General features: G+C 33.3%; 3 protein-coding genes and 1 long non-coding RNA gene across 6 annotated transcripts; 2 read left to right on the top strand and 2 right to left on the bottom strand.

Annotated features, from left to right (window-relative positions):
• Positions 1 to 21,682: 21,682 nt before the first annotated feature.
• On the bottom strand, positions 21,683 to 64,354 carry LOC126734766 (uncharacterized). Of its 2 annotated transcripts, none has more exons than XM_050438488.1 (8): positions 63,581 to 64,354; positions 39,932 to 40,925; positions 39,725 to 39,872; positions 39,428 to 39,673; positions 39,203 to 39,370; positions 31,626 to 31,777; positions 29,250 to 29,531; positions 21,683 to 21,813 (listed from the first exon to the last, which is right to left on the bottom strand). In XM_050438488.1, exons 1-8 carry the CDS (start codon positions 64,005 to 64,007, stop codon positions 21,753 to 21,755), a joined length of 2,478 nt encoding a protein of 825 aa, XP_050294445.1. In that variant the 5' UTR covers positions 64,008 to 64,354; the 3' UTR covers positions 21,683 to 21,752. The 2 variants fall into 2 exon arrangements, with proteins under 2 accessions (XP_050294445.1, XP_050294446.1); XM_050438489.1 differs by lacking the exon at positions 63,581 to 64,354 and adding an exon at positions 49,501 to 49,591.
• LOC126734774 (uncharacterized) lies at positions 57,656 to 58,810 on the top strand. Its single transcript, XR_007660171.1, has 2 exons — positions 57,656 to 57,736; positions 57,987 to 58,810. It is a non-coding gene; the product is annotated as an uncharacterized LOC126734774 (long non-coding RNA).
• Positions 64,355 to 74,318: 9,964 nt separating the features above from the next.
• Positions 74,319 to 81,502, bottom strand: LOC126734771 (40S ribosomal protein S26). Its single transcript, XM_050438495.1, has 3 exons — positions 81,403 to 81,502; positions 80,970 to 81,147; positions 74,319 to 74,549 (listed from the first exon to the last, which is right to left on the bottom strand). Exons 1-3 carry the CDS (start codon positions 81,403 to 81,405, stop codon positions 74,380 to 74,382), a joined length of 351 nt encoding a protein of 116 aa, XP_050294452.1. The 5' UTR covers positions 81,406 to 81,502; the 3' UTR covers positions 74,319 to 74,379.
• Positions 81,503 to 88,243: 6,741 nt separating this feature from the next.
• On the top strand, positions 88,244 to 101,281 carry LOC126734770 (PEST proteolytic signal-containing nuclear protein-like). 2 transcript variants are annotated; one of them, XM_050438494.1, is made up of 3 exons: positions 88,244 to 88,612; positions 88,841 to 89,103; positions 100,848 to 101,281. In XM_050438494.1, exons 1-3 carry the CDS (start codon positions 88,589 to 88,591, stop codon positions 100,969 to 100,971), a joined length of 411 nt encoding a protein of 136 aa, XP_050294451.1. In that variant the 5' UTR covers positions 88,244 to 88,588; the 3' UTR covers positions 100,972 to 101,281. The 2 variants fall into 2 exon arrangements, with proteins under 2 accessions (XP_050294451.1, XP_050294449.1); XM_050438492.1 differs by having other exon boundaries at positions 88,246 to 88,612; positions 88,851 to 89,103.
• The last annotated feature ends 17,572 nt before the right edge of the window (positions 101,282 to 118,853 follow it).

Genomic DNA, 118,853 nt, shown 5'->3' with positions numbered 1-118,853 from the left:
TCGTTATTGATGGTACTAGTACTAGAGCCTTGACTTTGCTGACTTTCACTGTTTTTCCTTTCTGTTTTGTTTTGAATTTGAACATTAACATCAAATTGACGTTTGAATTGGTCCAGTTTCACAGATGGATGCTTTTTGGTAACATGGGTTTTCAAATTTGTTATGGACGTTTTAAACGATAGAACAGATCTGCACATATTGCATTTTGCTTTATAGTTTTCTTCGTCAGTAAAAAAGTTCCAAACTCCGGATTTTTTGCTCATATTTGCTTTTGTTAGAAGCCCTAATAAATAAAAATAAATAACATAACAATTAGCAAAGCAATATTCATTTTAATTTAAGTGCATACCTTTTTTTAAATTGTAAATAACTTTGAATAACAAATATACACAAAACAGAAGCAAACTAATTAAAAACTTTTAAACAACACATACTTAAAAATTTAGAAATATTCTAATAAAAGGGTCTTTGCAACTGAGGTGTTTTCAATCTCATAATCTTAAAACTATTGTCGAACTATGCGACCCGGTCCCCGTAGGCCCGTAATCGTTTACGCATTAATAACTGGTGATTCCCCGCAGTCTGGACTGTAAACTAAACTGTAAAGTATTACCACAGATATAACTAGCTACCGCTACTATGAACTATGACCGCATTTTATTAAACTGATTCCACTGACGCCGACACCCATCGGTTTTTTCACCCATTCTTTATCTTTATGGTGCGGGGTCGGCGATAGCGTTATCGGAAAGTAGTCGGCTTTTAATATTTTAAAAATTAAGGAATAAAAATAAAAGCTTTTAGCGATGTTTTTTTGTCCACTCGGTCTGTTTATAATTTATAATAATTGTTCCTTTTGCAAATTCGCTCATGGCTTTTTACAGTATTTTACAGTTTAAAGCTTACACAGTTTACACTGTTTACAGCTAGGACTAGCTATGTACGACATGTACGTATCGAATAAAACTAAAATAGCATCTGCTGTTATCATTATTTTTGATTCGCATTAGCAAAAGCATTTGCTATGCGAAAACAGCAGGTTTGTCCCAACACTAATTCTTGGTTTATTTATAAATTTTGCCAAGTAAGCAGATTAAATCGATTAAAATGCGTAGTATTTTATTCGCAAATTCCAACATATAGGGAAGCTAATTTAATTTCATTTGAAATTTAATATGCACTCTTATTTTTTCGGCCACAACTGTATATTAAGAGAGTGAAGAACTCACTAATTCGCAATTGCCCAAATAGATCAAGACCGTAAGTTCTGGTCTGGGAGAAAAGCAGTTGACCAAGGTTTCTGTAGGTCAAAAATTCCACTATTGACTAGAGAAGATGGTTCCAATAAAATGACCGCAATGGAAAACGCAGACTTGTTGGGTCGAATGTTCGCATCAAAGTCTAACTCAAGGCCACTGTACTTGATGGAATACCGCCGATAGTATTAAAAAAGTGTGTGGTCGTGCTTAGTCCACTGTTGGCAAACTGTTCTTTTTTTATCATACAGAAAAGGTATCTTCCCTGGAATCAAGAAAACGAAAACTTTCCCCAAAAGTTCTCGTTTTCTTGATTCCAAGCTTCTTACAGATGTTCTGGAACCAGCTGAATTTAAAATTTCATCTTTGGTCTGAATGTAACTTTAAAGGTATAACAAACAAAGAACATAAGTTCCTTAATGCATCTAAAGAGGTCACTTACTTCATAATTGTGCATAAAGTTTTGTATTTACATTCTTGCATATAAATTATTAAGGTTGTTTCTAGTATATGTAGTATAGGTGTTTTTTACTTTAGTATTAATTTTTTAAGTAGGTTTAGATTATGAAAGTTGTTTATGTAAATATTATTGCTTTGTAAAATTTACAGTTAATGGGGTTTTCCCGTATTATGAATAAATAAAAAAATCAGTAGACCGTTCTTTTATTTAGATTTCGGCGATAGTAGGGCCTTCCTTGTTTCGTAGAGGGTATGTCTCAACCCACTTGCTAAAGTAGTTTATCCATGCTGGATGCAATATGTCTTGAAATAATCATGTAACGGAAAAAAGTTAAAGCGGCTTCTTAAAAATTTAGGGCTCTTTTTAAAACGAAAAGAGTGTATACACCGCAAGAGCTTTCAGCGCTTTACAAAGCTCAGATTCATCCATCTCCTTGGTATAGCCCTCACATATGAAGCTGTGCACCCAAACACATCTTAAAGCTGCTTGATTCCATCCAGAAGAGAGTCATTCGCCTTATAGAAGATCCAGAGATAACTGGAAGCTTGGACAGTTTTGCGCATAGAAGGAAGATGGCGGATCTGGCTATGTTTTATCGATACCGTTACCTAGAGCTATACACGCAAGATCTACTCAACAGACAGAAAGGACTTGCAGGATTTTTTAACAGCAAATAAATATGGGGATCCAATTCTGGAATCTGTTATTCATCTATGCGTTACAGAATTTGAACCTTAGACAGCTAGAACCGTTCTGTAGCAGCATAACATTCAGGTATTACCAATGCCTGCGCAATACTCTGACTTAAATCCTATCAAGTACGTTTGCCATAAATTGAAAAGGCGGGTTACTAATCAAGGAATAGTGTTCCAGACAAGGACAGAGTTGCTAAACAGTTTCCAAGAGTATGAGCATGCATTGACAATTTAATCAAGAGCATTCCAAACATTTCGAACTGTTTTTCTGATGATATGAAATCATTTGAAGAGTGGTCGAGCTAAATGATCTAAGTGCCAAAATATACATTTTCTTTTTTTTTCTCTCAAGTGCCAATTTCACCCTAAGGCTTGCAAACGAAGTCCAAAGATGGGGCCACCTCTATGTCCGGCATCATATTCTTTGCTAATTGATCTAAGTGCCGCTATGCAGGTCGATATTCTTGGTTGGTTTGTCGTTAGATTCGATTGTTATTGTCTGTGTATTTATATGTTAAAGTAATTACAATGAACTCTTTTGCGTTTGGCGATAATACAAATACAAAATCAAGAAGAAAAAAACAGAGTGAAGCTAGATTGAGTAGAAAATCTTATGTTACACAAAAATCAAAGCTGCAAAAACCTGGAAAAGCCGTTCCCAAAAATGAGGTTAGTACGAGATTTTTAACGATATTTCGCTTGAAATTTTAGACCGCTCGCGGCGCGGCCCGATAGTCAAATCTTTGTAGCTGATAGTTACATTACCCTGAGATTTTTTTAATTTCAGATCACCTGTAAATATAAATATAGCTGTAGGGATATGATTGATATGAAAGTTAAGGTTTTCGATTTATGCCATGGCCTTGAACTCAACGAGCAAGGCAGCTATCTTATGGGATTATTGTGCACTAAGTTTTACCAGTCCATTGTCGGCGTCGCCGCCATGGTACCTACGATGATTCAGAAGAAAGCAGACGACAATGTACCATAGCTTTTGCCGTTCCAGATGGACAAGGTAACGTAAAAAGGTTATGTAAAAAAACGTTTTTGGAAATATTTGCTATCAGTCCGCAAAAGATTACCACGCTTGTTAGGCGTAAAAAAGGGGGGCATACAACCTTCAAGGATAAACGAGGAGGTTGTAAAAAATTCAAGTACACTCTTCATGATAGACAGATGGTAAAAGACCACATCAACAGTTTTCCGAGGGACGAGAGCCACTACAGCCGTTCAAAAAGTGAAAAAGAATATCTCAGTCCGGACCTTAATGTCTATAAGCTATTCAACGCTTTCAAAATAAAACATCCTGGTTGCACTATAACATACAAATTCTATAGAAGAGTTTTTATAAAGGATTTTCCAAATCTTTCTTTTAGAAGACCTAGAGTTGATATGTGCAAGACTTGTGATTTACTTTTTTTAAGAAGCAAGGACATTGACTTTAATGTATCAAGAAAAGCTAAAAACGAGTTGGAGCTCGCATCATAGAAAAACAAGTAAAGCTCTAAAGGTCATTCAAGAAGTAAGTGTGAGTACTACTCTTCCAGGTAGCGATGCCTGTACCATTACCATGGATCTACAGAAAGTTTTTTCCCTACCAAAATTAAGCCGCAATTAACAGCCGCCAGTTGTTATGCTACAATTTTGAAAAACATGTGCAAGATACGTCAGATGGGATAATGTGCATCTGGCATGAAGGACTGTCGGGCCGAGGTGGCAACCAAATGGTATCATGTCTTCTACAAGCCATGAACACAGGTCAGCTTTCAACTTATAAGCGAAAACTATGTATATGGAGTGACAACTGCGCAGGGCAATTAAAAAACCGAATGTTCATTTTCTTATACATTTTATTAGTAGCCAATGGACATTTTCCATCGACCATAAATTTTTAGTTTCCGGCCATAGTTTTTCGTCTCCAGATAGAGATTTTGCCCTTATCGAGAAACAAGCAAAACGTTCTAAGCTTCAGACAGTAAACGATGTCAAAACGGCAATTGAGACTGCTAGACCTTCCAGGCCATACAGACTCTTAGATATGGGTGAATGTACTTTTTTTTTTATTGTGATAATCATCAAAACTTATAAAGACAACTAAACTAGGCATTACACAAGCGTCGTGATTAGAGGTGACGAAAGAAGAGCCCGGCATAGTATTGTACAAGAAAAATTTCAGTGACTTAATAGGATGGGAGAAGTGCCGTGTATTAAAAAAGGGTGTGACTGTGCAAAATTTAAAGTCGGTTGAGCTCTTAGCCTTGCCTGGTGTTGAGCAAATAAAGGAAAGTAAGAAAAAAGACCTTCGCACTTACCATTTTTTTCCACTATTTTACCACTATTTTAGATTTTTAATCCTTTATTATTTTTGTGGACTTAGATCATTTACGTTATTTCTCCACTTACTTTGCTTTACGAAGTTTCTTTGATGTCTTACCACAGAACATTTGTTTTAGTTTATCTCTGTGTTTGTTAATAAAGCCAATTGTCCATAAAAAAATTACATTTGTTTTATTTTCCTTATTTGTCAAGTTTTCTTTGATTTCTAGCAATTTTTAATTTTGGCACTTAGATCACTTAGCTCGACCATTCTTCATTTGTTGATGACCAAACTTATGACTTTATGGTATTACGAGAAACTTTAATTAGCTGGCTGTCTTCTTACATGTCAAATAATCCTTATGGGTATCAAATATACCTGTGAGCCTAGAAATATCAAGAATATGATTTGCAAAGGGATTTGCGGAACTCATCTGTCTATCATTTGTATTGCAAATAACTCCGCCTGTATTGCAATAAGTCCTTCGATCCTCCTTTATTACATTGCAAATGTTCAATTTATTTTTTATGTAATTTATTTTTTATCTTCTTTTAATTGTATTTTTTATTATCTGTCTTCAAAATCTATATGCATTGACTCTCATCTGTAAATTTTCTCTTGCTTCTCTCTATCTTTATCTAATTTTCTGCACTAGTACTCGTACTACGTGTAGTCTCTTAAATCCTTTTAGAGCCATTTAAACGTTATCTATTGCTTCTAGTCACAATAAACCTAAACACAAACATAAAAAGCCTCGATTAATTATAAGGTTATTCATCCAAAAAAATGACAATTAAACTTTTCACAATAGCGTCCAATTAAATATTTAAGACACAACAAAAGAACAAACGGCACCCGTGAAGGCCGCTGTCTACCTGTATTCTTGCCTTGTCATCGTTCAATGTTAAGCAACTCGACGTAATAAAATGTATGAACTTAAAATAAAAGTACAGAAGACATTTCTGATAGCTCAAATATCAGAGTTTTACTTAAATAAGTGTTTATGGTAAAAACAACAAGAAATGCTCTAAAAATCTTTCAAATACATACATTTGAATGCTATTTATAAGAGGCAATGCGAAGAGGTATTTAACCCCAGTAAATCAATGACTTGGCAAATTCTAGGCATATTCCTATACATACTTAATTAAATGATCGTTACTCTTTTGATGAGATGAAAACACTTATAGCAACCGGTGTTGCAGCACAAAAAGCTACTTTACTAAAAGAGAAAAATTGCCTTTTTTTTGATAAGTTATTACTAGCGATTAAATTCTGCTTTGTATGTATAGAATAAAAAACTTTAGATATTAAGAACGTGACATCAATAATTATTCTAAAGTCGAGTGGTATAGGTTCTACTTCTAGATCCGAGATTCTAGAAGGTACCTAAAGGATAATGGTGAAGGTGACATTAGAAATTCTATATATTACCTGTCTAATTGTTCAAAATAGTCTGCAATGTTTCATAAGCACAACAGATATTCGATGACGGAGACGATTTACAACGTTGGAATTTTATTAAAACAAATTTTGATATGTGTATAGTAATTTTATTTATCTTCAGTTTTAGCCCTGTAGTTTAAAGTCCTTACTTTTAAAACTTAACAATTAAAGTCTTTTTTTTTGTTAATACTGATAAAAACCTGGTTTTAAGCTAAAGAGGCAAGTTTTTATAATAAGAGGTTCATATTATTGTAAAGTGGGCCTACAAAGAATTGAAATAATTATATTGATTTAAAGTGCATGTTTTCTACTAAATATACTTTTTCAAAATAAAAATGTTAATACTTCATTTCAAAGGTGGTTTACCCTGATATTATTTTGGAGAAAAATGAAATTTTGTCAGAACATAACATGCGCTCTAACAAGTTTCAAAAACATCATATTAATTAACATCATAATGTGTCGTCTTTCATAAGAGAAACTGCTACACTCATATATAAGTCCGTTAGTCCACCATCCTGCATCAGTCGTAATTAGAGACACAAAATATACCTCCTTAAAAATTTCAGTTAAATGGCGCACGTGTGAATTATGAAAAAGCTTTTGCGGTCAATCACAATGACACGCGCTGCATGTCATGACGAGTAACACGTGACATATTCTAGCTAAACCAGGCTAAAGAAGTAAACAAAGCCGCCATTATGTGCCCATTGCCTATTATTCTGTTTCCGTCATATTGTCTTGTGTTGATGCGTTAATCTTTTCGTTTTTTGTTGTTTTGTGTTAGTTTTGAAAGGGGTAGTTTTTAAAAATCAGACTGCCTTAGTGCTTACATTATTGCGTGTACAGTGTTTGTGTTAATTGCTGTTCATTATTTATAATGCTGGTGAAAAAAGACCTTCAAAAAAGAAGTGTTGTGTACCTGGTTGTTTGGACAAAGAAAGCAGTCGCTTTCGTTTCCCCAATAAAAACAATAAGTATTGGGTTGATATGTGGCTAAAGACAATAAATAATCCAAAACTTATGACCATGCCTTTTGATATTTTATATCAAAATTGTGTTGTGTGTGAGAGACATTTTCTGCCTGAACAAAGACAATATGGTACAAGACGAGGGCTTACGCCAAATGCTGTCCCAGTTTTATACCTCACTGATAATACAGGTAAAAAGAGTGATTATTGTATACTGTTAATTAACTAACTAAATTACCTAATTATTAAAGAAGAGTGTCATAAGCAAGAAGAGCTGCAAGAGCAACAACAGAGGCAACAACTTTTGCAATTGCCTGAACAAGTTTCTGTTCCTATTGAAATGGATTGCTTACCAGGTCCATCAAAAATAGATAGTAGCTTATTTGGTGAACATTCTCATGGTAAGCTAAACAAAGCTTAAACATTCTGACTGTGACATCACTCACAGAGTAAAATTTTGGTAATTTTTTTTTTTTTTTTATTAATAGATATCTCACATGTACAAGTTTCTGACCATATTGTCAGTTCAAGTGGACGAAATAATGATCAGATCGAGGATCAGATTCTAACCACATCTCCAAAAATTAAAAAACGTAAGCCATATACTTTGTTAAAATAACACAAAAAATTTAAAAAAACCTGCAGCTATATATGTATACATAGGAACATAATATGTATACATAGGAACATATCCAAAAAGGTAAAAGAACATTTATTCATTAGCTCTTATAAAAACCTTGTGTGTGGGGTTTGTTCAAGTTTGGTATTTGCTGTCTTGCTTTTAAATTAACAATACTATAATATTTAGCTGCTTAACCTTTTGGATAATATTTATGTATCACTAGCTTTGTGCCTGTGGCTTCATTTCATTAATTTCAATTTTTTTATCCCAACCTTAACAACCCTTTTTACCCCTTTAATGGATGAAATTTAAAAAAAAAAACCTTAAATTCATGTTTTATTATTTCATATTGAGAGGCTAAATACATAATTTCATTCATTTCAAATTAAAAATGACCGAATTTTATAAATAACTTCCATCCCCTGTTTCACCCCTTTAGGGGTTGTATTTCGAAAAATTCCTTCTTAAATGACGCCTCCAGTATAAAATTAATATCCTCTCAAAATTTCAAAGTTCTATCTTTAGTAGTTTAGGCTTGGTGTTGATGAGTCAATTGGGACATTGCCTTTTATATATACATACACATAGATAAACTATTAAACTATTTAGGGACTCTCGAAGCTGAAAGAGCGCGACAAAAGATATTGTTAGAGTTTTTAAAAATGACTTGCGACGAGTCCTCCAGAAGCAGTGATACATCGCCATCATCCACACCACCACCTTCTAAAAAAAGCAGGGTGCAAAGGTAATTCTGCAGTTTAGCGGCTTTTGTCAAAACTAAAGAAAAATGGTCGGGTTTTTTGCAAAGTGGGTAGATTTCGATATATATTTTTCACTAAGAATGGCGGAAAGCCAAATTTTATCACGAAGAGGGTGTTATCACGCACTAAATCACTCACTATAGGACGCGATTAATCATTAGAATAACCTTATATACCATTAGTTTTGTCAACAAATAGGTGACAATTGAGTTGAGGTTAGGTGTGGTGTTGCCAGTTTTGTTGCGTTTTGTCACTCTGCAGCTGAAGCCTTGTCTCCAGTCTGGCTTTCTCTAAAGTGGAGAATTCACTCTGTATTTTTTTAGTCATTCATTATTATAACATATAAAAAATGATGAATGAATCTAGTGTATAATCATAACATTATACACTAGTTTCATTACGTATCACTTAAAATGTCAATTACATGTAATAAACACAAATTTGTTTGAATTGAAAATTTATTTTTAGGAGTACATCATTTTTAAAATTTATTTTTTTTAAAGGCCTATCAAAATTCACATATTCGCGGCGAATTATATCGTATCATTCCGCCACAATTAAAAAAAAAAAACTGTAAAAATACGCAAAATTTTATGAGCGGTGCTTGAGCAATTTAAGAACCAACCCAACCCAACCCAACCCAACCCAATTGGGTTGGGTTGGGTTGGCAACTTGCAAAAGGAGAATAGACACAACAATATCATCTCTTGAAGACACTGAATACACTGACTTTGAAGACATAAAAGAGCTAATACAAAAGCCCTGGAGTCAAAGTACATATAAAAGGACTGAGATAGAGGAAGGGGAAAAAATTAGTGGCCGTCCTGACCACACGATGCTTTTTGCCACGGATGAGGTCTCTGCTGAAGGAAATGTGACTAAGAGTAAGAGAGGCCATTTAGAAGAAGGCTTGCTAGAGCGCTTCCCAGATATCATGGAAGAAGAAAGCACTGAATACGACTTTGGGCACCTCATCGCTGTTGAAGAAGCGTACCGAGTCCGGTCCAGAAAAAATGTTAATGATGCTGGAAAGATTAGAAGCTTAACAATACTGTTAAGAAGAGCTGGTGATTCAGAACTGAATAAAAACGTTTTCCGAATGCTAAAAGAAATAGGAGTGCTCTCTAAAGACATGGGCATGGAGCAAATCACCATTATTGCTCCAACATACCTAGATGTAAACCTATTCAGAAAAATTATAAAATGTGCCTTAAATACAAACGCTGTTACAGTAAAAGTCCTATGTGAACGAGGAAGGTCTAATTCATACGCCACAGCGACAAAACGGAAAGGAGGAGCAATTATTGTAGAAAGCGATCAAGAAAGAACATATGACGAGATGTTAAGGACGCTGAAGGAAGCTGTGGACAAAGATACCGCAGACCAAATCAAGCAAGTAAAGAAAACTGCTAACGGTAACCTCTTACTGCAAATTAAGGAAGAGTGTAGACCAGAAATGATAAAAAACAAAATTAAATCGGCTTTCTCAGACAAATACAATAATATAGAAAGCAAAATAAGAACATCGGGAGGAAAAAATCTTAAAACAGTTTTCATTAGAGATATCGACGGCACAACAACAAAAGAAGAAGTTGAATACACCCTCATAAAACAAGGATTCCTGCAGAAAGACGAGACTTCAGAGATAGGCATGTACGCAAATCGATATGGCGGCCACACAGCCGTACTTTCTCTTTCAAGCTCTTCAGCGGAAAGATTGCTTCAGCAATACAAGGTTAGGATCGGACTCAATGACTGTCGTATCCAGGAAAGGGTGTTATAAATGCTGGCAATTTGGACACTCGTCTCGTAACTGCACAAACGATGAAATTAACATGCAAAACAAGTGTTTTAAGTGTGGACAAGAAGGGCACCGTAAACCAGAATGTCAAAGCCAGATCACGTTCTGTCCCAGTTGCCAGGTAGAAGGACATCAGTCGGGCACATCCAAGTGCCAACGCTTCAGAGAAGCTATTCAAAAAGAAAGGTGGTACAGACGCTCATCCTCGACTACCACATAATACAAATGACCAATAAAACTACAGACAACCTTTCTATACTGCAAATAAATGTTCAAAGGAAAGCAGAAGCCCAAATGGTGGCAGCTAAAAATAGGTGCAACCTCTTGTGCATTCAAGAACCCAATCTGAAAATTACGAGGCTACCCAACAAGACATTATTCTCTTCCGAGGAACCTCAGATAAACGCTGCCATCTACTGTAATAAAGGTAACTCAAACAGCTACGATATTTACGGCTAACATAAGCACATTAATTTTGTTTTTGTTGAAGGAAAAAATTATGGCATATACTCCTTTGACATATCACCCAACTGTTCCATACTGGAATTCGAAGATAGTATAAATGAACTTTTTGTACATGTTAAACACACAACAGAGACTCGGAAAATACCAGTCATTACAACTGGCGACTTTAATGCAAAGAACGTCATATGGGGCGGCAGATCTACCGACCGACGGGGTGAAATAGTACATGCGGCTGTGACTTCCCTCGGCCTGGTGACTTTAAATGATGGACTTTTTCCAACACTCGCTCGACAAAATGGCACTTCTTTCATTGACCTCACTTTGGCCTCTGAAGCATTGACAAGACATGACATAAAATGGACAGTACTAAAAGACGATGAGAGTCTTAGTGACCATAAGTTTATCTTAATTCAAGTGTCAACTAAGCCGCTGAAGACATGTAAGTATGTAGAGCGACTGGATTTAAAGCTATTTAAAGAAAATCTTACAAAAGCAACAGTCACAAACATCAACCCAAAAGATATAAACAAAACCATTAACAACATAATTACTGCACACAAATCATCCTGTAGCAAAATAAGAGCAGATAACAACTACAAACTGCCTTATTGGTGGAATGACGATATCCAAAATGAGCTTAAAACTATGAAAAACCAACGCAGAATTCTCTTAAGGGAGACTAAAAACGAGGAACGACGCCTAGCTCTCCATGAAGCCTACAGAGAGGCCAGAAGAAAAGTATGTAAAATGATTACAACATCTAAAAGGAAAAATTGGCGAGAACTGTGTAGCAAACTGGATAAAGACATTTACGGCGATGCATGGAAAATAGTTTAGGGGCAACTTAAGTTCTCTGGGCCTACTATAAGCGCAAGACCGACTGAGAAGATAGAGACTTTTGAGAGTCTTTTCGCTACAAAACCCCATGCTGCGATGCCTGAAATTAGAAACTGCCACCGGCCCCTGGAAGTATCCGAGGAAGAGCTTACTACTGCTGTAAGCAAAATAAAATCCAAAAAATCTCCAGGTCCGGATGGTATTTTGCCAGAACATGCGAAACTAGCTATACTACAGCAAAAAGAATTTTTTCGAAAACTGTTTACAGAGTGCATCCAACAAGCATACTTCCCGCTTGCATGGAAAAATTCTAAATTAATTCTGGTGGAAAAACCCATAAAACCCGATAATAACACAAAAAGTTACAGACCTATCTGCCTCATAGATGTTTTAGGTAAAGTATTGGAAAGAATTATCACTCAAAAACTTACAGTTGAACTAGAAAAAACCAGAGATCTACATAAAAACCAATACGGCTTCCGTAAAGGTAGGTCTACAGTGGATGCGGCAAAACGAATAATAGATGCAGTAAAAGAGCACAGAGAGGATATTATTGCTATTATTTGCGTAGACGTTAAAAATGCGTTTAATACCGCAAGCTGGCCAATAATCATCCTCAAGCTCAAGAACCGCGGAATAAACCCGAATTTGGTGAGAATTATACGGTCTTATTTACAGGATAGGACAATTCAGCTGGATCGGAAAACAAAGCGGAAAACCACGGCCGGGGTACCTCAAGGCTCGGTCCTAGGTCCCGTGCTGTGGGATATTCTGTATGATGATATCATCGATCTTGATGCTGACCTGGACGGAGTTGAGCTCGTATGCTACGCGGATGACTTAGTTATCATTATTAGTGCAAAAACCGCAAAAGAAGTCTCGCTACTGGGAGATACAGCACTGCACGCAGTCCATACATGGCTGATGACAAATGAGCTCCAACTAGCCCCAGAAAAAACGGCAGCCGTCGTTTTCAGAAGAAGCCATATCATTCGTCGCGAAATCTCCTTCAGACTGGGCGATTGTGAAATACGTCCCGCGAAGAGCATAAAATACCTCGGTATAGTGCTCGACTACAACCTCTCCTTTTCTGAGCATGTAAAAAATGTGATAGCAAAGTCAAACAAGGTACTGGGCGTCTTGCAGGCAATTCTCCCAAACACAGGTGGACCGCAAAGCTCTAAAAGAAAAATATATGCAATGGCTCTACAAAAGACTGTTAAGCTTCCAAAGAAAAATTGCGATTCGCTGTATCAATGCATATCATACGACATCAGGTGAAGCTGCGCTTGTTATAGCCGGACTAATTCCCCTAACAAAAATGATCGACGAACGCAAAAGAATACATGACCGGGTTACAAGAAGAAGCGAAGCCGTAACAAATAAACAAATCCTAGACGAGGAAAGGAGCAGAACAATTGAACTATGGCAGCAAGACTGGCAAGATGGGCACACTGACGGCGCGACCGTGAACTGGACGAAAACAATTATACCGGATATTAGATCATGGCTCTCGAGAAAATTTGGAAATGTCACTTATGAACTATCCCAATGTTTAACAGGACACGGATGTTTCGAATCCTACTTATACAGATTTAAAAAAAGAACTAATCCAAGATGCGTATACGAGGACGCGCCAGAGGACACAGTCAACCACACAATCTTCGAGTGCGTCAGATTTGTAGATATCAGAATGGGGTGCAACCGTGATTTGGGAGAAAACATAAATGTAAATAATATGGTAACTCTAATGTTAAAAAGTAAAACAAACTGGGACATCGTAACAAAAACGCTTACAAATATAATAAAATTGAAAACAGAAGAAGAAAGGATACAGCAAGCGTAGAGGCAGGTCCCCACATTTTTTGAAGAATATTCCTTAGGAACCGTGCCAAAAAATGTGAGAAGAACCAAGAGAGGAAAGGGTTTTAGTCGGTCGCCGCGGCGTAGTCCGACACTACCCCCCATGGTCGCTATGACATCACTGATCATGGGTGTGCATAGATAAGCATTTCCTAAACCTCTCTCTTTTTTTTTTTTTTTTTTTTTTTTTTTTTAAAAAAAAGGGTTGGTTTGGTTTGGTTTGGTTTGGTTTGGTTTGGTTTGGGTTGGGTTGGGTTGGGTTTTTACTTTGCTAGTTAATGAGAGAGAAATAATCTACCGCAGAAATAGAAGTCAGCAACACTTGTCAAAACGCGAAAAAGCCAAAATATCAAAAGAGGAAAGACGGCATCCGACCGGATAGTAAATGTAGACCGGATAGGCCGGATACCAAATAGTTAGCGGATATCCGTTTCATCTCTAGTCGTAATACTCGTCAAGTAAACAACTTATCTCCTCCAATCCCTACCTCCTCATTTACGAGAAACTCTCTTATATTTATTAGCCGTAAAATATTTAATCATGTTCTTTTTTCGATTAGGACTATTACAGACCTTAAAAAGTTTAGGAGGGAACTAAAGAAATTACTACAGCATTGAAGAGTTTTAACGACTCATATTAATATTTAAAATTAATTATGTATCTGTTGATCAGATTTTTTTTATTCTTGTTTTATGTTAGTTCTTGCCTTTTCTTTTCTTCTTTTTTTTTAGTTTTTTTTTGATGATATGAAATCTGCTCCTGTGTCCAATCAAAATGGATTCTGTATCCTGTTTTAAGTTTAACCAAATAACTACTAGTATTTAGCATTTAACACAAGTTTGTAAACTTAGTAAATAAAGTATATTTTGACTTTGACTACTCAATAGAAGTACCGCGGGCCGACTACGTTTTCTAGTTCCAGCAGCATCTTTGATTTTTTTGTGTAAACTGAAAGTGTCGTGTTTCGCATCTAGACTCTCAATTTCGTTGCATTTTCCTAAAAACCAGATATTTCTTTTCCAGATTTATTAAGGTCTAAATATTTGTGTTTAATATTCTTTAGATGCCAACGTAATTCCATAAGATCCAAGATCTTATTTGTCATCCAAAGTTTTATTGTGTATTCATTGAGTTCTGTTATCTGATTCTGAATTCTGTTCTGTATTGTCGTTAACGTTAGTTCTGAAATAATTTTACTGTAAACTTACTGTTATTATTTTTTCAATGTTATCTATTTTCTTTTTGTAATTTCTGTCTATAATTTGTGCTAGTCGAAATTACTAGTATCAAGTTCGTCAATTATCTCGAGAACAATTCCTTGAACGATGTTTACTGAATATTTCTTTTTTACGTGAACATGACTTATTCTGACTTAAAGACAGAAAAGAATTGTTAAATGCAAAAATTGTTATTTCTTTAAAAATGAATTAGGAAAATAAAAATTTAACGTAGACTTTAAGAAAGCCATGATATTTAAAAACACCCTATATTTTGTTACAAATTAGAATTAAAAAATTAAAAAAAATTAAATATAAGAGTAAACCACTTTCGAGACATGTTTCCACAAAATTCATTAATTCCAAAAAAAACATGAAGTAAAAAATACTTAATTACAACTTGTTGCGAAACCTCTAAGCTACGATAGTAATTTATTGATTAGAAAAATAATTTTCTCCCATTTAAATTCTAAAAGTTTCAATTCCTGTGTAGGCTGAAAAATAAATTATTTAGTAATGAGCTAAAGACTTACATTTAATAAATTCCAATATAACAATAAGTATATTTTTACAATTTATTTATTAACAATGAATATATTTAATACATTTCTTTGTTCGTTTAAAGAAGAATAAATTTGTTGTAATTTATTGTTTTATTCGATCTAATATTTAGTCTTTTCTAAACATGGAAAACTTTTTAAACTTATTGCTGAAAAGTATTTTTTATATTTAACGCACATTAGATTTAAATAATTTGGTCAAGAAATCGATTTCATTAGTTATTTAAATTATTATGTTCATATATTAGTATTTTGAGCTTTTTTAGTCAATTTAAACCAATTTTTATCTAGAAGATTGAGAACAATTAATTTACATACATGCAGGTTGTTCATTTCAAAAAGTTCCTACCTCGATTATCTCAAAATCTAAGAACTTACAAAAAATGCTCAAATAGTTGTAAGAAAACAAAGCAATCAATTGTTTGGGCAGAAATTTCACTCCCTTGTTTAGCGAAACAAAGAAGTAAAATAATTCCTCCTGTCTTCAGACTCTATAGTTTTCGGACCGAAGTTTGGGAGGGACTATTCTTCATATAGGTATCCTGATGGATCCATTCTTAGAATAGTGATTACCATATAGTCTTGGAAAAGTAAACGGGGTGCATTGCTCTAAAAGATTTAATCTTGCTGGGCAATACGTACAGTTTGCCCAAATATTTGTCAATGTCCGCAATATCTAAGATGTAGAGATAGGGTCTTAAGTGCCAGTGCCGAATTAAGATCCATTACTACCCGGATTCTGCGTTTCTTTGTCCGGTGGGATAGGAAGAGAGCCCAGCTGTGTGCCTTAAGTACGGCGCCCACTGAATCGGCATCGACCGACTCGGCACGGTCGGTACAATCGGCCGGATTTGCTTCACATGTATTTAAGGGGGATCGGAATTGGTCCTACTCGGAATTTGTCCTACGTTTACGAATCCGGCCGAACAGTTAAAAACAGTGTTGTCAGAACTCTAAAATATTCTTAGCAATGTGACCGAAATTCAGTAATCAGTTCAGGGAGGGGGATACTGTGTGAAATTGAATGTGATACCAACCATACAACAACTACAACGAATAAGGCCGTTCAACCTAGAACTTATTGTTGTGTGTGTTGCAAAGATGAAAGGATTTGGTAATCAAAGATTTTTTGATCAAGAATTTATTAATGAAGCCAGAAGGTATGAAACTTTTAATAAAATTTAAATTTAAAATTAACTCAGCTTTATACTTATACAAATTATTATGAAATAGACAATATAATTATGAGGAAAATCGAAGTTTTATGACCAATATGCTCTTTTTTTTTTTTTAAATATACGAAACCTGATCCAACCTAACTCGCCCTAACTTTGTCTAATCAAATGATATCGACCGGACATCAATTTAAGCATTATTAAAATTAATTGGCTACACAACGTCCTGGTGACTTGGGTTGGCCCAAGGTTGGGTTAGGTTTTGAATATTTTAAGAAAATAGAGAATATTGGTCATAAAACTTCGATTTACCTTATATATTGCCTATTTTACTTGGATCATTACGTTATTGCCCGGCCATTATCGTTAATGTGTGAATTTTCATCATTGACCGTAACATATACACTATACAGAATACCCCATATTTCCATATAACTTAATAGTACAGTTGCCGCCCGCGTGCGCCATCTAGCTATTAACAGTTGCGACACAGACAATCCATCGCATCGGTCGCTATTTAGCTGCCGAAATTCGTAAATACGGCATTGTCAAATATAAATACTCCTATCCTTGCTTCTATATCGAAATACAAACCCAGGATTTTCGAGAAAAAGCCGAACCGTTCCGATCGACCGTAGGACAAAATCTGAGTAGGACTAATTCCGCCTTCTCGTATTTAAATGGGGCCGGGCGCATTGAATCGGTTCGGTACGTTCGGCCGGTTCGGTTTTCTCCGGCGACGATCTCATATTGTAGGTAGGGCAACTTTTGCCGATCGCACCGAAAGCCTGCGACTATTTTAGCATTTTTTCGCATAGAGTGAGGAACTGTTTCAAAGAATTTTAAAAGCCGCTGATTTGATAAATAAGAATTTAAAGAAAACACAAGGCTCAAATTAAATAACATAGGAAGTTATCACGATGGATGCCATATTAAGAGACTGCAACCTCTAGTTTTATATTCATCAAAATTGGCGCATGCCTTGTACTACATTTTAAAATTTGTTGGTACATGTTATAAAATTCTTTTTAATTTTAACAGGAAGACGAACATAAAAAAACTAGTCTACACTTAATACATATTTGCAATTGTGATTTTCTTTTGAAAGTCGAAAAAAAAATGTAAACTTACTTGAGTGTAAGTGTCAGTCGTTCTTTTAGCCAAATCGATTTCCGAAAATTTGTATCTTGAAAACATCTTGTCGAACTTGCATTGTCTTATTTATTTAATGTAACACGACGTTTCGGTTGGTAAGTATCTCCAACCGTTATCAAGTGTAAACAGTTTACACTGTTTAGACCAACCGAAACGTCGTGTTACATTAAATAAATAAGACAATGCAAGTTCGACAAGATGTTTTCACTGTACCATTGTCTACCACCTTCAAAAACAAAATTTCTCTTATCTAATAAAATTTGTTTAGGAACATAGCCGGGACACAACAATTTGATGTGGGGCCTCTAGCAACAAAAAGAGTGATTATTTCAGTAATGTTTTTATGGAAACAGTAAATTAATCCTCTATTTCTTTTAGCATATTTAATTTTATCTATCCCAAGTTGCTTCTAGAACAAATATAGCAGCTTCAGCTAAGAGGTAGCAGGAGTAACATCAAAATTTCATATTAATTTATAGAGCAAATTCAATTCGGTAATATATTCGGAACGAAAGTCTTGGGAGCAGAAATCAAGAATCGAGCCGATGTATCACATTTTTCCTCTCAGCGCCAAGCTAAAGTGAGAAGCTTCATCGAGGATCCGATGAAGCATTGTCATTTTTTTCTTTAACTTAACGCTTTGCCTGAAGTTGTGTTGAATGTTGATGCATGAGTATTTTTGCAACCAAGCAAAAAAATTGCCGGGTTGGTAGATTCCCCTCTTTAACTTCTTTTCAGAAATTTACACAATGTAAAACATAAATCAGCCAATTTTGTATTATTATTGTTATCGCACTTTCTTCTCTTATTTCTTCTCTTTATTAAGATATCTTGTAACATTGATACAGTGTCTAATTTCGGCTTTCAATGCTTCTATGGTTGCAGGCTTATTGGCATAATGGCCTGTGACTTCAGATAACCCCACAGCCAGTAGTTTAAAGGCCTTAAATCAGAAGAGCGTGGAGGCCCATTTCTGGTCACCAAATCGGGAAATGACATGACCAGGAGCAAACTCGTGCAAGAGTCAATGACCAGGAGCAAGATCGTCAATGTTTCACGGGCGGTATGACATGTGGCACCATCCTGCTGAAACCATATGTCTTCAAGATCATACCTGTCTGGGAAAATGGACATTGAAAAAGTTAACAGTCAAACCTGTAACTGCAACTGTAGCGCGGAAGCTATTAAAGAACAACAGACCCAGACTCTGGAAAATGCTCCAAAAATAATTAGATCACTAGAGAAAGTCTCAGACTTCTCTGAGTGCAGAGAGATAATCAATATGAAGTGGAGTGATAAAGCATACAGTACCACGGAGGTAATAGTGGGAGAACCATTACAGGCAAAATCTGTGATAACAAAAGTGGTAATAGTCGAACCCACTGATCCAAATATGACTCTAGGGATACAAAATCGATACAGATACAGATTTCCAGAAATTGCTAACACCAACGAGAAATATACGGTAATCGAACAAGTTACAAAACTTAAAACTGACCAAGGACAAGACAGAACTAGACAAAAAATAATTAAACTATCCCAAATTTCGAGCGAAGAAGATCTATAGAACACGCTAAAAACTGTTAGAGAAGAAACATCAAACGACGGGCAGATTGCACTCCACCATGTTAACAGTATGACCCTGAACAAGTTTAGAAAACTCGTACAGTATATATTTTTTGAATCGGGAACGGAAGTGTTTATGTACACGACTAGGAGAAAACAAGAAATGGAAAATATCCAAGAAATAATAACCAAACGTGAGCAAACATCATACGTCCTAATCATCAGAAAACCAAATAATAGCTACCTGGAAGCGGTGAAAACCATAAAGGACGGAAAGGTCCTTATAACTATGGATAAGAATCAAGAAGCGACGAAATCTGTAAAAGCAGCAGTAGAGTCAACAAAAATGAAAGTAACCACAAGAGTCACCCAAGGGGATAAAAAAGAGCATACCATATTCGGGGGATAGATACAACAGCTTCCAAATGAGGCACAAGAAACTGTATTATCATAGCATGATAACGTTCACCATTCATCTTTACTGCATTTTCTTTTTCGTTTTCGAAGAAAAACGGTCCAATTATTCCTCCAGACCATAATGCACACCATACAAGGACACCTAGTGGATGCATTGCTTTCTGATGAATCATCCGTGGATTTTCTAAGGCCCAAATGCGACAGTTTTGCCTTTTAACTCAGCTATCCAGGTGAAAATGGACCTTATTACTGAAAATTATTTTGTTTGCAAAATCAGCAGGTTGCTCAAGGATACAGTTGGTGAATTCTCTTCGCTGTTCATGGTCTGCTGGCAGAAGTTGTTGAGTCAGTTGGATCTTGTAGGCATGCAACTGTAAATCTTTTGTGAGAATTTGCTGAAGAGTGCCAGTGTCCAATTCTTGTGTCTGATAACGAATTGACGTCAACGGCCTTTCTGTCACATTGTTGCCAACTGCCTTGATGTTTGGTTCTGAACGACTTTTAGCTCTCATCGTGTGTTTTACATCAATAACTGAACCAATACTTTCCAATTTTTGATTTTTCTTTTTACAGTAAATGCATTAGGCACATTATTTCGATCGAACGTTGGACGCACTTTACGAATAGTGGAAATTTAACTTTCGCCATTATGATAATAATTTTTGACAATCAGTACGCGTTATTCTACCGTGTAAAGCTTCATTCTGAGTAGGGCAAATTCGGCGGATTTTTGACGGGCAATTTTTATCTCGCACATTCGCATATTTTACCTATACACGTAAAATCAAAATTCGTCTACGCGAAAAAGCGGATATTCGGAAAAAAAGTTAAAATGATTTTAACTATTTTGCAAATTTCTTCGGTCAGCTGTCATTAATTGTCATTTTTTTCTCTGTTATGTTATAATTTGTTTATTTTAACCTTTAAATAAATTGTTTTTTATTCCAAGATTTTAACTATTTGTTTTGTGGAGTTTGAGCTCTGTGCAAAAACTAACATAAGTAACAAAGTTCAGGAACAATAATCAATAATGGAATACGAAAGACCTGGATGGTGATATCCAAGTAACATAAGGTACATTATGTAAGGTCATAAATAATAATTTCTGGTTTTTTGTAGGTTTATTGTGACATTTGTAAGAAAATGGTCAAAATTAGCTCCCTGTGCCAACATTTTTAGGTACAGTCGACTGAGTATCAGACTCCAAGAGGTGGCAGGTCTACGTTTTTGATGAAACATAATATGAATTTAAAATATTACATAATATCTTCGTAAATAATTATTGTAGTAAAGATGAGCATTTATCAATAAATTATCTTTTTATAAGTGCAAACGGCTAACAGTAACACGTCACAAAACATCAACAAATAATAATTCAAGACTATGATATTTCCCTTGATAAACATCAACATCGCAGAAAAGTTAAAATTTCCCGCCGCGAATATTGTTAAATCTGGATTTGACACATTTTGTCAAAAATCCGTGAAATTCGCCCTACTCAGAATGTTAAGGAAGTTTAGAAGTTTAATGCTGCATGTTTACTAACTTCTATCTGTTACGTCATAATCATGTCACATGACTGTCAAACATGGCGCGCATTTCAGACTTGCGTTCACTCTTGGTTTAAAGACTTTACATATTTTATCGACTTCTTTCCCTTCATTTTTGGTTACTTAATGATGGTCTTCCTCGCTACGTTCTTTCAGTCAAGCAATGGTTAAACTTTAGTGAAAAAGCAAATAGATGCATAGAATAAACAGACAGAATCTATAGAGTGGTCAATTACTTAATTTGAACTCATCAGACTATTTCAATTACTTTTTTAAAGCAAAAAAAAATCGAATACCTCAATTTTCTCAAAAACAAATAGGACGATTTCAAGAAATAAGTTTTCAATCATTTTTTTCGAGGTAAGAGCTTTTCAAATGAACACACGGTAAACTCATTCATTTTATAAGTAATATTCATATTTTCATTGGTATGCTTACGTTCTCCCTTTAGATTTCCTAAATCATAATTTCGGCCGCTTTTCATTTAATATTTGGCATTTTTATTGTAGATTTTTAGGCCTTAAGCTTGTAAAATTAAACTTAAATAACCGAAGAGAGTATTCCTTTTTATACATGGGATTTAACAAGTTTTACATTTGGCTTCAAGGTCCTAAGGTATTATGGTCTCCAGCCCATTATCACTTTTTTGAACGGTACAAAGATTCCATGGTATGGTTCACTAAAAAAAAGAAAGATAGTTAGTATAAAAAAACTTATGGTTTTTAATGCATAACCCTCCGTTAGTAAGGTGGGGAATTGGTATATCACACCCCAACCTACTTAATATCTCTATAATTTTGTCCGTTGCAAAATATGTAGCGCCATCTCGTAAGTACCTTTAAACATAATGTTAAGTGATAGAAACCATGTGTTTTGGAGGGCGTCAGTCGCGTGTCACCTTTGATCGACGCAAGTGAAGTGATTTGGGGTATATCATACCCCAGCTTACCTTTCTCGTAATTTTTTTCTTTAATTCTTTCATTCTTTTAGAGGTAAGTACGATATATTATATATAAATTATTATTATTATTATTATTATTATTATTATATAATAATATAATCATAATTACGTATAATATTAATATGTTATAAACCTATAATAATAATAATTATTACTCTATTGATATTTTTTATTTACCTTGAATTTCATTTGTAGATATTATGTCTGCTCGATGGTCATATGAAAAAGAGCAAGAAAAGTTGTTGAGGCTTTGGGAAATTTCGGATAATTCATCAGAGGTACCCGAAACCCGAACTTGATGAGGAGCCCATTGAATCCGGCTCTGAGGGCGAGTTTGACGACCACGTTAGCCAGCGTTCTGAGGAGTCTGATTCTGAGCAAGAAATATTAGAAGATGACATTGTCAAGGAGTTTTCGCCTGAAGTAAAGTCAAGGTATTTATGGGGAGTTGACAAAAAAACTAAATAGGTAGATAATCCAGGAAATAAGGCTGTGTGTACACGTCAGGAAAATATTATTATCCATCTTCCAGGAGCAAAAGGTGTTGCTAAAGAGGCCAAAACCCCCTTTGATTGTTGGAATATTTTTATAGACGAACTTATTATTGACTCTATAATTGAATGTACTAATCGGTTAATTCAAACGAAATATGAAAACTATAATGACAAATCGATCGTACAACAAACAACAGCTTTAGAAGTGAAAGCCCTTATTGGACTACTATATATGTGTGGTCGTTTTAGGGCTAGTAGGTTAAATTTAGATGAGCTTTGGGCAAGCGATGGATCCGGTATAGACATGTTTAGAGCAACGATGCCCCTAAAGCGTTTTAGGTTCCTACTAAGCTGCCTGAGGTTCGACAATAAAGATTCTCGGGAGGAAAGACTTAAAATTGATTAACTAGCTCCAATTCGGGCAATATTTGATCGGTTTGTGGAAAACTCTCTCAAGCAGCTTATGTACCTTGAGTTTTTTCGCGGTAGGTGCGGATTTCGGCAGGACATACCAAACAAGGCAGCTAAATATGGCCTCAAGGTATTTGCACTTGTAGACTCAAAAACATTTTAAATACTAAACTTAGAAGCATATGTAGGCCAGCAGCCCGAAGGTCCAAACGTCCTTAGCAACAAACCGGCTGACATAGTTCTGTGATTGGTAGAACCAATTAGGGGAACAAGGCGAAACATAACGTTTGATAATTGGTTTACAAGTTATGACTTGATAATAAAGTTACTAAAGAATATAAACTTACTTCAGTAGGGACGCTGAGAAAAAATAAAAAAAAAATTCCTGGCGAATTACTCACAACAAAGCGAGAAGAAACAAGTTCCAAATTTGCATTTCAATCAGACGTAAAATTGGTCTCTTATATTCCAAAAAAAAAACAGAAATGTTCTCCTTTTATCAACTCTCCATCATGACAACACAATTGATCCCGATTCTAGTGTATCAAGGAATAGCCGCAGGTGGTCACTAACTCTATTCTTTTCCTTACTAAACTCAGCTGCTATAAACGCTTTTGTAATTTTTAATTGCAATACGAATGAAAATCTAAAACGGCGCTTTTTTCTAAAAGATTTATTTTTGAGTTTAGTAAAACCGTTCCAAATGAGTCGACTGCAAAATCCGCGAATAAGTCTAGCAGTGCGACGTAAGATTTCCGATAATAGGGGGAAATTGTCCCAACAACAGTTGGACAAGACACAAAAAGGCAAAGATTTTCCAGAAGGTGTTATATATGTCCAAGAAATAAAGATCGCAAATCTTTTTACACTTGTAGGGCCTGTAATAAATTTGTTTGCCTCAGTCATGCAGCGCAAACATGCGACAACTGTAGCTCTATAGATAGTACATAAAACATAAAGCAATGTATTAGTTTATATTTTTCTTTAGTTATTTGTAGTTTATACTTAATCAAAAATTAATTTTTAAGTAAATATTTTCAAAATAATAATATATTTTTAATACCTGGTTGCGTCTTGTTCGAAATTTTTGTAAAAATGTAGGTCTTTTGAAAATAAACGTTTAATTTTTTTTCTTTGGTTATTTGTCATGTGTTTTATTTTTATTTACTTTTAGACCAATACAAAAACATTATTTATTGATAATATTTCAAAAATGTTTTGTTTATATTCGAAACATGTTTGTTTTTTTATTGGGGTATGCTATACCCCAGCTTACCAATCTTGTGACAATTACCAACCTTACCAACTGAGAGTTAAGTTAAATACGTCTTTTAACTGAAGGATTTCAGAGCCTAATAAATTATATTATAATTTAGTTAGTTTTAACCGTAATGATATCACGGTTAGAAATGACCTGCTAGCACTCTAACAACAAAATTAAATATTTCTACAATACAAGGTGTCTACTATGAAAACCGCCAAACTTTAAGAGGTGATTAAACAAGTCATTTGCAACAAAAAAGTATAATATTTTTTCAAAAAGTTGTTAGGTATTTAACATTTTTTTATTTTATTAAATTTCTTTGTTTTTTTTTCATATAAACAAGAATATCTCCGTTATTCTTACCACCACATAAAATTTAGATATACCATCTGAAAGAGAATTAAATTTGCTATAAGATGGGTATATAAAGTTTTTGAGTAATTTTTTATACCGGGTGTTATCAGAAGTTAAATGTAACATTTGGGAAATGTGCAAAATTAGTGGTATCTTCTTCGTTGTCGTTTTTCTAAAATTTGCTAAATAGGGACATGTTTTTTTTCAGCAAAAACTACTGCATTTAATATGCTTTCCAATTATGTACTTACTTTTGTGATAGCTATTTGTTTTCACATCAACATCATGAGCAAAAGAAAGAAAACAAGAAAAATTGAAAATTTTCAAATTTTATATTTCTTGATTGACCAAAATTAAAATATACAAACCTAAAATTATAACAATTGTCCAAAATGTCTTCCCTTTAGTTCAATACATTCGATGCATCTTCTTCTGACACTATCAACAACCCGTTCAAGTTCAACGCGTTTTTGTCGTATTTCATTGCAACACACTACTCGATTAATTAGTTACGTCTCGAGTATTAATGTTAATACTATAAACATTAGATTTTAATTTGCCCCAGAAATAAAAGTCAAGGGGCGTAAGGTTAAGGCTTCTGGGCGGCCATCTTACCGGACCGTATCTTCCGATCCATTTCTCCCCAAAGTATTGATTCAAGGAATTTTACACAATTCTGCCATTATGGGCTGGGCATCCGTCCATTTGAAAACAAAGTTCCTGTCTAGCGGCTAAAGGGATTTCTTCCAGAAAGTCAACGAGGTCATTATTTAATAAATTTGAAAACTCATTGGAATTGAACCGATCAGGAAGTATTACAGGCCCGAAAAGGCGACCTCTCGTTAATCCTATCGATACGTTGACCCTTATCTCATGCTGAAAATGTGAAACAACAGTCGCATGAGGGTTTTCTGTATGCCATATATGGTTATTTCTTAAATTCATTATTCCGGCTCTTGTAAATGTTGCTTCATCTGTCCAAAATATTTGATCTGTTCCCCACTCTTGCAATTTATTCAAGTACTACCTATAGAATTGAAGCCTCACCTCACCATTCACTGGCAATAAATCCTGGACTTTTTTCAAATGAAACGGATGCAAATTATTTTTTTTAAGAACTCTATGTACAGTGGAATGGTGAATCCTTAATGCAGCACCCATGCGGTGAGTACTTCTAGATCTATCTTCTGTAACAGCTCTCATAATCGCAGGTTCTTGCCTCCAGTTTCCCCACAGCGTCTGAACACTTCTTCAAATGTATGGGGTTGCCGTCTATTAGGAAAACATAATAGGAAAGTGCATAAGATGTCCCGATATTCAATGTTTGTGAAACTAGGTATTAGTTTTTTAAGCACGTTTAATCCAAATTACTTATTTAACCACTTTAAGTCGAAGTGAAAACTTAATGACAGTTCTTGTTAAATTGTAAATATCTATGCTTTTGTTTTAAAATCAAGTAATACACGGTTTGTGACTTTCCTTCTTTTGCGGATTCATTGCCATTTACAAAAAAAGGAAAACTTGCCCTTTTTCTTAAAAAACGAATATCGCGATATGTTATTTGTTTACGACTTCTCTAATGGAAATTTGGGAGCTCAAAAGATCAAGAAATATAAAATTTGAAAATTTTCAATTTTTGTGGTTTTCTTTCTTTTGCCCATGATATTGCATTGAAAACAAATAGCTATTACAACAGTAAGTATATCATTGGAAAGCATATTAAATGCAGTCGTTTTTGCTGAAAAAAAAACATTTAAATGAATTTCTTATTTTTCTATATTTGTAACTGTACTTAAACCTCAGTAGATCCATTGTAGACCTCTGTTGTACCAACCCCAACCAATTTCAACCCAACCCATCGAGGGCAATGACGTCGCCAAGAGGAGATCTCCTAATTTCCACGGAATGGTTGGATTGGATAGGTACACCAAGAATCCTGCCATGTATTAATGAGAGAGCACGATAATCGCAAAATATGTATGTGCTCCATTATTTCGTCTTCGTAATTGCATACTCTACATAGGAAATCATTTTGACCAAGATGAACTCCTTGACAAATGTGCCAGACAAAGCATTACCTTCAAAGCTAAAGTTGCATTTCACATTCTTTATATGAGATGTATGCTCTCTCTACTCCCTTGAGTGTCAGACCAAGGTATGAACTTTCGAAGCAAAACTGTTAAGGTATCTGATAGTTAATGGCTAATAGGGATGTTAGTTAGTAGTAGTAACATTTCAGTGTTTTTGGGATTAATGAATGGAGAGCATTCTGCACACCATTTCTCTATTAGTTGAAGAGTCGCTTGCATGCGTTCGCAAAACAAGTGCTCGATTTCGTCAGTTAGCAGAATAATTAAGTCATATTGTGTAAATTGAGCATTTGTTTTAATTTGGTAGCTCCACAAATCTTGGTTTTTGGTGGTTTCGAACATTTTCGTCAGCACTTTACTCTCAAATCTTCAAATCAGTTCCTCATTTCGCACCGTTAGAGTCCAGATTTTGCAGTCTCACATTACCACGTGTTTTACCATGTGTCTGGTACGCTTTGACTTTCATTTTGCTAGTCACATATTTGGACTCTAGCATATCTTCAGGGCATACAAGCATCTGCTGGCAGATTTTAGGTATTCTCTGATTTCTTTGCTCAAGTCGTTGTTAGATGTGATTGTGGACCCTAAGTATTTAAATTCTTTTTACATTTTCACAGTTGTATGTGTCCATGGTCACATTTTCTTCTATGCTAGCTCTGACTGATATTGATACATGCATATATTTTGTTTTTGCCTTGGCAAAATTAGCCCCATATATGCCGCTTTTTTTAAAGATTTTGTGAACTAGGTTTTTTACTTCTATGACGCGAATGGTCACCGCATCTATATCGTCGGTATATGCTAGCAGCAAGTTTGTCCCACTGGCCCCGAATAGCTGAGATTCGATTTTGGCTTCTCTTACTACCTTTTCCAATGCGTTATTAAAAAGCGTGGGTGATAGTGCGTCTCCCTGTTTTAGATCTGTACTCATTTGAAACACATCTGCGAGCTCATCAACAATCATTACTCTGCACCTAGATCCTTCCGCACAAGCTCTGGTTACTTTGATCAGTTTAGATCGGATGCCAAACTCAGACATTGTATGCCATATTTTGATCCTTTTTACACTGTCGTATGCCTGCTGGAAATCTATAAATATCTGGTGGAGGTCCTGGTTAAACGCGCAACTCTTCTCCTCTAGCAATTGCCTTAAATTAAACAGCTGTTTAAGTATTGATCTGTTTGCTCTGAAACAGCACTAGTAGGTTTCAGAGTCTCCCAATATATTTTTGTTTTTACAGTATTCTATCGCTTTTTTGTGGATCGATAACTCTCCTTTTAGTCATCAGGAACATCTTCTTTTTCCCATAAACTTTTAGTGAGATTTTGCAGTTGTTTTATAAAAGTATCGCCACATATTTAGGAAGTTCAGCTGTTATTAGGTTCCCTTTAGGGGCTTTATTAATTTTTAGTTTTTTTATTGCTTTTACAATTTCTCTATTAGAAGTGATCTCATTGGGTTGTTCCGAAGCTAGCAGATCTAGTGCTTCCTCCATCAAGCAATTGATATTAGATTTTTTAAAACATAATTTAATTTTTTATTTTACCAGATATTATTCTTCTACTAAAAATAGTAAGAACTCTTATTTTCATTCTAATAAAAATACTAAAGACTACTTTGCAATGAAGAACAACGTGAACTAACGTACCACCATACTAAACTACATCCATAAGTCTGGTATCGTTTTTTTTTCACGTCGACACATATATGCAAGGTAAGTCTCTCTTTAGAAGTGAATACGAACCAGTATAATGATTATCAATGGTAAAACAGGGAAAGTCTCTAAATACGGATAACAAACATGCTTAGTTTAATGTAAACAATATCCTCTGGTCTGATACCAATTTTATCTGCAGGTAACACCACCAAAATTCTACCAACCGGGAAGGATAATGCAGCACAGGAAATGGACCTTAAAACCTATGAAAATAAAAAGTATTTACAGAATAGAATATGATCCAGTCCTGGAAATTGAAGAGTCATTTGTTCAGACCCCTGCTCACTTTGTTAACTTCGACTAATTTGCATCAGCCCTAAAGATAGATTGGCCAGCTTCCACAAGAACAAACGTAACGACACGGAAAGACACTTCCAACTCGTACTGCAACACCGCAATAGAGAGTGATGACTTAAAAGATATGTTTTACTCTCAGAACGAGGAACTTTGGTTCATCTCTGCCTCCAGTTAAAATATTTATATGAATTTGTTTGAGGAACTTACAATTAACACTGCTCGGCCTATACCCAAGTTATGGCTTCGTTATGTAGACACCTGAACAATATTAGATCCACAATCAACAGAAGAAACGGAGACTGAATCCAACTTGCATTTTCTCGAGATTTTCTTAAGAATTTAAATAGGAACATAAAAACATCTGTCTACAGGAAGTCTACTCATGCTGGACACAGTATCTTCAATGTTCGTAGACTTCAGTATTTACTAAGTTTTCCAATTTTATCTATGAAAGAACTTGAACTATATTTATGTATTTTTTCAATTTAATAGTAATAATATACTTTTCATTACTGTTTTGACTCACCATTGAAAATATCTCCTGTTACCATAAGTCCCATCACTAATGCCCTCCGGGCATGTCAACTGCACGCCAACGAAATGTTCTTGACCATGCGTTACTATAGGACCGACGTATCTGACTCTGCCTCCCTTAACTTTTCCTTCGGGAGTGATCACTTTAACCCAGTTTTCTGGCTTAAGATCCCGTGGTAATCTGGGTAAGAATGGTTGCCAACCTTGGGGTGGGACGTTGTCGCGCGCCGGTTCTGGAGCAGAAGCTCGGCGCGGAACAAAGCGACGAGTCTCACTAGAAAAGAATTTAATCAATTTTTCTCATTTCTTTCGGCTGTCATACTTTTCAAACTTGACAGCGATGACAGATGACTTTACTCTAGTAAGATCAAACACAATCAGTAAATGTATCATTACATTAGCCGCTGTCTTCGGACCGGATCAGCTGTTCACAACGCCTTATGTTTAAATTATCATGTTCCTTGGCAGTTTGATGTTTGACAGTTGGCGGAACATTTAATTTTTATGATTACTTTGTTCGGATCAAGGAGACGGGTGCATTCGACACAATCGTCATTCGACATAATGGACATTCGACACAATACCCGCGAAATATTTTAAACGTTCGAGTATGATCGGTTGGGTCTTTTACACGTCAGCCAATTTTTATTCGAATAGCTGTAGTGTTGTCATCTAACATAAAATAAGGTTAGGTATAGGTATATTATTTTGTTTACATTCGAGTCGTGCTTACAATAATTAGTTTATATTTATCGATAGTTTGCCAAAAGTTATTAATTTGTGAGTTGTGAGTTTTTCAGTATATTTGAAGCTTTAAGATATAACTACAAAGGACCTGGGATGAGACTTCCTGATACTGATTAAGAAACACTATAACTAACTTTGTGTAATTTACTACTTGGCCTCCTATCCTGTGATTCTTCTTCTTAGAACATTAAATACCTGCATTATACTTATTGCGAAGTGAAGAGGAATTTGACGCCAAAAAAACATACCATTACTTGGGAAAGTGCAAGTTTTCTTGTGTAAAATTGTGGCAAACAAAGTTCCATTTGACTTGCCAAGGTGTGGTGATAGTGTTTATATTTACTAGGTACTTTTGATTAATAAACTTGAAAAAGTGCAATTTAGGATAATATGCTGGAGAAACTGGATGATTTTGATGAAGTCCTATGCCTCCGAGGATATTTGGATTATAAACTTATAGTGTGTCAGCTTAAATATAACATACTGAATAACCAAAAGGACTGTAATACACTATACAGTTTTTAATTTACTTATACACACACTTATTGCTATCAAGTAATTTGTGACTAACATTATTTCTGAATTGGTGTTGTAAAAAAGTGTATTTAATAAAAATTAAATTTAAAATAATATTTATATGTAGGAAAAGAAACAGGTTCTTAGAGAATATCATATATTACAGCCTTATTTAGATTGAGCCAAGTTTTCATTTATATTGTTGAGTTTTGTCAGGGCTGGAATGTATACAAATTACGGTAACAGTTTACTATCCTATCGAACGCCGTTTTTTTGTACGAATTTAAAAAATTAAACAGTTACAAAAGTTAATGTATGTCGTATTTATTATAAATTCGTTGTCGGAGACTCAATCATTTGAAAAAAGAAAATAAAAAATATTATAATTTTACCCCTGTTCGTTTTTTTTTGCGCAATCAGTTTTTCTTATGAAAAATGATTATTCACCCAACAGGTCCTTTTTGCACCCAGCGCCTTTTATATAAAAAAAAACACTACCAACCCAACTCAGCTCCAACCAACCCAACCCAGCCCAATACAACTCAACCCAACCATTAAATAGGAAACATATACTAAAAAGAGTAATAAGACAACTATTGAAATTAGTTTTGTTTTTTAATTATTTTTTTTAACGATTTATCGAATGGTATCACTATTCGATCACCTAAAAAAATAGTCTATTATCTGTAAAATAATAGCGCTGCCACCGTCTATAGATTACAACTTGTAATCTATAGACGGTGGCGCTGCCAACCTCGATAATTCAGTGTCGCGAAAGGTTTTTTCGGTACGTATTCTGGTAAGTGATTTCCGATTTGTTGTCTCTCTCATCTCAACATAATCGAGTATTTCCGAGCGGTGTGTTATGTGTCGAGGTCACCCTGTTCGGGCGCTCGCGAAGTCGCTTCGGGGGAAGCTTCGGGAGTGTGTCGAATGTCCATTGTGTTATTTGCCTGTTTTCCGGATCAAGATATCCTAACCCTAGTTCTTTCGGACAACAATATTGAAACATGTTCTTCTGAACAAACGAATCGTGATGTTAAAATCATGATTCGATTTAGTTTCGAATGAAAACGGCTATTAATGTATCTGTATAACTCATTACCCGTAACTTGAAGTCTCCTTATTAGTAATGCAGTCTATGGATCTTCTCAAGTAATTTTCGGCTTCTTCTACCAAAGAGTCTGTGCTATCACCGCTATCCATTGTAGTCCACTCCGTTCTGAGTTCAGGTAGGGAACCGTTTGCGAAACGTACCTTAAAAATACATTATAACTTGCAATAGTCTGTTCGGCAACAAGAATTGTGTAAAAATTTTTCATTTAAAAATTTTATTACCAGAAGTAGACGACTAAATACGGGTAGGGAAAAAGAACAGAAAGCTAAATTTGTGCAGCCAAATCGTTCCGAAAGTAAGCGAAAATGTTTGAGACCAAAGTTGTTTAGGACAGAAAGATGTGTCTATGGAGATTATTTCGACCTTAAGGTCGCTTTTCATGGTCAATTAAAGGTCAGAGTAATTTTTTAAATAAGAATCCCTATTTTTTGTAGCAGATTTGAAAAGAGCAGAAAATTTTACGTTTATGTTTTAAACTTTGTTACCGTAACCTTAAGGTCTAATCAAAGTCACACTACAAAAATCTGTTTATTAATGTTTCTATTGGAATAAAACACGTTAAAAATACTAACAGGTGGATCAAGCAGAAATGTTTAAAAAACCTTAACCATCTCGACCTAGAGATCAATTTTTAAGGCTATTTTCAGATTAAAGAGATTTTATTCTTTCGGAAACAACAACGTGGAAGTAGTAAATTCTGTTTCCTTTGGGGTGCTTCATTAGCGTAAGTGTCCTTGCCTCTCACTAATTTAACTACGAAACAAATATCCCAAGTCTTCTCCCATAATCCAAGAGACCACACAAAATTTAAACAAAAAAAACAATGTTAAAACTGTAGTTTTGCAGTGTATGTGTCTAGGTCCTAAGGCCTGATAATGCCCTGCTTATACAGGGCGAAACACGTGTACCCAATAAAATTTGCTTATGAGATGGTAACATTGTTTTTTTTTTTGTATACGAAACAAATGTTGCCTCTATTTGTCCGAAGACCCAACATTAAACGCCAAGGAAATTGCGTACGGTGCTTGTTCGTCTTGGATCTCAGCGCATAGTTCACGAATCCGATCTTGCATATGTTGTCGTACGTCATTCTTGAAAAACAACATTCAAATAACTCTACAAATAAAAATCAGGAGGTGTCATATCGGGTGAGTTTGCGGGCTAGTTAACCGGACCTCCTCGTCTAATACACCTAGCGTAATTTTCGTACAAAAATTGTCAAGAAAACAGTTAGTTAGATAAGTTTAAAAAATCATTTTAAACGTAAAATTTTACGCTCTTTTCGAATCCACTACAAAAAATAGAGGTTTCCATTAAAAAAATACTTCTAGCTTGAATTGACCTTGAAAAATAACCTTAAGGTCAAAATGACCTCCACAGATACATGTCCGCCTCTGTCCTGAACAACATTGGTCTCAAAAATTTCTCTGTATGTTGCTTACTTTCGGGGCAATGTGGGTGCATATACAGGGTGTAAATAAATAGATGCGAAAAAATCCAGGGGTTGTTTCTTGGGTAAATTTTAAGAAAAAAACTGTATATGAACGTATATCCTAAAAGGCCTAACTTTTGAGATACCGGGTGGTAAAGATTGAAGAAAAATATATTGTTTTTTTATAATACCTGTAAAAACCTTGTAGATATTTTAATAAAATTTGGTATATATTTTCTATGCATTAAAAGACATTTTCTGAGGCTCCCTATTTTATTTTGTTTGTACCAGTCACGTTCGTGTAAGGTTTAAACTAAATATTTTTGATAAAAAGTATGGTACGACACTTTTTTTGTTTTTGTCATTCTTATTTATTTCTAAGCAAATTTGATCTTCTGACTTTCTTTTATCCGAGGTTGCGTATTCGATTAAATCCATCTATCTAAATGTATTACGTGTTTATTATTATTGTTTAGATTAAACCAAATGAAAGGAAAATAAATTAAATATTTATAAAAATGTTGAAAATGACCACGATCTACCATTATGCAAGTCTATACGTCGCCGCATTTATCGACGAATCTGATAAAAAAATCCGGGAGAATTTTGAATTACGGCACATGAGTTAAGATCCAGTACCGGACACTGATACAGATAAAAAAAAATTAGTGAGCCTCAGTAAATGCTTTTTAATGCATAGAAAATGCATTACTAAAATATCAACAGGCGTTTCACAGGTATTGTAAAAAAACATATATTTTTCTCCAATCTTTTTCACCCAGTATCTCAAAAGTTAGTACTTTTAGGACATACGTTCATATAAAGTTTTTTCTTAAAATTTACCCAAGAATCAGCTCCTGAATTTTTTCGCATCTATTTATTTACATCCTGTATAGCCTCAAGTATCCACCCAAGGCAAGTGAGGAAAAATTGCTTTTGTTTTACACAGAGGTTGAAAAATATATTTTTAATAAAATGAATGACCGTAGGAGCATATTACAATGAAAGGTCGGCATATAGACTTTTTTGTACAACTTACGGCGTTGTACAACTTACGGCGTCAGCTAGTATTCCAATATGAAAACACGTTTTTATGGCTGTATAAGGTTTTTTTTGCTTGTGAGGATAACAAGGTGTAACCGACTCCGACTGAGTGCTATCAACTGTTGGAAGAGTCCTATGGTGAGAATTTTCTTTTCTGTGCCTATATGTTTGTGAAGGTTTTGTGAAGGCCGAGAGAGCACCAAAGATGACCAACGTCCAGGTCGCTCTGTTTCTGGTTCAGCTCCGTAAATAGTGACCTTTTCTCTTTCATACAGAAGAGATCTGTTCCCTGGAGACTGGAAACTTGTGCGGATTCAACCGATACCGAAAAAATTAAAAAATAGGGTGCCCATCAATTACCGCCTGATTAGTTAAGTCCAGGCAATTGCCAAGGTAATGGAGAAACTTGTCTGTCAACAATTTTTGAAATATCTGGAGTCTACTAACATCATTAGCGACCGTCAGTATAGTTTTCGAAAACTCAGGTATACTGGCAATCTGTTGGTCTATGTCACGCATGTTTGAACCAGACTATCGATAAATATGGTGAATACCGTACAACACTTCTGAATATTTCAAAGGCATTCGATAGGATCTGGCATGTGAACCTCTTAAAGCAACTCTTGTTGCTAGACTTGGAAGCTTCCTCGAGAACCGTTGATGGGCACACCTCGCAGAGGTATCCCTCAGGAATGCACCTTGTTCCCTAGACTCTTCCTGTTATATATCAAGGACCTTCTTGACTTAGAATCCAATTTGCAGCTTTGCCTATGCCAGTATAATGGCGTCTTCCTTTAAATCACCCAACCAGATGACTTCAGCCCATACCCAGTGGCCATCGTCAGTGGTGTTGCTAGGTAACAACTATTAATGCCGACCTTAACATCAATTTGGAGTGGGGTGAGTGCAATCTAATCGAGTTTAACGCAGCTAAGACTCAGGCTACTGTATCTATAAAGAAGGCTACCTTTGCCACCCCAAACCTTATTGTGTCTGTGCCTTTTTGCCGCTGTCGTTGTCAGTTTGCTTGTTAGGTGTAGAGGTTGGAAGCAATATGTTTTGGCATGATCATATAGCAGAAATATATAAAGTAGCTTCTCGAAAATTTGGAGCTCTCTTTAAAAGGAAAATATACCCTTTACAAGGCTCGTCCATCTATAGAGTATTGTCTCACATATAAGAGCTCTGCAACCAAACAACATACGTCTTGTAGAAGACGTCAGTTAAGTTAGCCCCCCCCCCACTAAAAATTTTTAGGTAAGGTAGTATCTATAATTTTGCTCCGATTTTGCTCCATTTTGCTCCACAAATTTTAAATTTTGCTCTATCACGGTTTAGAAACTAAATGCATTTTAAGATGGAGGGGGCTAAGTTAACGATAGCTCTCCCACCACTTATTTTGATTAATTTGGTAGTGGGTTTGAATTCTCTTAATTTTGCTCCATTTTGCTCCGCTAATAAAAAATTTTGCTCCATAACGGTTCAGAAGATATAAAATTTTCAAAAAATATACTTAGCCCCCCCCCCCACCACTTTTCTTTCAATTTGTTAGTGGATTTTGCTTCTACTGATTTTGCTCCATTTCGCTCCGCTAATAAAAAATTTTATCGGAAAATCGATCTGATATATTGCTTTTCAAAAACGAAAAAAGTGTCGATTAGATCTAATCGAAATTTTTGAAAAGCGATATATCAGATCGATTTTCCGTTAAAATTTTTTATTAGCGGAGCAAAATGGAGCAAAATCAGTAGAACCAAAATCCGCTAACAAATTAGAAAAAAAGTGGTTGGGGGGGGCTAAGTATATTTTTTAAATATTTTATATCTTCTGAACGGTTATGGAGCAAAATTTTTTATTAGCGGAGCAAAATTAAGAGAATTCAAATCTACTATCAAATTAATCAAAATAAGTGGTGGGGGGGCTATCGTTAACTTAGCCCCCCCATCTTAAAATGCATTTAGTTTCTAAACCGTGATGGAGCAAAATTTAAAATTTGTGGAGCAAAATCGGAGCAAAATTATAGATACTACCTTACCTAAAAATTTTTAGTGGGGGGGGCTAACTTAACTGATGTTTGTAGAAGATCTACAGATAACAAGAAGCCTGAAAGTTTTGCACATAATAGAAGGTGGGGGACCTGACTCTGTTTTATCAATACCATCACGATAAATCCGAACTGACCCATATCATACCACATAGAGTTATACTTCAATAGGCAGATGCGACTCATAAATGTCGAGTGCATCTAAAGACACCTAGAACATCGCTATATCGGGACTCCTTTTTATTGAGAAGTGCAAGTCTGTGGAATCAACTCCCCAAGCACGTTTTTCCAAAACATTGCAACTCGCAGAACTATAAGAAAAATGTCCACAGATACCTTCATAGCACTAGCGCTCGTGATACTCGAATACTATAAAGTTTGCCCTTTCAGGTCAGTAAGTTTTTGAAAAAAATCAAAATCAAATTGTATTCGGAAAATTGCCGATACTAAAAACACCAATAAAGACTTGCCGGAGCAAGAAACAGCTGGATTTGTGGAAAATGTCGGAGATCTTGCGCCAGGATAATCACCTATCAATAACTCGTTGTCTGTGAAACGTATTTTATCTTAGCCGCCGTACTCGCCTGATTTAGCACCCTGTGGTGATTTCTTTCTATTTCTGAAGATTTAGGCTGATGTAAAAGGAACTCGGTTTGCGTGTATCGAAGACGTGAAGCGAAAATCGGCGCATTGATTTGACCAGAGGAAGAAAATAAAATAAAATTCTTCAAGCAATACAGTCATCTCGTAAAGCTCTCAATTAAAAAGGACAGATCCTCTAAAATCTTTTCCCGATCCAACAATAGTTAAACATGATCGAAGATCTCGCACTCGTAGAACACTATCTTAATATTGGACATAAAATACTCTTCGATATCATCAAACTTTTAGCCTAATCATTCTTCTACCAGTGGAAAATATGAGAATCATCCATCGCAATAGTTCAAAATCCGAATAACATAAACGTAGACACTGAACTCTACCTATCACCTATATGAGAACAGTTCATACGCCTCGAAGACTCGCCGCTCACCAAACGATCCTATATAAAAACACCCCTCGCTTCGATCTTCTTTCCCCGGTCTTTTGTGTGTAAAAGATTTCCAACCTAATTTATTATACTCGTAATTTAATGTTAAAGTTGGGTTTTGCGTTACCTTTATGTATATCAACCTTAAATAGTTGTATTAAGCAATTAGGCTTATTCCAATGAGTGCGTATACACTAGATATTTTTGCTGACGAGGTATTTAGGACAAGTGTACGGAACAATATGTAATAATAGGAATATAAAGTGTAAGTAAGTGACACTTCAACTTTTCCTTATCCACCTATGCTAAGTACCTTGGCGTCATCTTCGATCGCAAACTCTTATGGGCTCGTTAAGCTGAAAAAGCCTTAGGGCAGTGTTCTAACTTCTACGCCTACTTCCATCCACGCAGTAAGCTCTCCATCAAAACAAAACTGCATTTAGTGAAGAAATAGTCCATACTTGCAGTGGAGTCGTAGGTTAATGTAAAATAAAGACTCACAAAGAGACAACAAGGGATCAAAGACTTGGTAATCCTAATTTACAATAAGTGGAGTCATCTGAGAAGGAAAATGTTTAGAGCAAAGACACTCCAACGGGAAAATCTTAAAGATCTGGACTGGGACAACGTGCAAGCCTTTTTAAAAGGTCCACCATGTTAACACTAACAACCACAGTTTTAATCCAGCTACTGACTTAAAGCTTTTACATTTCTGCCGGAAAAGCAATAAACTTGATGTATTGGAAATACTCGAAATAAATAAAGCTACACAAAACAACCACCATTACTGTGTTAATGATCAAGTACATCATTCTTGTACTCTCTTTTTCAACTCACTGTGTCTTAACTCTTCATAGTCTCTTAATACATCGGTCTTATCCTTTACAATTTCTTTTATATAGTACATATCCGTTGCTTTCTTTCTTCACAATGTACGAATCATTATGTTAACCGCGCCATCTAATATACCATGGTACTTTTAGAACTTCTCCCATAGATGTCACCTACGTTTGAGTTTAGAATATATATTTTTTAGCATACTGTTCGGTGCTTGTCGACAACAGAATGTAAATAAACAAAATAAAAAAAAAAAACAATAATAATACATAGAGGATTTTTTTGATATGGAATCAAACCCTGGAGCGTATATCTAATACCAATTTTAAACCTTTGTAAGTGTACCTTATATTAATTTTTTAAGTTATTTCTGTGTCTGTTTGTCTTTTGTTCGACACTATTTCCTTTCAGTACCTCCTGATTATGGACACCACTGTGTCCGAAACATGCAGAAAATTTTAAATAACTAAATGTTTCATAAATAAGTGGATGGAGACTGCAGGATTTTTATTTTACCTTAAAACTGCATTTGTTGGATACATGTTTTTCACCAATACGCATATACGAGTCTCTAATCCTGACATACATCCTAACAACTTCAAACAGCAGTTTAAAACAAATCACTCAGACAATGGGACGAGGGACCTGAAAGCTACTTCTCTAGAATAATTCCTCTAAATAAGAAGGGACATGTTTCTCGCAATAGCCAGGAAGATCCTACTCAACAGGGACTACCACACCACCCGCGTTTCCCCCAATGCCTCGCATCTGATGTTTCAGGTAACATCTCCCGCTCTAATTAGGATCCATGGATAAACAACCTTAGAACCTCACAATCCTGCACATCACTGATATTTCAACCTTACCGCTCAACAAATACCTGTCTTATATTTTAGTTTCTATATACATAGTTAAAGTCCAGTGCAACGATATATTACAATGGTCACCCATCAAAACACCAGCATTCCACCTGCCAAACAATGTCATCCACCTTCTATTTACATTATTTGACAAGTAAAATGCTGGTGTTTTGACGGGTGACCATTCCATTCCATGACCATTCCAGTATATCGTTGCACTGAACTTTACTTACAAGTTACGTGACTAATCTTCCAAATAAATGCTAGTTAGGAGTAGCATGTTAATACGGGATAATTTTATAAATCTAAATAACTTACTCGTGAAGGCGTACATTTCAACATAGCCCTCCTAGAGGGCGACACTGGAGCGGAGCATCTTCTAGAAGGTATCGGGGGTGAAAGAGGATAAATACTGCTATACCTTGATGGAGTTCTACTGCTTTCACTTGGAGTTGCTGTGGTAGCAGTCCAAGTAAATTTTTGAGACTAAAAATTAAATTACTGTGTTACTCAAGCAACATTTAATTAAGACGATATCCTTACTAAACATCCTGGTGAGTATAAATCAGTAGCCTTTAAGAATTGTCCATATTGTGTTACTGTGGGTGGCCTCAATGCATTAGGGCATAAATGATCTGCAGACCTAGAAAGCTCTGGCACCATACTTGTGAAGCCTATATCTGATAAGAGAACTCGTCGAGCTTCTAAGGTTTTATCTGATAACTTGAGTCTGGGGCCAGGTAACGGGTGTTTTGTAGGAAGAATCGTAAAATTATCACCTATTTTAGCCTAAAAAGATACAAATTAACAACCGAACTAAGAACAATTCGAAAAGCAAACCTGATTTCCTAAGCTACTTTCTGATCTCCAAGATGAACCTGGTAGAGCCGATATTTCTGTTTGAGCTCCTGATTCTCTTCTAGGAGCATTAGAATGCGTAAGTATGGGCCTGCATTTTCTTTGACTAAAGCCTTTTGATATGGCATCTCTACAAGTTTAGAGTATTTTACCAACCACTTGCATTATTCATATGTACTAAATACTAACCTATGTGATAAAGGTCTGTACTGAAGAGGATTCGGGCAAGTGTTCCGTCTGGTTCCAGCATACTCTACTTCGTGAATGCCACATTTGCTTATATCAGTTTCAACAATTCGCACTCTCTCTTCAAATCGATCAAAGCTCTCGTCCTTTTCCAAGCTTTTATTTTCAAAACTGGAATCCTGATACGAGTAGTAACTTTTTAAGCTTTTTTCGTGGTTTATAGAATTATCCGAACGCGAATTAAAAATTGAATTATCCCTTTTCATTTCAAAAGAAGATTGTCTATTTATCGCTGCATCTGGAGTGATATCATCATGGAATACGTCATCATCCAGCTCCCTATCAGATATACCATCTAAATCACTTAAAGGCAGGTTTAGAAGATTAGAGTTAGACTCCCTTAGGTCTATAGGCACCAACTCTTCCCTAAACTCTTGATCTTTAGTGTCATCAGTAGTGAATATAAGCTCGATATCATCCACTTCTTGATCCAAATCGTTATGAGGGCTCAGAACCTGTTCCTCAAATCTATTCTGACCCTCCTCCTCAGAATTTTCCTGGGACACACTCATTGCTTTATCATTAGCTTCTTCAAAAATAAATTCCCTATTTACTGATAAATCAGATAAGCTGAAGGTCTTTGAGTATTTTAAATTCTTATTTAAGGGACTTTTTACTACGGTAAGGCTTTCTAGAGACTTAGATGTGGACTTGCAATGTTGTGTAGCTTTGACTGTAATTCTAGTCTCTAACTGGTAGTGGCTCTTCTTTGGAATACTGGGTGTTGGGTTTTCAGTTGGCTTTGGCGTAGTCTTTTTGGCAGCTAATGAAGGTTCAGTTTCGAGTTTTGCTTCTTCAAAGTTCTCAGACTTTTGTTTTTTGGTGGTTGAAGATTCTCCAGTGGTGTCAATAAGGTTTGATATTGGTTCTGCCTCTTTTGTTTCTTTGTCTATTGTTTTTATGTTATCTTCTAGTGCAAGTGCGCAAGTGGCATCATCTGCAAAAAAATATATAGTTCTTTATCAAAAATACACTTTTTTGTAATTTTAGTTATCTAGAAATTTGTTTAACTAAATTTAAAGGTACAGGGTGGGGCATAGGAACCAAGTGTTTTTAGGTGTAGGAAAAGGGAGGAGCGTATACCATGTTACAATCCGTTTCTTGACTCAGTCGCAAGTCGCAACCATGGAGCCGTGGACGTTAGAACAACGCGTATTCGCTTATGAGTGATGAAGCCCATTTCCACCTTAATAGCGCCGCCAACAGATCAAATTGTCGCTACTGGGCTGGTGAAAATCCGCGTGAAATACATGAAAAACCACTCCACAGTCCTAAGGTAACAGTTTAGTGCGCGGTTACAAAATTTGGCATCATTGGACCATATTTTTTTGAACAAAATGGGGTTACCGTTACTGTAACATCCGATCCTTACATTCGTATGGTTAACAACTTTTTCATTCCTGACTTACAAAGAAGAGGTTTGGATATCCAAGATTTGTGGTTTTAGAAAGATGGGGCCACAGCACTCACCGCCAGAGCATCTATGGCTGTTCTTGGTCACCTGTTTCCTAACCATCTCATTTCCCGGTTTGGCGACATTTCATGGCCTCCCCGGTACCCTGACTTATCCATGTGCAATTTCGACAAGCCACGACGTTAGATGAATTAAAGGAAGCGATTCGTCGCGAAGTCAGCCTAATCAATAGAGATCTATTAGAAAGAGTGGAGGCAAATTTTCTAGAACGACTTCAACAGTGCGTCAATGAAAACGGTCATCACATTCCAGATATTATTTTCCGTTCATGAATATCTTAAAATGCTTTTTTATTACAGACAGTGTGCTACCAATAATTTTTTTTAGAGTTAAAACTTACTGTTCTATTATTATTTTAAAAACAGTTGGTTACTATGCCCCACCCTGTAAAATTAAGTTGCATTTTGCTCGCGTTTGATTAAAATTTTAACTAAATTCACAGTGTAACAAGTAGTGTTCGCTTAGAAAAATTTCAGGACAGTCGGTGAGTTTAGTCCATATAAGGTTTGAGGGACTGACAGAGTCATGTCCATGATCATGCAGATAGACCTCAAAACTACACTCCTTAAATTAAAGAGATTTCTTGAGGCCATCATTGCAATGGAGTGGGTTCTAGTATGGAGGCGCAGTTGGTATTTTTATCCCAAAACCGGGCAAGAAAGACTAATGCCAACCAAAGTCCTGTAGGTTGCCCTACAGCCTGACTTATTTAGACAGCCTGGCTTATACAACAGAGGAGATTCTAACAGAATCGCCACTATATAGAAATCAGCATGCATACAAGATTTGTATCTATTCTGATAGTCTTCAAGGCGATCGAAAAATCCAAGATCAGCTCAGCGCTAGTCCAGGAATACAGAGACTCATTAGGAATTCTGGCAGTACACAAGGAAGTGAGACGAAGGTGGTCCCCAGGACACCAGACTACTCACAAAGAGCCGACAGAGTTTCAAAGACTTAGTGGTAATCCTAATTTACAATAAGTGGAGTCATCTGAGGAGGAACATTTTTGGAGCAAAGGCATTCCAACGGGAAGATCTTAAAGATCTGGACTGGGACAACGTGCAAGCCTTTATTAAGAGGACAAACTTACTTAGTAAAGACTGCGCATTGGGAGTGAAGGCATACGGGCGATGATTCCAGGGTTTATCAAAAGAGACTTTTACATCTACTTGGCGAGCCCTAGCTCCTCCATCCTTGCTACAACTAAGAGATTAATGGAGATGGAAGATTCGAACAATCTTAATCGGGATATTAGAACCAACGATCCATTTATCACTAATAAGGAGGTAAGTATATTATAGCGACTTTAATAACTCAACGCGGGTTATATCCTCAGGTTTATTATTTTCTTTAGCTATAGCAGTAGGAGAAATCATAAAAACTCTGCTCGCACCTTTATTATAATGACAGCAAATCTTGATCCTACCCTTGACTAATGTTTATACTTGTCATCTGGCATACACTTTCTAATCCTAACTCTGCTTCTCTATCTTAAATGAACAAAAAAATAATTAACCAGCAATAGCAATGCTTAATCCTGGACTTAACTGGAATCTTCACTTGCTTTTTCATTAGCACACCTTTTGCAAGTTGTTTTTGATGACGAATTTTTTCTCTTAGATCCAGTAGTGTTATCAGTGATCTTCCAGGTTGATCGGTAGAGGTAGAAGTGCTGACACAAGTGTTTCGCTTTTCTCGGTGCTTGATCCAGATGATATAAGTTTATAAGGCAGGTTGTGAGTACAGTTGGTTCTCGAGTGTCTTCAGCTTTAGCAGCCGTGGTTTGTGATTTTCGCAATTTCAGATTCTCTTTTACTAAGTTTATCTACATTATCATTTTTTGCTACGTCGCCGTGTCTCGGTACCCATAAAAGTTTTATATTATTACGGTTTCTCAGCTACTTTAGCTAAAGTAGGCAGTTCCTTACCAGCTTCGATGTAACCGAATTCGCTAGTGCCTTCAGGGCTGCCTGGTTGTCAGATATTAGGATCTACTTATTATTATAGCCTCTTCTTATATTTTTTGCTGCACATTCTATAGCGTTTTTGTAATATTGGTCTTTGATTCATCTGTATACCAGATTAGATCCCTACAGTCGATATTCTCCCACCCGTCTCTGCTTAGATACGCCACTCGAAGGTTAAATCTGGGACCATGTTATCCGTTATTTCTAATGTTTCAAAAATTACCTGGATCCTTTTATGCCTGTGAAACCTAGTTGAGAGTTTTTATATCCCATCTGCTGCAGTCAAAGTGTGACTTTAAATTATTCAGGTTTGTATTTTTGCTAGTTTCTGCCTTGCTATAACTTGTAGTATTTGGCTACCACCAGGTAAAGAATATCGGTGTGCATCCAGTTTACATCTTGGCCCCACATCAGCCAAGCATTCGTTTCGTTATCGCATATCATTGATTCTAACTAAACATAGAGTCCACAGATAGTCGATAGATTTAAGAGATCCCTTCTTCTTTGCCAATTTTCTTACAGCATTTAAACTTTTGTAATCGAAAATTAATTTTGTAAAGAAAAGTAATTGTAATCAGTCTCTTATTGCTGCATTAAATTTGACTTGGGCTATTATAAACTAGTCGCATATCGGCATATCTCTGAGTGCTGTATAATTTATTTGGTTCTAAGAGCAGCCCGTTCATCACCATTTGCTTATTGCTTGCTATATCTGTTGGCTTACATCAAAGGTAAACTCATAACTGTTATCATCTCATATAGGTCCTTGATAAAAATTTCTTGGCAAGCTCACTGGAGCTGTAGATGAAGGTGAGTAAAGAAATACGTGATTTTGAGGATTTAAATGTGAGTGATTATGTTGCGACACCTCTTAAAGTAATCGGAAATATTTTTGTTATTCTGGCGTAAGCTGGTAGTTTATGGTTTATACGCTACTTAGCTATAATCAAATCATTTTCTTGTTTGTTTTTTAAGAGGACTAAAGGCTAAGTTCACCAGAGAAAGTATACAAGTTGCTCCGGAAAAAAGAAACCTGGACAGTTTTTATAAATACTGACCTAACCAGTTAGCAACGCCAAAATCTTAACAAATTCAAAACTGAGATAAAGAACAGGCTGAGACGAGGTGAGAAGGATCTCGTAACTAAGTATAATAATGGAGCTCTCAGAATAGTGTCAAAAAACTGAAAGTAGCTCCTTCAGGCCTGTTATTCTACTTCCAAAATGTGAGAAGACTCCGTACCAAGCTGGATACCCTTTTTGTTAATGCCTTACTACTGCATAATTGTATTCAATGAGACTTGGCTTACACCTAATGTTTTTAATAGTAAACTGCGCGACTACAACATTTACAAGAGGTTTCTTAGAACCAGTATACACTCTAGCGGGGTACTCATTGCAGTACATATGAGCCTCAAAAGTAAGTAACTAACCTCAGATCTTTATTTGAGTGTTATGCAACGTTCAATGATACTCTGAACAAACTCTGCGAAGAACTACCTCATTGTGAAATTTTCTTACTGGACTGCCTTACTGCACTTAGACAAAGATTAAAATTTATTCAATGGCCTCACCAATGCCCGCGGCTCCCTCAAATGAGGTTGAAACTTTAGCGATTCTGAAGGATATGTGTTCCTTTTATAACCTGGATCAAGTCAGTAACATTGTTAATGATGCTGACTCTCAGCTAGATCTAGTGTCCAATACTAATAAAGAACTTGAGATATGCTAAGCTGAAGAAGAGATTATGTTGCCCTTGGATAAGTACCATCTATTCCTAACATTAACCTTAGCTCATTTTTTTATACAAATTGTCTGTAACGTAACATAACTCGTCAGTAACGGTTATTATAGAGACTTTCAATTGATTATAATGCCGTTTCCTTTTTTATGTGATGAAAATATTGTTTCATTGTATTCATCGAAGAAGTTTTCCTATTTCGTTTTCCAATCGACTTAAATTTTTAATTATAGAAAAGAAAATAATACATAAGCGATATGTCAACTTAAATTTATATGCCTACACATTAATTTCCTTTTGCCGTTTAAGAGCGGGTGCAAGTCACTGAAGAAGCAATGTTATCAAGGGTATATTGAAATCACTGAGTAATTTATTTGCCAATTACTTCTCTGAATTATATAGTCAGAAAGTCCAGTTTCCCATGAACGAGTTTTCAACAATTTACATTTAACGCAATAATCAATTTCAATTTCTTATATCTATATTAAGTTGTCACTATTGAATATAAGCAAAGAGCCGGGCCCAGATGGTCTTTCACCCAGTGTCTTGATGCAGTTCAGCTCTCTTCTATTAGCGCGGCCTCGGTTCTTCTATTTAATTCATCTATTCTTCCAATCAAAAGTTTTTCCTTCGTGTAGGGAAACTTGTTATGTAACACCAATTCATAATATTCGTGACAATTCTCAAATAGCTAATTATAGACCTATCAACATACTAAGTACAATTCCTAAGATGTATAAAAGTTTTATCTGTGATGTTATGATTCTCTCTCTTCAGGCACAACTGAACAGTTTAGATTTATTGCTGGTCATTCTACTAAGTTAAATCTTCCAACGCTTGCTAATTTTCTGGCCAGTCTAACGGGAGGTTTTCAGTTCCGTGTCTTATATACAGACTTCTCTAAGGCGTTCGACAAGGTCAATCACCAAATGTTACTATATAAAATAAAGAGAATTAGTCCTGATGGATTCTTGCTGTAGTGAATTGAATCGTACTTGATTGGTAGATCTAGGTTGTTCGAATCCAAGCTTATTAATCTAGAGAGATTCCTGTTACACTTAGAACCTTTGTTATTCAATATTTATTATTATTCAATGTCTTAACAATGTTCTTTGCTTCTTTTTGCTGATGACTTGAAGATGTACCCGAAAGTAAAATCGCTTGATAGTGTTCGGCTGCAAGATGATTTGAACAGGCTAACTGCTTGGTGCAATAATTCTGTACACTTCTTTGTCTAAAAAATGTCACGCAATATCCTTCAATAGGAGTTAGTATATTATTGATCATTCTTACTATATAAAAAGCGATATCCTTGAATTTGTTTCACACATAAGAGACCTGGCTATCAAACTTATAATAGCCGTTTAAGTTTTATACTCCATATACTGAAATCACTTTAAGGACACTGAAAATATTGGGCGATATTAAGAGATGTAGAGATTTTTTTAAAGCACTGACTGCATTCGGTTGCTTTATTGTCCCCTTGTGCGTCCTTACTTGAAATATGGAGCGAGTTCAACACAAATTGCTTGGATATACAGGTATAAATCTTCCTGGTCCCATATATGGACTTAGAATACCCTGAGAGGCATGTCAGTTTTTTATGATATTCTTCATTCCTGTAACTCTTGCCAGTGGCGAAGCGTACGAGTAGTCAAGGTAGACACTGTCTACCCAAAATTATCCAGTTATTTCTCATTAATTTATTACGTAATTATTTCATGTAATTGTTGAATTCAAATTTAAAAAAAAAATAACACAGAATGTAGTCGCTCTTCTTACTATTATTATATAGTATCTAAACGGCTATAATATCTATAATATCTAAGGCGCGCCCCGCCCCGCCTGACGCACCAATTAAAATAAAAATGCAGGGCTGACACCCAATTAATGTATACGAGCCCCAGGAAGACACATTGATATTTGTCTTCCGAAATTTGGAGCATCTAATCGAACCATATACGCATCAAGCAGGTGACAGAGGTCCAGCCGCATCAGTATTCAGCCTATTACGTATGCAAAATTTACTCGCGGGAAAGACATTTGAGCTTTTGTCTATCGAAGTCGACCAGCTATTTTATTATGCTCTTGAGGGTTATTGTTTATGGACACGCTTGATCTGGTCGGCCGCAATACATCTTCAGTTTTGTTATATATTAGTTTTATAATATTTTGTTATTAATTAGTATTTTTATTTTTGGGTGTATAGAAAAAAAAGATTTTTTTAGTGGATATTTTAGTGGGTATTTATGAACGACTGTTTGATATTGGCAATTGTATTTTAGTTGTGTTTTTATTTGTCTTGAATTAATTTTAAAATAATGGATATTATGGATTTATAAGTTATGGTTATACCTATGTTGTGTTTTTCTTGTAAGTAGTATTTATTTTTATCTATCTATCTTTTTATGCTAGTAGTAATTATTTTTTTCTTTTTTATATCACTACATATTTTTCTCTCTGAGTTAATATTTCATGCGCTTTCATTCTCTATTTCATTAAAGTAAATAACATTGAATACACATTTTTTTCTAATTAACAATTTTTATTGTTTGTCTACCCGAAAGAAAAGTTCACGCTTCGCCACTGACTCTTGCCCGCAAGTATTGCCGAATATTGTCATTAAGACAGATCCGTCAAGCTATTCCTTTTCATAGAACCAACTAGAGTTTTAACTCGTTCCTGGCAAGTAAACTAAGACTTCTTTGATGCACCTGCCAGATTCAGGAAAAATTTTAAAGCATTTGTATCTTGAATTACTTTCTTTTCCTTGGTCTTGTGTTCTAAATAACACCTAACTTTTTATGTGCTTGCTACGTTGTTGAAGTTTGGTCTGTGCGATGTTATCAAGTTAAAATGGTGACTTTAAATCTATACATATTCTATCCATATCTATTCTGTATTCTGTGATCGATACTGATGCCAAAAATGCAATCAGTAAAATGTTTGTCTGTATAACCGTTATAGAAACAAAAACTACTTGACAGATTTTAACGAAACTTGGTACAATTATTTTTTATACTCCTGAGCTGCTTATAGTATACTTTTTATCACACTATAATCAATAGGAGCAGAGCAGTAAAGAAAAATAGTTAAGAAAAGGGGAGAAGTTAGTCCATTTTTTAAGTTTCCGTCGCGTGTGCAACCTTAATGGTTAAAGCTACACAGAAAACATGTATGACGGAAATGTTCTCCTTAAAATTTTATAAAAAATATCCCTCGACAGCATATGTCTATCTTCTGTGGTTGACTCACAATAACACGTGAAACTCCCGACGGCTCAGCAATTCGAAGCTTTCTGTTTGAGATTGAGGATTATCAAATATTGAGCTTTTGCCCGCTGAATAATTAAATAAATAAACATTAATTAAAGCAGAGAAAAGATCGGACGGTTCAAATTACTCTAAACCAGATTCGAAAGGTAAGGTACCACAGCATCCCATATTTAGCACGAAATCTCATAGTAAGTAAAAGAATTATTATTAGGGATCGCATTCATATATGAAAAAGACTTTGATTGCTTTGAAACGGTGAGAAACTGCTTTAGCCTCCAGGAACAAATAGGTAATGATTATAATTAATTAAAAAAAAATAACTTAAACTGCCTCGAACAAATTACATATGACTTTAGTTACTTTGAATAAATGGTTTGTATCTCCCTGAAAGTAATCAGAAAATCACAACATTTTTTGAATAGATAAGAAATAATATTAACTGTGTTGGAAAAATGAGCTGAAAAATATATAAAAAAAAACAATAAATAATTGAAAAACAAATGTTCCTATTTTTCAAAATATACGCGGATCTCAGCTGTTTTGTGAAAATGTCTACTACCATACTACAAACAAAATTTGCTAGTAAAAGTTCATCTTATAAAACGTTTGTATAGAAAATACTTGCAATACAAAACGCCCGATTTCATTTTATTTGCACTATAATTACTTGCCTTAATGACCAAATAAATTGCTTCGTGTTCAATTAAATTCCCAGGAATTTGAACCCAGCCGAATACCCATTCCGCAATTCTAATTGTACATGGGCATTGACGAAAATTCGATCAGTGGCTAAATTAGGACATCTATTGATCTTAATCGTATTAATTATGTAATTGTGTTTTTATGGGTAATTTAGTACTTTTACAGATATTTGTCGAAGGTTTGGGATTTAACTCAAAAAAAAGTTTAATGAGTTTAAAAGAGAAAACTTCTTTTAGCAAATTAGTGAACTAAGGTTTGATAGACGTCATAACTTTTGAAGGTAACAAAAAATTACCTTTCTAAAATTTTGATACAGCAAAAAAATTGATAATAATATAGTCGAAATTATACCCATTTGTAATGACGTCATTTTTGTTTATCTTTGTTTAGCATATTCCAAACAGCGGCGACAACAAACTTTTGAAAAAAATTGGTGTCTCATGATTATTCATCTTTTATATACCGTCAAATGGGGTTAAGTGAATCAAAATAAATGGTTTTTTTCGTTTTTCTGCCAAAGTATTAAATTAAAAAATATGTAAAAAATATTATAGATTCTGGTAAACGTCTTAAAAGATTTTGTTAAAACTTGTAAGCATTTAAGCATGGGAAGTCCTCAATTTTTTTTGATAAAGTCTGATTCACTTTACCCTCCGGTTTGGGGTAAAGTGAATCATGTATTAGAAGTGCTGTAAAATTCACTTTAAACATAATATGGGTAAAATGAATCAACAAAAAATAAAAAAAGAAGATTTAAACGGAAAAAAACACTTAAAAAAAAAACAAATTCTTTATTCTAAAGGTAACAAAAGTAAGATTAAGTAACAAAGTCTTATTCTATAACACATTCTATCACAGAATATTAAGGCTTTATAAAAACAACAAACTTAGGAACTTTTCTTTAAACAAAAATGGCACTCTTGGTAAAAAAAACTTAAGTCTACATACAAAACATAGGAAAATTAACAAAAAAGAAATTACTCCAACTTTTTAAATTCGTCGTTGTCTAAGTTAAAAACAAATTTACCCCTCTTGAAAGACTTTTGACGCAGTTTTCTAATAATTTGGTCTTGGCTTATTAGGCAAAGGTCCTGTATTTCTGGATAAACAAAATACCCCTTTTCCGAGTTTCCCTTTTTTCTCATGGCATTTATAGTAAATTCTTTTTTCTTTGAACAATTCTCGATTTTGCCAACAAACAATCGATCTCGTTTCTCGGTTGGAAACTTTGCAATAATAAACTCCCCAATCCTTGGCTCCATGGATAAGTCTGTGTCGATCATGTAAGTATCATCATTCGATGTCGACGGATTTGGATCAAACTCGTCAAAGTTTTCAACAATATTTTCGAAATCACTTAGGGAAAATTCTTTATCTAACTCTCGATCTAACTCATCATCCGATATTTCCAGGGCTCTTCTTTCGTTTTTTTTCATGTTTTTTTTAGATGATTTTTTTGTGGGTGTTTTATCTATTATCGTTGATAATAAACTTTGACTTGACACACTTTTGCCAGCCTCAATAATAATTTTTTTTCCTCTCTTTGTTGATTGATTCGGGGTAGTTTTTAAATTTTTTAGGTGACTGATTATTGTGTTACTCCAGGCCTGATCATTATTCTCACCATTTTCATCGATGTGTAAATTTCGTGGAATTTTATTTAAAACTTTGTTGGGATCGAGCGGAAAAATTCCACATGCCTTAAAACCAGCAATGGAATTTTCTTTCGACTTTATGCCAACCTTTTCCACACTCTGTCTCAGCAGCCTTGGAAACTCCGTTTTAGGAATGACTCCACGGTGTTTTAGTTTCCATTGTTCCAAGGTGGATCTCCATGCAGCTTTTAAAGGCCTAAAATACGCGACATCGAGCGGTTGAAGCAAATGAGTTGAATTGGGAGGGAGTAAGACAAAATCAATTTCATTATTCTCACATTGCTGTACGACATTAGTGGTAATGTGGCAATTTAAGTTATCGCCTATTAAAACTTTACGCTCAGCAAGCTTTCGAAAATAAGGCATGACAATTGTCTTAAACCAGTCCTCAAATATATCAGAGTCAAACCATCCACTCATGCTTCTGTTATATCTTGCTCCTTCAATTCCTCCCTCTGTCCAACCATCATAGGAATGTTTTGCCTTGTATACCGTATATGGAGGCAGTAATGTTCCATCAGCGGCTATTGCAAACATCACAGTTGTGCTGGTCTTTGAGGAGTCTATTAACCTATGGGCATGCTTTGCACCTCTTTTTGTAATTACTTTAGCCGACCCGGGATCATCCACAAAATTGGTCTCGTCGTAATGGTAATATTTTGAGCAGGGACGTCTTTCAACGTGACCTGCAAGTTTTCAAAATATTTTTGAATAACCTCACGGGTTAATGCACCTCTAACGCGTTTTGTATTTTCAGCCAACTTAACGGTAAGGTCTTTATTTCTGCTCATAAAACTTTTGAACCAGTCCATCCCTGGCATATTTTCTTTAAATCTGGAATCCCTTACTCCTAGTCTATTTAGATATTGTTGCACAATTGCTCTAACATCTGTACTTTTTAATGGGAATCCCCAGTCGGCGCAAATTTTGATTGTCTCCTTTAGTCTTAGCTCTTGCTCACCACTTAGTACAGGCTGTCGACCATATTTTAAAGAATGTTTGCCATGATATCTTCTTTGAATGGTACTGAAAGGTACACCAAATCTTTCAGATGCTTGTCTCATGGACATATCACCTCGTCTAACCGCTGCCACTGCTCGACGAACATATTCTTGATCGTAGTTACATTTTCCCTGCGGCCCCTTTTTTTTTTTTATAAATTCTCGGCAGGCTAAAAAGACCAAAACTAATAAAAAAATATTTCTTATATAAAAAATTATTTAAAAAAAAAGTTCTAAAAAATTTAATCATAAATTTACAGCGACACTTAAATGATTCATTTTACCCATTAAAGTTACCATCTTAGAAAAAAAAAATGCTAAAATTCAACAAAAAAAAAATTTACCAAAAATTAAGCACAAATTTGTTTATTAATGTCTAATAAACACATTAATTACATTCAAGTAAATAAATATTAATATTGATCACTTCCGCAACCAATCGTTTCCAAAGTTTTGTAAAATACAAAAAAATCGTTTAACCGGAACATGTCGTTATGGTACTCACGTGTATTTTTTTGAGCAGCGAAACACACCCTACCACATACAAAGACATACTAACGAGGTCATCTCGATGCAATAATGTCACTATATGGGGCAGGTCTGCGACGGGATCGACTTTTTTGCGGAAATACCCGATTAATTCATTTTACCCACTATGATTCACTTAACCCCGTTTGACGGTACTAGGTTATATGAAATATCCGTCACTGTCAATCAAAAATATTGGTTTGTCAACTTTTTCTTGAAAGTTATTTCGAAAAGTGTTAGATAATGCCTAAAAAAAGATATAATAGGTATAATGAACAATCGCAGCTGATGATTTTAAATATATTGGCTTTTTTTCAACTGGAAAAGGAACAAGTCCGAAACGGAATTGCACTTCAAATTGAGAATGTGATACAGCGAACCGCAGATGCAACAAAATTGAGCACAACAACGATCGCAATGCAAATTTCAAATTCAAATTCAAATTTATTAATCATTTTGGTTATATTATAACAATTTTTTTATTTTTTTTTTAACTTAATTATATTCAATAATAATAGTTAACAGTCATTGTTTTTAACATACACCTAGATGTTGTAACATCTGTTTGTGTATGCTGAGAAATCACAAAATTTTAGTAATAATATTAAATATAACTAACCATAATCTACAACTAAACAAAAATTCTCCAATAAAATTTCCCTTCCCAAAACTATTTAAAAAAATTAAATTTATCTATATTTGAATAAATAAATTTTCTACAGACCTTACTAAGGTTTTTAATATTATTTATATTTTTTAAGCTGTTTGGTAAGATGTTATAAAATTTCGGGGACAAGTATCCTAAAAATCGTTGCCCTATAGTTTTTTTTATGTTTGGTATTTTTAGGTGTCTGTTTATATTATTTCGGGTTGTGTAGGAATGACTAACATAATTCTTGATTTTTTCTGATTTATGTGTATAAATGCATGTTGACAATATGTAAATTGAGCGTATATTAAAAATTTCTTCAGAATATAATTGTTGTGTAGGAAATCTTTTTTGTTTTTTGTATATAACTTTTAAAATAAAGTTTTGTACTACATTAAGTTGTTTTAAACAATTCTTGTATAGACCTCCCCAGACAATCACCCCATACCTTAACAAGGACTCAACCAAGGATTTATAAATTAAAATTAGTAGTTTTTCATTTAAGATATTTCTCAAAATATGAAATCGATAAATAAGTTTACGGATGTTTTGTGTTAATTTTAGAATGTGTTGTCCCATTTTAAATGTTTATCCACAATGATACCCAGATATTTAGTAAATGAAACTTCCTTGATATCAATTAATTCAAGTTTAATTTGTTGAAATCTGGGGCGATTAGCAGCTGTTATAGAAAATGCAATATAGTTTGTTTTTTGACTATTGAGACTTAATTTAAAAGAATCCAGCCAGTTCTTGACTGTTGCTAGACCAAGTTCTGCAGTTTTTTTTGTGTCTCCCCAAGAAATTCCGTGAAACACCGCAACCGTGTCATCTGCATATGATATCAGTGACCCGTCATGAATTTTAAGATTGGTAAGAGCGTTAATATAAGTTATAAAGAGTATAGGTCCAATAACTGTTCCTTGTGGAATTCCAATTTTTATATAAGATGGTTCACTAATCTCATTATTTATTTTTAAAGACTGTTTTCTGTCCCCCAAGTAACTTTCAAAGACCCTTGACACTGGACCTCTAATACCATAAGATCTTAAAGTATCTAGCAAAAGCTCATGCGGTACAGTGTCAAAGGCCCTTGCTAGGTCCAGAAACACTGCCAAACACTTTCTATCACCATCAAAAGCCTGATTCACTCGCTTTGTTAATTCGCAGACAGCATCGGATGCGCTGAGCCCCCCAATGAAACCAAACTGATTTTGTGTTAATATGTTATTTTTTTGTAAATAGTCAATAAGTCTATCTTTCAAACATTTCTCGAAGAGCTTGGAAAAATTATTGATCACACTTATAGGACGATAGTTACCTATTTCACATTTATCACCTGATTTATATATTGGAGTGATTATTGATACTTTAAATTGAGTAGGTACTGTTCCTGTTTTAAATATTAGGTTGATAATGTGAACCAATGGTTCAATAAGGTAAATATGAAATTTTTTTATAAATTTTGAGCTAATAGTATCTATCCCAGGCGCGGAATTGTTTTTTAACGAAAAAATATGTTTAATTATTTCATTCCTATTAGTTGGTTTTAGAAACATTGAAGATACACTGTTATGATTAATTTTGAATTGTTTTTTTGGTATTTTATTTGGTTTTGCATATTAACTCCTACGTTTATAAAATACTGATTACAAAAGTTTGCCATGTCTTTGTTATTTGAAAATTCTTTGTTATTATTTTTTATTTTTATTATGTCATTTCCTTTAGTAGTAATTTGATTTGTAACCTCATTTATAACCTTATACATTTTGCTCATATTATTCTTAGATTCCTCAATTTTTGTTTTGTAATAGTCATTTTTACATTTATTTATTATTTTACCCAATGAGTTTCTGTATGTTTTATATTGTTGTTCTTTTTCCAAACTATAATTTTTATTTAATTTTCTTTTCATTTTGTCCCTATTTTTTATTGAACATATAATAGCAGCAGTTATCCAAGGTTTTATTTTTTTAATTATTTTTTGTTTTAATATTTTTGTCTCTTCACAGCTTTGTATAATATGTTCGACAACATTATAAAAAATTTTGGTTGCAATTTCGACATCATTAATATTTAAGATAGTGTTTTTCCAATTTTGTTTTATAAGTAAATCTTTTGCCTTCTCATTGTTTAATATTTTTATATTATTGGAAACATTACCTGCCCGAACCTCGTCTCTAGCAAAATTAAGCAACACAGGATAGTGATCGGTGACGTCAGTTTCCAAAATAAAAGAAAGATGTTTATTTTTGTTTTCCAAAAATTTTTTTTAAAGGAAAATGTGGTCAATACAGGTCCTTGATGTTAATGTGACCCGTGTAGGACCAGTTATAAGGGAGTAGAATCCGTAAGACATCAAGAGAGCTAGGTAGTTATTTGTATCAGCTGAATTTTCAGATAGAGTATTTATGTTTATATCTCCCAGAAGTATTTCTGTTTGCTGATTACATTCACGTAATAAATAATTTTCCAGGTCATCGAGAAAAGACGATACTACCGTCGAGGGAGGTCTATATATACACGTTATGCCATATTGTATATCAGTTATAGCTAAAGTTATCCTAATCAAAGTAATTCCCGACCTAATTAGTTTTATATTTTCTACTTTGTTTATGTTTAAATTATTTTTTATATAAACAACCACCCCATCATTCTGGTTACAGTCTCCCCCATTATAATACATTTTAAAGCCCTCTATATTAAATTCATTACCAACCAATTGCCATGTTTCACCCAAAACAATAATGTCGCAGGATATTAAATTATATGTTTGTAGAAAAACTATCATTTGATCAAAGTTTTTTTTAAAACTTCTTATGTTAAAATGAATGATATTTAAAAGTTTGGAACCTATGTTAATTTTTTTGCTTACATAATCACAGTCCGTACTTTGTTGATCCGCATTATCTAAAACGTCCAGTTCTTGTAGCACTTCTACCTCTTGCCCATTATTTGCCATAACTTCCATCATAGTCAATTTTGTTTTTCAAAAGCGTGATTTGATGTTCAAAAGACGGACAAGTTTTGTCGTTTGCGGCATGATTTATATTGTGCTCCAAATTAAACTTTGCGTTTGCATGAATACAATTGATGCATTTTTTTTGGTTTTTTGGGCACTCCTTAACTGCGTGTTTCTCCGAACAATACTCACAAAAGACCTCATTCGGACATTCCGTATTTTTGTGAAAAAATCCTTGGCATTTAAAACATCTGGGTACACTTATATCTTCAAATACTGGGTAACGCTGCCATCCTATATATAGTTTCTTTACTGCAATTAACTTATGAAATAATTTGGCTGAACAATTTCTGTAGATAGTATAAGAATCTCTTTTTTTATTGAGTTTAAAGAAAGTTATTTCTAGGTGGTCCATTGCTTGAATAAAATGATTTTGTTCCCGGATTCTGGCCTCTACAAATTCATTATTTAAATCGTCTTTATCATTTATTTTATAGTCAATTATCTTGAAGCGGGGATTTCTTAGTTTTGTCACCTCTATGTTGTAGCCATTCAATTTTTCTTCTGCTTCCTTTTTAAGTATATCTATATCATTTTTTCCCTGGCATTTAACTAGAATATAGCCGTTTTTTGTACTTTTTATACTATTTACACTAATCTTTAATTCGGCAGGATTTATCTTCTTTCTCAAGTCTTCCTTTATTTTTTCAATGTTCTGGTGTTTTTTTGGCCTAATAATAAGGCTAGGAATATTTGTTTGTTTTTGATGATTCAATGGCTTTTTAAGGATATCACTGTATTGTAAGGAATTTAATACATGAGCTTCACTTTTACTGGATTCAAGACTTTCTATTTTTTGTTGTAGTAGGGCAATTATTTCTTCTTTGCTTTCTATTATTTTATTTTTATCCTCTATTGTTCCTTGAAGAAGTTTGTGAGGTTTAAATCTTTGACATTCAGTGCAATCAAATCTTAAAATTCTCTCACCTTTTAGTTCTAGGACCTTCACTTCCGATGCTGACAAATTCCCACAATTCTTACATATTCCTTTTCTGCATGTGTCACATTGGAAAAGTGGTTTAATTTTAGTTTTACACACATCACACTCCATTTTTAATCAGCTTTTTATTTTTCGTAAAGTTCATTAGTAAAAATTGCTAGGCGCGGCAACACCAACAAGCCAAACTAATTTTTAAATTGATATTCCCTTATTTTTGTTTGCAGTTGAGCCCACTGTAAATAGGGACATTAAGGGACCTAATTTTTCATGCTATTCTCAGTTGTGATTGTCTGGAACGGCAATATAAATAAAGAAGAATGTAATAATAATATAAAGAAGAATGGGATAAAATCAGATCAGGATTACGCAGCCCGTATATCTTCCAAGCAAAAGACAGCAAAAACCAAAATTACAACATATTTGAAACGTAGAATTCGGGACACAATTTATTCTATGTACACCAGAAAAGAATATGTAATATTGGCAACAATAAGAGAAAAGTTCAGGGAAGAAATTGAATATTTTGAGTTTTCCATTGACTCCTTAAGAAGATGAATTAATAGTATAGGCTTCAAGTGGAAAAAATCAGATAACAGAAAATATTTGATGGACTTGCCAAATATTCATAAAAGAATCATTTTTTTAAGTGAATATATCAAAAATAGAAATGTAGGTCCGGAAGGTTTTACTCCAGTAAATTCATTGACGAGACGTCGATTTTTAGCAAGGGATCTTTTCATAGTAGCTGGCAAGACGACACCAAGCACACGGATTCAAGGAAAAACAGTGAAGGTAAAAATGATCTGGTTATCTTTTTAGATTTTTTTTTTAATAAAAACTATTGCCCTTGTAAGGGCCCTCTAACCATAATTTCATCTGTTTCATAGTTTCATATAATTTCTCTCTAAGACAATATGAGGGAATTTAACTCCATACACTACTCGTATGTGCATGGAACATTACTTATTAATTATATTAAATATTTATGTTCTGGAAGAATGATTTCTAAAAGAAGAGAATTGAATTATCTTTTATTTTTAAGGTCATCGTTATATCGTGGTCCACGCCGGAACCAAAGATGGCTTCATCAAGTGTGCAAATTTAATATTCAAGAGTGGATTAAAGACGGGAGATTATCATGACAATATGAACAGGAAAAACTGGTTTAAAACTCAGCTGGTTCCAAATCTTCCCCCAAAGTCATTTATAATCATGGACAATGCAAGTTACCATTCTGGTTTGTTAGAAGAAATCCCGAGAAAATCTTGGACAAAGCAGAGATTGACCGAATGGTTGAAAAAAGAGAATTTTGGCTTTCCAGAAAAAGCCATGAAAGATAGAATATGGAGTATTGCACGCATATACTGCCCTAGTGAAAAAAAAGTACTTCCTTGATGAATATGTTAAACTTTTAGGACACCAAATTTTGCGACTGCCACCATATCATTGCCAGTTTAATGCAATTGAAATGGTATTGTCGGAATGTAAACGAAAATATGATCAATATATTTCCAATTTTAAGGGGTCACCTTCAGAAGTTCTGACTACATGGGAAAGGGTAATAAACGAAAGTTCTATAGATCATTGGCAAAAATATGTTTTTCATACAGAAAAGGTAATTGAAAAGGCTTGGAAGGCAATACAAGTGTGTGATGCCTATGACATTCTGCCACTTGTGATTACGACTGACGATGCTGCTCAATTTTATTGCATCTGCGGCTCGCTCTATCACATTCTCAATTTGAAGTGCAATGCAATTTCGGGCTTGTTGTTCATGTCCCATTATCTATGATTAATTATAATAATATTTGTTAATTGTTAAGTTTGTTAATAATACAATAAATAAATTTAAGTTTTAAAAACTAATACGTTTGTTTCATCGTCTGCAAAATGGCCTACAGGGTATAGTCCAATTAAATGTACCTTATATAAACAGTAATGTTTATTATCGATAAGACGTTTTATTTGTATGAACCTCTTAAACTCATCATTTATTCAACCCTATTTTAGCTAAAGAAATTTTAGTAAAAGAAGTGCTCATTGAGCTTACAATATTGCCTAAAAGCTACTACCAAAAAGTCCTTACAATAACTACTTACTTTAAATTCGTACACTGTAAAATCAATCAATCAATCGGATATATTACGTATAAGCTTTTACAAAGTATGTGTAATAAAATCCAATAATTATAATCTATCTCAGTACATTTTAAGGTGTATAATCTATCTCAGTACATTTTAAGGTGCACCTAGGTAACCAATTACCTGTATGTGCAAAAAAATCAAAAACAATTTTATAAAAATAAATATTTAAACAAAATATGTCCCATCCACTAACTATTGCAAAGTTTCCATTTAACACCCAATAAATAATTAAACATTAGAAAACAAAAATCTTTCATGATCACGTATGAATGCCTAAAGCTATGAAATATGAAAATTAATTAACAGTAAGTAGTTTTTTAAATACATGTAAATGATCATAAATGTAATCCCCAGATATTTTACAAAATTTTTTGACAACTTTTGTATGTCTAATATATGGTGGTAATAAGTTGTACAGTTTGGGTGCGTGTTAAAAAATTGATTTTAATTTCATAGTAGTGGCAACAGTTGGAATTGATAAGTGTCTATTTACATTTAATCTAGTCTGATACTGATGATTAACAAAGTTCTTAAATTTATTCGACTTGTGAATATATATACAGAGCGACCAACAGTATAATGTGCGTACATCAAAAATATTTCTGGAATAAAGTAATGCAGTAGAAAATCTTTTGTTTTTTTTTAAAATAACTTTTAAAATGTAGTTTTGGGTAACATTTAAAGAAGTCAATGTGTTTTGGTATATCCCACCCCAAAGAATTAGACCATACCTTAGTAGTGATTCCACAATTGCTTTATGAATCGAAATCAAAAGTTGTTTATTTAATATTTCCCTGAGCACATAAAACTTGTATATTAGTTTTCGAATATTTTTTTGATAGTCTAAGGATGTGGTGGTCCTACTTTAAGTGTTTGTCAATATAGATTCCAAGATATTTTGTAGAGTGAACTTCATGAAGTTTATCCATAAGACTATCTATGTAAATACTATTAAATGATGGACGGTTTGCAGCTGTGAGGGAAAATGCTATATAAATAGTTTTAGTGATATTTAATGATAATTTAAATGAGTCTAGCCAGTGTTTTATTTTCTTTATACCGTTTATAGCATGTTCCTTCACCAAATCCCATGTTTCCCCATAGAAAGTTACTGCTGTGTCGTCAGCATAAGAGATAGTACTACCGTTTTGTATTGACATATTGGTTAAGGAATTTACATATGCTACAAATAAAATTGGACCCAGAACAGTCCCCTGAGGGATGCCCATTTTAATTTGAAGGGGTTCACTTATAGTATTTTCAACTTTGACGGATTGTTCTCGATCCATCAAATAATCAGCAAAAACGTCTAACACGGTTCCCCTTATCCCATAGGATTCTAGGACTTGGAGCAATTTGTTATGAGGGACCGTGTCAAATGCCTTGGCTAGGTCTAGGAAGACCGTAAGACACTTTCTGCCACCATCCAAATGGTCTGTTATTTGCTCACAAAGCACACAAACTGCATCGGTTGTGCTGAGGCCACTCTGGAAACCAAATTGGTTCTTAGAAATTATATTGTTTTGATTAAAAAATTCCACCAGGAGGTCCTTAAGGCATTTCTCAAAGACTTTAGAAAAAATGTTCATTATACTTATGGGTCTATAATTATTTATATTTGATTTATCACCTGCCTTGTGAATAGGTTTTACTATGGCTTGTTTAAATTTTTTTGGGACCTTTGCAGTTTGAAAAATTAAATTTATAATGTGTGCGAGAGGGGAAGAAATATAGATATGAATATGTTTTATAATATCGGTTGTAATACCATCAATTCCGGGTGCAGAGGAATTTTTTAAAGAAGCAATTTGTTTGATAATTTCATTCTTATTAGTAGGTCTTAGAAACATTGAAGCCTGTGTGGATGGTTTTATTTGCAGGGAATCTGGAGGATTTTTAATTTTATTATACATATTGTAACCGACATCAACAAAATATTTGTTGCAAAAATTTGCCATATCCAACTTATTATTAAAACTAGAATTATTGTTAGTTACGTTAAACTTAAAATCTTGGTTACTGTTTGAATCTGTTATTTCATTTATTATCTTATATATTTTTTTTAGGTCAGTACCACTAGACTCGATTTTGGCTTTGTAATAATCCTGTTTACATTTCTTGATTAACGTGCACAAGGTATTACGGTAACTATTAAAGGCAGTTTTGTTTTCTAAATTGTTATGAATTAGTAGTGTTTTTTTCATTTTGTCCCTCTTTTTGATACTATTAATTATACCAATTGTGATCCATGGTTTTATTTTTTTATACTTATTTTGACATAATTTTTGGGTTTTTGAATGATTTAATGCTTGTGTAATAGTACTGTATAAAATTTCCAATGCTAGTTCTGGATCATCATTGTTAAAAATGCTTTCAAAATTTTGATTATGTATAAAATTTGTTAATATGGTATAATTTATTCTAACTGTATAAGAATTTACCTCCTCCTTGTTTTTTTGCAACCCAACTGTATCAGTAATATGCAACATGGTGGGAAAATGGTCAGTTATGGCAGATTGAATGACAAAGGAAGAACAATTAATCTTAGAACCATTTTTTCTTCTCAAGAATATATGATCCAGACAACTAGATGAGTCAGTTGTAACCCTAGTGGCTGAGTTTATGGTAGAAATAAAACCGAAGTGGTTCAGAATAGCCTGGTATGTAATAATTTCATTATTGTTTTCATCAAGAAGGTTCAAATTTATATCCCCTAACATAATGTCAATCTGACTGGTAAATGAATCTGTAAAGAAAGTTTCGAGATCCGAAAGAAAATTATGTGTATTAGTAGATTTGTGTATTGTGTGTATTAGAAATAAAGTAAATATCGGTTAAAAATAGAGGCAAATAAAAACTAAAAAAAGCGAGAAAAAACTGCTACATTTTGTAAAGTATAATTACTTTATAATAGCACTTTATATAATTTTATTTCGATATTACCTGAAATATAGTAAGATTTTTATATACAGGGTCCTGCAACATTGCGTCGGTCTTCCATAAAGCCTAAAAAAATAAGGTTAAAAATGTCTAACGTCTTAAAAAAATGCTGGGACCTGATAGAGCATGTGTGGAAAATATTTTGAAGTATACAGGGTGCTTCAAAAAAGTAGGGCGATATAAGCAGCATTTTTTTAAAATGGAATGCCATTCTTTTTATTTTATTTTTAAGACCGCCTTTGGCTACCTAGGATACGCGCTAATGGCTGCTTTGTCATGCGCAGTTTGACTGCAATCATTTTTTTTATAAAAAAAATCTAAAAATCATTACATCATATTTTAATTTCATCTTGATACTAGAAATGTTAATTCAATGTCAATATTGGACTTAATTGGGATTCTAGAAGAATGGAGAATTACTTTGACTTAAATTGGTTTCCTTCTGTCATATACAGGGTGTTCGTAGTTAGCAATCATATTTTACAAATGTCAAAGCTCTATTTCTCGCTTTTTTTAAATGGAACACCCTGTATATTTTTTATCCATTTAATGAAGATTTAATACATGAAAATTTTTTATTATGTAAACATATTAGCTATCGTTAGTCGTTTTTAAAATATTCACGATAATTATCCATAGATTATAAAATGTTTAAATAAGAACCAGGAAATCTGCATTCTTAACAAAATAGGTATTTTAATACCTTTTTTGTTTGCCAAGCAAAATATTTCACCTGTTTCTCTAAATAAATTTTTGACATTTTGGTGAGAATATCATTTTTGTATGTGTATTATCAGCTTAAGTATTCAGTTATTTGAATTATAATAATAAAAAGAATGGCATTCCATTTAAAAAAAATGCTGCTTATATCGCCCTACTTTTTTGAAGCACCCTGTATACGTCAAAATATTTTCCAGATATGCGCTATCAGGTCCAAAAATTTTTTTAAGAAGTTAGAATTTTTTAACCTTATTTTTTTAGGCTTTATAGAAGACCGACGCATTGTTGCAGGACCATGTATAAAACGTAGGAAAAAACGTTACAACGTTAATGTAAATTTTCCTAGAACAATAGCCATAGTTTATACACTTGTGCAGGTATGCCAAATTTCTTGTAGTAAATAAAATTACTATTTTTAGCAATTTATTATATTTTGCTTTTATAATGTCTTATTCACTTTCTTCCCATAGGATGTGGCATCAAACTCTACAATATTATTGGAAATATTTCTACTTTTCGTGTGGTCTATGATTATTCAATTTTGTAACAGTATGTCCTACTTTTAATATATCAGATTTTTCGATATTTTGTATGTAATTTATTATCAGATTGCAACACTTTCTATCACAATTTTAAGGACTTTCAATTATAATTTTATAAAGATTGTTTAAATAATTTGTTACCGTCCCTATTTGTACCTTTTTTTATATAGAAAATTGCTCCAATTGTACCATTTATTCTTATACATTTTTTTTAGTGTGTAAAATATTGTATGCCATTTAAAATATTAGTCAAATTTTCTCAAAAAAAAAACCTTTAATAAAAATATTACCTTTGCGTATTTGCTGTTTAAAATCTCTTGATGAATTCGAGCTTAAGCCATCATTTTCCTCCTTTTCCAAGCTTACCGCAGGTTCAGAAAACCGTACCCTCTTATCGTATTCTTTAAAATCAAAATCACTTGACTCCTTCTCTAACTTAAGCTTAGTTTCATCACCGCTGTTCTGATCAGCTGATGCCTCTTTTTTCTGTTGCTCGTGAGGTGAGCTCTTGATGATTTGCTGCCTGAGCACGTGGTTTTCAATACTCAAAGTCTCGATCACTTCTTGGACTGACTCTATCGGCCAAGCTTTGGCTTTCAGCTCTAAGATTTCACTTTTACTTTGCTCCAAAGCTTCCCTTAAAGCAACTATAGTTTGATGAAGTGCCCTTACTGTGTCTAAGTTTCCACTATTGCCTATCCTGCCGTCAAAGTCCATTTTTGTGTCGGTCCATCCATGCTGCGATCGCTTACCAAATGCTTATAATATATTATTAAATGTAATACACTGCATATATTTTATAAATCAGTTTTAAGTGAAGGGCCATTTAGGCCGGGTTAAAGGGTGTCGCTGCCCGAACTAAACTCGAAACTGAATAGATTAGATTGAAATCTATACTCAGGTGAAACCGTTGAGAGATGGGCGCTTGGTTACGCGATAAACAAACTAATTATGTTGTGTTGTTACTCGGCCCTAAAGTTGAAATTATACAGGCGAATGTTTTGGGGGATTCGTGGCGGCCGCAATCAATACTCCCTGTTAGAGCGGAGTCGTGTTTCATATACACAGAAACCCGGGAATGGACTAGCTGCTGCTGCTCCTATTGCTGCTGCTGCTGCTGCTGTCTCCTCCTACTGGCGCTGACGTGGGCCAGGTAAGTTTGTCCTTGTTTTGGCTGGTTTATTTCAAGGGCGGGCGTAGAGGAGAATATGCTAATGTACAGCAGAGTTTTGCCAGTTTTTAACATTCAATTATAAAAAAAAATTATTATGTGGAATATAATATCCAGATAAACTGATTTACATGGGAATTTCCAAAACGGTAAGAGATATAGTTTCGGTTAAATGGGGAACAGTTGTGCTGTTCCAAGCCCAATCAGATGCGATATTAGGATCCACTTTATCTATAGGGGTTTTCAAAATATCGCGTTAAATCTAAAAATTAGGTATTAAGGAAAAAGTCCATTCTGAAGTGGAGTCAATATAATATTGAAAAGTTAGTGGGGGATGCCTTTTCTCCAGAAATAAAATGCTAATCCTCAATTTCAGGAGTGATGCATCTCGGCAAGTGTTCTTGCCATCATCAGACTCTAAAATATATTACAAACAGTTCAAAAACGTATACGAATGTTAGGACCTAAGAAATTAAAGAAAATGTTGCTCTCAAATTGAGTTTGCTCATTAAATTTCCATCTAAACTAAAAAAAAAGAAAGTTCTTCCAATTTTTAAAAATAAGGGTGATGAGCAGGATGTAGAAAACTATCGACCAATATCTCCCCTTTCTTCAATATCAAAAATCTTTAAGCGAGTCATTTATATCCGTATTATGAACTTTTTAAAAAGGCAAACTATTCTTTCAGATAGCCAGTTTGGTTTTAGGCCCAATCATTCAACCCAGTTGGCAGTTTACAAGCTTATATCCTTTGTGATTGAAAATGTTGACAAAAAAGAAAAAGTTGCCGGACTCTTTTTCGATTTATCGAAAGCATTCGACACAATCAACCATGGTCTACTGCTGTCAATCCTTGAAAATTGTGGACTGAGGGGAAACTGTGCCAGACTTATAGCCTCTTATTTAGATCAGAGGGAACAAACAGTTTGCCTTGGCTCTGGTAATGGTACATATGTTTACTCAGCGTCATCCTTGGTGGTACAGGGAGTGCCTCAGGGTTCAATCCTAGGCCCAGTACTATTCATATTATATGTAAATGGTCTCAGTGAGTGTTTTCCAGGGTGTTTTATCAACCAATATGCTGATGACACTTCCATAATCTTGTCAGAACATCTGATTGAAGAACTATCTGTCAGAGCTTCTCAGGTGGTAGAGAGGATGCAGGAGTGGTGTGACAATCATGCTCTGAAGCTAAATGCTGATAAAACCGGGCTAGTGACATTCTCCAAAACTTTACCTCAAAATTCCCTACTTGTAAAGTTTGAAAAAAAGTCTCTTCAAGAGGTAGCTTCCTTAAAATTCCTTGGTATACAAATTGACTCCTGTCTGACATGGGTCCCACACATAGACACTCTTGGCAAAAAACTAAATAGTTTCTGCGCGTTAATAAGGCGTCTACGAGAAGAGCTTTCCCTAAATTGTCTGAAGCAAATTTACTATGCATCGGTCCAATCTCTAATCACTTATAGTGTGATGTTTTGGGGATCTTCAACTGACGCCGTGTCAGTCTTTATAGCACAAAAACGGATCATAAGATGCATGCTCAGACTCACACCACAAACGTCTTGTAGGACTTATTTTACTAAGCTTGGTCTACTCACTGTTCCAGCTCTGTACATTCTTATGTTAGCTATTTTTGCAAAAAAACACCTGCATCTTTTTCAAACTAATGAAGATCATTATGCTGAGGGTATGTCTATTGTGACAAGGGGGAGAGCTGAAATGAGTGTCCCAACTCATCACTCTGCCTTTTTTCAAAGATCTCCTGCCTTTGCTGCTATTAAAACATATAATAGATTACCTCTCGCCCTAAGGCAAGAGAAAAATATCATGAAGTTTAGGAAAGACACTGCAAGGTATCTGTTGGGCAAGTATATCTATAGTTTCGATTTACAATTTTAAATGTGTATTATGATTAATATTAAGGGTTTGTTTATTAATTTATTTATTTTCATAATGTATCATACTTGAGATATATGTGGTAAGGTAATGCACCCAATATTATGTCCAACATTATCTTTTTGTTCTTACTTTTATTAGCAGTATGTACTGTGTAGATGTTATCAAATTTTAATTTTGTTCGTTTTGTGACGTTGCTATTGTCTATTTAAATTAGATCTTGAAAGCAATAAAGAAATTATTATTATTATTATTATTATTATTATTATTATTATTATTATTATTATTATTATAATGCAAGTGTAAACCGGTAATTTGATGGCGTTATTTATTTCCAGGATTTTCAAAAGATCCGACTTTATCCACTTCTGACAAAGGTGGAGCACCTCGGTATCCGCCCCAGGCTCGAACCCATGTACGGTCTCGATATGATTGGCGAAAGGATAAGAGCGAGAGGATAAATCGGTTTATTTTTTTTTCAATGAGTTTACTATGTTTTTGGACTCTCGTCTCGTTCTCCTTCCGCTTTGTAGCAGTCAGGATAAGAACATTTTACTCTGTAAACACCAGATCTGTGTGTGACGGGAATTTTATCTTTGGTGTTGACTAGAGATTTAGACAAATTATTCGAAGTCCTGAAACAAACACGCAACCGCTCATCGGAGTCCCTTGACAAACTCTTGGCAACCTGATGGAATATGTTTCCAAAATATGATATGCTTCTGTAAACGACATCGGGTTTGTATATATGTGGCTTATTTAAATGTTTGTAAAGATGTTTAAAATAAAGAGAATTTATGAATTTGTCAGGATAACCATTGGTCCGAGCAATTAGAAAAATTATATGTAAAAATTATAGTTCCTTTTTAAAACGTTTTTGAGAAAGAAGGATATTAAAAAGACGGCGGAGAAATTAGTTAAATGCGGAAAGCTTTTCATTAACTGGATGGTTTGAAAAGAACGGTATAACGTTATCCGTGGCCGTTGGTTTTCTATAAATTTTATATTCGAGTTTTATGTTGTTTGTTCTTTTAATTAAGAGGTCTAAAAAGGCAGATTGCCTGATTGTTCCTGTTCGAAAGTGAAATGCAGAATGAAGGATTGATACAGTCTAGAAATGGCTGAAATTCCAGTAAGTCCTCGGTGGAACCAGTGGAAACTGTAAATATGTCATCGACGTACCTAGACCAACATCTTATATGTTTTTTATAAATCTCGCAATTTAAGAAAGATTTCTCTTTTAAGAACACTTGCAAAATCTTAATAAAATTTTGTGTTTTTGGGTTATCTACTATGACCAACTGAATGACGGTAACGATACTTTTCTAGGCGTTTTAGATTTTTTGTGCAACCATAGTCAACTTTGTTATTTCCTTTTCAACCTTTTCATCTTTAAAAAATCTAGTTTCTTGCTATTACCAGAACACCCGCGGCCTGCGCTCCAAGACCAATACCTGCTTTAGTGCTGCGTCTACTTCTGGCTATGATATTATTTCCATCACAGAAACTTGGCTCCAAAATGATATACTTGAAGGTGAAATCCTTCCCAACTCATACGTAATGTACCGTTCTGACAGAAGAACTGACCTTGTTGCTGCTTTAAGGGGTGGTGGTGTTCTACTGGGGATTCTGAACCACCTCTCCTCGGAAGCCCTCGACCTCTCTGCGATCAGCCAAGAAATACCGGAAATCGATCTGGTAGGATGTAGAGTCAAATTTAATAATTTCATACTGTATATTTTTGTAGTGTACGTTCCTCCTTCCATCGACTCCGTGCAATTAGAACGCTTTCTCGAAGCCTTTTCCATGGTTAATGTCATCTATTCTGAACATGTGATGATCCTGGGAGACTTTAATGTCCCCACTTATATTGAACCAAATTGCCTCAAAAGCAAAATGACCTCTGGCTCAGATCTAATTCCTAGTTTTTTAGCTAAGGACTGCTCTGTTGCACTTACAGACCCTCTGCTCCACATCTTTAATCTGATCCTTGAACACAGGTATTTTTCCCAATATCTGGAAGCAAGCTAAAGTTTGCCCTATCTTTAAAAAGGGCGATGCTGGAACAATAGAGAATTACCGCCCTATATCCATTCTGTGCAATTTCTCAAAGTTATTCGATTGGCTCTTTATAAATTAATTTTTCCTAAGGGTTAAGTCCATGCTGGCCAACGATCAACATGGCTTTGTTTCTGGCCGCTCATGTACTACAAACCTAGCATTCTTCTCTCAATTTGTGTGCGAAGCACTTAATGATAAAAGTCAAATCGATGTTATCTACACAGACTTTCAAAAGGCTTTTGACCAGATTGACCACTTCATCCTATTAAATAAGCTTGAACGCCAGTTTGGATTCTCCGATCGCTTGATAAAGCTCCTTAACTCCTATTTAGTTGACCGCTCTCAATTTGTAGTGGTCGAAGGCTTTAGATCTGCTTGTTTTTCACCCACCTCTGGAGTTCCTCAGGGCTCTAACTTGGGCCCCCTTTTCTTTAACGTTTTCGCTAATGACTTGATCTCCACCCTCAATTGCTTTCGGTTAGCATATGCTGATGACCTAAAGCTTTTCCATAGGATTGACTCTATAGCAGATTGTGGTCTACTGCAAGAGAACATCAATACTGTACACCATTGGTGCACTTTGAACCGGCTTAACCTTAATGTTTCCAAGTTTAATGTGGCCAGCTACTTTCGTATCAAAAGTCCAATTGCCTTTAATTACTCAGTTAATGGAGAGTCTCTGGCAAGGTCTACCTGTTTCAAGGATCTTGGAGTCACCTTTGACCAAAAATTTTCTTTTATCCCTCACATCGAAGATACTGTTTCTAGAGCTACTCGCATGCTAGGCTTTATTATTAGAAATTGCAAACTTTTTTTGAACACTGCCACTGCCAAAACTCTCTACTATGCATTTGTTAGATCCAGGCTGGACTACTGCTCCCTCATTTGGTCTCCCATTTACAACCAGCACATTCACCTATTAGAATCAGTCCAACGGCGATTCCTTAAATGTTTGGCATTTAAGGATGATGGAGTCTATCCTCCAAGGGGTTTTGACCATAACCTGCTGCTCTCTAGATATACTGAACGGTCACTTGCGAAGAGGAGAGAAATGCATTCGGTGAAATTCTTGTTTAATTTACTTAACCATAAAATTGACTGCCCATCCCTTTTGCAACGGATTTGCTTTCATATACCACGCCCAGGATCCAGACAGTGTCCAGCTTTTAACTTGGACACAGCCAGGTCCAACATTCTGTACCAGAGTCCTATTCACTTTATGTGTCAAAACTTTAACACTATTGCTGATTCTTGTGACATTCACCATGACGATTTTGCACTTATCTTGAATCACCTGCGTATGGTCGGTGGGGGAGGCTAGGTTATTTAGTTTTTAGCTTGAATACATTTATATTCTCTTTTTTTTTTGCTCTTTTGATTTAAATTAATTCTTGATTCTTATCCTAATTTAGTGTTGATTTTTTATTATTTATTTTCTCAAGTTCACTACTTTTTTTTTATTATTATATAGCAATTCTTTTATAGTTTAGTTGCATGCATCTAATACAATTCATGCATTCGTACATTTATATATTTAATTGATTTTCCTGTAACTGGGTATATGTAACCTGTTGGAAATAAAGCTTATTATTATTATTATCTTATATAACAACCTATCTTGATATGGTTGAAAACATAAATTTATTCAAAAAACTCGTTTTTAACTTAGTTGGCAAAAACGAAGGCTGCTAATCAATTATATTAAAATTAAATTTAAAAAAATTGAAACGACAGTTATTTCTAACTTACAACGATAAATGAAATTAAACAAATAGCAATCAACAATTAACCAATATAAAGTTAGTTAATAAGATGTTCAAAGACCTCCATTTTTGTTAATACAGAATGTACACCTCTCAATCATAGTCAAACAAGCATTTTTGACAATTTGTCTTGGCATTTCTTGTCGAACGGCTGCTTTAAGTTCTTCCACTGTAGTACACTTTATTTTTCAGGTATCCCCATACACAGAAATCAAGGGGCGTCAAATCAGGTGAGCGGGGAGGCCACGCCATAGGACCTCGATTTCCTATCCAATTATTCATTTGGGTAATTAGAAATAATTACAGAATTGTGTGCAGAGGCCCCATCTTGTAGGAACCACATGTCATAAAAAGGCAACTCTTCTAAACTGGGATCTACGTAATTGTCAAGAATTTCTAAGTATCTTGGTTAAGTTGTGATTCAAATTAGGGATGTTCGATACAATACGATATTTTTCTGTATCGATATATTTGTGTTCGATACCCGATATTTTGTATCGATATTTGTAAAGCGATATCTGACCCGTATCGATACAATTACCGCAGTATCGTATCAAATAAAAAACTCAGACAGCTAGTGACATCTATCAATTTTCAGTAAAATTAGTAAAAATCAATGTTGATCAATGCAGAGTTCTGTCAGTTTATTATTTTTTACATTGACATTTTGACATTGGACATTTACATGGCGATCCAGGCCAAATACTGATTGGTGTATTGGTGATTCCCCGAATGCCCCAATTTCGTATTTCGGAGAGAGCCCAAGTTATTTGGTGTTTATTAATTTATTTTCTTTCTGGTATATTTATCTTAAAATGCCACCAGTAAGAAGTACTTTGTGGAAGTATTTTGTGAAAAATGATTCAAGTGAAAAGTGTAAAATTTGCCAAGTTGAGGTAAAGACTTCAGGCAATACAACAAACCTCAAAAAACATCTCCAAAGAAGACATCCAGAAATCAAATTAACTGATGATGAAAAAGAAGAACCGTGGAATATCAAAGTAGGTACATTAATTTAATATTATTTAAAATTTCTTAAAGCCACACTGGATGGAATAAAATTTGAATTATCTATTTATTAATAAAACAATCTACATTATGCTTATTAAGAATTGATGTTTATAAATTATAAATCCCTACTTCTGTCATATGAAATAAATGCTTATTTATGGTGTAATATTATTGCCACTTTTTAACGAAACACCGATAGACACTGACATTTTTTGTTGCTACAATCTTGTTCGGGGCATTTGTATATGCTATAATATGTAAAATAATATAATTATAATACTAATACATTTATTTCTAGGGCCGTGTAGAAATATTTTAGCAATCAAAATATAGTTTTATTTATTTATTGTTTCTTTTTCCACCTAGCTCTCAGCAATCACCTATTAAATTTATTATTTTCAAATGATTTTAGTGTAGCAATGACCAGGAAAAGGAACCACAACTATCCACAAGTATGGATAACCCAAATTCAGCAATAGCTTTTTCAGAAAAAATTTTGAAATATTAGGGGATATTCGAACGTCTTCTACATTATCTATGGAAGAAAATAGTAGCTGTAGGAGCATTAGCAGTGCTGTCTTTCCAGTCCACCGACAATCTTCAATAAAGGAGACTTTTTCAACAATAAAGTCATTTTCTGGTAAGTTTATTTTTCTGATTTTTATAATGCATCCAGGGTCCTGGGAGTAAGCAAAATTATCAATGGTGAAAATTAAATAATGGAAAAATTACTTGCATTTTTAACATTTTTTTTTTTAATTCCAAGCCAAACCTAATAATAAAAGTCCCAAATATTAAAATTTCTATTTTAACTATTGTTTGTTTTGTAGATAGGTACATAAATTTGTTTGTGCTGGGCCAAGGTATAAATTTTTTTTGTCCTTTCCTCATGTAAAAATATCATTACACAAATATCACATCTAAATTAAAAAGTTTCAGACGAAACTATTAATTTAAAAATACAGGAAAATGTTATAAATAAGCACAAACAGTTTAACTACTAAGTATTTAGATAAATTTAAATCAGTAAAAGGTTAGGAATACCTTGCTTAGTTATTTTATATTTTTAGATGGTGGTGTAAGGGCCGGAAAAATTACTAATGCAATTACTTATATGATCGCAAAAGACAACCAAAAAATTACAGCTATAGTGACGGATAATGGAGCAAATGTTGTTAAAGCTATATCTGATTTATTTGGGAAAAATAGACATCTGCCATGTTTTGCTCACACTTTAGATTTGGTAGCTTCAAAAGTAATAGAAGAAGAGGATGTTAAAGTAATTATTAACAAAGTAAAAACCATTGTTACATATTTTAAGCAAAGTGTTGTTGCAGCAGATGAGCTTAGAACAATACAGCCTGCCAACAACACTCTACGACTAATTCAATCTGTGCCAACTCGATGGAATTCCACCTATTTGATGTTGTTTCTTAGTTTATGCGAGTATATTGTTCAAATTTTATTAAAAAATTCCAAAGCTCCAACAATGTTAGGGGCATCTGACGTTGATACAATAAAGGAATTGTTACATATTTTAGACCCTATAAAAACAGTTTCTGAAGAAGTTAGTGGTGAACAATATGTAACAGCCAGTAAAATAATTTCCATTATAAACTGCGTTTTAAAAAAAATTGATAGTCTATCCTCTTTGTCTAAGGAAGTTATTGCTTTAAAAAAATCAACAAGGGATGAACTTTTGAAAAGATTTGGAGCTATTTAACAAAATTTAATTTTAGCAGTTTCGACAATCTTGGACCCACGATTTAAAAAACTGCATTTTAACAGTCCAGTGGTATGCTCTAAAACAATTTCGTTTATAAATCAGTCAATCAAAAATTTAAGAGAGCAAAATACACAAGAGAAAGAAAATATATTACAAGAAGATCAAACACCTTCAACATCAAAATCTTCGGACTTATGGTCTTACCATAAAGAGCTTGCTGCAAAACATTGTCACGAAAATACTAGTGACAGCATGGACCAAGCTTTTAAATTATATTTGGTCAATAAAACAATACCAATATCAAATAAGAAACTCTGGTTTTGGATTTACACCTTAGATATCACATGACCCAATTAAATATTGGAGTAAAGAGCCATCTAGTAATTTAAAGGAACTTGCATTAAAATATTTATCAATTGTTGGAACCTCTGTGCCATCGGAGAGGCTGTTCTCAAAAGCTGGAAACATTATTAGTCCAAACCGAAATAGGCTATCTAGTGAAAAATTGCAGCAGCTTTTATTTTTATCTTCAGTTAAATATGAAGACTGGAATTTGGAATAGCTCTTAAGCCTTTTTTTGTCTAAATTTTTATTGCACATGTTATTTACGAAAATTAGATATACATGTTACATAATATTTAATTTGTATCATTTTAGATTTATATACTTCATCATCATTTCTTTAATCTTTAATCCAAATAAAAATGTATATCTATAGTGATACATTATTTCTTCTGCTAAAAAGCAAATTTTTCTCAATATTAGTGTCAATATTTTAAATATAAATTTGTTTCAAATTATCTTAAAAATATTGACTTAAGAGCATTCTTTTTATTAAAAAAATAATTTATTTATATGTATAATATTGAGAAAAAAGTGTATCTTCCATTTAACTAAGCGTGAAAACACCTGTTATTTTTTTTTGTCAAAGAAATTTACACTTGTAAGCTAATCTTTCTTGATACTGAGCTACCTAAAAGTAATTTCTATGTCCTGATTATCAAATTTTTGTTTCAAATCTTTGAAAATTACTATTAAAATCTTAAAAATTTTCAATTTAAGATTTGACAAGTCATTTGACGCGCCTAGTTAAATGGAAGGCAACTATTATAGCTCCGTTTAAAAATGTTGTATGGCTAACCGCATCGATATTTCAGATATCGATTTTTTTATAACGATATACTGTCGTATCGATACCTCTTTATACGATGCAGATCGATCTTAGATATCGATACTATCGTGAGTATCGTACATCCCTAATTCAAATTGTAAATAAAATATGTCCATTTAAAATATCTACCTAAATATTAAATACCAAATAATAAATGTCTACCCATTTTTGACTATTTTTTTTTACTAATCCTAGTAAATATTCCCTTAAATAAATACACAAAATGTCAGAATCCAAGTTGTTTATTAAAACATATTTAAACCTAAATTATAACCTTGAAAAAGAACTTATTTCCTGGCAGCGGCTGCAGGCCTGTTCTGGTCCCTTCCTGGGAAGTTTCTCTGTGGTGGAGTTCTGATCCTCCTGTCCTTCTTGCTCCTGTTACGCACGACTTTGCTGTGGATAGCGCAGGAGACACAGTAGTGAAGCTTCGCGTACAACTTGGGAAGGAGGTATTCTACAATGAAAAAAACACTAATGTCATTTATTTTGCAATATGATAAGAAACAAACTTTTGCATAAAAGGTAAGCATTCAAGTCAAGTCAAAAGTGCTTTATTAGTCCAAAAAGCATACATATTTTCATTGACAAACCATATGTAAGGCAATAAAACTAAGCTGAAAGTAAGAGACAAAGCTAAAAAATATAAATAAAACAGACTAAGCTAAAACTGTACATACAGGGAGGCCATCCCATTGAACTTGTAAAATCTTTTAAGTGAGGTAACATCTTCCTATGGGCTATCAAAATATGTCAATGTGACCTTAATAAAATATTGATGCTTTTAGAGTTATAAGTGAATTTTAAAGATTGTGACCAAATATTTTAAAAAAATCTAAACTATGCCAATGACAATATCTGTCTAACTTTAATAGCTTGATAATATTGTCCAATCATGAAATGATTATTGATTTTTCACTTAATTTCTATTCATTTTGCTCTTATACTGTAAGAGAAATAATGAATGGTTTAGTGTGACCATCAGTGTAAAAACTTCCCTGTTTTATTCTAATTCAAAGTTATGCCAAATATGTAAATAAAAAATTACAGACATGATTGACTTATTGCCACTTTATATATCGATGGCTTATTTGTAATAGGACGTAACCCACAAATTTTCAAAAATCTCGCCTTAAAGGTTACTATGTAAACAAACACATTTGACATCTACCCACAAAACCGCGTAAGCCTCTGGAAAGCCAGAATCTAAAATTTTGTTGTGTAGTAATATGACGTAACGCACGCGAAATATTTCTAGTTGCAATAACGCGTAAACCACAGTTCTCTTATGCAGCTTCCATACCACCAAAGTAAATTGAGTTTTAAGGTGTTATTGTTGTTATTTATAGTTTAAAAACACTATTATTAACGATATAGAAGTGAGATAACATTGAAATACACCTAAATCTCTCATAAAATAATCTACAGGTAAGTTATTTTAACCATTTTGAGGTTACGTCCTATTGCATGAAAAGTTTATAGTGTAATTTTTTAGGATACGTCTAATAATATTATCTTTAAAATTTGGCTGTATAATTAAACTGCCATTAAATCTGAGAGGACGTAATAATAGGTCCCTTTAAACTTTGTTTCATATTTTTACAGTAAAAGTGCGTATTCAAAAGTTGTTTTTTTATGAAAGTTAACCGAAATTAGATTTCGTTTCAGCAATTATTATACATTGCGACCAAGTTACTGATGGTAATTCTCGACTAAAAGATGAGCGCATAGGGAAGCTACGACGAGTAGACGTAATTCCAGTGGCACGTTTAGGTTTTTGCAATAATACTTTACAAACATACGCTACTAGAATTACTTCTACTCGCCTCAGTATCCCTATGCGCTTACCTGTTTGTCGACAATTACTGTAATTTTAATTTTAGTAATTTTATCACAGAGAGAGATTTAACAAAAATTACACTGTAAATTGCATTTTTTTTAGCCCCCAGTCAACGGTGGGATATCTCTATGGGGCTACAGGAAAGTAATTAACAGTGCTCTTTGTTTCTAGAAAAATGTCAATTAGAAGTCAGAACATACTTAAATTGGCAATAGAACAAAAGCAGAAAGATAATGCACAAACTTCTTGTGTTAACCGAATCTCTTGTGAAATCTTGGATAATGTAGAAAACCAAGAAAACGTACCTCCTACTGAAATTAATATAGAGGAGATAGTGGATACAGGTCTCATTTTTGAGAATGTACAATTCGATGTGAATGCTAACCCACAATGTGGTTCCTTGGATGTTTTCAGTAAAAATCCTGACACAATTTATTCAAATGTAGATATTCCCAGCGAAAGTTATATTTCACCTTTTAACGACCCCAATACAGACCTGCAATGTTTTGATAATAGAAATATTATTGAAGCCGATATAAATGACATTTTTAATCCACTAAATACTACAGAAGAAAAATGTTTAAATACAGATAGGGAATGTCTGTCTACAGAATATTTTAGAGATCAGCCCGAAGAGAATGTAGAGTTACCATTATCTGATAGTGATGATCCAGACTACAACATGACATTATCTGATGAAAACAGTGAAGATGAAATGGATGATGAACAAGCCATTTATGCCCCCTCACGGAATGCTAGTGAAATAACTCACAAGCCATGAAGAAAATAATTCAAAAGAAATAGTTCCAATAAACAGATCAAAAAGACCACAACCACAAAATTGGAAAAGAGAAAAGAATGAAAGGTGAGAGTTATTTAGGATACAATAGAACCAAAGATGGAAGAGTAAGCCATAATGTACAGCGACCTTCGAGAGAGTCAATACTTTGTAACTTCGATTACTGTTTAAGAAACAAACGATACTGTAGCAAGATCTCTATTGAAGACTCACAAAATATTTTGTTTAAATTTTGGAGTTTATCTTGGGGCGAGAAAAAAGTGTATGTCTGCTCTTTAGTTGATATAAAACCAAAAAAACGATGTTACACTGCTGATCCCTCTAGAAGATCTGGCATTTACCAATTAAAAGTAAAGAATGAAACACTACAAGTATGCAAACGAATGTTTTTGGGTACCTTGGGACTGAAAGAAAAAATGGTACATAGTTGGTTGAAAAAAAGCAGTTTGGGAATAGTAGAAAAGGGGGCGTGTACCGATTTAAATCCTGACGCAAATGCCGAAGCAAATCCTGAACAAAATAAAAGAATGAATCACCTGAAGACGTTTCTAAATAATTTGCCAAAACAACCATCTCATTATTGTAGAAAAGACAGTTCTAAAGTTTACTTGGAGCAAACATTTCAAACAAAAGCCTAACTTTACAAAAAGTACCAGGATCATTATCTGGAAAACAATGTAGAACCGTATACACTTTGTCCTTTTCATCGCGTTTTCGAAGAAATGAACCTGTCAATTTTCCGTCCGAAGAAAGACGAATGTGATGTGTGTTATGGTTATATAAAATCAAGCAAATATCCGAAAATGATACAGCATACATTTTGCAAAAAAGACCAGAGCTAGGTATAAAAAAGAGAAAAATAAGGAGGAAGCAATCCAGAAGCAGGTTTACACATTTACTATGGATAAACTAGCAGTAAAATTATGTCCATTTTTAAATGTGGGCACTTTTTATTATAAAACAAAACTTCAAATTCATAATTTTACTGTTTATAACTTAGAGTCTCATAGTTGTGTAAATTATCTATGGAATGAACAGTGGCGTAACAACGGTGAAATTTGCTTGTTTTTTCGGTCCTTGCATATCATAAGTGAAAATACAATCATTTTTGAATTTCAAAATAATTTTATGAAATCTCGATGCTTTTCTTGTCATTGATCCCCGTGAAAAAACCTTAATAAAGTTCAAGGAGGTGAATGTCGGAGCCCCCGACCTGTATTTGCATTAGTTGGCCAAGACACAAAGATGTCTTAATTTTTTAATGCCTGAAATAAATATCTTCCCCAGTAGATCATTATCAAATAAAAATGTAGAAAAATGTGAATATGATTTTCAGTAACCATAAATTTGGTAGGGGCCCCATATATTCTATAAAAACTCTATACTCAAAAACATTAGAAAATATTTTTATAGTTTACGGTCGAAACGAAAATTTTGCGAAAAAAATTTTGATAATCTTGCAAACATTAAAATTATAAAGTATTTGGGGGCCCCCTGCAACTTTACAGGACAGATTTTTCAGGTAATAACTAATTAAATGTTAGAAAAAAATTTCAATTTAAATAGCGGAAAGTTCTTTAAAAAATTTTCCGATATCAGTCAACATTAGTAAGCGGAGCGAGGGGGCCCGTGTTCGATGGAACACAGTGGAACACCGGTAGTTACGCCACTGGGAATGAAACTGAGGGTGACTCAAGTGCATCTATTTTCGCCACTTGCATTATAAAACATTTAAAAGAAAATTGTTTGACTGATAAAAAACCTATAATTTTATTTTCTGACGGCTGTTGCTATTAAAACTGCAACGCTATATTGTCAAATGCGTTACTGCATTTTTCAATTGAACATAATGTTATTATTGAACAGAAATATTTAAAAAAGGGTCACATGCAAATGGAGTGTGACTCTGTCCAAGCTCTTATCGAAAAAAAATTAAAACATTGTATAATACAACTCCCAAGTGAATACATTTCTGTTATTCGCGACGCTCGAACAAAACCCAAACGTTTTGATGTATGTTATCTAACTCATCATCAGTTTTTAAACTTTGATATAAAATCTTCTTTTATCTATAATTCTATTAGGCCAGGAAGAAGCGCCAAGGACCCAACAGTTACAGATCTAACAGCATTAAAGTACACATCAGAAGGAAAAATATTCTATAAAACTAATTTTGATGATAAATACACTGAGTTACCACAGAGATCAAAACAAAGTAATATTAAAGCAGGTTCATTCCAAAGATTATTCCAAGACAGACTAAAGATAAAACATTCCAAGTGGTTGCATTTACAGCAATTGAAAATGCATCTTACATCTGATACTCATTCTTTCTATGATTCTCTTCCACATTATACCAATTGAAATGTTTTCTTAACATGTTGACTGCCATGTATATATATTATACACAGTGTGTGTGTCACTGGCGCCATGTGTATAAAATATATACGTAGTTTTATTATTGACTGCAGGCCGCGTGTAACTTATGCACACATTACGTGTATTTCTTATGGGTTCTCTATTTGTCCGGCATAGGACTAACATATAATGTGATTGGCGTGAAAATATTTTTCTATTTTTGGAAAATATAGCTGTTTTAAATTTTGTATTGCAAAAAAGTGCCCAATAATACGGGTCTTAGTTGGATAGGATTTTCTTTGTTTTTTAGTAAGAAAATACCGCATTTTAGGTTAGGAAATGTAACATAAAGTAAATTGAAAAATGTTTTATTAAAAAAAAATAGAAGGTGATAACTAAAAATTACTTCTAAACTAATGGAAAAATACACCAAATATTTAAAAAATTGTGGAAAAAGTGGCATAATTGATAAAAATATGGAAAACTCCTTTATTACTTTAACTTGGCTTTATGAATTACAAAAAAACATTCAACACATATTGGTGGTTTACCTGGACAGGTGGGGCATATGTACAAAACTTGTTTGCTGTGAGCCATAGCGTACTTTCTATCATAGTCACCTTTGTTCTTATTATAGCAAAACTTACACCTATATTTGGATCTAAAATCTACTTATTAGAAAACAAAATTAATAAAACACTCCCAGCGCACCTGACCCAAGTTCTGATATATGCCCGGCAGTCAACGTGTTAATCAGTGGTTTTTTGTTTTTAGATTTTTTACCTTTGTTTATTTTTTTCTTGCTTAACAAGCTTTTGTGTATTTATTCAAAAACTAAATCTATAGATAGTTTCTATTGTAAAATGTTAGAGTTGAAGTGTTTTTTAGATTTCTGATTTTGTTCTTATTTTATTTTTTTTACTTTGATGTTTGTAATAGAGATGTTTGTTAATTTAAAATGATAATAAATTTGTCGTAAGCCACAAAAAAATTAGACGTTCTCGTTTTTATTGAAACAAACATGATGTATCACACAATAATCAATTTGGAGTAAGCCACATATCGCATTTTTTAGTCACAAATATGGAGTATCACACAAAAATATTTAACAAAATAAAAAAATCCTCATTACTAATAATTGTGAATAGCAAAATGACAATAAGAATATGCTTATAACAAAAATTGCCATATTATTTTTACTTATTGATCATAAAATGTTTTTTGTGTTTCCTGAAAATGTTACTTCTTGGGGTTACGCCCTATTACAAATAAGCCATCAATATGCTTTGTACTGAGGAAATAGATTATTTTTAGATCTCCATGTAGACTCAACTAACATAATTTTTTTGATTTTTATTATAAAAAGACAATCTAAAGATACATCTACATTTACAACAAATATTAATGTAATATATGTGGGGCAGTAAATGCCAGAATAGATACTGGATTGCAATATCAAACCATGTCTTTCAAATTATAATTGTAATATGTATAAATAATATATAAAGGATATTCATCTAAATTACTAAATGCATGCATGTGAAACACAATTTTGAGGTTTTTTTTATTTAGGTCACTTTAGTACGCACATGACTTGTTATGGACTCTACATGAAATGTGGCCACAATGTATTAGTTTTGCAAAAATCATGAAATAAATTAAACTTGATTTTATGAAATTGTCCAAAAGTGAGTACCATCAAGATAATTAACTGATAGTTTATTGCAATATCTTAATTTTACACAAGAAATAATTATCAATTAATGGCCCTACTAGAGAATTGTCTGAGACCTTTTCCCTAATAGAAAAAAAATTTATGATAACTTAGGTGCAAGTGATTATGCCTAACATACAATTCCAGCAATAAAGCATTTACTTACGATTATATACTGAAGCCTCAGTGATATCCCTAACTGCGGCAGCTTCGACAATATTTCTAATGACGAATTTCTTGATTGCCTTGTCTTTTGGGACACACCTGGCGCAGTTGGTGCAGCGGACGGGTTTTACATGTCCGCGTCCATGCTTGGCGCGCCCTCCATTTCTCCGCTTACACGTCTATATTAAGAAGTTTAGAAGAAAAAAATTAGCAATTGCAAGTCTTCAATAAGAAAAAAAACGTGTTTCTACAAGAAAGTAGCATGCTGCAGGAAACTTGTAGGTTAGGTTTGACAAAACGGTTTTATGGGCAAAAATCTTGAAGCGAACAAGCTTTATGAATATTAGTTTATTGAAAAATGATTTCAACTATTATCAGATGGGAAATTTTAGCGAAATTTAGGGATATTTTCGTAAAAAAATTGGAAAAATTACCATGTTGATGTTTCCGTCGCTTTGACACTTCGAAAAAGAGAGAAAGCGGGTTTGACACTTCTGACATCAACTTTGACCACGCGTCACTTCTCTGCTGTCATTTGTCATATGCTCTTAAGCGCAGTTCATAAAACGCGGATTGCGAATTTGCAAAATCGTGAGTGATCTTATAGGGTACTGAATTTTTTATCACTTGTAAGAAATTGTGATTGTCATGAAGTTTTAACATGAAATTGAAAGGAAAAAATTTTTAATTTTACCATAATGCTATTTTAAAAAGTTAGTAGGGGAAGTCTTTTATCCACAAATAAAATGCTCATCCTCTAATTTCAGGAGTGATGCGCACGTTTCAATATTATATTGACTCCACTTCAGAATAGACTTTTTCCTTAATATAATGCTACTTGTTCTCGACATCTGTCAGTTCTAAGTGTTTGTTTGAGATTTTATCTGAATTTTTTTATATACTTATTTCGAGCACTAGCGTTTAAGTGTAGTTTATAAGGCTTTGTTTATGACATGTTTACTTTCAGCAATAAATATTATTTTAGTTAAATAATATTTTATGTAAGGTGTGTCATCTTTACTCTAGCCGCGAATATCGCAAGGCAACACCGCGAACCGCTTATGCTTCCGGATCGATTTAATAGCCGTATTTAACGGGACTCGGCAATGATTTTAAGTTTTTTTAACGTTTATGCTTTGACAGGAGATTTATTTGATCAATTAAGAGTAAAAGCCTGTTACAAAGATTGTTAGTTTTCTCAGATACGTCCTCATTCGAGTCCTCATTATTATAACAATTAATTCCGAGGCTGATTCCAAATCACAATTATTATTAATTAAAATAATGCCTCTCTTTAAGCAATTTACGCTTTTTTTTAAGAATATCGCTAAGTGATAAGAGCTGATGGTTCACAGCTAGGAGATTTATATCTAGACAACAAATTCTCTAGCTGAGACCACCTATTTAGTGTCAATTTAAAAGGTAAAATCCATTTCAGGTCAATATGGGTCAATTCATTCCTATTTATAAACACTTTTACTTTCATGTCGCTCTCTACTATGACTTGATTAGCGATATTTAAACAAGTATTCGTCAAATTTAAAGTGTAAAAACATATTTTTAAATTATCAACTATTTTTACATTCCACAACTCTGAAATATTAATTTTTTTTAAGATAATTATTTATTATCATATGAAAATTTGTAATAAGATCTGTTTGTTCAAATTCAAGATTGTTGAGTTCAAGACGATGTTCACGTTCTTTATTTCTTTCTTCTGGACTCTTTTGAGGAAGAGGTACCTTTTTTGAAAGATATCCAGGTAAATTTGGAAAAATTTGAGGAACTGCTGAAGGAACTAATCGAGTTTTAGTAGGTATTTTTGTTGTTGTGCCATTTGGCAAAAGATAAATATCCTCCCGAATGATGTCAGTGGGGGCAAAATGCTTAGCACAAACAACAGAATGCTTAGTAGGAGTCCAGTTGTCTCTATGAATTGCTTTCAGCCATTTACCTTTAATTTGCTCATCTTTAGGAAAACCAAACACCGATTCAGCTCCCTCGCCTGCATCTAATGAAGTTTTGTAATTGGATTTGTATCTAAGGACACAGCATGGACTTGGCATGTTAAAAATGTACAAATATTACACAAATATTATATAAACTTACCTACTACCGGCTACTACAACTCCTAACCCTGACTTAAACTACTTACTTACCACATATTGTTTACAAGTAGGGAGACAAATACCTACACCAATTTTCCATATTTCTCCCTATGTATATTAAGCTATAAAGCAATATATTATTATCCACAGACTAACCAAATAAATGAACTACCACAAGTTCAAAATACAAGTCACAAAACCATTTTAAGCAAGAAAGCCAACAAACACAATAATAACAAACCCACTTGTAAAACGTCATTTAACTAGCCAGCCGGTAAATTTTGTTCGACTTTTAAGTTCGATTATTTAAATAACTATGCAAAATCCACATTAAACAACATAACTAGAACTTAGAGTAGGTTTTTAAAATTGAGTCTTAACGTTAGTAATTTAAATTTAAGCACAAAAATCCGGAATTTTAAGAGAGAAACGAGGTAAACACCCACGGAAACCGCTGCGATTACTTACTAATATATCACAGAACACAAATATATAGCTAATATATGGGGTTATGGGGTTTCCAAGATGGCGGCGTCGATCGACTCGCTATGTTGCCGATGTGATGATGTTCGTGGCTAGAGATAAAGAAGGTTGTGAAGGTGGCTAACATTAACAGTAAATAAATAAAAACAACTGAGTAGTACATGGATAATAGGCAAACATTAGGGGATTACAGTCCAAAATGGCACACTGGATCCATACCAGAGTAGTAGTGCCAACTATAACTTATGCTGCACTGTGCCAAACACCACTGCGTGGTGGCCAAAAACCCCGAAAGTAGGAGGAAGGCTTAAGTTAAGCAAAATACAAAGACTCGCATGTCTAGGTATAACAAGAGCCATGAAATCTACATCAAGCCCTTCTTAACTTCTTCTTAATTTCATAAATTTGTGAGGCAATAAAGTCAGAAATGATTTTGGATCACATAATGTCAAAGTAATATCAATATTTTTTTTTAAATAAAAGGATTTTGATAAAAAAGGCCATATTTTAGAGTTGGGAGGTTAGAAACTAATAGACTAATTAAATGTTCAAATTAACTAATTTTACATAATAGTGTCTCAAAATTTCCAATATTTCTAATTATTTTTAGCCCTTTCTCAAGGGGTGATTCTATAGAAAATTCCTAAAAATAGAAATAAAAAGAAATACTAAAAATAGAAAGTTAGAATAAAGTACAAATCCCAAAAAGCTACATGTATATTGAGAGAAAGAAAGAGAGTAAATATGAGAGAAAATACTGGCTTTATAACTTTGGTAAATATGTATGGTACATAACCCAAATAGTAGACAGTTAAATTTGAAAAGTTTTTCATGAAATTTAAATCTGACATATTTTTTACTTGATTGATGTATTAGGTAGTATACTTTCTTTAAATCTATGGTTGACATAAATCAATTCCTTTGTATTAATTTAACAGCTGTTCGCCAGTCATCCATTTTTAAATTATTTTTTTTTTACGTAATGTTCATTGGAATCTGTTTACCTGGTTTATAAAAAAAAAGAAATATGAACACAATAAATGGGCATCAAGGTAGCAGTTGACGAGCTAATAATATGCTCTCGCCTACAAGTCCATTAGTCAAAAGAACATTTATATTTGATGGTGAAAAACTCTTTAATCATCTTCCAGCAGATTTGAAAGCTATGGAATGCTGGACATTTTTTAGAAAACCTGTTAAAGATCTGTTAATTATGAAAGGCTATTATGGAATAACTAAATTTTTGTCAGATAGATTTTAATCAAGATTTCTGCCTTTCTTCTCTTGCAACAAGTCATTTTATTTAATTTGTTTGTGTCAATCATTTTATTCAGTTTTATATTGAATAGGATTGTACAAAAATGTGTTTGTATACAGTGCACTTTTTTTATCTCGGGTCATAGGGTTTTACGTGTAATATTTTCAACCCCATGTTAGAACCTGTTCTATTTAATCGATAAGATTGAAACTTGGAACAAGTGAAGTTTAAGTGAAGAGACTTTAAAAAATCCCATTATTTTGCAAAAAAATTTGCGAGAAACCTATTTAAAATACGTTTTTCTGATGAAAAAGTTTGCTTTTTCTGCAGCTCGTAACCTTCATTACCTTTATATTTCAAAGCAGGTAGACAAATATCTGACAGTGACACAAAATAATTTTTAAATTGCTCCATTGAAATTGTTTAAAAAGTCTTTAAAATGTCGATTTACACTACGGAGGAATGTATTGAGATGGTTTCAAACTACATTAGAGGAATGTCGGCGCAAGAAGTGGTAGATAATTTTGCCATGTTTTATTCTAACCGTCCCGTCCCGTCCCGTCTAGATCAACTGTACAACGGTTTCATAAAAAATTTATTAAGATTGGATGCATCGCCAGTTCTCACTTAAAACGAAAAAGAACCGAAACTGTAGTAGACGAAGAATTTAAAAATTCTTAATTTTAATTTTAATTCTTAATTTTATTTTTGTTAAATTCTAATTACTGTTACCGAGTTTTTGAATGCCACGTTCCCAGGACGCTGGATTGGACGTTTTGGGCCATCTAAATGGCCGGCGCGAAGCCCCGATCTTTCGCCTTTAGATAACTTTTATTGGGGCTATCTATCATCGAAAGTGTTTGATATTGTTAGAGGCAGACCCAACAATATCGAAGAACTTCGTAATAGAATTATCGAGGCTTCGCGTACCATTACTCCCCGGCAGCTCCTAAATGTTAAAAGACATTTCTACAACTGTCTGGGCTTTTGTTTGGCTCAATTTGGAGGTCACTTTGAACCATTTATTTGAAAGGTTTTATTTGTTTATTGTTGATTTTTGAAAATATATTTTTGAGATTTTGAGAAAATTATTTTGTGTCACTGTCAGATATGTTTCTACCTGCTTTGAAGTGTAAAGGTAATGAAGGTTACGAGGTACAGAAAAAGCAAACTTTTTCATCGGAAAAACGTATTTTAAATAGGTTTCTCGCACATTTTTTTGCAAAATAATGGGATTTTTTAAAGTCTCTTCACTTAAACTTCACTTGTTCCAAGTTTCAATTCTATCGATTAAATAGAACAGGTTCTGACATGGGGTTGAAAATATTAAAGATAAAACCCTATGACCCGAGATAAAAAAAAATGTACTGTATATGTATTTTCTATTTATTTTTACAGGTTTGTTAACAAATTTACTTTTATCGCAATAAAGCATATTGATTGATTAATTAATTGACTTAAAGAAGGAAAGTTGGAATAATTTGGACACATTCTCCAAAACGCAAAATTAATAATGGAAAGTAAAATCGAACGCAGAGGACCCGGACGTCGAAGAATATCGTGACTAAAAAATTTGCGACAATGGTATGAAGAGACTAGACGACACAGAACACAAATATATAGACCACAAGTCTCTTTAGAAAAGCTGTTAACCAAGTACAGATAGCACTAATGATTGCCAACATTCGAGGACAATGCACTTGAAGAAGAAGAAGAAAAAGAAAAGCACCAATTGTTAATTTTTTTTTCAGACAAAAAAGACACGGCAAAATTATCTACCACTTCTTGCGCCGACATTCCTCTAATGTAGTTTGAAACCATCTCAATACTTTCCTCCGTAGTGTAAATCGACATTTTAAACAATTTCAATGGAGCAATTTAAAAATTATTTTGTGTCACTGTCAGATATTTGTCTACCTGCTTTGAAATATAAAGGTAATAAAGGTTACGAGGTGCAGAAAAAGCAAACTTTTTCATCAGAAAAACGTATTTTAAATAGGTTTCTCGCAAATTTTTTTGCAAAATAATGGGATTTTTTAAAGTCTCTTCACTTAAACTTCACTTGTTTCAAGTTTCAATCCTATCGATTAAATAGAACAGGTTGAAAATATTAAAGGTAAAACCCTATGACCCGAGATAAAAAAAAATGCACTGTATATGTATTTTTTATTTTTACAGGTTTGTTAACAAATTTACTTTTATCGCAATAAAGCATATTGATTGATTAATTAATTGACTTAAAGAAGGAAAGTTGGAATAATTTGGACACATTCTCCAAAACGCAAAATTAATAATAGAAAGTAAAATCGAACGCAGAGGACCCGGACGTCGAAGAATATCGTGACTAAAAAATTTGCGACAATGGTATGAAGAGACTAGACGACACAGAACACAAATATATAGACCACAAGTCTCTTTAGAAAAGCTGTTAACCAAGTACAGATAGCACTAATGATTGCCAACATTCGAGGACAATGCACTTGAAGAAGAAGAAGAAAAAGAAAAGCACCAATTGTTAATTTTTTTTTGTTCATGTTGGTTTATCCTTATAATTTACAATCAGCTAAAATTAGCTCGATGTATGGTCGCTTGTTGTAGGTGATGAGAGACGCGTAATGAGGAAGCGTGATAACGCGTCCGTCCGCTGTTATTACAGTAGACACTGGGCCTAAAAAAATGTCAAAGTGCTGTCAAAAGTGTCACTTTCAGAATGACAAGTACTTGCCAAACTGTCAAAGTCAAAAGAATTTTAATTTTTATATTTTCCTATCTTACTTTATTTTTTAGTAGAATAAAGTAGTGTTGTAAAAATCCGGATTAATTCAATATCCGGACAGCATTGATTCGGATGAATTGAAAATTCGGTTTTTTCATCCGGATGAATTCATCCGCTCGATGTCTCGCCCGTTCGGCAAATTATGCCATGTTTCGGGCTCGATGCTCGACCGTCCGATAAACGTTTTTTATAGCTGTTTTTCGAATATAAGGTATGCATTATGCAACCCATTAGACATTTCGTTTTTACGCATTTCTACATGATGTTAAAACTAAAATAGCTAATTATGTATGTAATAAATCAAGTGTATTTTAAATTATGCAAAATATCACTACAAAAATGCTTTGTTTACAAAAAAGTTTGGGCGTTCTCATATTGTCTCTTATGTTTCTAAATGAGTACAATAAGGATAGATAAAGCAATAGGTTTACACAAGGCGACGCGACGATATTGCCGATTGCCGGATTATTTGTCCGGACGATTTAATTCGGATTCTCTTAGCCGGTGGAACTTGGAACTTCGTGTCACTTCGTGCAAGCTTTTATTTCATTGTCGGTCGAACGAACGGGCGGCGTGTATCCGGACGATTTAGATATCCGGATTGATTCGGAATAATTTGATATTCGGATTGAACGGACGATTAATCCGGACTCTTCGCATCACTAGAATAAAGATTTTTCATGAAGGAAATGCTGAAAAAAACAACAGCAGAAACTAAATGAAATTTAATGAATTGTTATATTGTCAGTACCGAAATTATAATTCATAATAAATAATTACAATAATCTTACTAGTGTTGGTGTTATAATACAAAATATTGCCCTAATTTTCAATATTTTATCTACTTTCCTGATAGACAGATATTAAATTTGTTGATTGATTCAGCTGATAGTGGTTAATTTGTGTAATTTTTACTTTATGTATTCATCCTTAAATAACAATTAAAATCAACTTTATTCAAGGAATTATGAGTTCTACAAGAACAGGAAAGATTAATGAGGACAGCAAAAGCTCTAATGGTAATTCCTAGGTTTGAAAGAAATTTTAATATGAACATGGCAACTTCCTATTTTACTTACTTTCCAGACTACTGAAACTTTACTCTAGTTTCTTTTATCTAATTGCCTCTATCCTAAAAATTATTCAGAATTAACTATCCCTAATAAATCATTTCTTGCCCTTTGAACTATGGTATTTCTTATTTTTGTTAGTTTATTCACTTCTAATAAATATTTAAATTTTGTCAGTGTTTGTTAGGGAGCAGAGAAAGATCAAGAAGCAGATCCCCTCTACAGGACTCAAAGAAAGATGATGGCAGAGAGAGAAATATCGGATTGGCACCAAAGAACCGACTGAAGAGTTTAAGTATTCAGATGAAATTAAATCCTAATCAGAAGCCAACATCGAACAAGCCCAAAATGACTGTGGCAGCTGTATTTAATCAAGACAGTGATGACGAACCTGAACAAATGCCACCAGAGGCTAGAATGAGAATGAGAAATATTGGAAGGTTTGTGTAATTTTATATTAGCAACTTTGAATAGGGTACTTTAGTCGGTTATTAAAACCATACCAAATATTGGATAAACCATATTTATTGCTCAACCTTTTAAAAAAGTTTTCTAACCTGTTCAGGAAATTCTTTTGTGTCTAGATATTTTGTTCATTTTTACTGAAGCTTTTATTTATTGTTATAATTATTATCCTGGGATAAAAAAGGGACCAAATTGAATCTGATAGTTTATATATATTGTGTCCTATAAGTCTATTTTGCTCCATTGCTTATTCTTTATTTATATGATATATTTTATTGTATACTTTGGATCAACCTAATTGCCCCAAAGACAGACATTTGAATCCCTCAGGGTTCACACACTAGTCCTACTTCATTTAATCTTAATCAATTATATATGCAGTATTGTATAGTGGTCAGTGGATAATTGTTTGGATATTAATGTTAAAAAAAAATTCTAACTTTTCAATTAGTTATACCTAAAATTTATAATAATAATAAAAGTAAACTGAGAATAAAAGAAATGGAATAATAATTGAACTAATAATTACAATAATAATAATATAATAGTATATGATTGCTTAAGTACTATTTACAGTTTACAAACTGTCAGACAGTTGCATACTATGTTTCATTGACTTCCTGTTCAATTAAGTCTTTTATCTTTTTTAAAAAATATTGATATTATTTCTTTGTGTGAAATTATTCATGTTGGTCTGTATGAAATTTAATAAGTTCTGCTAAATATTCAAGTTTTAAAGTTTTGAGTATTTTATAACCCCTATGCACTTGTTGACATTGTTTTATATTTAGCTTGTAGAACTTTACAACATGCTGACTGATGTCTTCCTAAGTGGAATACATCTGACATGATACTAAATCTTTGTATTTTTTGTATCTTGATTTAATTATGTTTCATAAGATGTCATGGACCATGTCCATGTCCATATACAGTGTCTAAATAATTGGGAACTAAAAGGATTAGTGATTCTGTCTTTTTTTTGGTATCCTGGAAAAGTTTTGATCCAAATTTAACCTCAGATTTGTAACTTTTTCTTTTCAATTTACCATAGTTCCATTAATGTTTATATGAAGGTTATTAGTTTCTATAAGATAATAATAATAATAATAATAATAATAATAGGCCTTTATTTTTAACTCGGCGAAATTCAGCATAGCTGTTATTAACTGAGCATACATACAAAATACATAAGATTAAATTTACATATTGGCAACTTAAGGTACTAACTAAGCAATGATACTTTTGTTATTAGTTATAAATTAATTATAAAGGTATACAGAAGGTAACACAAGCATAGGAATGACTTTTATAAAATCACTAAAAAATGTTGACATTCTATGGCGTAAGTATATTGGTTTTACCAACTAACAATTTAAACTTGGCTAAGTAAATGTTGCTTATATTTTTTCTTAAATGTCAAAAATGGTAGGCCATACAGTTTGCGAAAAATACCAGTGTTGGCTAACTTAGTTAACAAATAGGAAAACGAACATTGGAAAAGTTCTGTTCTATGCCTAGGAACATCAAATAAATCATTAAAATGCGTGTCTCTGTTATAAACAGTATGTGTTTTATTAAGCTTATCGAACAGATAGCCTGGATAGGAACTATCAAGTAACCGTTTTGCTAGGCAACTCAGGTGAAACCTCTGACAATTACATATTTTCATCCAACCAAGTTCCCAATATTTTGGAGTGATTTGCTCTCTTACACTCATCCCAAAAATGAACCATACACAAAAGCATTTTGTATTTTGTTAAACCAGTTTTTTATATTTCTATTAAGAAGAGGCTAATAAACTGTGTCACCATAATTGCAGTGTGATAAAACAAGCGATTCCGTTAACTTTCAGGTTTGTGTTAATAATTTTCCCACTCTTGTACAAATTTTTCAATGCACAGAAAGATTTTTGGACCACCTTTACTACCTGACTTTCAAACTTTAGGCTGTCATCAACAATAATACCTAAATATTTGTACTTATCTACATTTGGCAATGGTATATTATTTAAAGTTATTATAACATTATCCTTAACCCAGTCCTTGTTAGGCCCAAAAAGCATAATTGCCCATTTACTAGGATTTAATTTTAGCTGTCCATTATTAGCTGAGTAAGAATATATGGAATTTAAATCGTTATTAAGTTTTTTTATAGATGCAGGTAGTTCTTCTTTGTCAAAACTGGTATACAATTGAGTGTCATTAGCATATTGGTGTACACAAGATGTGTTAATTGCTTGTCCAATATCTCTAGTATACAGAATAAACAATAAAGGACCAAGAATGGAGCCTTGTGGGACTCCTCTATCCAGCGGCAAAAATGATGATGCTGTTATCAATTTCAACAGCTTCAAACCGATTGCTCAAATAGCTCCTAAAAAACAGAACAGTGGCATCTAAAGACAAGTAAGACAATTTTGCATATAACATGCAATGATCAATGGTGTCAAATGCCTTGCTGTAATCCAAGAGAAGACTTTCAAAAGCCAGACTGATGAATTGGAATGAGACTATGCTTGTTCAAATCAGGTTTTTTGTGGATTAATTAACAAGCAGGTATTCTTTGCCTATTGAGAAATGACCATTAAATCATCATTGATTTTGCCTACATTTTAATTAATATCTGTAGTAGTGCAAGGCATATAAATCTGAATATCTGATATAAAAAATTCTTTATTACACTTATTATATTAGCAGTAAAAAATGAGAAGAGCAGGAGTCCAAGGATGGATCTCTGTGGCACCCCTCTCTCAACTAGTACAACTATAGCCTTGTTGGAAACTAGACTGGAACTCAAAATTCAAAAAATGCTTTATTGTCAATGTAAACATAGAAGTTGTAGACAAAGTCAAAACATAATACAATTCACAGAATTTACAACAAGTTACAACAAAACTAGATTAACATGTAAATCATAAAGCATACTTAAATGCTAATCATTAAAAAATTCCCTTAAACTAGTTATGTACACAATTATGCCACCCTATATATATTATTTGCTTATGTATATGCTTACTCAGTCATATTGTATTTCATGCTTTATTTGCATTATTTAGTCTATATAATCACTTGTAATATTAAGTTAAGGTAATCTTCGTTCTTGCTAAGAGTACACTGTATCGCGGCTTGTCAAAATAAAAGTTTTTTAAAACGTTATTAACGTGACAGAAAACATAACTGGCGCAGTCGGTAGGATCAGGGCAGTTTTCGATTGAGATTTGCACGTCATCGAGACGATCAATCGTAAAAACGTGAGTTTCAACTCTTCGGTCCTGATACGAACGTGGAAGCTGAGATCAAACCTTATCAGAATCGCTCTGAGACGAGAGATCAGTGGAAACACCATTTGGCAGCACGTACACAGCACCTTAGCAACGCGGAGATTCATCTGATTGGAAAAAGGTAAGTGCCAATTTCCTTTCAAACCCTTTCCCTTACTTTGGATTGAGCGAGTGGAAAGTTAGTTTTAAGATTATTGTTATTTTAAAATTTTTATTGAAACATATATTTGAAAAACTTATTTTGAATTTATCTTTATCAATTGAATATTATTGAAATTACCATTGAACTTTCTTTTGAGCAAATCCTATTGGAATATACTCTCTCTTTATCGTAAAGGAAGAAAGATTCAAATAATTTAGTAGTAAAATTAATTTTAGAATTAAGTTTATGTTATTTATTAATAACATTATTTTTATTTTTACTCTATGAGTGAACCAAACGTTGACGCATTAGCTGAAGAATTTTTCAGAACTCTCAAATTACAACAACAAAATTCGCATTTAGAAACAATTACTGAACAATCCGAGTTATCTAACACAATGACTACTACAAGATCAAATTCTATAAATTACACTCTTTTAAAAATGTATGTTGATACAATTCACCCTTACAATGGTGATTCTAATACCCTTAACAATTTTATTTCTGCCGCAGATTTTCTATTCGAAACATATGATAACCAAGAAGATCCTATTTTAAAAAATTACCTTATTAGAACTATTAGAATGAAATTAATTGACCGTGCACTAATATTAGTAGGTTGCCGCATGGAATTATTATCCTGGGCACATATTAGAACTGCTTTATTAGATTGTTTTGGCGATAAGCGTAGTATAGAATGCCTTGAACAAGATTTGTTTGTAGCTATCCCAAATAAGAATGAACAACCATTAGATTTTGCAAAAAGACTACAAGTATTGCGTAGTGCTTTAGCTCAAAAAATTAATAGTTTTGATGATAATATTATGACAGCTGAAACAAAACTTATTCATCTTAGACAATACGATACTATATGTTTAAGAACATTTATAAGAGGATTAAACAACCCCTTACAAAGTATTATCCGATTAAAAAACCCAGATTGCATAGAAACCGCAATGACAATGATATCAGAGGAAGAAAACTTCCATTATACACAAAATTTATACAAACCATTTATACCAATTAACCATAACAAACAACCAACACTAATGCACAAACCACCAGCATATTCACAGAATAACTCACAACACAAAAATCATAATAATAATATACAATATTCAAATCAAAATAATTTTAAAACCCCAAATAATAATTTTTATCAACAACATAACTATAGACAGAATTTTATTCCACCTAGTTATCAGAATTTCAATCAAAATTCAAATTTCCCACAAGGTCCAGTTCCAATACAACCTAGGCCAATGCCTCAGAGACCTCTTCCAACCAATCGACAAGTTTTCGGTACCCCAAAGAATGTTTTCAAACCCACAGGTCGAACACCCCTTGATAAACCTGAGCCAATGTCAACCAGAACATCTTACACAATGCCAACAAATTCTAACATTCACCCCAATAATCATTTTAAGCCATCTGGCCCAAGAAATTTCATTTCGCAAGAACTTTTCCAAATGGAAAATAAAAATCTAGAAGAAAATGTCACAACCAATTACCACCCCAGTGAAGATAATGATGATTATTATGGAAATAATACTGAAAATCCTTATCAGTTAAATTCTTACCAAACAAATAGAAATGACCCCTGTACATCAACAGATTACAACGATTTTGAATATGGACCAGAATATTCTTATGATGAGAATACATTCCCTATTCCAGACCTACAAATAGAAAATGAAAATTTTCCTATTACCAATCCTTCGAAAACCCTAACATAACATACGAAGTAAATACACAAGTCACTAATAGCCTCCCTTATATCGAAATTCAAAACCCACCAATTAAACTGTTAATAGATACTGGCTGTTATCCATCAATATTACGACCCTCCATAGCTGAAAAATATTTTCCTGACAAAATCTATCAATTTTCATCGATATTAAAAACCGGAGTTGGAGAAAAAGAAGTTCTCTACAAAGCCAATATTCCAGCTTTTGCAGAATTGCAAACAAACGATTCGATCGATTTTATACTCTATGATTTTCATAACTATTATGATGGTATTTTAGGCCTTCGAGAATTAACTAAATTTATGTTTAACATTGACCTATATCATAAAAGGCTGATAAAGTCAGACGGTATTACAACCTTGTCATTCAGATATCGCGAGCCTGACTCAACATTTAAAATCACGGTCAACGCCCACGAAATTCTAAGCACAAAGGTACCCGTGACAACACATGATACTATTGACATAATTATACCTGAAGGAACAATAAACGACTCTTTATACATACCAGAAACGCTCTGCACAGCAGAAAATGGTTTTGCACGTGTTGATATTCAGAATAACACAGATGAAAATATTACTGTTGAATTAATGAGTCCAATTGACTGTAAAATTTTATCAGATTACCATAAAGATAATTTCGATTTTTTTCATTTAGACAATTTAATTAATTCAAACCCAGAAATATCCCATAATAATTACACTACATCTAATAAGAATCTCGATATTACCCAATTTATAAGACATGACCATCTTAATAAAGAGGAAAAATCAAAAGTTTTTAAATTAATCAGAGAATTCTCAGACATTTTTCATAAAGAAACTAAAAAACTATCATTTACAAACAAAATCAAACACGAAATTAAAACACATGATGAAATCCCAATACACTCAAAATCATACAGATACCCTTTCATACACAAGGAAGAAGTCCAAAAGCAAATCAACAAAATGCTGAAAGATGGAATTATAAGACCCAGCCAAAGTCCATGGAGTAGTCCAATATGGATAGTAAGTAAAAAACCTGACGCAAGTGGAAAACAAAAATGGCGAATTGTCAATGACTACAGAGGAGTCAACTCTAAAACAATTGATGACAGATACCCTCTGCCAAACATCAATGATATACTAGACAAACTAGGAAGGTGTACATACTTTTCCACAATTGATTTATCATCAGGATTCCACCAAATAGAAATGGCACCAAACTCTATTGAGAAAACAGCGTTCACAGTGGAAAATGGCCATTATGAATACGTAAGAATGCCATTCGGATTAAAAAACGCACCAGCCACCTTTCAGAGAATCATGGACAATGTACTGAAAGATATTCAAGGAAAAACCTGTTTAGTCTACATGGATGACATTATTGTCTTTTCAGCAAGCCTAGAAGAGCACATAAAAAACTTGCACCATGTTTTCCAAAAATTACGAACGGCAAGATTGAAAATTCAACTTGATAAATCTGAATTCCTAAGAACAGAAGTTGAATTCCTGGGACATGTGATAACAAAAGACGGAGTTAAGCCGAACCCTAGAAAAATAGAAGCGATCCAGAAATTCCCGATCCCGAGAACACCAAAGGAAATAAAATCATTCCTAGGACTATTAGGTTACTACAGACGCTTTATAAACGGATTTGCGAAATTAACAAAACCATTCACGAAATGCCTAAAGAAAGGAGCAGTGATAAAACACACCCCTGAATACATACAAGCCTTTGAAACATGTAAAAATTTGCTATGTAACGATCCTATACTACAATACCCAGACTTTAGAAAACCCTTCGTTTTAACCACAGATGCCTCAAATATAGCAATAGGAGCCATATTAAGTTAAGGAAAAATAGGACAGGATCTTCCAATTGCATACGCATTCAGAACGTTAAACCAAGCTGAATGTAATTATTCGACCATAGAAAAGGAACTTTTAGCCATAGTATGGGCTACAAAACATTTCAGACCTTATCTATTTGGCAGAAAATTTATAATCGTCACAGACCATAAACCCCTGCAATACCTCTTCAACCTAAAAGAGCCAAACTCTAGATTGGTACGATGGAGACTAAAATTGGAAGAATTCGACTATGAAGTCCAATACAAAAAAGGAACACAGAATACAAATGCTGATGCTCTATCCAGAATAGAGATTAACATGATAGAAAATGATTCTATACTTGGAAGCCCTGGAGACATCACTGAAGAAATTGATCAATACATTGCAAATGAAAACGCTACTTTAGATGATTTAGACCAATTACCAGATCTATTTAACCCTGCTTTAGATCTAGAACCAAAATCGAATAAAATCAAAATTCTTTCTGACATACAAATATTACCCCCTCGTGACCAACGTCCACAAAATGGAGATACAATTCACTCAGCAATAGATGACCCAATATTAAATATACCTATAACAGAAAATTGTTTAAATACCTACAACCATCAAGTTCTAATTACTCACAATACAAATAAACAATATTGTGCCTTTAAAACAAAACATTTTGAGAACAAAATTAGATATCACTTAACTTTGACTAGCAACTATGTAAACGAAATCGTATACTTTTTCCGAGAATATATCGATCCTAAAGTTGTACACTGCATGTATATACAACAATCTGAAATTGACAATTTAGGAAATAAAATAGGAGTAATCTTATCCAAAACATTTAAACATAACTCTTACAAATTAGTAATCTCCAATACATTCTTAAACGATATAGTAAATGTAGAAATGCAAATGAATTTAATAAAGAACCATCACGAGAAAACTTGCCACCGAGGTATTAATGAATGTATGATGTCACTGAAAAAATTATATTACTGGCCCAATATGAAATTAGACCTCACCCAGTATATAAACAATTGCGACATATGTCAACAAGCCAAGTATGACCGCCATCCTCCAAAAATAGAATTTTCATTAACACCCACACCTCGAGAACCTCTAGAATCCATCCACATGGACACTTTCCAAATTTCTAACGTAAAATTCCTAACTATAATAGATGTTTTTTCACGTTACGCCCAAGCTTACCCCTTAGAACCTAGTTGCAACGCAATTACAGTTCTAGATAATTTAGCAATTTTTATAAGTCATCATGGACTACCTCATCAGATTACCTGTGATAATGGCACAGAATTTAAAACTTCCCTATTAATTGATTTTTGTAAACTTCACAAAATAAAAATTCATTTCACTACTACCGGAAATTCAAATAGCAATAGTCCTATTGAAAGAGTCCATTCAACCTTAATTGATCACATTAGAGTTTTAAAACTCAAATTCCCAAATGCGACAATGAAACAACTAATGATTTACGCGATTACAGGTTACAACCTCTCTGTACATAGTGTTACTAAACAAAAACCCTTTGATGTCTTAAATGGACGTCCAAACGCTTTAGACCCTTTTGACCTTACAGATGAGATCATATTAAATAAATATGTTAATGATCGTAAAGACCGATTGAAAATTATCTATGACGAAATCTATAATCAATCTCTTAATACTAAATTACGTTTAAATGAAAAACAGAATAAAAATAGAGAAGCCCCTATAGATATTCCATCAGGATCAAAAATCTATGTAACAGATAAATCCGCTTCGAGAACTAAAGATAAAGCGCGTAAGAAAATAGAATACGTTCAAGAAGATATCGGTAATAAAATCATTACTAAAAACAAGAAAGTTGTACATAAATCTATGATACAAAAACCTAAAAAACACTTTCTTTTCCCTAGAAATAATGAACCTCCTGACACTTCAGAAGAGCTTCGCAGTTCTCCTACAAGTATTATCGACAACAGTGATAGCGACTAATCCTATCATAACCCCAATCAAATCCCCTTTATTCCCATTTCATTTAGGAAATGCGAGAATTATTGAAAGTAAACATACTTTCCTTCATTATGTAGAAATTAAACCATTAGTTATAGAGCTTACTAAACTAGAAGATAATTTTAAAATTTTAATTGCTGCTTGTAATGAAACAAATATTATTAACGCTTTGCTTTTACATCATATTAACACATTAGATATGCTTAAACATGCTAGCTACTTTATTAATGAAATCAAAACTAAACTTAATAACATTAAACCACATAGCCGTGAAAAACGAGGCTTAGTAAATATATTAGGTAAAACGTCAAAATGGCTTTTTGGTACATTAGACTCCGATGATGGAGAAAGATATGACAAAGCAATTGAAGAATTACGCTATAGTCAAAATACATATAAAAAAGAAATAAATATGCAAATGTCATTAACAAAAGATTTAATTAACAGTTACAATAACACCATACATACTTTAAGTAAAAATCAAAACTCTTTAAAAAATCATGTTGACCTTTTCAAAAAGCAAATGAATAAAACAATTAATGATCTTTCCATATATTTAAAACTTCAAAATACTATAAGTCAATTAATTATAAATTGCCAGAGTTTTATTACTTTCCTAGATAATTTAGAAGATGCGATAATGTTTGCTAAACTCAATACCTTACATAGTACCGTAGTTTCAGCTATCCAATTAGAACAAATAATTTTGAATCTAACTACCCTTTATGGTGAGGAAAGACTAATATCATTTAGCGACTTAAATTATTATTATCAATTAACAGGACTTCAAGTAAGTTTTTCAAATGATAAAATAATTTTTGCTATTCATTTTCCTATATTTATAAAAGAAACCTTCGAACTTTTCCACTTGTTTGCTATTCCAACAAACCAAACCATTATAATTCCCAAACTTCCTTACCTTATAATTGGCACTGATCTACACCAATATCAAGAAGAGGCCTGCCCATTGATTGAAGACCTATACGTCTGTCAAAATGCCCTAGGACCCCAAGTGGATGACTGTACTACGTCTCTTATAAGAAAAGCAGAAAATCTAAACTGCAAGCTGCTTAAAGTTAACGTCACTACCCCTATTATCCATCCCATAAATCAGCAATATGTTCTAGCTATTCCTGCTAGCACCAAAATAAAAGCACAACAAACGTGCCAAAACAAGCAAATATTCTTTATTGATACACCTAGTTTAATAGAAATACCATATAAATGCGGTATAAGCTTACTAGGATCACAATTCTGGAATCAAGAGGATATCCTGAGATCCAACCCTTTTCATCTACCGGATGTAACATTCAATGACTTGGAAATGCAGCTGCCAGAGGAAACAATTCAACTAGATTCAATCGACTTCAACCACATCAGATCGTTAGCAGAACGCTCCAATATCTTGAAACCCCTTCCAGAGGAAGAAGAAAGAATTCACCCTGCAGCCTGGAGCTTTAGTATAACTCTTGGAACCATACTAGCCATATGCTGTATAGTCTTCGCTATCTACACACTTATCCAAAAGAAAAGGTCTACCGAAGAGGAACTAGAACTTCAAGACAAAGAAGAAGCTGAAGAAAAAGATGCTACCCCTGGTACCTCGAAAAACAACACACCATCCCTGTTGTTTTCGACTTAGGCGGGAGGAGTTATGTACACAATTATGCCACCCTATATATATTATTTGCTTATGTATATGCTTACTCAGTCATATTGTATTTCATGCTTTATTTGCATTATTTAGTCTATATAATCACTTGTAATATTAAGTTAAGGTAATCTTCGTTCTTGCTAAGAGTACACTGTATCGCGGCTTGTCAAAATAAAAGTTTTTTAAAACGTTATTAACGTGACAGAAAACATAACTAACTATAGTAAGCTCTACTTGTGAGAAATTCCTTTGTTTTTATATGTTTGCTTTTTACATATAAGTTCAGAGTGAGGAATTGGTAGCCTCAGCAGTTGAGTGTTTATATTTTTTTATTATTATTTTAATATAAAGGACTATAGCCATAGGACTACTCTGTATATCTATAATACAATATGAATGGATTCTGTTGATAACTGAATGAATAAATAAATTTAGAATAAGTTACAGAACGCTGTTTAATATTCGTTTGTAATTTAGTATTTTATTAATTTTTATGTAAAACTAATCTAAATTCTGTAAAACCTAGGCTCTGCTACCAGCAACATTCACCGCTTTAAAGTAAATTATAAATAATTTTAAGAAATAGTCCATCTTTTCTAAAAGAGACCGGCTTACATTAAATAGTAATGAAATAAACTCTAAGTCACAGGTCTCAAATTATTAAATTAAAGTCAAAGGGTTACACGTGTTTCGCCCATACTAGGCATCATTAGATCCACTTGTGTATTCACTAATAAAAAAAACGAAAAAAGGAGCATAGGACAATACTACATGATACAAGTCAAGGGTTAAAATTGATAAAATCTGACGGAGATTAATATTAAAAAATTAATAAAAAAAAGTGATAAATAAGTAAATAAAAAAATCGTATCATTTATCTAAAGACCTTTTGTAAAACCATATTGACTTGCGCTAAAAAAAGGTAAAAAGACACAGGGCGAAATTCATATTAATATAGTTACTGAAACCCATATAAATGATATAAATGTTACTTTATTATTAATAGATTTAATAAAGATATTAAGTTCATTGCTAATATAAAATATTTTTTAGAGATACACCCACCTCTTCAGGACCTAATTCCTTCGGTAAGACGAAGCATGGATTTTCAGACGCAAAGAAAATATTTGAAAAGAACCTTAAGGAGGCCATGGAGGCGGCAAGAGCAGACGATTAGATGAATTTTAAGAAGTTATACATGCATGAGGCTGCCAATATTTTTTGGTTACAGACATTATTTATTAAGGTACAAATTATCTTTTTAAACTGTAATAATCTACTTGTCACTCAAGAAAACCAAATCGTCTTACTTATAGATGTTATTAGGTTTAGAAGAGCTATAATTATAGATAATATTAACGCAATATTTGTGTATAATAAGAGCAATTGACATATTAAGTTGTAGTAATTTATTAGAAAATTTTAAATTGTTGAAATAGTTCTATCCTCCCAATATTCTAGCACGAATAAAAACTTTAAAAGAAAAAGTTTGTTATTGCCCTTGAAAGTGTTGAAGAAGATTTTTATAACTGTTAAACTTCTTATTTATCAACATTAAATACGCAATAACTCAAAGTTTTAAAATGAAACACCCGGCATATTTTTATATTATCAAATTTATCCGCGAAATACAAATATGAGTTCATAGCATTAAGAATATCCAAAATAAGTCTTTGAAGAAGTAATCTTTTTTAGAAAACGGATTTTTTGTTTAAATTTTTAACCCTACAACTACAATCCCTTAGCGGGGGCGATATCTACCCTTATTTTTTAAATGGAAGGGGTGAGTTGTGATACATCTTTTGAAAAGGCATTCAATTTTCTTTACAATAGCGCTTTGTTTTTTAAATCTGAACTGCGGGTTCCAGAAAAATCTAATTTAATTGATTAGTACTTACGCATTATCTTATTAAATGTTAAAAATGTTTGCCATTTACCTCTATACAATAGTACAGTAACTGTGCAAAGTGTTCCCGGACATTGTGAAGAATATCGGGTGTTATTTGTTGGCATTCATGAATGGCAATATGGTTCCCTAAATCTTCTAACGATTCAGGTTGGGTAGCATACATTTTCGATTTCAGATGTTCCCACAAAAAGAAATCAAGAGGAGATAAATCGGGTGATCTCGCGAGTCATTCGATAGTACCCCTTCTCCCAATCCATCTACCGGGAAATGTTTCCTCCAGAAAATGCCATACTAATAATGCATAATGGGGAGGAGCCCCGTCTTACTGTAATATCGCATTTTCTTCATGATAGCGTTGGTCGTTTTCCATAATTTCAATCAATCTCCATTTAAAAAAGTTCTCCATTTAAATTTCCCGGTAAGAAAAATGATCCAATTATGTGGTCACCAAAAATTCCAACCCAAAAAATAAATTCTAATATAATGAATAATAATTCGGTAGGATGCATTATACTTTTTGAAAGAGATATTTAAAAAAAAAATTCTGGGTGATTTTAAGAGGATTCAAGAAAGTCTTCTGGCAGCTCCCCAAATACAAATTCCGTAGTTAGTAATCGATTCTACCAAACCTTTATATATTTATTTATTTATTTATTTATTATTAGCAGTACAGCCAACAGTATAAATCATTTACAGAGCTAAAGGTTACAATAATGTTTTAATAATTTTTAAGATATAGTAAAAACATACATAAACTAATATATTCTTCGCAACATCACAGTATAAACTATATTTCAATAATTTATAGTAATAATCCCAAACTTATATAAAAATAAGTAACCACAAATTATTAACCCTAAAAAAGAATATATATTTGTATACCTAAATCTCAATAACCGAGAATTGGTAATTATTCATCTTGGCTGACTCTACATTCAGCACTGCAATGGACTAAATCTAACAGCCTAGTAGACTAATTTAACATATTACTTTAACTCAAAAAATTACAAAAAATTAATTAACATAGGTGCTCTTTCTATCCTGCTGGCCTTGATTACTTACATAATTAGGCACATTGAAATCGCCAACTTTTAAAAAGTCGTTCTCATCGGTTATTTTGGAGGTATATAGAATACAAGCATAGTGGTTTATAATAAAGTAAAGTTTTACATAGAATAAAATCTATATAAGAAAAACCACAGATGTAAATAGCTCCGCACGTGCGGAGGTATTTACATCTGTGAGAAAAACTATTAGAGATATGACTAGTGTCTATTGTTAGCACACTATTGGATTTTTGACAGCCAGGACACCGCCTCCACGCGATAAATTGACCTGTACTTCGATTTTTTCGGCGTACCTTGTATTCCGCTGGAAATAATTCAGAACTGTCGACCTCCCCACCTAGCCATGTTTCTGTTAATGCGACGATGTCGTACTCGCAATCACTTATTGAAGAAAAGAATATCTCGATTTTGGAATTTAAGCCGCGCACAATTTGATAATAGCGTGAAGTGTGTTATTCTCGAACATGTTGGGTTGTTTTAGTTTTTTGAACGAAAGTTGTATCTTGTGTTTGTAGTTTTCGTTTCAGGAACTGACGTTTTTCCCTTCGATGAACGTTGTTCCAATGGATTGGCTACCAAGATTGTCTTACTGGCAACTGGTGGGGCATAAGGCAGTGCAGTTTCAACTAGTGGTAGGTCAGGGCTTGATTCAGATGGTTCAGAAGTTTGTGGAACAAGCTTTTGCAGATCTTTCAGGCGCCATGTTTTATTATCAATTATTAGACAGTCCTTTTTCAACTTAACGGAGTACCCTTGGTTTTTGGCAGACTTCTTATAAACTAGGAGCTTTTTCTTTAAATTAAGTAGCTCTTTAGGTAGGTCTTCTGAGATCGCATACTCTGTGTTTTTTAGTTTATACGCCGCTTTTAACATGGAACGAGCGGCAGAGTTCGTTATAAACTTAATTAATATTGGTCTTACTCTATTACTACTTTCAGATTTTCCAATACGAAAGGCGTCATCAATGTCATGGGATATAATATTAATGTAGCATAGTTGTGAAAATTCCGATAATATAGCATTAGGATCTTCATGAATAGTTTCCTTAATACCAAACAGGACAAGGTTTTTGGAACGAGGCTGATATTCTAATTGCTGAACTCTGTCTCTGAGTGCTTTATTCTCCTTCTCGAGTTTTTTAACAGCTTCCATATTTTCGTTTAGTTTGCTGCCAAGGTCGCATATTTTGAGTTAATAAAGCTAATAGCTGCTTATTTGATAGATCTTCCATTTTGTACAATTATCGGGAATATAGTCCCAACATAGGTAAACAAATTCGCTACTATAGAACTGTGTTTGCAGTCAATTTTATAATTAGGTTTAATTAAAGTAACAGTTTATACACCTACAGCGAGAGTGGTCACGAAACTGTTTACCCGCAAGTATTAACAGTAACTTATTCGACTTACACATAAAACAGTCCACTCAGTTCTAAGAGACAGCTTGTTAAACTCACTGCACACACCTGCGATGATACGTTTAGAGTTAGAATAGAATCTTTATGTATGTTTAGTATTGTTGTATGTAACAAACATTGTCTTAGCATATAGAATTTATACATAAGTTTTCTTAGTTTACCACAGATATATTGCACAGGTATCTCCCATTTTAGATGGCTATCGAAGTAGACATCTAAATATTGAATTTCGTTCACTGCACTAATCCGCACACAATTACAAGGCTTTACATTACATTTAGTGAGGCATTCCTGCTTTTGTCATGGAGTAACACAGGAAATGAGTCTTGTCACTATTAAGCGATAATAAGCTACAATCTAGCCATTTTTTTAACCTTACCAAGGACTTGTTCGGCTTTTTGAAATACCTCATTCCATGCGCCAGCCCTGACTATCAGAGCGGTATCATCAGCATAACACACAACTTGTACATTTGTAATAAATCAAAAATATACTATCCATATAGAGAGTGAACAATATTGGACCAAGGACCGTTCCCTGTGGCACACCACATTTTACCAAAATTTGGCTGCTGTAAACCTCGTCTATCTTAACTTGCTGGTAATGATTTTCGATAAATGATTTAAATAAATTTAATGGTATTCCTCTTATACCTAGCTTCTAAACGTTTCAATAAGATGCGGTGTTGCACAGTATCAAAGGCCTTACCCAGGTCTAGGAACATTGTCGTACATTTTGTATTGGTGTTAAAAGCATTCATTATGTCATTGGTTACCGTGATTAAAGCATCCTCAGTTCGCATACCTGTCTTAAAACCATATTGATTTGCATTAAGTAAGTTATTTTTATCAATATTCGCATCAATATCAACATTCGCATATTCCTTGTGCAATAGACCCTTGTCGAATGTGACAACAATTAGGGACCTTGGAGTCATATTCGACTCATCTCTTACATTTAGCTTTCATATATCTGAGATAGTAACAAAAGCCCTTAAAATAATAGGTTTTGTCAAGAGATGCACAAGAGATTTTACAAATACCCCTGCTATCCGCATGCTCTACTGTACATTGATCAGACCTTTGTTGGAGTATGCCTCCTCAGTCTGGAGTCCTCATTATGCCTGCTATATTCACAGGTTGGAACAGGTGCAACGGAGAATGCTGAAATACCTGGCATTTAAATCCAAAATTGATCCTGTTAACAACTACCATTATGATTACAGGGTTCTGTATGAGCTGTTTTGTCTTCCTCCTCTTGTTGTTCGTCGGGAACAACGGGATTTAAAAAATTTGTATAACCTTCTGACTGCTTCTGTAGATTCACCAGACCTGCTATATTCAATAGGTCTAGCAATACCTACGAGGAATACAAGGTCAAACAGCCTTTTCTACCAACCTTTCTGTAGAACAAACATCAAGTACAATAGCTTTATTGCTAGATCAGCCAGGCTTGCAAATAATAGTACATCTCTGAACATAGATTTCAATATAAGTCCAAGGCGCTTTGCTAAGTTTGTTGAGGATTTTCATGTGTGACTTTGTATATTGTTGTGGGGTTTTTGCTATTCTGTTTAATTGTGTGTACATACTATTCATACTTCATACTATTGTGTGCTGGTTTAAACCAATTTTGGAGGTGATAATTGGGTTCAGGGGAGTGAAAACTGAATTTAATTAATTTTATTGTGTTCTTTTGTTGTATATTTTTTAAGTTCTCCTGTTGCCATTATTTATTAATCCTGTTTTATTCTATGACTGTGATAGTGATGGGTTGTGAATATCAAATGATAATTATATAAAATAATACTAAGTATAAATTGTTTGAGGTTATAAATTATTGTTATTGTAAATTATGCTATTTCTGTAAAAATGGCTAATGCCCGTAAATAAATAAATAAAATAAATATAGCTACTCAATCTCAATTTAATACATTTTGCTACAATCCTACTTATGCTGTTGGTGAGAGCTATATGGGTCTGTAATTTTTTAATTCATCCCTTGCGCCTGATATATGAAGTGATTTAGATATGGGAGCATCAATATTTGAATCACTATTTCCGAAAGATCTAATTATAGTAATTAAATAAAGTTCACCTTCCAAAATAGGTTAAAAAAAAACAAACTATTTTTACAGCTATTTTTAGGATTAATAATATAGTTTCGAGGTTTTTTTTATTTTAGCGGCTAGTTTTTGCCCTACCGTACTATTTATTAAATTCTTCTGTTTTCGAATTTTTGATTGGTGGCATGTTTTACGTTATTCTACAACTTTTTTGGATTTTGTTTACAAGTTTCAAAAATTTGCTTAAAATATATAGTTTAAGCTTTACCAAAGATAATTATACTAACGAATAGATAACCCACGTAAATGGCAAGCTGTGAACCGACAAGGAGACATCACTCATCAGTGCTTCCTTAAATAAGAATATTTTATGCGCTAACCGTGTAAGAATCGAAGCGACGTTGCCATTACTGATACTGAACATTTTAAATTTTATCTAATTCTCTCGCGCCGCGCCGTATAAAGGCAGAACGAGGTATTAGCAAAAATTAAGTTTGGGAAAATGGATGTTTTAATTAATTTTTAGTTTATTCTTAACATATTGATTTAACTTATTATTAGAAACTTGTGACTATGTTTTTTGCCTTATTTATTTAGATACACTGAGATAAAATTGCTTGGGCCTAAATATATAGTGAGGTTTTGTCGCCTGCAATATTTGCCTCTGTAAAACTACATAAAATATTACACCTACCATATTATTGCATTGAAAAAATTTGTAAAAATCGCGAAAAATTGTTGAGTCATCCTTTTGGTTTCGTTCGCATTAAAATTAAAATTTCTCCATTATTATTTCTAACGCTAAAATTTAAAAAAAACGCATGTGCCTAGAAAAATAAAACGATTCCAAATCTATAAAGACTTAATTTTTGGCATTTTTTGCATTGATTTGTCTTTGTACCGCATCGCAGAATTATTATTGATAAGGCCTTAATCTATAAAGTTGACATTTGAAGTTAATTAGGAACAAAGTGGAGGAATATGTTTTAATTTGTTTTAATAAAAAATAATTCTCACAAACATTTTAAATAACAAAATCAAAGAAACATTACTAGTACCTATATTATTTTTATGAAAAAACTTAAAGTTATGGTTTAAAGCTAATTAAACAGGACAAAATGCCGGGTTGAATTTTGGTGCATAATTGCTTATATTTTATAACAAAAATTTAAAAACTTCTAATTTTAATAATATAGGTATGTACTTACATAATATACAGTACCGAGCAAAAGTAAAGAAACTTTTATTTTTTTATTTATAAATTTATTTTATTAAAGTTAACTAAAATTTTTTTATCCTATAATACTACACCAAACTAGATAATAAAAATAAAACATAAACAATATAATTCTACTTATTATAAAGCCATATGTAAATTAATTAAAAAAAAACAGGGATCAAAAATAGAGAAACACATATTTAAAGAAAATATATAATAACAACAAATTAATATTTATAGTTGACGCGCCGAATAGATGCACCAAGGAAAACGCGTGGTTGGCGCGTGATCAACGAGTGTTCGATGCGCGATCCATTTTGTTGTATTAGACGAGTAGATTTCGAGCGGGTTTTTACGTCTTTATAATTATACGATAAATGTATTTTTATCGATTAGTAGTATTTTTATTTTTTATTATTAGAAATTTATTATTATGGATATTTAGGTCACTGGAAGGGCTTATTTTAAAAATTTCTTATGAAACACCGTGTGAGTTTTGATTTACGCTCACCCCTATACCTTGTAAATAATATGAATTTACTATAATTTGTTAACTATTTACAGTAAATACATAATATTTCAAATGTAATGATACAGGATAATTCGTTATTGTTGCACAAAAATTTAATGGTGGATTCTTTACAAAAATATATGTAAAAAATAAACTAATTATCAACATAGGTTTGAAAATGTTTTCTCTCTAAAATAAAGGTCGTTTACATTTTTAATAAATCAAAATTCCATAATTCAAAAAAAAAACACTGTCAGGTACACAGGCCTTTAAAAAACTAATCTTTCTCAGAATCTGAAGAAGTTGTATCGTCATATTTACCAACATTTATAATAAGTGGTTCCACCTGAATTTCCATTAAATCATCCAGAGTCCACATGCGTTCTTCTACTTTGATAATGTGAGCAACAGCATTTTTCCAAATTTGTGGACTAACATTTTGCACTGCTTGATCAAAAAGTGGTTTAAGGTCTGCAAATTTAAAAGTGACATTTTTCCGAGCTACTTCACCCTTAATCTGCGCCCATATCAGTTCGATTGGGTTCAACTCGCAATGATATGGTGGCAATCTTAAGACTTTAGCCATTTCGTCCACTACAAATGTGTCTCCGTGTCGGATTTCTTTTACTAATTTCAAAAGTTCTGCCTTTATCATATCTTGTTCATAATGAATTTGTTTGGTAATTTACTAGTTTTAAATCTCCTTTCTTTGTGGCAGATGTCGGGGTTTTGTCAAGCTTTCGGGTATGGTAGGATGCGTTATCCAACACAATAACACAGCCATTTTCTAAGCTAGTAAAATTTTTTCGAACCACTCTTCAAAAACTTGAGCATTCATCTCCTCGTGATAATCTTTCGTCTATTTTGATTCTAAAACTAGTTGACCGCCCTGAACAAAGCCATCTTCTGACCCAATATGTAGAACTATCAACCGTTTCCCTTTTCCTGCCGGAGCTTTTAGCCCTGTGGACAATCCATTGATAAAAGCGTTTCTAGCGGTGGTTACGGTTGTATCTGTCCATACTTTGGAAACCGTGTGACCCGCGTTCATCCATGTTTCATCTAAATAATAAATGTTTCTATTTTCTTGTCGAGCCTTTCTTATGGATCGTAAATAACGTCGCCTCCAGCATATTATTTCATCCCTTTCTTTAAGCATACTATTTCGACTTCTCTTTACAAAGCTGTAACGAAAAAAATTATGTGAGCTTTTGGGTTTTTTTTACTCAAATTGTTTTAAATCTTCATTATATGGCATTTCTGCCACTTACCGAAAACCAATTTCCCTGAGTAAGTGTCGAAAAGTTGTTTCCTTAAAATTCGGAATTTCTTCATTTTTCTCAAGTTCTGATAAAATCTTTTTGACAGCTGTTGGCTCATTTTTTAGGAAAAACGAATGGATTATTCTACGGATAGCATTTTTTGTTTGCTCATTAATGTTATCCAAAATAGCTCTCGCTCTATGATACTTTGTTGGTGGTTGAAAGGTATGAGTATTTTCATAACTTTTGACTATATTATAGATACTCCTTATGGAAACACCTGCTGAAATAACATTACATTCTTTATTTTGTAAGTAATTTAATTTATGTATTTTTTCAAACGGCATAAAACCATTTACTTTTGTGAGTGTATTTTTATTATAAAAAACATTGTAAAAAAACTGCTGGTCAATTGAAACGCATATAGTTTTTTGTTGGAGTATTTTTGACTTTTAATATTTTCTACACCGTGAGCCAAATTAGAATGCTGTTTTCAATGTTCGTTTGCCCAATGTGTGTAGAATATACCTTAGTTTATTTTACTTTAATTTAGCTTTTATTTACCTGTAAGTTTATTTTAGCTTAGTTAAGCTAAAATCAACTTACAGGTTTTTTATAATTATATCAGCTGTAAAAGATACTTTTTGTGTCTTGCTGTAATCTGGATGATTTCCTTCACATACTTTATACATATTTATAATTGCCTCCTTTTCAGAAACCGTAAAATATTTCTTACAAGCTCCATTTTTAGGGGGTGAATTCAAAAGATGGCCCACAGGTACGTCACCCATTTTTCAAAACAAATAAACAAACTAATACACACAAAAGATAAACAGATTATAAACTTACAAAAGAGACGCAAACAAATTAAAAAATAATCAGACCGTCTACGCGCGCCAAAACTCCTGCTCTAAAATTCTCCAGTATTCACTGGTATTCGAACACGCGTTTCGTTTTAACTGTCGCGTGCTATTCACGTGATTACTGCATCTTTTCGGCGCGCCGACTATAGTTGCATATCCCTTATTTTTAATAACTGCAAGGTCTCCTTTTCATTCTCTCTTCGAAAACAAGAAATTATAAAATCTCACAATTTGATAGGGTTGATAGGGATTGGGGGCATACGACTTAAATATTTTTATGCTGGTGGCACTTCCGGTTATACAGGAAGTTATTGCTCATTAGCTTATATTAAAATATGTCTATACAGTGTGTCCCACTTAAAGGTTAGCCACCCCTCTAAAATTTTTGCTTCTTAACCAATTTATAAAAACTTTTTTTTGTTGGCTATGACCATCTATGGTCAAAAATGGCACTTATGAGCCAAGTTCGACATTTAGAGAAAGCAGGTCATAGCCTACTGTATTCAAGTTTGAAGTGCGAAAAATCGAGAAGTAGTATTAGCGATATTTATTTTTGAAAAATGGCACTGGATTATTGTTCAGGACCACTTAAAACATAAGTGTACCAAAATTTCACTTTATTGACTTTTACAGATGAGGCAGTAAAATGATTAATAGGGAGTAAAATGATGAAGTTTACTACACGAGCTTTAGCGAAGGCAGTAATTTTAAAACGCCTATTTTATTCTAATAAATAACTATTATTATTTGTTATGGTACTATTTTTAAGGTTTTATCTCAAAGTAATTATTGTTTTGGAATTTGACTATTTAAACTGGAATTTGACTATTATATATTTTTATTCTTTAAATTTAATTTTCAATATTCAAAAATTAACTTTTATCATCACTTCATAGTTTTACCACCTTACACATTTTTTATTTACCTAAAAGTCAGAAAACTTGAGATAGATGTAGATTGTAGGTGATGTTCATTTCACAGGTATTCAGCTGTAACTTTGCGTAAAAATACACGTATTTATACCTGGTTCTTCTAGGAGCCACAGGTAAAGGCCCATAAAACGAACTTTAGGTACAAGATGTTCCATTTAAGAGGAAAAAGAAGAGAAATTTAAGAGAAAAGAAGGCATATTTTTAACTTTTTCCGTATATTTACAAAATTGAAGATAGCCAATCGATGTATTTTAACTCGAAGAATTTGAAAATCCACAAGAAAACAATGTCGTCAGTCTTTTTTGTTTTCTTATTACGATTTTCAAATTCTCCGAGTTAAAATACGTTGATTGGCTATCTTCAATTTTTTTAAATATACCGGGAAAGTAAAAAAATATGTCATTTTTCCTCTTAAATGGAACACCCTGTACTTACTTACTAAGGCACTGTTAAGTATGTTTATAGAACTCTAGGACTTACCGCAATTTAAAATCCAACGTTCGCAAATATTTGGATTTTTATAAGGAAATTTAAACATCTTTAACGTAGGATTCTCTCTTCTAGTTCGCCTACAGTCATAATATTGGCATACATTGCCCCACATTATGTATTACAGAACCAGTGACAAAATTTAAAAAAAATAACAGAATTATTTGTAAATTGCAAAAATCGACGGAGAGCTTTGCCGGTGTTGATAACCTGTACCACCGTCTATAGATTACAACTATAATTGTAATCTATAGATATAAGTTGTAATCTATAGACGGTGCCTGTACCGATACGTCCGTCACAAGAGCGAATAACAAAAATAATATTGTGTTGATCAGCCGAGTCGCAGCCGCCAAATTAAATTTTGCAACACAGCCAAGCGATCGGCCAGATTTCAACGCGTAATTTCACCGATGGATCCTCGCTCGAAAAGCGGGGATCCTTTTAGGTGGTCAAAAAATTTACACGGGATGGATTTTCTATAGTTTACTATTATTTTCTTTGGCTTTACTCAGTAATTTTGTCAATATTTGTCTGTAATTTACAAACATTTGCTTGGCTTTTAGATTATTTAGTTTAAACTTACATGAAAACATCTCATTTTAAGCATTTCTTTTATTAATTAACAGATTCGGGGAGCATAGAAATATTAAAGCTTTAAAAGGTATACAAAACTCTAACTGTCTTACAGCATAACTTTTTTCAAGAAGTACATTGAAAAGTATCAATTAAACGCGTTTAATTGGTATATATTTAACTTAGGAAGACGTTGTGGGTAATAAGTAAAAGAAATGTTAGTAACTATATGGAAAATGTTAATTAAGAGTAGAAAAAAAATAGGAAAATATTAGTAAAAAATATAAGGAAAATGTTAGTAACATAGAATCACAGAAAAGAAATAATAATAATAATCTTTGGTAAATGACAAATAAAATACATTAAAAAGGCATATTTGTTGAAAGAAGAAGACCAAACTTAACAATTTAGGACTTATTGGTTATGTAACTAATTTCTGGAAGTCCTCTAGTAACCATGAGAATTAACGGGAAAATCTGAGTACCAACCAAAAGCTCCATGATCGCCAGTATGAGCCCCGAAATCTACGACATCTGGATGTCCATCGGCTTTTGTTTCTTGGTGTGTCGCCGCTGATGCATCCAATTGTTCTTCTGTTGGATACGCCGCTGTCCATGCGCAAAACAGCACGAACGCAAACAAAAATGAGAATATCTGCAAAGCAATTAGAGATTCAGTAAAATGTTTATGCTTACAAGTGTTCACCTTACGTATTTCATGATTTTATCAAAATTACTATTACATCGAGATGGTTGTAAAATTATAACCAAGTATTTATTTATGAAGTCAATTTATACCAAATAAAATAACTTTCACTTCTGTGATAGAAATCGCCTAGTTAAATTCATACAAAAAAAAAGTCATTATACCTTGGTTAAAAGAAAATTTTGTGGTAAACGCCAAATCAATATTGTAAAAGAAAAGTAAGTGGAACTGTATGTCGAATTTCACGGTCGTAAATTGATTAAAGATTATAAGAAAATATTTAGACTGATTTAAAAATCTATCGGTGAATATTGTATTTTGTGGTAAAAAAGGAAATTAACCATTTTTAATAGTAACTTTAACTCGTATATTTTTGCCTGAACGAAAGATTTAAAAATATATGCTGTAAACTGGGGTTACTTGTAAACTTTTTCAATACATTTCTCAACCTACATTGTAACTTTCAAACTTTGAAAAAAATCACATTGTACCGATCTATTCAGGACTGATATTATAAAAATTGGTCATGGTGAGCTACTTATTTTATTGGGTATTACGTCACTTATAGCAAAAATCAATTTAGAAAATACTATCTCACACGTGCAAAAATTGCAAAGAAGAAGAATAAGGACTTATTCACGTATTTAAAAGAAATATGAACTCAAATCTATAATGATACCGTTCAATATGAAAATGAAAATGAAAATGAAAATATTTATTTATTCATACATCAATACATAATAATATAAATTACATGAATGTAGGAATGTAGGAACATACTCATAGGCACCTAGGTAACTTAAAACCTGAATGAGCCTGTTAACAAGATTTTTTATATTACAAAATATCAATAAATCCATCTGATGCTAATTTATATTCACTTAAGACCTAAACTACATATTCGGTTACTTAAACCTAACCTATATAAATTCCAATTTATAATTTTAACTGCTGTTAAATAGTTCTTTAACTTTTTTATTATTTGTATAAATATAATGTCTGCAAGATTTCTTAAATTTTTTTTTATTCGCTATTTTTCTTATATCTTTTGGAACTAAATTAAATATTTTTGGTGCAAAATAATTTATAAAACGCTTATTTAAATTTGTATTACTTTTGGGAGTTTTTAAGTGTTCATTCATCTTATTGCGAGTATTAAAGGTATGTGTTACAGCAATATTCAGTTCAGGATTTTTATGAACAAAGCAACAAACTTCCAAAACATAAAGTGATCGGACATCAAATATATCACATGAGTACAATAAATTGGTTGAATATAGTTTATTTTTCCCAAACATGATTTTTAAAATATAATTTTGTACCACATTTAAGGGTTTCAAAGAAGTTTGGTACAGTCCACCCCATGCAACAATACCGTATCTAATCAATGACTCAACCAATGCCCTATAAACTGCAACCAACAATTTCCGGCTTAAGATTTGTTTTAGAATGTAAAATTTGTGTAAGAGTTTTCGAATATTTTTGGTTAGATTTAAAATGTGGTGATTCCATTTTAGATGCTTATCAATAGTAACACCCAAATATTTAGTGAAGTAAACTTCTTTAATAATATTATCCTGTTGTGTATTGTTTTCTATATCAAGAGAATTAAATGATGGGCGGTTTGCTTCAGTTAATGAAAATGCAATATAGTGAGTTTTTGATATGTTAAGTGATAATTTAAAAGTGTCTAGCCAGTTTTTTATCTTACGTATTCCGATTATTGCACTGTCTTTCACATTTTCCCATGTTGTTCCAGAGAAAATTATTGCCGTATCATCTGCGTATGATATAACAGCACCATCTTTAATTTTTAATTCTGTTAGTGAGTTAATATATGTAATGAACAGTAAAGGTCCTAACACGGTTCCCTGAGGTATTCCTATTTTTATTTCTAATGGTTCACTTAATGTATCCTCAATTTTTAAATATTGCTGCCTTCCAGTTAAATAACTTTGAAAAACCTCCAATACTGGGCCCCTAACTCCATTTGAAGATAAAACATCCAAGAGAAGATCATAGGGCACAGTATCAAAGGCCCTTGCCAAATCCAGGAATACTGTAATACATTTCTTGTTCTTTTCCAGTTTATCTGTTATTTGTTTAGTAAGTTGATATAGGGCATCTAATGTACTTGACCCACTAAGAAAACCGTATTGTCGTTTCGATATTAAGTTTTTACTTTGCAAAAATGTCATTAACCTATCTTTCAGGCACTTCTCAAAAACTTTAGCAAAATTATTTATTACACTGATTGGTCGATAATTATTTATATTACTTTTTTCTCCGGATTTAAAAATAGGTGACACAATTGATATTTTAAATTGTTCAGGGACTTTTCCCGTAGTGAATATTAAATTAATAATATGGGCGAGGGGGCGAACTAAAAATAAATGTGTCTTTTTTATTAAAGAAGAGGTAAAGTTGTCTATCCCTGGAGAGCTATTGTTCTTAAGATTGTTAATCTGTTTAATTATATCATTATTATCAACTGGACTTAAATAAAATGAATTCAACAAGGCTGTATTTACATCTATTTCATTCTGGCTAGTTTTAATTTTGTTATACATTTCCAGTCCAATGTTAGTAAAGTAATTGTTACAATAATCGGCCAAACTCTTGATATTCGTAAAGGGGATGTTAGTTTTATTATTTACAATGGGAAGTATGTTTTTTTTAATTTTTGACTGACCATTAGTCGCTTCTGTTATTAATTTGTAAACTCTTTTAAGATTACTGCCAGCATTTTCAATTTCCGTTTTATAATATGTGTGTTTAGTTTTATTTATTAGTTTATTTAGGTTATTTCTATAATTTTTGTAAATCAGATTATCATTTTCATTAAAAGTTTGCAAAAGTAGTTTTTTCATTTTGTCTCTTTTCTTTATACTGGTTATTATACCATTGGTTATCCAAGGTTTACGTTTTTCATATTCTTTTATGTGAATCGTCTTTGTGTAACTGGCCTGGTCGCGATAGGTTACTAAAATTTTATAAAAACTATCTGTTGCTCTGGCTGAATCCGTTTCAGATAGGACAGTGTTCCAGCTTTCTTCTTGTAAAAGATTATAGAAAATTTGTTCATTTAGTCTATTTATTTTTTTAATTATATGTTTATTTTTATTGCAATTAAAATTTTTTTTAGATATGTTTAACATAACGGGATAGTGATCTGTCACATCAGCATGTAGTAAATATGAGTTGACCTGCATCGTATTATTATTTTTTTTGTTAAAGAAAATGTGATCAAGACATGTACTTGTTTCTGGGGTAATTCTTGTCGGAGAGTTTACACATGATAAAAAGCCGAAGTGATTTAAAAGGGAAAGATATGAGTTTACGCAGTCATCATCCTTGTTTAAAATATTTATGTTAATATCACCCAAAAAAATATTAAATTCACTTTTTTTACATTCTTGTAAATAAATTCCAAGGTCATTCAAAAAAAGGCGTTTATCTGTATTAGGGGTTCTGTAAGTGCAAATCACGCTGATAGTAGTGGCATCTTTTTTTAGATTGATCTGACTCAGTGTAACATTTGAATTTTTAAGTAAAACGTGATTAATATCAAAAGTTATATCGGATTTTACAAAAATGACAACACCATCATTTCTATTATATTTTGCTCCATTATAAAACATTTTATAGCCGTCAATATTATATTGATTGTCATAACTTTCAAAAGATTCTCCCAAAACAATTATATCGCTAAAATTTAACTCATAAGCTTGCAAGTATGCTACTAGTTCATTAAAATTCTTATGTATAGATCTAATATTAAAATGTAAAATATTAAAAAAAATATTATTGAGATTAATTTTACTTGTAATTGATTCACTGTCGACAGTCTCCTGATGCAATACATTATCCAGAACTTCTAGGTTTTGTAATAGTACTATTTCAGGTTGTTCACATACCATTAAGATTACCCATGATAATCTATTTTCGTTCGCAGAAGATTCAACTGGTACTGATAAGATGGACATTCTGGGTTGTTTGCTTCATGAACTGTGTTGTAATTACTTTTGTATTTCATGTTTGCTGAAATGCAGTTGACGCATTTTTTTTGTAATTTCGGACATTCAGATACATCATGTTTGTTGGAGCAAAATTCACATACAGCTTCATTAGGACAATTTTCAATTTTGTGGTAAAATTGTTGACACTTAAAACATCGCTGTATACTCAAATCCTCGTATACTGGATACCTTTGCCAACCAAAGAAAATTTTCTTTTCATATATCAGTTTACTAAATAAAATGGGGTCACATTCACCAAAAACTATGGATTTACCTTTGTCATTTCTAGCTTTTTTATTATATGTTATTTTAAGTTTATTTTGCTCGGTAATAAAATTGTTTTGCTTTCTTATAGAGTTCTCTATCTCCTTTTCGCTAAGATTGGTGGTACATTCTATTATTTTGAACCTCGGTAGCCTTAATTTTGTTACTTGTACTTCATAGTTCTTTAATTTGGATTCTGCTTCTTTTTTTAGAATGTCAACATGTTCCTTATTGCAGCATTGAATAAGAATACTACTATCTTTTATTTTTTTAGTATTTTTTACGGCAATTCGAAGATCTTTTGGAACTATAGTTTCCTTTATATCCTTTTCAGTTTTTTCGGCAGTTTGTTTTTGCTTTGGTTTAATAATGATTCCGGGAAGATTTATGTTTATTTTTGGTGATTTTTTTATTTCAGTTTGTGCTATTTGACTATATGATGATGTTGTTATTGGTATACGTGATGATTCGGACTCCGTTAGTTTTTGTTTAAGTAACGTTATTATTTCATCTTTGGATTCAATAATTTTTATTTTGTCTTCTATTGAGTTTTGAAGTAGAGTGTGCGTCTCGAATTGTAGACATTTTTCACAATAAAATCTCAATATTCGATGTTCTTTTAATTCTAGAATCGAAGTTTCAGCCTGTGATAGATGACTGCATTGTTTACAGTATTTTTTCTTGCATATATCACATGAAAAAAGGGGGTTCCTTCTTCCGCCCACCTCCAGGCAAACAGTGCACTCCATCTTACTGCTATTTGTAATATCTCAAATAATCAAATTCGCTAATTGTACAAATCATAGTACAATTCTGTTTCCTGCACAGCCTCGACAACGTATGTATCTGGCCACGTTAGAATCGCAGTTTTTTTTCCTGCGGAATTCAGTGACTTAGTCCAGCAACACCAGATAAATTATTGTTTATTATAAAGCTTTTTATGTTTTTAGCTACGGTATGCCTTCAATGAACAACTAATCCGTCACTTCTCTTAAAACACTTCATTCAATATCCAGTAACACCAATCAAAAATACTTAAGTTTAGTTTGACCACTAAAATTTTAGTGTTTTACGGAGCACAACATTTTACGTGTTTACTGTACCGAAGTCGCTCGAAATATAAAATAATACTAAATATACTTAATTTAATTTATATTCAATAAGTTTTAAATACAATAATTTACTTGAGGTATAATAGATTCTTTTATATACCTAGGAGCTGAGGTTTAATCGATTAGTCTCTGAGCTTGTTTCTTCTTTTCAATACCCTACCTAACTTTGTTATGAATATTAATATTAAAAAACGACAAAAATGACGAGAAGACATTTAACCATTCTAAAAAGGTTTCAGAATTAATTTAACCGTTGTGTCTGACTAGCATTAACGTTCCAGATGCTGTCCCTTAGACATATCGTGGATTTTTTTACGTTCGAGGAAAAAATAAAGTTGGAGAAATGAATTTTCCAGTCGTCGAACAACAGAATAACGTTACGAAAATAAGTTACGAAAGTATCACGCTCAGATAATGAAATCGCTCCAACTTACTTTTTGCCTCGTATAGAAATTACCTTTGGTGGTCTTGTAGCTGACGTCTCGTCAACGTTATATTATACAGTGCATCCCAAAAGTTATGTCTAAATTCATTTAAAATTCAAGGTTGTGTTCGAAAAAAAAAACGCTCGGACCCGTCGATTTTTATATCAAGTTGCGCATCTTTATACGTGAAGTTTGTACATACAGGGTTGCTCAAAAATAAATTA

Source organism: Anthonomus grandis, chromosome 4, assembly GCF_022605725.1.
Source record: "Anthonomus grandis grandis chromosome 4, icAntGran1.3, whole genome shotgun sequence".
In the NCBI taxonomy this organism is placed as follows: Eukaryota; Metazoa; Arthropoda; class Insecta; order Coleoptera; family Curculionidae; genus Anthonomus; species Anthonomus grandis.
The sequence above is the reverse complement of the archived record's forward strand: the minus strand, read 5'-3'. Positions and strand labels throughout refer to the sequence as shown.

Coding starts and splice junctions, on each gene's coding strand:
- LOC126734766 (XM_050438488.1), bottom strand. CDS start 64,007: ATGGACTTTGACGGCAGGATAGGCAATAGTGGAAACTTAGACACAGTA. Junction 29,532..31,625: donor AAGGAGACTTCAAGTTACGG/GTAATGAGTTAT, acceptor ATTCTTTTCTAG/TGAGACTCGTCGCTTTGTTC. Junction 21,814..29,249: donor AACAGGAGATATTTTCAATG/GTGAGTCAAAAC, acceptor TCTTTTTTTTAG/TGAACCATACCATGGAATCT.
- LOC126734771 (XM_050438495.1), bottom strand. Junction 74,550..80,969: donor TGAGGCTTCAGTATATAATC/GTAAGTAAATGC, acceptor TTTTCATTGTAG/AATACCTCCTTCCCAAGTTG.
- LOC126734770 (XM_050438492.1), top strand. CDS start 88,561: ATGAGTTCTACAAGAACAGGAAAGATTAATGAGGACAGCAAAAGCTCT. Junction 88,613..88,850: donor GGACAGCAAAAGCTCTAATG/GTAATTCCTAGG, acceptor AGTGTTTGTTAG/GGAGCAGAGAAAGATCAAGA. Junction 89,104..100,847: donor AGAATGAGAAATATTGGAAG/GTTTGTGTAATT, acceptor AATATTTTTTAG/AGATACACCCACCTCTTCAG.